A 139,415-nucleotide genomic window follows, 5' to 3' on the forward strand; every position below is an offset into this window, starting at 1 on the left:
CAAAAGGTTTGAACAGACACTTCACAAAAGAAGATACACAAATGTCCGAGAAGTACTTGAAAAGATGTTCCACATCAATGGTTGGCAGAGAAATGCAAATTAAAACCACAATAAAATACCACGGCACACTAATCAGAATGCCTAAAACTTAAGACTAACCAACACCAAGTGTCGGTGAGGATGTGGAGCAACTGGAATGCTCATACATTGCTGATAGGAATAAAAAGGGTACAGCCAGCTTGGAAAACTGACGGGTTCTTCAAAAGTCAGACAAAATGTTTACCATACCACCTTGCCAATACACTCCCAGGTATTTGCCCAAAAGAACTGAAAACATATTCATACAAAGACCTGAACAACAAAGTACACAGCAGCTTCATTTCCACAAGTCAAAAACTGAAAAATCCCAAATGTCTATCAACAGGTGAATGGATAAATAAAATATAAAATATCTTAAACAGACTACTATTCAGCAATAGAAAAGATGCTACAAGAACATATAATAAGGGAATCTAACTCAATCTAGGAGGTCAGGGAGGGCTTTCTGAAAGAAGAAGTGGATACCAGAAAGACTAGGGATTAACTCGGGAGGCTGGAGTGGGTAATGAGAAGAGGATTTCAGGCAGAGGCTTCCAGGGCCCCTGGCAGAAGGAAAGATGACACATTCACAGACGTGAAAGATGGTCTTGCTCAGAGAGCAAGGAGAGAGATGAGTGATGTGAGCTAAGGTTGGAAGTTGGCAAGGGCCATGCCAGGTGGGCGTTATAGGCCTTGTTAAGGATTTTGATATTTATCCTAAAAGCAATAAGAAGCCTCTGAAAGGATTTTAAACAGGAGAATGGTATAATTGGCTTGACATTTTAAGAAAGATCCCACTAAGTGCATTATGACTGAGATGGACTTTCTGGAGAGTGAGTGGCTGTGAGGGAGCTGCTAGTCATGGCCTCTGCTGAAATCCTTGTAACAGGTGGTGGTGGCTTGCACTGAGATGGGATGACAGAGATGGAGAGAGACGAACAGATTTGTTAGGCATTTGAGAAGTATGTTGAGATGCATCTGGGGCACAAGGAAGAAGATGGTGTTAAGATTGACTTTAAGATTGACTCTAGGGACTTCCCTGGTGGCACAGTGGTTATGAATCCGCCTGCCAATGCAGAGGACACGGGTGCGAGCCCTGGTCCGGGAAGATCCCACATGCCTCGGAGCAACTAAGCCCGTGTGCCACAACTACTGAGCCTGCGCTCTAGAGCCTGCAAGCCACAACTACTGAGCCCATGTGCCACAACTACTGAAGCCCGTGCACCTAGAACCCGTGCTCCACAACAAGAGAAGCCACAACAATGAGAAGCCCACGCACCGCAACGAAGGGTAGCCCCCACTCACCGCAACTAGAGAAAGCCCACACGCAGCACCGAAGACCCAACGCAGCCACAGATAAATAAATTAAATAAATTAATTTTTTTAAAAAAGAACTGAGGACTTAAAAAAAATAATAATCTAAGATTATGGCTCAAGGATGAAATGGGAAGAGATCCCATTCCCAACATAGAGATGCCAGAAAAAGGTTTAGTTTGGTGGAGAACGGCTAAAGTTAGCTCCAGACACAATGAATTCGAGGTGTCAGGGAGACATCCAAATGACAATGCCTACTAGGTAGTTACACATGTGGATGTGAAACCTCACAGAAGTCCAAGATAGAGAGTCAAAATTGGGTGTTATGAAGATGGTAAATGATGCTGTAGAAATGGATGCAATAGACTGGAAAGAGAGCATCAGATGAGGATAGGAAAGAACCTAGAACCACGTCTTAAGGAACTCTAACCTTTAGAGGATGAGTAGGAAAAGGTGAGCTAGCAAAGGAAATGAAGAAGCAGCCAAAGAAAAGGCAGGGAAACCAGAAGAGCACAACATATAGGACTTCATGGAAAGAGAATGTTTCAGGAAGGGTGTGGAAAATGTGTTGGACACTAATCAAATAGGAAGACAATGTCCACTGACTTTAGTAACAGAGAGTCACTACTTACTTTAGGAAGAGCAGATCCTATGGCAAAATAGGGATGTAACCCAAATTAGAGTGGACGGAGGGATGACTAAGGAATAAGGAAGTGGAGAAAGTGATTCTACGTAACTTTAGATAATGGGTCCAACTTCCTATTGTAATAAGCTTGGTGATGACAGAAAACTGAACTTGGGAGAGATTGTGAAAGATGTGGCTTTTGTGAAAGCTTACCCACCCCTTGAATTCAGCTGAGAGGTTGCATTTCTTTTTCCTGAGACATAGGTGGGCATCATGAATCAAGAAGTTTCTATTATTATGCTACCTTTATAACTACCATGAACACAGAGAAGGGAGTTTATGGGGGACCATCAACGTAGGTGACACACAACAGTGATACGAGAAAGGCATGGTGTGGGGGAAGGAGAGGCAGAGATAAAGAAGCCCTCCTAACTCCTCAACACCTGCTTTCCAGTAAGTTTCCACTTTGCAATTAAACCCAGATCCTTGTGAATATTTATAGAAAATCATAAAAGCAAAACAACACAAATAAATCTGGTAGCAAGCAACAGAGAATGGTCTGTTCCTTAGTTCCCTGGTTAATCTGAGAAGTGCATGTGTGTGCTAGGGGAAGGAAATAAATGAAAAGATAGAACTCCTCTGTTGTAGAGGAGTGGAGAGCTGAAAGGAAAGAAAAGCTAAATATTGAGATACCTGGACCCTGGGGCTCTAGGCCACAAAACTAATGGCTGAATGAATGAATGAGCAAACAATAAGTAAGTGTAAGTCCTAGGGAAAGAATGGAGAGTCTCTGAGCAGGGATCAGGCCGCAGATGGCAAAGCAGAGACCTATTCCCTAGGTCAAGAGAAAACATATTCTGATTATCTTTGTTTCCTCAGGTGTGTGTTTCAAAAGTCAGAGAGGGAGAAATAGCGAGAAAAGAACAAGGGTGGCTAGGAGGTTGGGCCCAGCTCTCCTGAATCCCTGCCACTTTCTGAAGTCAGATGGCATTCCTGTGCCCTCAGCCTCTTCTACCAGGTGGCTCACTCTCTAGGAAGCTGTCCAGCAGGCTTGGGTGGAGGGACCACTTCTACTTATGCGCATCCATTACGTGTGAAGCACTGGCTTGTATGCTTTATATACACTATCTCAGGGACTCCTCACAGAAGTCTTGGGATGTAAGTATTCCCATCCTCACTTGACTGAGAAAGAAACTAAAGTTCAGAAAATTGATCTGCCTCAAGGTCACAAGGGAGGGATTTGTATTTGAGCCCACATCTGCATGACTCTGAATCCCACACTATTTCCACCGCAACAAGACATAGGCTAGGAGAAAGCAATCTGTTTCAACTGGGAGGGCAAAAGACATCTGTTGGGGGCAGAGGGCAGGAAACTATACAGAAAGAGGAAAATTGAAGAATAAAAGGAAGCATAAAACCTCTTTTCTGAGATTGAGTAGAATTACAGAAGAAATCACCTAGAAAAGAGAAAAAGACGAGATAATCTGATTTGGCAAATGGAAAAAAAAATGCTTGGGATTGAAAAAAAAATTCAGAAACTAAGGACAGAAAATCTGAGTTTGGAAATCAGAGTGGGGATCTCTTGAGTTGGGGCGGGGAGGAGAACAAAGATGCTGGCACCCCTTCCTTTGGGTTCGAGAGGAGACAGCGCTCAATTACTGATCTTCTCCCCTCTGGTCACATGACTAGTGCTGGTATAAAAGCTTTCTACCAGCCAGGTTCCTTACCATTTTTTCCTGTGTGAAATGGGCGGTAGCAGTGGCTAAAGCTCTGTTCCTCTTTTCCACAAGCTTTCAGACTTTCCTTCAGGACTAATCCCAAGAAGCCCTCTATCCGGAACAAAGACAAGGCAAGGCAGCTGGCTTAGTACTTGCACTCTGGGAAGCAATGCCGGGATCAGAACTGGAGGGAAACGGGTTGGGGTTGGGGGACAGGGGTGGGGCTGGCGCTGGATGAAGTCTGTCGGAAACTGAATGCAAGGATCACATCCAGAAATGGGAGCTGGTGGGGGGCAAGGAACCGCGGACCAGGCCCTAAGACCAGAGAGAGGATGGAGGGCCCGGGCTGTGCGTGGGTAGTGAGCACTACAAACCAAACAGAAACTGTTACCTCATTAAGAAGAGTTCCTCTCTTTATTGTCAAAACACCCAGCTCCTGAGCCAGTTACTGCCCATGTGCTTTTCTGAATATTCTCTAAAGTCTTTGGAGGGGCAAGCCCCAGGGGACAGTGCTGGCACACCCTTCCTCCCTGAGGCCCCTCTCTACACTTTTCCAGCTTCCCCTTTTCAGTATAGTCCCAGAATTGGACAGGGGAGGGAAAGGTGGAGGAGAATTTGTGTTCTGCAAATAGGAGAAGGAAAACAGGTAGGGAGGTGGATTGGGGGCTGGGCACCTGCTTCCTGGGCATGTGGCAGGGTCCTGAGGAGGAACCAGCACTGGGTCTGCGGGGCCTGGGTTTTCACAGCCCGAGTTCTCCTGAGAGACATCGTCCAGCTCCCTCCTTGCTGTAGTGAGGTTTGTCTTTTCTCTCTGCAGGTCTCTGGCTGAGGAAAGGACTTAAGGAAAGCTGGAAACTGATTAACAGTAACTTCCTGTATCTGTGACAAGAGAAGAAGAAAGGCTGGGAAAACCGGAGGGGGAATTCCCTTGGGAAGCCAAGGGTTGGCCTCCCCCAGAGACACATGATGGCAAACATAATAACTATTGCTTAATATCCCGCCCCAGGCAAAGTCAACAATTGCTCTGAGCAGTTCTGGCAGGTGGTGTGTGAGCAAAGCCGTAGTGGGAGCACAAAGCCCTGGCCTGGGAAAGGGAGAGTGCCTGGGAGGATGTCCACAGACTGACCACGACCAGGGTCTGCAGGCTGTGAGGTGGTCCTCCTGACCCTGCCCTTTTTCACCCTCTTCCAGAACAGTCATGCTCAACTTGGAAAACTCCTTGATCCTCACAGCCTACATCATCATCTTCCTCACTGGTCTCCCTGCCAACCTCCTGGCGCTGCGGACCTTTGTGGGGCGCGTCCGCCAGCCCCACCCTGCACCCATCCACATCCTCCTGCTCAGCCTGACGCTGGCGGACCTCCTGCTGCTGCTCCTGCTGCCCCTGAAGATGATGGAGGCCGCGTCTGACTTCCTCTGTTACCTGCCTAAGCTAGTCTGTGCCCTCATGGGTTTTGGCTTCTACAGCAGCATCTACTGCAGCACGTGGCTCCTGGCCGGCATCAGCGTCGAGCGCTACCTGGGAGTGGCTTTCCCCGTGAAGTACAAGCTGTCCCGCCGGCCTGTGTATGGAGTGATTGCTGCTCTGATCTCCTGGATCATGTCCTTTGGTCACTGCACCACAGTGATCGTCTTGCAGTACATGAACTCAACCCAGAGGGCCACAAATGAGAGTAGCACAACCTGCTGTGAGAACTTCAACCACAAGCAGCTGGAGGTGGTGCTTCGCCTACGGCTGGAGCTGCTCCTCGTCCTCTTCTTCATCCCCATGATGGTCACCATCTTCTGCTACTGGCGCTTCGTGCAGATCATGCTCACCCAGCCCCATGTGGGGGCCCAGAAGCGGCGCCGAGCTGTGGGGCTGGCTGTGGTGACCCTCCTTAATTTCCTGCTGTGCTTTGGGCCATATAACATATCCCACCTGGTGGGGTTCCACATGAATGTAAGCCCCAGGTGGCGGGCAGAAGCCTTGGTATTGAGTTCCCTCAATGCCGGTCTGGACCCCTTGCTTTTCTATTTCTCTTCTTCAGTCGTGCGCAGGGCCTTTGGGAAAGGGTTGCAGGCACTGCGGCATCAGGGCTCCTCCCTGCTGGGATGCAGAGGCAAAGAGTCAGCAAAAGTGGCGAATGTGGACAAGGGTGTGAGTCAAAGAGAGGGAGCACCGAGTTCTGACTTCACCACGGACTAAGGATGTCCCGGGACCTTCAGAGGCACTCTGGGTTTTGTATGAATTGAGCAGGCTGGGAGAGGGAGAACACGGGTTCCTGGCCCGGATTCAGGAATCCTCAGACCCAAACCACGACTGGGACTGTAAAAAATCTCTCTCACCAGCTCTGTATCCTTTCCTGACTGAATTTTCCTTCCCAAAGGAGCACAGCTCCAGGATGAAAGAAGAAACGGTTGGGCATAGGAGCACTATCAGACCAGAGTTTCGGAAGCAATGTAGAGAATACAGATTCCAATTGTCCGTGTAAGGTGGTTGGTAGCTGAAGCAGAGAGCCCTAAAACAACCTTGCTACCAGCTTGGAAACAACACCTACACACTGGTCTAGCTGTTGGTGCTAGAATGGAGCCACTGGGAAAGAGATGGGAGGGAAATTCTAAATGAGGTCAAAGAAGATGCAGGAAGGTTCTGAACCAAGGGGATTAGGAGGCAGGACTGGGGCTTAGAGCTATAATGACCTAGGTGTGGGCAATATCCACCTGACTTGCTGCTCTTTAAGTATGATCCAGTCGTCTTCATGTGTGTACCTGTCTCCCCCAATAAACTGGGAGCCACCTGAGGTCTGGGTCTTGTCTTCTCCCTCCATGGCGCCCCCCACAGGTCAGAACCCAGCTTGGCAACCATCAGTTAGAGCTCAACACTGATGAGCACAGGGAAAAGCCTGGTCTGGCACATTGAAAATAAAGATTAGGGACTTCCCTGGCGATCCAGTGGTTAAGACTCCGTGCTTTCACTGCAGGGGACATGGGTTCCATCCCTGGCTGGGAAACTAAGATCTTGCATGCCGCGTGGCATGACCAAAAAAAAAAAAAAAGAAAGAAAAATGAATGAAAATAAAGGTTATAAAACTCTGAAGACAGTGTCCACAATTTTTGTAACATTTCTGCAAGCACAAGGAGAGCAAAATAGGATGGAGAACTAGACTCGGCAGCGAAGGGGGAGGGTGGTGCATCTGAAACCACAGAAATATGTTAAAGGTGCAATAAGAGTGGAGGGATGGATTCCTGTTTAGATTGATGAATAGAGATTGGACTCAGAAAGAGGATTGAGGCGAGTCCCAGCTCAAAGTTATCAGTGTATCACAGAGGCTTAAAACATGTTATCCTCCAGCTTAAACCTGCAGAGTCTTCCTTTCATCAGAAAATTTCCTCTCAGGAACTCATATCTCATCATCCCATTGCCTGCTCCGTATCCTCTCTCCCTTCCCAATTCTACCTGCCTAACATTTCTCTGCAAGAAGAACCCCTATTTGGTGTATGTGCTTGGCTGAGGAGCCAATGGGGCGAAGCTACCATCTGTGGGATTATGACTGAACGCCTCTAACTCAGAATCCCGCCCAGGCGGAACTATACGGCAGCGCCGCGGCAGCCTCGGTTGGCCTCGGATAGCCGGTCCCCCGCCGTCCCCGCCGGCGGGCCGCCGCCCGCGTTCCCCCGGGGCGCGGCGCGACGCGCCCCGCCGCGCGTCGGGACCGGGGTCCGGTGCGGAGAGCTCTTCGTCCTGGGACACGGGGTGCGGCCGGAAAGGCGGCCGCCCCCTCGCCCGTCACGCACCGCACGTTCGTGGGGAACCTGGTGCTAAACCATTCGTAGACGACCTGCTTCTGGGTCGGGGTTTCGTACGTAGCAGAGCAGCTCCCTCGCTGCGATCTATTGAAAGTCAGCCCTCGACACAAGGGTTAAGAAAAGAAGAAGTGAATTTTGGAGATTAATCCTTTGTCAGTTGCTTCATTTGCAAATATTTTCTCCCATTCTGAGGGTTGTCTTTTGGTCTTGTTTATGGTTTCCTTCGCTGTGCAAAAGCTTTGAAGTTTCATTAGGTCCCATTTGTTTATCTTTGTTTTTATTTCCATTTCTCTAGGAGGTGGGTCCAAAAGGATCTTGCTGTGATTTTTGTCATAGAGTGTTCTGCCTATGTTTTCCTCTAAGAGTTTGATAGTTTCTGGCCTTACATGCAGCTCAATAGCAAAAAAACAAACAACCCAATCCAAAAATGGGCAGAAGACTTAAACAGGCATTTCTCCAAAGAAGATATACAGACTGCCAACAAACACATGAAAGAATGCTCAACATCATTAATCATTAGAGAAATGCAAATCAAAACTACAATGAGATATCATCTCACACCAGTCAGAATGGCCATCATCAAGAAATCTAGAAACAATAAATGCTGGAGAGGGTGTGGAGAAAAGGGAACACTCTTGCACTGCTGGTGGGAATGTGAATTGGTACAGCCACTATGGAGAACAGTATGGAGGTTCCTTAAAAAACTACAAATAGAACTACCATATGACCCAGCAATCCCACTACTAGGCATATACCCTGAGAAAACCATAATTCAAAAAGAGACATGTACCAAAATGTTCATTGCAGCTCTATTCACAATAGCCCGGAGATGGAAACAACCTAAGTGTCCATCATCGGATGAATGGATAAAGAAGATGTGGCACATATATACAATGGAATATTACTCAGCCATAAAAGGGAACGAAACTGAGCTATTTGTAATGAGGTGGATAGACCTAGAGTCTGTCATACAGAGTGAAGTAAGTCAGAAAGAGAAAGACAAATACCGTATGCTAACACCTATATGGAATTTAAGAAAAAAAAAGTCATGAAGAACCTAGGGGTAAAACAGGAATAAAGACACAGACCTACTTGAGAATGGACTTGAGGATATGGGGAGGGGGAAGGGTAAGCTGTGACAAAGCGAAAGAGAGGCATGGACATATATACACTGCCAAACGTAAGGTAGATAGCTACTGGGAAGCAGCCACATAGCACAGGGAGATCAGCTCGGTGCTTTGTGACCGCCCGGAGGGGTGGGATAGGGAGGGTGGGAGGGAGGGAGACGCAAGAGGGAAGGGATGTGGGAACAGATGTATATGTATGACTGATTCACTTTGTTATAAAGCAGAAACTAATAAAAAAAAAAAAAAGAAAAGAAGAAGTGAAAAAAAGAAAAAAAAGAAGAACCCCTAGACTGTGCTCTCCAACGCCTAATGGTTTGCAACAGAGGCTATACATCAGAGTAACACGTAGAGGTATAAAAATAATACAAATAGCCACCTCAGATCTACTGACTTGGAATCTCTGGGGGTGGGGCTGCAGCAGGTGAGATTTAAAAAGCTTCCCAGGTGATTATGAAGGGCGGCTCAGGTCAGGAACCACTGGCCTAGCTCAGGGGCCCAAGAAATTATCCTTCAGAGACCTTTTCCTGCTTAGAAGTCCCCCTCACCTCCACCGCGTCCTGCCTCATCTTCAGATTGTTTGCTTTTTCCCCTCTTATGAAACCTACTCAACATTCACTTTCCTCAGAAAGACTTTCCCTATGACTCCCACTGAACTGGTAGCTTATTTTCTGTGTTTCTTCCTCAAGACAACACCGGACTGGTGTCATAAGAGCTCTGATTTCAGTGTTGATTCTGCTTCCCAGTGGGATGACCTTGAGCAAGTCACAACCTCCAAGCCACCGTTTCCAAAGCATAATAACGAGGATACCATATGCCTCTCAGGGTTATTCTGAGGAGTCAAATGAGACTGCATAGATAAGACTGCTGAGAAACCATACAGTGTTATTTAGCTCTAAGATACCAACCTGTGTGAAACAAAGATGTTCTCCCACTTAAAAGAGACATAGCAAGTAGAACATTTAAAATGATGGAAATAATATATAGTCAACTATATAGGATGGTTTGACAGTAACGTGTAAGAAAAAAATCTGGGATTTTCAGCTGACTGTAGACTTACTATGCATATGTGATATATTACACCTTCCAAAAAAAAAAAAAAGCTGATTTGATTTTGGGTGGCATTAAAAGAAACTGAGTCTAAACAAGTTGATGAAAACCACTCCCCTGAGATCTAATCAGTAACATATTGAGTACTAAGCAGCACATTTTTAAAAAGGAAATTAACCCAAGGAATCAAGGCCAGAAAAATGAACCAAAATGCTCTGGAGATTTAAAACATAATAATAATAATAAAAATACACATTAAATGCCAGGCACTGTTCTACAGAAGGAGCCTGAGACAATTAAGGGAACTTTCTAAGGTCAGTAGTGAGAAGAAATTTGAATCCAGGTCTTCCAGACTCCGAAGTGCCTGCTTTTTTCACCAACATATGAGAAACAAGCAAGAGAATGCTGAATATGTGGCTGGAACAAGATTAGGTTCATTTTATAGAAGTTGTATTCTCTGTAGCCCCACAAAGAACAAAGATCATGGGCAAAAGATGCAGGGAGTCACATCTTAAACAGCCAGGGTAATCACTTAAACAAGGTAATCACTCCCCAGTCTCCAGGAATTTTGAAGTAGAAGACACTCATCTTAGAACATGGAGGAAACTCACACATCTGTTAAGGGCTGAACCAGTTAACTGCCAGACTCCTTCCAACTCAGAGATTCCCAGGGTTTTAGGGACATGGCCGCTCTTGCTAAAAAGTGCAAGAAAATTTCTGGACCTGGTCTGAGACTTTCAGGGTGAAGTTTTAGCTACACACTAACAAGTATTTGATCTCCATCAAGTCATTTGATACATAGCCCATCTCTTTACTGGGAAATTAGTAATTCATTTGTTCACCAAATATGTACTGATTTTTATCTACTTATATATTTACTATAAGCCAGATAGTTTTCTAGGGGCTGGGGATGCAGAGCATATAAGAGACAAGGTACCTGCCCTCTTGGGGCTTCCATTCTAGTGGGAAAAAATAGTTAATAAGCAAGTAAACAAGCAACAAGATTTTTGAAGAATTTCAGAATGTGGCAAATGGTTTTTACAAATGGACCAAAATAGGGATATGGGAGAAAGTATAATGAGGGATTGAGAGGGTTTAGAAGATTCTCCGGAGTCAGTGATGGTCAGCTGAGACCTGAACAATGAGAAGGAGTTGCCATTGACTATTGGCATTGACTATTTCACTTCCCTTTTCTGGAAAAGATGCTGTTGTGTCCCTTCCTCAGAAATTCTCAACTGACCCCACAGCCCATGCGAAGAGCATTCTAGAAACAGTAATCACAGGTGCAAAAGCCCTAAGGAGGCAGAAAACCTTAGCATCTCAGGGGCAGAGAGATGCCGCCCCCATCTTAGTGTGGTGACAGAGTAGTGGTCTGCAAACTCAGGCATCTATTAGAACCACAGGGTGGGGGGGGGTTGCTGAAGCATAGATTACAGTCTTCCCTCCCCACAGTTTCAGAATCAGTAGGTCTGGGACAGGGCCCAAGAGTTTGCATTTCTAACAATCTCAGGTGAAGCTGATGCTGGAATATTGTGAAATGGGGAGAGAGTGAAAGAGGAAGTCCAAGAAGTCAGGGGGGGACCAGACGACACGAAGTGTTTTAGGCCCCAGATAGAAGTATGAGTTTATTGCCAGAGCTTTTGAAGCTATTCAAGGGTTTTAAGCAAGACAGTGAAATAATCTGATTTCCATTTCAAGATGATCACTCTGGTGTCTGTGCTTACCACTGAAGGGAGATGATTGTTAGGATCAAGTAGATAATATATACAACAGAGTTAAGAACCATAAAGTATTCTAGCAAACACGGAGGGTTGTCATCAGGCTGGGAGATCCCTGAAAGTGAAGCTGTTTCCTCTTTCATTAGAATTGGCCATCCAAGAACCAAGGAGGAGGAGGCCTTTGATAACTAGATGTCCCCAGTGTATGCTGGTTCTTCGGATGAGGGTGCAGGGGGCGGGGGTTGGAGGGTAGCAAAGGCCCTGATTTGCAGTACTTGCCAATTTCTGTGGCACACACACTCCTTCCAGGGCCAGTTTCTACCAATGTGAAGACACTGAACATGGGTTTGGCAAGCGATGCTAATAATCTGTTCTTGCAAGCCAGCTCAAGCACATCACTGGATGCACCACTCAGCACATATGCTCAGGTGGCAGAGTGGTCACATCCTACTTGAGAAAACTTTCTCTCTCCCTGGCTACATATCGCACAAGGCTCTGGCACAGGACTTTCAACACGATAAACACTAGCTAAATGTGGCTGACTGGGCCAGATCCAAGAGCATCCGGGTGGCTGCTTAGATTGTGGGACTCCTCTGAATCCCCTGCAGGATGACAGATGGGTAAACAGAAGTATTAGTGCCTGGTCAATGAATAACACAGACAGCAGCCTAGAGCCGCTACCAGGAAACAGGGGTAGAGGGAGCTGGCTGAGCCTGACCTGGAGGCCTGACCAGCAGGAAAGCGGAAACTAGCACTGACTATTTCACTTCCCCTTTCTGAAAAAGATACTGTTGTGTCCCTTCCTCAGAAATTCTCAACTGACCACACAGCCAGAGCTTACATGTACATGTAGTGTGGTTTTGTGGGGATCACTGCGGTTAGAGAAAGCAGACATCGGTGGGCCTGGAGACAGTCTGAAGGTAAATACACAGCCAAGATTCCAACTCCACTCCCTTTAACTTACCTGACCCTTACCTTCAGGTTTCTGTTCGTTCTCTTTCTCTCTCTCTCTCTTTTCAGCTTTCTCTACTTGCTGTGGTTAAATACTTTTGCCCCGTTTTTTTCCTTTTCATTATTTTTCTCTAGTCACCGGAAATGAGGACATTTCTCATCTACAAGTTGCACATTCAACCAGGAAATTGGGACAAAGATCTCTAAGCCCTCAGATGCAGTAGTCTAGTAACCTACTTGGCAAAGTTTTCAATGTCTGATAAGGGAGAGGAAGTGAAGGGGTGGGGAACCAAGGCAGGCTGCGGTCAGCTGTCCACAAACAGCTCACCCAAGGAGGGGCGAGCCTCGGTTCTATCCTAACCACAGGCTCCCTCTCCCCAAACGTTGTCCCCTGCTGTCTGTCAGCCCAAGCTGCAATCAGCCTCAAGGAAACAGTGTTAGGAAAGTAAACATACGGCTCCCAAATCCAGATGTTTTAAATAAAAAGCCCACACTCACGTACAGCAGTCTCGAGTTTCTAAAGTGCCACATCAGACATCATGTCATCATACACAGGCATTCATTCATCCACAAAGGTATGTGGAGGCCTACTACGCATCAGGCCCTGTTCTAGGTGCTAAAGACATGGCAGTGAACAAGGACAAGACCCCTGCTCTCATGCAGCTCACATTCCAGTGGGAGAGGATGACAGGGAGTCAATAAACAGACACTCTGAGAAGATGCTAAGGACTGTGAAGACAGTAAGACAGAGTCGGGGTAGGGGATGACTTTGAGGAATGAATGAGTGGCTTGGGAAGGCCACTGGAAGGTGCCCTTTGAGCTGCGACCAGAATGACAAGAAGGAATCACACAAGCCAAGAACTGGGGGGGAAATGTTCCGAGCAAAGGGTTCAAGTCAAGTGCAAAGCTTGAACAAGATGAATTTGCACAAGGACCGGAAAGGCCAGGGTGACTGGGCCTGAGTGATGGCTGGAAGATAGGCAAGCATCAGATAATAGGGGGACCTCGAGGTTTCCGATAGGAAGCGCAGCACATTATCTTCTCCCTGCTTAACAACACGGAAAACTGAGGCTCAGAGCTGTCAAGTGACATGCTCCAATCCTCATCAATACGGTCTTCTGACCCGTGGTGCGGACCCCAGACTCCCTCTCAAAACTAGATAGACGGGCACGTTCGCTCTCTCAATCGGCTACCTCACTGCAGAAGAGAAAGGAGGGAAGGAAACGTGATTCATGTGGTGTGCACTAGCTTGGTACAGAACGCTGGGGAGGGCGGTGGAGACTGGCAGCTGAGACTCCGAGGAAAGAAAGGAAGCAGAGGTGGAACAAGTCACCTGAGTACCCAGAGCAGAGACCAGCACAGAAAGCCAGGTTCTTGGGAAAGGGTGGTGGCTGGCGAGAGGCAGGATGCCTGGGCTCTGAGACAGCCTGGGTGGGAGGCCGCGGCGGTAACCAGGAGCCATCCCATGCAGCCTGCAACAGAAATGGCGGTGTGAGGACAGAGTTGTGGAACCCTGGGGAATCTTCAGAAGTCTCTGGTCTGAAGATTCTCAACTGCACTGAGATCTGGCTGCACTGAGGAGCTTCTAAAAATGCCAGTGCATTTGGGCACTTTAGTTTGTTACAGCTCCCAGGTGTTGGGAAGCTTAGAGGGCTGAGAATCACCGTATGATAGACCTTCTCCTCCACTGGACTAACCAGAAGGATTTCCAGCAGGCAGCAGTCACAGTAACTGGGACTGAATCCTGGCTTACACTGTGCAACTCAACTTCTCTGTGCTTTAGTTTTCTGAAAAAAAAAAAAAAAAGGGCTAACGCATCTTCATGCTATCATGAGGATTAAGTGAGTTTAATATTATACATACAAAACACTTAGAACGGTATCTCACACCCTATAGATATTTATACATGGCAGTATTTTAAAAGTGTAATTCTATTTTTCTGCATAGAGGCCTCCAATTGCTGCTCATGCATGGCTCTCAGAATAAAACTCAAGGTGTCCCCATGGCCAGCAAGGCCCTGCCTGATCGGACACTTGTCCATCTGCCAAAGCTCATCTGCCCCCAACTCCTGCCCAGCACCCCACCCTTCTCACTTTATTCTTCCTTTGTTCTTTCAACAACTTGCTAAGATCTTGCCCTCTGATCCTTTGTACTTACTGCCCCCTTTTCTTGGACCCTTTTCCTCTAGATTCTCACGTGGCTGAGTCCTCATCTTTCAGGCTGCCTGTGACTTAAATTTCATTTGCTCATGGGACTTTCTCCTCAGCCCAGTCCAAAACTGCCTCCCTCTGATATGCTCACTCACATTATCCTGAGTTACTGACTTTACTGCATTTATCACTGTCTGATATCATCTATTTTTGGGTCTTACTTGTTATTTTTATAAAAGGTATACATGCACACTGTTTAATGAGTCAAATAGTTTGCTGTGAAAAACAGCATCCCTCACCCTCTTGCCCCACCACAAACATTTACCCCTTCCTGAAGGCAACTGCTTTCACCTTTTTTCAACTGAATACTCTCTCATTTTTCAATATAAGGTTTTATCTGTGAACTTACCCCAATGTCAGATGTGGATTTGGCTCTCCCCAATACATAAACACACATGCACCCTTCCCACTCTGTATATTCATAATATACTTACATCATAATTGTGTTAGAATAATACTCAATGCTTACATTATTGTTACTATGTAAATAATGGAGCTCTATAGTAAACTATGATTACTTTTATACCCTGCACAACTTCCCCCCACCCCAGAATTAATAGTTGCCTTATTTTTCATATCCTCAGTTTTTTACATACTTATCATTGATTTCACCCAAACTCTTTGCCAATTGTCTTATCTCCTCTCAAGACCTTCAGAGTTATTAGTAGGAGACAGATTCATCTTCTTGAAGAGGTCTCTCCAAGAACTTTCTGACCTGTTCCAGTCTTGACTGGTGGTGGTTTATGCCGGGTGTACAGCTGACCCCTGGACATTTTTAAATTGAGAGGTCTTTTACTTCTCTGTTCTTGTTTCTCTTCCTTTGTTTATGTCCTCTAACAGCTTCTCTAGAAAGTAATAAATGTTTTGAGACTCTGCATGTCAGAAAATGTCTTCATTCTACCTTCATGCTTAATTGATATGGGTTACATGTGGAATTCTAGATGGGAAATCATTTTCCTTCAGAATTTTCAAGACTTTGCCATATTGCCATCTAGCTCCCAGTCTTGTTGAAAGTTCCCAAGACATTCTGATTCCTGATTCCTTGTTTATGGTCTATCTTTTTCTTAGTGGAAACTAGTAGGGTCCTTTACCTTTCTCACAAGTATTCTAAAATTTCATCCATTGTACTAGGCACTGGGACTCTTTCAATCTGCAAAATAGTATCCTTCAGTTTGGGGATATTCTCTTAAAACATTTTGTGGGTATTTCCTTGCCTTCATTTTCTCTCCTTTCTCTTTCTAGAACTCCTATTATTTGGGGGATATTGGACCTCCTAGCCTGACCTACTAATTTTTCCTTCTCTTCCATATTCCATCACTTCATCTTTTTGCTCTACTTTCTGTGAGATTTCCTCAAGTTTATCTTCCAGCCCTTCTGTTTAATTTTTCCTTTTTGCTATCACTTTTCATATCCACGTACTCTCTTTTATTCTTGACTTTGTTTCATGGTTATAATATTCACTCTGATCTCTTTAAGGAATTTTCATCTCCCTGTTCCAAGTTACCTTTTTAGGTACTGGTTTCTTCTTTTTATTTTTTTCTGCAGTGGGTCTCTGCCATGGTGCACAGGTTCCTCGCTGCAGCGCGTGGGCTCTTCTCTAGTTGCGGTGCGTGGGTTTAGTTGCCTTGCAGCATGTGGGATCTTACTTCCCCCACCAGGGATCAAACCTGCATCCCCGGCATTGGAAGGTTGATTCCTAACCACTGGACCATCAGGGAAGTCCCCTGGCCTCTGTCCTTTAGGTCAGAAGTTGTCATCAGACATCTGGGAATCCTTGATTGTCTGCTCATCTTGAAAAGAAGGAAGGAGACTAATACTTTTTTGAGATATATGCAAAGTATATAAAAATAATATGACATGGTGTCTAGGGTTTGCTTTAAAGTCAGAAAAGGGAAAAAGAGGAATGAAGATATGGCAAAATCTCCATAAATGTTGAATCTGGGTGATGGATAAGATTCTATTGTACTATTCCATCTGCTTTTTATCATATTTGAAACCGTTCACATAAAAATATGGTTGTTGGCAGAATTAAGTTCCTTGAGGGCTGGCTATGGGCTGGAGGCCTCTCTCAGTTCCTTACCATGTGGGCCTCTCTGCAGGGCAGCTGGCTTCCACCAGAGCAAGCAAGCAAGAAAGCAAGAAACGACAAGAAGGAAGGCAGTCTTTTTAAAAACCTAATCTTCAAGGTGATATTCCATCATTTTTTCGCAGCCCTTTTTTTTTTGGCCGTGCCTCGCTGCTTGCAGGATCTTAATTCTCTGACCAGGGATCAAACTCAGGTCCATGGCAGTGAAAACACCAAGTCTTAACCACTGGACCACCAGGGAATTCCCACTCAGCCCATTTTGAAAGGAGGAGTGAATTATACAAGAGGGTGAATACAAGGAGGTGGGATAACTGGGGCTGTCTTGGAGGCTGCCTTCCATAGGTATTAAATAATGAATGGAAGCTGTGAGCACATGAGTTAGGCTTCACTGGAGGGTGATTCAGCTGGGTCATTTAGTTGGGGAACCTCCCATGGCAATGCTTAGGGGTTTTCCTCTTGGGCTGATCAAAGTTCCCGGAAAAGATTCTTCTAATCTCCTGCCTGGAGGCTGAAAGTTGGACTGCCAGAAATTTCGGAGCCACATGGAAAAGACAGCTGGAAGGTCTCAACATGTAGCATTCCTTTAATCTCTGATGTACATTACATTGCTCCCTCTTCTTAGTGTGTCTGGTGTCCCACATTCCAAAAACCCTCTGTGTTCTCCTCTCCAGAGAATAAAACTCCAGTCTTTTCCTGGGTGAGGGGCAGTTGCCTTGCATCAGGAAACTGGGGAAGAGATCTGGGGGTTCTTTTCAAATAAACTTTCAACCACTCTCCCTTATGTTAGCTTGCACTTCACCCCCATTTCCAGAGGTACCTCTTGCCACCAGTTCATGAGCTTTCTGTGGGCTCTGTAGTAGAAGCTTGGTTGAGTCTTGGCTTTTCCTACTACTGGCTTGGGATTCAATTTTCATAGGTCTGCCAAGTCAGTTACCAGTTACCACTCATTCATGTGCTTCCAAAATTTTGGTGGCATTGTATCCTCTTTTCTTCTCCCCATCCTTATGGGCCTAGTGCCTTTCAAAAAGATCTCTTTACTGTCATTATGGTGTGATTTCAGAAGGGGCCCAAAGGAGACACGGGTATTCAATCTACCATCATTAGCCTCAAGTATTTCTTCTTTATTATTGTTATTTGTTTGTTTACTTGTTTATTGCCTATCTTCCCCTCTTGAATGTGGGTTCCAGGATAACCTGTCTTTTTTGTTCACCTGTGCATCTCCAGCACCCAAGACCATTCATGACACAGGCAGGTGTTCAACAAATGACTGAATCAATCTGCTGGAGAAGGAAGCTTGCTCTGCACTCTCAACAAGTTGATAGCAGACCCAGGTCTCTTGACTTTCCATCTTGCACTCTTCCTGCCACAGCATGGGTGGGATATGGGTGATTTTGTGGACTAATGATACCTAACAGGTTATAAGGTGCTTTACATGTTACAAAGTGGTTTCGGACTCTTATCTCATTTGATCCTGATAACAGCCCATGGGCCAGATAGGAAACAAATTATTATTGGCCCTAATACAGTTATGACCCTTGCCAAGAACTGTCTGTGCCAAAGAAATCACCAGCCTTGTTCCTGACCTTTCATCCCATGCCACTGTCATTTGTCTGACCCCTCCCATGACTTCCTCTGCAAATAAGACTTTAAAGGTTTATCACCTCTCAAGGAAATGGTCGTCAAGAATCCAAGACAAGCTCTCTCACAAAGAGGAAAACTGGTACAGACATGGGTAAGTAATCCAAGGACCTTTGAGCAAAGAGGATGAAGGAGGATGTCTGCGTTTTGTGACACGGTTGGAGCAGAAAAAGAAGAAAAGTAGGACTGTTTGAATTAATAGAGCATAGAGAAGAGGTTGGTACTAGGAGGGGGCTTAGATCCTTGAAGGAGAGGGAATAAGTCCCAGAACGCAAGAGCAGTACGTGTACGGTGGGAGAGAGGTGGGATGAAAATAACCATCTACCAAAACCAGTAGATGCTCTCCAAAAAAGGATGGCAGTGGAGGGGGGGTTGGGGGGAGATGAAAATTAAAAAACATATTACAATCATAAAGCCAGTTACAAAATACTCAAGACAGCAGGTTCTATAAAACAATGACATCAGTATATTGGGATCTAAGACTAGCTTGGTCTCTGGACAGTCTGAAGTCTGCCTGAGGCGCCCCAAGGAAAAGTGAAAGTAGGGGCCGTGACCCCCTTGCAGAAGACAAGGTGCAACTTCAGAAGTCACAGCAAGTTACAAGGGCACAGGCCACAGGGGTGAAAGGCTGTGAGGGCCCCACACCTTCCTTGTGCTACTTGCTGTCCTCTCTTGGACTCTGCCTGCCACCTCCTGGGTAGACAAGGTTATTACCTGCCTCCAAATCCTGGGAGGCCCGGACACCGCAGAGGCTGTGGCCTCTGTTACTCACATGCAGCCAGGAATCTCTCAGAAGCAGAAACTTAGGGATGAAGAGTTGACAAGGGGTCCAACTCCTTAACCCTGCGTCGAATCTTGATGAGTCGTGGTGTGGAAAGAGGCTCAAGACATCTTAGCTACAAAAACGGATGCAAGATCAATCGCGTGGTGATAGATGGTAACTAGACCTTTGGCGGTAATCACTTTGTAGTGCATACAGGTGTCAAATTATAATAGTATAAACCTGAAGTTTGTATACCAATTTTCCTCAATTAAAAAAGGGAAATTAAAACTTTCTAAAGTGAGGAAAGGAAGGAAGGAAGGAAGGAAGAAAAGAAAGAAAGAAAGAAGAAAAAGGAAGGAAGGATTGCAAAAGAACATTAAAAAGATAGGAATTAAAACTTTCTAAAGTGTAAAAAAAAAAGGAAAGAAAAAAGAGTTGCATAAAAGCATAAAGTAAACAGTATGATCCATTATGTATATAATAGTAGTAGCTAAGTGTCCGAGACCTTCGTACATGCAGTCACACTGTTAATCCCTCTGCACACACTATTCCTTACCAAACCACAAAGTCGGTACTGCCACGGCTTTTCTTTTTACAAAAAGGGAAACTGAATCTTAGATTGACAGTTAATCACTTGCCCAATATCTCATGGCAAATACAGTGGCAGCGGTAGGACTAGAACCTGGGTCTGTGTTACTCTAGAGCCTGAGCTCTCAGCCATCATTTTATTCTGCCTCCAGAAGAAGATGGGAATGTGCATGCACACAGGTGTGTGTGTGTGTGTCTGTGTGTGTGTGTGTGTGTGTGAGAGAGAGAGAGAGAGAGAGAGAGAGAAATCGGGAAAGGCTATGCAGCAGCCAACAGTGGTTACTTACGGAGTTAGGGGAAGGAGAGCAGCTCTCACCTGCTACTTTACATAATTCTGTACTGTTTGCATTTTCCCAGTGAGCATGTATTTTTCATAATAAAAATATAAAGGCTTAGGGCTTCCCTGGTGGTGCAGTGGTTAAGGATCCGCCTGTCAGTGCAGGGGACACGGGTTCGAGTCCTGGTCTGGGAAGATCCCACATGACGTGGAGCAACTAAGCCCGTGCGCCACAACTACTGAGCCTGCACTCTAGAGCCCGTGAGCCACAACTACTGAGCCCGCATGCCACAACTACTGAAGCCCACGTGCCTAGAGCCCGTGCTCCACAACAACAGAAGTCACCACAGCGAGAAGCCCGCGCACCACGACGAAGAGTAGCCGCCGCTTGCCGCAACTAGAGAAAGGCTGCACGCAACAAAGAAGACCCAATGCAGCCAAAAATAATAAATAAATAAATAAAAATAAAGTTCCCTTAAAAATATATATATATACTTATTTTACCAATAAAGATGTTTTTTAAAAGGCTTATTTTTTTTTTTTTTTTTTTTTTTTTTCCGTACGCGGGCCTCTCACTGTTGTGGCCTCTCCCGTTGCGGAGCACAGGCTCCGGATGCGCAGGCTCAGCGGCCATGGCCCACGGGCCCAGCCGCTCCGCGGCATATGGGATCCTCCCAGACCGGGGCACGAACCCGTATCCCCTGCATCGGCAGGCGGACTCTCAACCACTGCGCCACCAGGGAGGCCCTAAAAGGCTTATTTTAAGTAATAATTCTGCCCCCAGACACACACGGAAGAAAAGTCAAATTACTCTAACACTTAGACCCTGTTTACTGAGCAATTACTATGTACTATGCCCAGTGCTAAGCATTTCATATTCAAGACTCACTGAATCCTCACAACTGGATCTGAAGGGAGGATATCGTCGTTAATGCCCTTTACAGAAGAAGAACCTGCGGCTCAGAGATACGAATTGACCTTGCCAAGGTCACATAACAATGCAGGGACTCAACTGAGGTCCGACTGTTTTCAGAGCCGTTGCTTTCAACTGCTCCAGTGTGCTAGTTATGCAGGAATGATCACAATGATAATAACAGCAGTTTAAGTGCTTACCCTGGGCCAGACCTGTGCTTTCTGCGCATGATCTCATCAAACCTCCATGGCAACCCCCATTTTACAGATGAGAAAATTGAGGCTCAGCAGAGAGTAAGTCACTTATCTGCCCAGGGTCCCCCAGCAGAACTAGAATCCAAATCACCATTCATGGCACTGGCATCCACCCAGTTGCTTAAACCAAAAACTCAGTAGTTATCCTTGACTCCTTCCTTTCTCTCTCTCCTTTTCCTCTCCATGTCTAATCCATTGTGTCCAGTTGTTCCAGCTTCCAAAATACATACTCATTTCTCACTAACCAGCTGCAGCACCGGTAGAAGGCACTGCCATCTCTCATCTGAGCCACTGTGGAGGATTCCTCACTGATTGCCATGCTTCCATTCCTGCCTCTTGGCCCCTATGCCCTCCACTCACTACGCTGTAGTCAAAGTGATCTTTTTTCAAATCTCTTGCTAAATATCCTCTCATGCAGCCTTTCTCAGGGTCTTGGGAGAGAACTAAGCCCTGCAGAGAATGTTATGAGTAAGTGTTTACTCAATTTTCCAAAGGATGATACTGGCTAATACCATTCTCTTGCTAATACAATAGGAGATGACCTAATTCATGACATGCAATGGATGCCTTAGAGTGTTAGGGCTTCATTCTCTGCAAGAACTGGGTGGATAGGGAGGGTGGGAGGGAGGGAGATGCAAGAGGGAAGAGATATGGGAACATATGTGTATGTATAACTGATTCACTTTGTTATAAAGCAGAAACTAACACACCATTGTAAAACAATTATACTCCAATAAAGATGTAAAAAAAAAAAAGAGAGAGAGACACTGCCAATTCCTGCTGTTCCACTGCCCGTTTTGTTTCGTTTTCAGAGTGTATTTATCATGATCTGAAAGTGCCTTGTTCTGTGTTCACCTACCTATTGTGTGTCTCCCCAGTTAGAGCTGAGCGCCACAGGACAGTTCAATTTTTTCATGGCTGCATCCTCAATAACCAGCAAAAAACTTTTCACGTGGAAGCAATCTGTAAAAAATGCATTTAGAGAATTTATCAGACATTTATTATGTGTCAGTCACTGGGCTAAGAGCTTTGCATTGTGTCCTTCTATCAACCCCAGTACTATCCAATGGAAATACAATGTAAGCCATTTTTAATTTTTTAATAGCTACATTATAAGAAGTAAAAAGAAACATAAAATTAACGTTAATAATATATTTTATTTAACACAACATGTTCAAAGTATATTATCTCAACATGTAATCAATTTTAAAAGATGGAAATTTTACTTTTTTTTTGATACTCCTCTTCCATCCCTCCACTCTGCCTTCTGGATTCTGAAGAGCTCAGCACTGCCTCAAAATTTGGGGATTCGAAGGCTCCCACTTCAGGACTGGGCCTCAATGTCCCTCAAACTATGTCAATGTCCCTCAAACTATGTCTCAGCTTTCCAGCCTTTTCTGTACCTCTCTCAGTGTGCCTGTGCCCTTCAAGCCCGCATGGTGAGAAATGGGGTGACAGTCCTCGAACGAGACCTGAAAATGCCTTTCTGTGTAGATGCTCAACCAAAACAGGTGTGATGAGTGGCCAGTGGTGCACTCTGGGGCCAGCGGTGGTCTTAACCGTAAGTGGGCAGAAAAGAGCCGAGGAAGGGGCCCCAGAGCCAGGGAGCATGTGCAGGTTAGCTCCCATCGGAAGTGCCTGAGGAGGGAAGGAAGCACCGAGTGCGGCCCGTGGGAGCTGGGGTGTCCCTCCTTCAACGCTTGGCATCCTGCACAGGCCATGGGGCTGGGGAAGGCGGAAGAGGAGTTAGCGTTGGTGTTTGAAGCCAAGTCGGAACTGGAAACTGACTTCTCCGCTGAGAATAATCAGAACTGTAAGTTTGGGCCTCAAGGGGAGGAGGATTTATTCCTGGGCAGTGTCTTTGTGGGGAGGGAGCTGGACGAGGCTTCTCTCAGGTCAGGAGAGACCTTGGGAGGTTTCTCTGTGGTATATTGAGAAATGAATCAAAGCCAAAGTAAAATGTGTTACAAATATCGTGCCATGTCGTAAAGGTTTACACTGAATGAATTATACAAAAATATATCCAGGGCAATATCATGGTGCAGACGATTTGATTTATAAGAAATAACAAGGTGGCCTGGTAATGGGATACAATTTTTTTTATTTTTGGCCACACCACGTGGCTTGTGGGATTATATTAGTTCCCCGACCCGGCCCTCAGCAATGAGAACGCGGAGTTCAAACCACTGGACTGTCAGGGAATTGCCAGGACACAATTTTTTTTTTTTTTTTTTTTTTTAGTTTCTGCTTTATAACAAAGTGAAACATTTATACATATACATCTGTTCCCATATGCCTTCCCTCTTTCATCTGCCTCCCTCCCACCCTCCCTATCCCACCCCTCCAGGAGGTCACAAAGCCCTGAGCTGATCTCCCTGTGCTATGCGGCTGCTTCCCACTAGCTATCTACCTTACGTTTGGTAGTGTATATATGTCCATGCCTCTCTCTCGTTTTGTCACAGCTTACCCTTCCCCCTCCCCATATCCTCAAGTCCATTCTCAAGTAGGCCAGGACACAATTTTTAAGTTGTATGGTGAATGAGACCTTGGTTTCTCAATCCAGTCAGCCTGCCTCTGTGACTCTGAATAATCTGATTTGGAGATGATTTAAGGAGTCAAAAGTTAGTTTTCTGGCTCCTGCTTCCTTAGGGAAGGAGCCCCAGAGGTTCTGTTGAGAATTAGTGAGGAGGGCTATCTTGACCATAAGCCGTAAGGGGGACCTGTGATCATCAGAAGTCTTGAGGGATCTTTTCATCAGGTCACCAATGCTAGATGGACGTTGATTCCTGATGCTACGCTGAGAATGAGTGATGAGGGTGCTGTATGTAGGGAGTGAGGTTTGTCGTGCTGGGGAGGGTTTCTGGTTGAGGTGATCGCAGTGACCCTGTGAGGACACATTGTATCAGGAATGCAGGGAATCACATGAGAGGCGCTGGGGGATTTTAAGGTAGGGCCCCTCGCCTGTAGGAGAGGGAGTGAAAGAACGGTATTTGATTGTGCGTGTAAGCTTAGGCATGGACGAGGGGATTGGTCCTTCATTCAATTCACAAGTGTTTATTGAGTGCCTACTGTGTGCCAGGCACTGTGTGCTAGGGATACAGTGGGCAGCAAAAGAGTTTCTATCTTCATAGTACAGATCTTCTTCTAGATTAGCTCTATCTAAAATATAGAATGTGAGCCGTATATGTAATTTAAAAGTTTCCAATAGCCAGATTTTGAAAAAGTAAGAAAAGACGAGTGAAGTAAATTTTAATATATTTTTCTGTAACCCAATATATCCAAAATGTTATTCCAACATATAATATAAAAATACTAGTGAGATATTTATACTCTTTTTTCTTTTTTTGTAATGTCTTTAAAATCCGGTGTACATGTTTTACAGTTGCCCCATATCTCACTTAGGACTAGTCACATTTCAAGTGCTCCATAGCCACATGTGGACAGTAGATAGCTGCACTGGAGAGTGCAGCTCTTGAGGACTCTAAAGATAACAAGTTAGTAGAGATGTTTCTGGTAGCGATAAATGCTATAACAAGAAATCAAGCAGAATTAGAAGATCACAAGGGCAGGTGATTCTTTAGGTAGGGTGGTCAGACCGCAAAGGTCTCACAGAGGAGCTGTCATCCCAAGAGAACTGAATGAAGTGAGGCAGCAAGGGCGGCGGGGAATGAGTCATGTAGGGAGGGGGCAAGCTGGGCCTGTTGGAGGAGCCCCAGAGAGGCTGGGTGGCTGGACCAGAGTGAGCAGGGAAGTCGGGGAGATAGGAGAAGAGGCCCATCGTAAAGTTGGTAGGGTTTATTCTGAAAGTAACGGGAAATCATCGGAGAGTCAAGAGTGGAAAGACGGCATGATCTGATTTAACATAAAAGAAGGAGCTTTCAGGGCTCCTGGGAGGTGACTGTGTATCCACGGGTGATGGAGGGTCTGGTGGGAGGGCAGATGTGAAAGAGGTCAACTGCAGTAGAAGACACTGAGGACCAGTACTCCAGTCCCCGGTCTGGGAGGCTCAGGTTCATATGAGGGATGGGACGGGTCTGTTAGTGGAGGAGGACTGGGGGCTTTTTGTCTGTTTGGGTTGTCATGGGCTTTGGGGGGGAGCACCCAGGAATTCTGCTGTAGGTTTATCTGTTGGGTGTCGGGAAATGCAGTGGGAGGTCTTAATAGGATGATAGTTGTCAAGGGTGGCACGTTGTGTTCGCTTCTCAGAAGCATCTGAGGACATTTCATCTGTCGAAGTTCTTGGGCTGCCTCCACAGTGCCAGCGTCGTGGGCGTCTGTAACGAGGCAAACCGGGCTCTCAGGACCCACTGTACTTAGGAGGTGGCGGGAGGAGTGCGGTGTCAGCCACAGAACCCCTTCCTGGCTGAAGGGCTTTTGGCAGGTTGAAATTAAGGCGTCTTTATTGTTGTTGCTTTCAAATATTTTAACATGAAATATTTCAAACATACATAAAAATAGGAGAAACCATATTCACAAAGCCCGGCGTACATATCCCTCAGCTTTATCCATCTTAACATTTTGACTTATTTGCTTCAGACTTGTTTTAAGAACTAAAATGTAATAGATAGAGCTGAAGCCTGATTGTACCCTTCTTGAACCTATTGTCTTCCATTCCCAGAGGGAACACAATCCTCAAGTTAGTGAAAATCCTTCCCACTGGTATTTACACTTTTACGGCAGGTAGATGTACCCATAAACACATAGTATTGCTTTGCATGTTTTTAGGCTTTGTATTAATGGTTTCACATTGCAGGTATTATTTTGCAACTTGCATTCTTTCAATTAACATTTTTTAACCTCAGCCTGGTTGATACATGTAACTCTATCTCACTTTCACTGCTGGATACCTACCATTCCACCAGATGGACACACAACATTTTATTTATCCATTCTCTTGTTGATGGACATATAGGTGGTTTCCACCATTGAGCTATTGCAAGCATTGCTGCTGTGAGAATCCGGACACCTGCCTCTTTGCATATATGTGCAAGTTTCTAGTGTATCCCTTGGATGGCAGTTGCTGGGGTGCACGTATGCACAACTCTGTACTTCAGTCCTGGTTTTATCATTCAAAAGTTTGACGAGAAACTTCATTGACAGAAAGTTAAACCGAGCCATGATTTGCCCCTTTGAGTTTTATTATCCTTTGTATAAAACAGACTTGATTATAGTACTGACTTCATAAAGTTGTAAGATTAAATAAGATCGCAAATGTAAAGTACTAACACAATATCTTACACATGGTAGGTGCTCTTTTTGTGTCTTATGGACAGGAAATTAGAATTATTAAAAGCTCTAAGGCTTTGGAGTCTAACAGAACCTGGGTTCAAAACCTGGCTGCTGCTTCCTCTCTGGATGCCCTTGGGAAAGTCACTTCACCTGTCTGAGCTTCAGTTTCCTCATCTGTTAGGAGAGAGCAAATGCATGCAGTTGTGAATATTAGCTCTCTCAGTGCGAATCTATCTGGGTCATGATCTGACTGGAGTTACAGAGAGTACTAATAACAGCTACCTTTTGTTAATACGAATGTTAGGTTAACATTTATTGAGTGTTTCTTAACTCCTGTGAAGTATTGATATTATTCCCACTTTACAGATGATAAAACTGAGGCCCCAACAGAGTGACCACCCAGAGGTCACATAGCTAGTAAAGTGGTAGGAACTGAATTTGAAGCCGGATCTGTCTGATTTCAAAACTTGTGTTCTAACCACCAGGCTATAGTGCCTTAAATGCCTTCAGCAGCTGCCCATCATTCTCAGCAGTGATTTCCAAACTTTTTTATGAAATGGAAGCATCTTGTCCAGCAAAATCTTATATAGAACCCCAGTTTATAAAGCAAATGAATGTTGTACAACTCCAGTCAAAGTGGGGGTAAGTACTTCATCTCTCTGAGATTCAGTTTCTTCACTTGTGAGATGGGGATATTGATGCCAACCTAATAGCGTTGTTATGTGGATCAACTGAGATAATACATGCAAAGCACTTGGCATGAAGCCTGGCTTGTGATAAGAACCAAATAAGAGTGGGTCTTGTTGCTGTGATTGTTACCACCTGCAGGAATCTCTTCACTGACTGCGGGATGGAGTGGAAATTTCTCAGCCTTGTAGCCACGGCCCTCCATCATCAGACCCGACCTGCATTTCCAGCCTTCAGCCCCTAGCCCGTAGCCAGGCTGAATTACAAGGTCCCCAGTCCAGTGTGCTGCACTACCATTTCTGCATTTATGCTCTGCCTACTGGGGGGACCCTCCACCGTCCTCCCCCTTGCTCCAAAAGGACAAAAGCACACTTTTAAAAAATATATTTTTTAAACTTTTATTATGGAAAATTTCAAAATACACAAAAGTAAAAAACTAGTATATAATGAACCCCCATGTATGTATCGCTAAGCTTTAGTAATTACCAACCTTGCTTCCTATACCTACTCCAGTTTATTCACCCCACTAGATTATTTTGAAGCAAATCCCAAACAGTTTAATTATTTCATCTCTAAATTTGTCATTATGTATCTCTAAGATAAAGACTCTTTTTTAAAAAACAGAACTATAATACCATTTTCAAATCATCTTAAACAATAAAAAAATTTCTTTGTTGGTTCCCTTTATTTAGCAGTTTTCAAAATAATGAATTGCTTCCCAGCAGCCTCTAAAGGTGACCAATGGGTTTGTTGTTCTTTTTTAGTCCTATTATGAATTCTTCAATGCCCAGCTCAAAAGTTACTTCCCCTAGGTTTTGGAGGCGTTTTGTTTGTTCCTTTGTTTTTGGCCGCGCAGCACAGCATGTGGTATCTTAGTTCACTGACCAGGGATGAACCCACACCTCCTGCAGTGGAAGCGCCGAGTCTTAACCACTGGACCGCCAGAGAAGTCCCTCCCCTAGTTTTTTTTACCCCGACTCCAAAAGAATTTCTCCCTTCTGCTGAATCTAAATGCATATTTTCTAGTTGTATCCAGCGCTTTCTACCTATGCACTTCCTTTAACTGCAGCTGGATCAGAAGCTCCTTGAAGGCATTCTGCACAGCACTTAACATAATGCCTCAGGCAGTCAGTATTTCTCAAACTTCACTGTGCATTTGAATCCTATGGGGGTGGGCGGGGGGGGGGGTCTAGTTAAAATGCATATTCTGATTCATTGGCTCTGGGGTGGGCTGAAATTCTGCTTTCTCACAAGCCCAAGTGGTGCTGATGCTTCTGGTCCAAGGACCACACTTTGAGTAGCAGAAGGGTGTGGTAAATGTATGGGAAATCCATATCATTCACTCAGTAAGAAGTGCCTACTCAGGACCAGTTCATGGGCTAGGCCTTGACACCTTAAAATGTAGAAGGTTTTTTGGTGTGTTTGTTTTATTAGGGTTTTGTTTTTTTTACTTTATCCTTTTGAATATGTACACATGCTAAAAAGAATTTTTTTCATAAAATCCTAAAGGATTTTGGTACTCGCACCAAAGAGTGTGAGTACATCAGTCCCCAGAGGTGATCACTGTTACTTCTTGAGTTTTATTCTAGAGATACTTTATGCAAATAAGAGCATATATTCGTACCATCTTTTTTTCTAACATACTATTCACACGGCTCTGCCCCCTTTTTTTTATTCTACTATATCTTCAAGATTGTTCCATATTTCAACATATATCTCTACATCCTATTTAATGAGTGGCATAATGTCCACACAGAATGCGTTGGTTGTTTTTATAAAGTGTAGAGTGAAGTATGGCTACTTCTTGGCTTCTTCCTCATCCTACACATTCCCCAGAGAGAACAGGTATCTTGCCTTCTGTTCTTTGAATCCTCTGAATTATCTCACCCATGTTGGTACATTTTTGTCAGTTTCATTTGATCTAGAGTACATCCATCACCCATTTACACAAGCATGTCTGCACATTCTTTTCCTCCAGATTCCAGTCTTCCTAGACTCAAATTGTTTCTTTATTCTGCATCCCCTCAGCACTCACAAATTACTCAAAGACATTTTCTTGTTTTGGTAATATATTGTTGTGGAATGCTGCATACATAAGTATGTATAAAATGTGTATCGGCGGGGTTCAAGACACACTACCCCAAAATATGGTGCCTTAGCATATTGAATATTTCAAGCTGAAGGAATTCGAGAAAATAGGTGCAGGAAGGACTCACTGACGTTCCCTAGTAGCAAGTCATAAGACCCTCATGTGAGAAGTGCCCTCCCTCTACCCAGGGGGAAGGATCCTCCTTGTCTCAAAGGTAGAGGGACCCCCCAAGAGGAATATTAGTGAACACACCTTGCTAAGTTTCCCCGGTTTCCTTCACTGAGCTCATATCCCTTTTGTCCTATCACGTTTTCCCATGACTTCCCACTCTCCGTCAAACCTAGCACGAAAACGTACAGGTTTGGGGCTTCCCTGGTGGCCCAGTGGTTGAGAGTCCGCCTGCCGATGCAGGGGACACGGGTTCGCGCCCCTGTCCGGGAGGATCCCACATGCCGCAGAGCGGCTGGGCCCATGAGCCATGGCTGCTGAGCCTGCGCGTCCGGAGCCTGTGCTTTGCAACGGGAGAGGCCGCAACAGTGAGAGGCCCACGTACCGCAAAAAAAAAAAACAACAACAAAAACCCGTACAGGTTTGACTGCTTCTTCGGGTCTTCATTTACTTATGATTGCTCCCATGTCATGTAAAACTTATACTAGATAAATGTGTATGCTTTTCTCCTGTTAACCTGTCTTTCGTCACAGAGACCCAGCCAAGAACCTCGAAGGATAGAAGGAAAAGATATTGTTTCCTCCCGTCTGATATGTTTAAGGAAAAAATTAAAACATGAATAATAGAAGCCTTCTGTCACTTCCATCCGCCTCCCTGTGCCCCCTTCCCTGTCACATGATGGTCTCTCCACCTACGAGGTAACCACCATCCTGAATTTTGCATTAATCATTCTCTTGCTTTCCTTTCTCGGTGGTTCTCAAGCCGTTAGCCTCGCCTAGAGAGCTTGTTAAGACATGGATTGCTGGGCCCCGCGCCCAGTTTCTGATTTAGTAGATCTGGGGTGGAGCCCAAGAGTTTGTGCTTCTCGGAAATTCTCCTGTGGTTCTGTTGCTGCTGATGCCAGGACTACACTTCGAGAGCTGCTTTATCTCAGAGGTACTCTTGCCTTCTCTGTGATGACTTGGATCCTCCCCTAAAACCTAGCCACTCAATAAATGTAGCTTAAGGACTTCCCCTCCCTCTCCCTCTACTCCATTTCCTGTCACCCAGTTTATGAGCACTCAGTCTTTGCTAAATATTTTAATTGATTGTGACATTTGACCACTTTCCATTTTTTCTTTTCCGTTAATGAGCCCATTTATAAGTTGCTTCTCATTAGTGTGTATGTGTCTCTTACTGTAAGTTAACTAGAAGGATGGGTATAAACAACATTTACATGTCTTATTCATCTAGACTTTAAGCTCCTTGAAAGCTGGAACCAAGTGAAGGGATTCAGAACATGCCATCCCAAAATATTCTTCTTTAATTATTGATTACTGATCATTTTGAGCTGAAGACACTTGTGAAACAGCAGATACAGGAAGGGCTCTCCCTCTTTCTACCTAAGAGCAGGATGTAAATTTTTCCTTGAGAAAGGTGCCCTCCCTGTACCAGGAAGAGAAGAACATTCTTATCATCAGAGACTGGGAGTTGACTCCGGCCTGTATAAACAAACTTACTAAAATAACCCTTATCTTCCATTCGTTTCCCTCACATACTTCCTAGCCACTGAGCCACGATTTATTGCCCCTAGTCCAAGGGCCTTTGCTTTGTCACATCCCCACAATTTATCATTCTTTTTGCAAAAAGTTATGTACCTTACAGGCTTTTGGACCTAACAACTTCTTTGGGTCTTCATTTTCCTTCTGTGAAGACACCTGTGTATATGTAAAAAAAAAAAAAAAAAAAATCAAATGTGTATGCTTTTCTCCTGTTAATCTGTCTCATGTCAGTTTAATTATTAGGCCAGCCACAGAATTTCAGAGGGTGGAAGGAGGTTTTTCCTCCCCCTACACAAGTTTAATTTCCCTATGTAGACTACCTCTTCAAGTAAGCTACAGGCCATAATTTGCAAATTCAGTTGCTTGTAAGAGCCAAAAGACCATTAAATAAATGAAACTTGCCAAGTGGAGCTTTGCTGATCTGGAGACCACGTCCTGTAAAGAGGGCAGCTATTACTTGGATTTAAGCCAATCGCGGGTCCCTTGCTTTCTCATTTTCCCAGTTTTCAAGAGAAACCAGAAATAATCCCAACTAATTCAACGTTTTAAGTACACAGAGCAGGCACACAGAGTACACAAATTCCATACAGAGTACACCTGCAGGAACTGAAACTGAATCCATTCCACGTTTCTAGACCTGTGCAGTAAATGGATGGATGGATGGATGGATGGATGGATGGATGGATGGATGGATTGATGAGTGAGTGAGTGAATAATGAGTGGTAGCTCTGGTGGGGGGTGGGCGGTTAGTGGAGAAAACAAGCAATTGTTGAGTACCTCCTCTATGCCTGGCCCTGTGCAAAGGGCTTTATATACCTTATCTCATTTGACTTGCATAACAAAACCTCAAGCTAGTTATTATCATTCTTGTTTATTTCCACACTCATTTCACAGATAAAGAAAGGAGGCATAGGGCTTCCCTGGTGGCGCAGTGGTTGAGAGTCTGCCTGTCGATGCAGGGGACATGGGTTCATGCCCCGGTCCGGGAAAATCCCACATGCCGCGGAGCGGCTGGGCCCGTGAGCCATGGCCACTGAGCCTGTGCGTCCGGAGCCTGTGCTCCGCAATGGGAGAGGCCACAGCAGACAGAGGCCCGCGTACCGCAAAAAAAAAAAAAAAAAAAAAAAGAAAGGAGGCTTAGAAAGGCCCAGGGTCACACCACCAGTTTTCTTTATTTATAACCTACCTAATTTTAAAAAAAGGATTTCAGATGAGCTCTTATGATTTAAGCTGAGTCCTGAGCCTTGGATTCCAGATAGCTCTGTTATACCAAATGGCCACCATCAAAAGAATCAGGTTCCCAGAAGGCAGGTCAGGGAGGGTGCCAGGAGTTCAGGGGGCAGGATTGCTTCCTTGGGGATATTACCAAACCACTCACAGCTTCATGCTTCTCAAGGATATCAACTAGTACTAGGGTGCTGAGACACAAGAGGTCTCTTGCCAGCTTGATATACCTGCCCTTCCCACTTTCTCCTGTCCCACTACTTACTCCCCTCTCAGAAGTCAAGATGTCTGCCTATCAGCCTTGGAGCCCACTCCATCTTAATTCCTTTCTAGAGCCCAGTAGGATAAGGACAGAGATGCAGATACAGGAGCCGTTTGTTTGGAAAACATTTTATTGGAGTTACTGAGGCAGCAGAGTGATCATAGATAACATGGTGATCAGATCCCACACTGGACCCCTCTTTCAGCGGTATCAGCAGTGCTGGGTCTCGAAGGGGCTGGTCATTGGGCGTTGGCAGCTGCATCCTTTATTCCTCTCAGCTGTGGGGAGAGAGAGGACGGTCAGTTTGGAGACCCTTGGGTGCGGGGAGCCGGAGTCCTAAGAAAGCCCAGGATAGGGTGGGGCCCTGATGGAAAGGAATCTCTGCCCCAGTCTAAGTTCCTGTTCCCCTCTGAGTTATAGTAGTTGCGATTTCCTTTAGCTTTGTTTTTTTTTTTTTTCATTTTTATTGGAGTATAGTTGATTTACAATGTTGTGTTAGTTTCAGGTGTACAGCAAAGTGAATCTGTTATACATATACATATACCCACTCTTTTTTAGATTCTTTTCCCATATAGGCCATTACAGAGTACTGAGTAGAGTTCCCTGTGCTATACAGTAGGTCCGTATTAGTTATCTATTTTGTATATAGTAGTGTGTATGTATATGTCAATCCCAATCTTCCAATTTATCCCTCCCCACCTTTACCCCCGCCCTGGGTAACCATAAGTTTATTTCTACATCTGTGCCTCTATTTCTGTTTTGTAGGTAAGTTCACTTGTAGCCTTTTTTTAGATCCCACATATAAGTGATACCATATGATATTTGTCTTCCTCTATGTGACTTACTTAGCTTTGATCAGAAGAAGGTTTATCCTCCTTTCACTTTCCCCACTCTCCCACTCAGATCCTCTGCTTTTTCCCTCAGCCCCAGCCTCCTTTCTCTCCTAATGCCCACTGCCTCTTACCTTAGGAAAAGCATCCCAGTTGAGGAAAGGAAGTTTCCTTTTGATAGACTAAAACAGAAAAAGAGAGAATGATGTGTTACAGGTCAGGTGAGCATGGATCAGTAAGCGCTTGCTGAAGAGCTCTCTGTAGTGGTGACGGTGTCATTGTTTTATAATTGCAGTAAGCATTAATATTTCCTGAGTACTTCTTCTGTGCCTGCCTTATACTGACTGCTTTACAGGCATGATTTCATTTGGTCTTCACAGCAGTCTTTTTTTTTCTTTTTGCGGTACGCTGGCCTCTCACTGTTGTGGCCTCTCCTGCTGCGGAGCACAGGCTCCGGACGCGCAGGCTCAGCGGCCATGGCTCACGGGCCCAGCCGCTCCGCGGCATGTGGGATCCTCCCGGACCGGGGCACGAACCCGTGTCCCCTGCATCGGCAGGCGGACTCTCAACCACTGCGCCACCAGGGAACCCCCACAGCAGTCTTTTGATGTTGGTACTGTCATCGTCCCCACATCACAGATGAGGCAACCATGGCTCAGAGCAGTGAAGACATTTACAAGAGGGCATGTCACGAGTATGTGCGGGGTCACGCACTATACAGGCTCTAGTCCCAGCACTACCACTGACTTAGCCTTCCAAGCTTGGGTAAGTCACCCAACTTAGAACCTCAGTTTCTTCCTGGAGGATGAGGGGATTCGAATAAACTCTGGACTGATTAAGTTCTTCCTTTTTGGAGATTGTCTTTATGGGCCACGTTAGGAAAATAAGGTCTGGCCACGACAGCCTCCCCGGGAAGTTTTCTTCAGTTGGGCAGCATCCAAGTGGGACAGTTACTCCCTCCCAGAACCCAGGAAAGAACCAAAAGGTTCTAGAATGCGTTGCCACTACCCGGACAAACAGTCAGGAGAAAAAGGGGGCCCAAGTGCTTACCTCGAAGAGGGCGGGCCAGTTCAGGTATTCATTAGGCCTAAAAACCTTTGCAGAGAGAGAAAGAGACCAGAAGAGGATCAGTTCCAGGGAAGGACAGAGCTTAGCCCCTAGCCCTCTGGGAAAGGTGAAGGACCATGACAGCTCTGCAAGCTCTCTACCCAGGCATTGATCTCCTTTAGGATGTGGATATTTATGGGGGCTGAATTAAAGAATTAAACTTACAGATCGCAACTTGTCAATGTCCAGAAACTGGGCGTGAGAGGTCTAGGCAAAGAAGCAGGGTGTTCAGAAAGTTATTTAGAAACATGAACAGATGGGGGACGAACTCGTCGTCAGATGGTGGGAAAACAGGTGGTTTACCTCCTCGGATCCTGCTGCATTATTACCAATGGTGATTCCTTCCTGGAAAGTGAAGGGGAGAAAGGGGACAAATGATCACACGATGGCAAATCCCCTTCCCCAAACCCTCTCTGCCAGCTCTGCTTCCCTCCACAGGCCAGTCCCATTCTCCACCACGGGGCCTCCGTTAACCCACTCTGTCCCAGCGAGGCGGATGATTGACAGATGTGCACATGTCAAGAAGGGATGGGAGAGTGGCACGGGGCACACAGAGAAGTCGGAGCCCAGGGCCGCATCCACCGTCAGCAGCAGGAGGAGAGGGTGGAGAAAGAGGATTCCTCCCAAGAAAAATGAGCTAGTGTGGTTCTGCCGTGGACTCGGGGTGTTCCCGAGACACCCACGCTCAGCCCACAGAGCTGGGCGCGGGAGATTGGAAGGCAGGTGGGGGCCAACTTTCTGAGGTGCCCTGTCTGCCTTTACTTGCTGGAGGTTGGTTTGCTTTGTGACTTGAATTGCCACCAGAGTCTGAGTCCCCGTCTCCCTGCTCCAGCTGGGAAGCCCACCTCCCACCCCCATACTTCAGTGCCTCCAATCTGTTGCCCTCCCGACCTCAGCTGCCCAGCCTCATTGCCCCTCATTTCTTCCTTCCCACAACAGAGGTCACAAACAGGTAGCCTACAGGCTAGACCCAAATGTTTAGATCTCATCGCAATTTGGTTTGTTTGTTTTTTAATTTGAATTAAAGGTTTTTAATTAGTAAAAATTCATACATCCGATTTCCAGGTTCTCTTGAAAAATTTTAAACTCCGGCGATGCTGGGTACATTTTCCCACTCAGCAGCAGTCAGATGGCATAGAGACTGTCCCCTTCCAGATTGGGCAAATTCACTCCACCTCCCCTGAGGCCCCACCAGCCCTCTTGCTCACCGACATCACTTGCTAGGATCCTAAGCAGTGGAGTCTGTGACCCCTATCGTAGACTTACGAATCCAGCATGGACATTCCCCCATCCCCCGCACAGTGCGATAAGGTGGGGAGAGAGGGACCTCAGGGTTTTTCCTGGCTGGAGACTGGCTCCTAAGGATTCTTGATATGGCCTAAGCTCCAGAGGCAGCAAGGCGCTTCTAGCCACCTGACAGCCATTCCCAGGGATACAAACAAAACAGATGTGGGGCTGAACCCAGACGACCAACTTCAGCCCCCGTCTCCTCTCAGGATGTCCAGCCTCTACCCCGCACTTTACCATCCTTTCCAGAAATATAAGCCTCTCTGCCCCTTCCCAGGAATGCTTTGTCTCCTTCCTCTTTTCTTCCCTCCCTCAGAGCCCCAGCTTCTCATTCAGCCCCTGGTAATAGCCAAAGATAAGAGCCACTTATCCAGTGACTGACTGAGTCAGCTAAAAGGTATAAGAGAAAGAGAACCCAGGTGAGGTGCTCACCTCAGAACTGCCCAGGGCAGCCCCCTGAGCAGAGTGGAACGCCAGGAGAGAGAGAAGAACCACAGCAGCAAGAACTGGGATCTTCATGGTGGCAAGTTTGGGGTGTTCTGAGGCAAGGCAAGGCTTGCCCTTTATATTCCCAGGGAGGCAGATCTGAACAGAACTGGGGTCCCCACCCTACTGACTCACACCCAGATCCTGTTGCCCACCCCTGGGGCTCTGGGAAGGGGAGGTGTGGACTGTTTCCCACTTACCTTGGATTTCTCAATTCACATTCTGCCCTGGGCACTTGGAAGGTAGGCTGGCAATGGGGTTCTTCACGCAAATGGAGCTGAGATGGAGACAGGTTGGACCTGTCTCTCCCAAGGACTGGCCATGGCACCCAAGCAACCTCTCCTTTTGTCTTTGTCACTTTTCCTTATATCTCTCCGTTCCTCTCTTATAATTCAGGCTTTTCCCCACCCTATCCAATTCTGTCTAAACTCCCTATACTGGCATTTGAAGGCCTTCCATACTCTGACCTCAACCTACCCTTCTAACTTTTCCTTCTTTCATTCCCTTTGCACATACTTCACATTCTGGCCAAACTGGACTCCTTACCAAAGATAGCCTTCTTTTTCCTCCTCCAAGCAGCTGCCCATGCCCTTATGCCTAAAATGCCCTTCTCTCATCTCTTGTTCTCAGAACCCAACATCCATCCTGGATTAAGCTTCCCAGATGTCTCCCATCATCTGTCATCCCCCTCCCCAAACTTTTCCTTTCTCGTAATTGCCATAGCAATTCATTTGTATCTCTCTGGCATTGTACCTAGAGTAACTTGTGTTCTTTCCTCTTAGAATATCAAGTTCTTGAGGTCAGGAACTATGTCTTAATCACCTTTACATCACCATGCCCTAGCACCATGCCCTTACACAGTGGAGGTGGATTCAACATACGTTAGATTGGATATCTTAGAATTCAAGCATCCTTCCACCAAGTTGTGCACTTTCTTCCTTTGGGGCTGGACCCATTATCCAGCTGCCCATCTTATACTCTTGGGTCTTCAGAGATGTAACTGTCTTGAGCTAAGAAGACAAAGAATAGAGAAACGCAGGGACTTCCCTGGTGGTGCAGTGGTTAAGAATCCACCTGCCAGTGCAAGGGACACGGGTTCGATCCCTGGTCAGGGAAGATCCCACATGCCACAAAGCAACTAAGCCTGTGCAACACAACTACTGAGCCTGCGCTCTAGAGCCCCCGAACCACAACTGCTGAGCCCATGTGCCGCAACTAGAGAAAGCCCGTGCAGCAATGAAGACCCAACGCAGACAAAAAAAAAAAAAGAGAGAGAATAGAGAAACACAAAAAAGCAAAAATAGGTCTTAGAGCTACCCAGTTGGGCTCTAGGCCCTGAACTTTGAGCACCTACACCATTTCATTGAGCTTATTCTGCTCCCCAGCCCACTCCCCCAGCTTGGCAGTTGTATCACCTCAAAGTGACAAAACATCCTAATCAAGTAGCGTTCTCCACAACTGAGGCTCAGGTAGCCCAACTGGTTCCTGGTGTAACAGGGAGGTGCTGAAACATAGAGGGATGCTGCCAGGACAAAGCAAGACCTCGTTTCAGCATGGGCTCTTTACCCCATCCTGATGCAATACACAGAGATAACAGGCCTGGAGGTGAAGCGGGCTGGATCTTATTCACCAACAGTCTTCATGGACCCCAGAAGCTGGCACTTCAGTTCGATTCTCCTCCTGCCCCCCACTCCCCAGTCCCCGACATCCTGCCCCTCTTTAGCCTCAAGAAGCCTCCTCCGTTTTTCTAATGGCACCGCTCCTTTCGCAGAGCTACCTGAGGAGGCGGTGCTTGAGGAAAACTCGCTAAGCATAGATGACCATGTCACATAGGTGTCACGCAAGGCTGGTGTTCCTAGAGGGGACAAGTGAGAAAATGACAGATGGGTGGAGCACCTCCCCAAAAGGTTTTTCTGGAGGACACAAGTTTTTATGTGTAATGAATTCTCACCAATTAATTAACAGGGACTGAAAGAGCTCATTAACCACCATTCTGTCAGCATAGCGTCAACTGTGAATGAAGTTGAATGGACAATGAGCAGAATGAAGGATTAACAAATTAGAGCTGATATTCAGTGATGAAGTCCAATCAGACCTGCTAGTGGAGGAGCACTTCAGCCTGGGTAATTCCAGAGCGACAGATGAGCCCAACGCCATCATCTGCTGGGCTCCAGCTTTCTTTTCCAACAAATCGATTTCCCTGTTTCCCTTTCCGCCTCATGCTAATGCCACTAGTAATCAGGTTAGCCAATTTATTGATGTCGTACTCTGTGGCAGGCCTTGTGCTAGGTATTCTAAATGCATGATCTCACTGAAATATCACAGTGCTTCTGTGAGACAGGTATTAACAATTATCCGCATTCTGTAGGCAGGGGAACCACAGCACATAGAGGTTAAATAACTCACCCTAGGTCACACAGCCAGGGTGTGGCAAGGCCAGTGTTAGAACCCCAGAGTTCCAGAGGCTGCAACTGTATTGCCCCTTTGCTGTACTGTGTCCTACCAAGGGCCTCAGCCAGCCCACCTAGCGCCCTGTATGAATTAGACCCATGCCCTGAGAGTCGGGGGTCAAGGCTGCAGTTAACCCCCTTTTGTCCTCTCAACCAGGTGTCCTTCTGTGGTGTGCAGCCTGCACAGCCATAGGTGGCAGCTCTGAGCAGACATGCATCAATGTCAGTGGGTTAAACTATGCTCTTGCCAAAGAGAATGAAGAGATTAATGGTACTCAGTGAGCATACGTCTCAGGGTGAACCTGTGATTGCCTCGGATTCCAGAAGCCTCTTATAGTATGAGCATCTTGTCACAGCAAGTGTGTGTTTAAAAGACAGTCTTCTAGCTCTAGTGTTTGAAGTTCTAGTGTTTAAAGATGGGTTCTTTTGTATGATGCCTCTAAGTACAAGCCTACTACTTCATGTGCACAACCAAAGGGATTCTGTTCTTTTTCTGGAGGAAAAACCCTGGCTGTGCTAGACTTATGATCCACCTCCATTTGGCACCATCCCGATGGATGTTCAAGGGTAATTTTGGCTTTACATGATTTATGCTGTAAATGCTAAACTAGACTCTAGTGTCTCTCTCCCAGTCCCCTCCCCTTCCCCCACCTAAACTGCCTCAGTGAGTTTGTGTTCCCTGAGTGTCCAGTGTCCAGTGGTTGGGTAGGCTGGGGAAGAGAGGGTAGGGGGATCCTCACTGGCAGAGGGTCCCCGCGGTTGGAGTGATGGGTGGCAGGAGAATCTACCTGGGATTCAGCATCGGCTGCATCACAGAGGGTTAGTGGAGTCGGACAGAGGCACAGAGCCTGGCTCTGCGTCACCCCAGCTCCAAGTCTGCTTGAGCTAGTTCCCACTCCGAGAATACCAATAAACCCCTGTTTTCCCACAGGCCTTCGCCCACCCCACCCCAAATCTGCCAGAACTTGAGTGTGGGTAGGAGGCCAGGCCCAGCCTTGATTGCTACATTACAGACACACCTAGGGGCTGGGAGCCAGCCTCCTGGGTTCAGGGAAGGAATGGGGGATTTGCAGGGATGCACGCTGGGGCCTCAGGGTCTTGGTGAACATCTAGGTGAAAAGCCTAGAATCATTGGAGAGAAAGGGGGCTGGGGTGTGGGCTACTGGAGGGCAGAGCCCAGGACATCCCTGTCCCGTCCTGTCCTCCCCCTGCCAGGGTTAGGGTCACACCCAAGAAAGCAGTCACGTTGCCCAGCAGGTGTGGTTTCTTCCTTCACTGCCCACCCTCTGCCCTGTGCACGCTTTGCTTAAACTTCTCCCAGGAGAAGTTAAACTTCTCCTCTTGGACTGAGCCTACTTAATTCTGATCTCTCCTTCCATCCTCTAACCCAAATAGTTATTAAACAGCCGTTGTGGCTCCTGCTGCGGAGGATTCGAGATGGACAGGGTACCTGTCCTGTGAAGCTTATGTTCCAGTTAAAGAGAGACAGATTATAACCTAACAAAAAATTAGGAAACAAGATCATTTCGAGAACATGACAAGTTCTGTGAAGAAAATAAAACAAGGTGATGTGATAGCAATTGGATAGGTGTCCTTGGTTAAGCTGGCTTGGGGTTTTGAACTTAGACCAAAAGTCAGTAAAGTTCCAACCTTCTGAAGATCTCGGGTTCCAGGGACAGGTAGCAGCAGTATTCCTTGGGAGCCTTTCCCAGCAGGTCCAGGTTGACATTGGACAGGGAAGCCAGAGCCAAACGGTGCTGAGCCACACCGAGGGGATGTTATTCTACAATTAATGGAGCTTGTGGAGGATTCTGAGCAGGGGACCCTCCCTGGCTGCCGTGGGAGAATGGACGTTAGGGGAAAATCGAAAGTCGGAGGCTCTGCCATGAAGCTGCTTCAGAGGCTCTGGCAGGACAAAGGCGTGGCCTGCCGGTTTATGAGAGTCCTTTACACCTGAGGGCCTTAGCCTGCTTCAACTAGTGCTTTAAACTTCAGAGGGTGGCTTTCAGTCCTTTGGACCAGGAACGCCCCAAGTCCAGAAACATGTTGACCACTTCAGCTTCTCCCTCAGTCCCTCAGGGACTGGCACAAGGTGACCCGAGGTCCAGCAGTCTGTAGCCCTCACCCCACACCCCAGGAAGCCCGCTGTCAGTCAGCGGGAAGGACTGAGCCTCAGCCCCTGGACGGGCCGCACTCTCTTCCCTGTGGCTCCTAGGAGGTACTGCAAGGCCCTCCCTTCCCAGGTGAAACCCAAGATGAATAGAAGGCAGGAGCCACAGTTTAAGGACAGAAGTGAGAAGAGGATGCACATCAAATTGGTTCCCCCAAGTCCTTTTTGGGCCCGACTTCTTTCATTTATTCATCAACTGTTTGAGGCCCACCCTGTGCCAGCCCCTGTGCTAAACCCTGGGAATGGAACAATGATCAAGGCAGACAGTGGTCGTGCCCTCGGGGAACTTGCAATCTCTGAGGGAGTCACTTAAGCTGGCAGGATGCTTCCTGTCCTCCTTTCATTTCCTGGGTCCCTGAGGGGAGGTCAAGGACCTCAGAGGTGTCAGAGAGTGGTGAGGCCTCTTAGTTTAGGCTCACTCTGTGGGCTTGGCAGGACTTCGCTCAGAGACTCTAAGCACAGACTCCCTGCCCCGTGCCCAGGGCTCCTCGGCTGGTGATCAGCCCGGGCTCAGCCTGCGCCCCAGCTTCTGGCGTATCCTTGGTGCATGAATGGAGTAGAAGTTTTCCACCACCCCTCTGTCTCCTGGAGAGCCTCTACGGCACGTGACAAGGGACTGGGTACCCGCCACTCCCCCCAGCTTCCTAAACACGTCCACCCAGACTCACCCTTGTCCACACCGTGGTGTGTGCACGAGGCTGAGGCGTATTCGCTGCCAGCCCCGCCCTCTTCCATCTGCCCGACCCTGACCCTCCAGGACGGGTCTCCTCTCTTGGAAGAGCCCTTAACTCCCACCTCCTGATTTCAGTAGCTCCCCTGTGGCTTCTTCAGGCCAGCGGAACATCCGTGACTGCTCCAAGTGCAGTAAGCCTGCTAGTCACATGTAAATTGGGCAAAGATGATTTTTCACAGATGGAGAAACCCAGGCCCGGTGAGATCCGCTAGCTACTTCCTGTCAGGACCTCCGAGTCTTCTCTCTCTCGGCCCATCCTGTATACCCCTGTCAGGAAGAAGGCGAGTTACCTGCCCCTGAGCCTCCCTCTTCCCTCCTCCCTGATCCAGGCCATCAGTGTAGTATTAAAGAATAACATTTGCCAAAGTTGGGCTTCCCCGGTGGTTCAGTGGTTGAGAGTCCGCCTGCCGATGCAGGGGACACAGGTTCGTGCCCCGGTCCGGGAAGATCCCACATGCCGCGGAGCGGCTGGGTCCGTGAGCCATGGCCTCTGAGCCTGCACGTCCGGAGCCTGTGCTCCGCAACGGGAGAGGCCACAACAGTGAGAGGCCCACGTACCGAAAAAAAAAAAAAAAAAAAAAAATTGCCAAAGTCTTAGGAAAACAAGACTCATGTTTTATTTCCACAGAGAAACTCTAAAGTAGGACGTGCCTCCTGAATTTCTGTCACGGTGACTTCAGGTCACAAAATGGAGCAGGTGAAGCAATGGCTGGTGTATCCACTGAGGCTGATGGTCAAGGAGACACCACAGTGGGTGGGACGAAACAAGGGACAGACAGACAGGTCCCCAGCCTAGAAAAAGCAGGTGTTAGCACCCAGACCAAGAGCTGGGGGAGGGGCACAGTCAGGTCCCTTGATGACTGATGGTTTTCAGGGCTTCAGTCGCGGTTGGAAGTGATTTTCTAGAAGACAAGAAAAGAGAAGATGGTAGAACACGGCCACTCCTAGAGCTGCTGAAACCAGGCATCCTCTCACCCAGCTTCTGCGCCCACAGTTCCCTCGTGTCCTGCCTGTGTCACCTGCGGTCCCCTCACCTTCACTCCTTCCTAAAATATTACCTCTTCCCCACCGGCGACGCACGTCTTTCTGCCTCTGAACCTTTAAACCCGAAAGGTTCACCTCACTACAGTCCCCACCGCCTCCCCCCCCACAATGCTTATCCTGTTTCCACTGCTTAACCGAGCCTGCCTTGCTGTTCTCTGGCCCTGCCTGGCCCGGCCTCTGTCAGGCCACCACCCAGCACTCAGAGGGTATTCCGAGTGTTCTAGGTCATCTTCTCATGAGTCTTTCTCCACACCCCACCCTGGGGTCTCCTCCTTAATACCTTTAGTGTGTCCACCCAGAGCAAAGGGAGTGCCAAGCCCACAGCCCTCCCTCCCCCCACCCACTCCGGGGGGGCGGCGTGTCTCAGCTCCTGGCTGCAGCCTTGCACAGCTCACTCTGACACTCACCTACCAAAACTTCACCCACTGCAGCAGGTCAGGTCGCGCCCGGGAAGCCTGCAGGACGAGGAGAATGTCTGAGTGAACAGAGTACCGTCCCCGGCACACCCTCTGGCCTCAGACCCCTTCTCTCGCCAGCCGGATTTTCTCTGCCCCAGTACTTACCGAGGAAGAAATCATGACTCCCCCCTGTAAAGAGAAGATCAGAGGAGGTGAGGTGAGGACCTCAGTGTCCTCTCTGTACTCGACCATGTCCTTAGGGCTCAGGAAGGGCCCATGGCGGGAACAGGCTCAGACCAGGATCACCCCAAAGGTCCTTTGGTCTGATTGTGACCCTTCGGCCACAGCAGATTTCTCACCCTGAGTGCATTTTACCCAAGATGATATTGAATATGGTCCCTGAGCACACACTGACCAAGGGGAGTGAAAAGAGGAAAGGTAGGTCTCCCTCTGCCTGCTAGGGGGATAGAAATTGGCCACGAGCGATGGGCAGAAGTGGATACCCACAGGCAGTGTTAACTACATCTTCACCTCTTTTCAGTCAGCAGCTACTTTCTGATCTCTCAGTAGAAGTCCTCTCCCCAAGGGCAGGGGCTTTATTACTCTGGGAGATGGAGGGAAATACTGCCTGTTTGTTTGTTTGTTTTTAACCAGCCTAATTAGTATGTAGCACATTCATTCATGAATTTATCAGATTGTTTCCTTTGCACCTTAATAAAACAAAATCCTCAGATTTTTTTCCTGTTATCTCCTTTGTGAAATGAAGTATTTATTTTCCCACCAACCAAGAGTTTCTGGGCTGGCCTCCTCTCCCCAGGAAAGGTCAGCAGTTAAAGAGGTGGAAAGCAGACAAAGGAACCCTGTCTGTCTGTTTTGCCGTGTGTCGTGTGATTTTTTTTTTTTTTTTTTTTTGGAGCCTTATATTCCTCACTGAGAGGATCTTGGGTCCCAGTTTTCTCCATGGCAGGTGATGCACCCACGGCTCCCCTAGAACCTTTTCTGAGTGAGTGGGTGTGAACCTTCTACCCTTCTCTTCCAAACTTCTCTCAGGGAGCTGGAGTCCCCCTGCACAGGGGTGGGGAGACATGACTATCAAAGTGAACAGGATTCGACCTCAGCTAGCCTACCCAGAGGACCTTGGCAGTGAAAGCCTCCCCACCTCGCCCCCAGGCAGACCCCATGCAGTGGGAGTCAGGAAGGTTGCAAGCCTTACCTTAGTGGTGGGCTGCCCCCCAGTGGCAGTAAGGTGTGTCTGCTGGTTACAATCATAGTTCTGCGGAAGGAAGCAGGGGGCGGGAGAGAAGGGATGAAGGCATTTTGCTCCCACATCCCGGCCCTGGCTGGACCTTTCTCAAAGCCCCTGCCTCCTCCCCTCCTTGTGTCATGTGTTTTCTTCTACAGAATCTCCTTCAGCCAGAGCCCACGCCCTCACCTCGCTTTATGGTCCCAGCCCAGATGGCCCTGCCTCCCTCGCCCCTCCCCACCTCTCCCAGCTCCTCAAGGGTCCCTGGGGAGGTGAGGCGAGGAGACCAAGGAAAGAAGTGAAGTCTGAATCAGGTGGTTGGGTGGCAGTTACCGTACCTTAGAAGATGCTATACATGGCACAGGATGCCAAGATGCCTCATCTTGGCATCCTGTGCCAGGCTGAGAAAATTACAGAACGGGGCATGAGGAGAGAGAACTGCAGATTGGCCAGACCTGGGAGCAAGGCTGAGAGGAACCAGGGACCTTCTAGGGCATCCTAAGGGAGGGGCTCACCTGACCAGCACCGCCTACCCTCCTCTGGTCCGATGACGCATGGATGCGAAGGGAGAGGACACCGCGGTGAGGGTGGCTCCGTGGTGCTTCAGGCCTTGTCGGACTCTCGGGGCTCCAGCATCCCACCGCCCAGACTCTGCCCTCCCTTTAGAGCCCCAGCATCCCACCCGGCCCACCCCACCCCTCTCAGTGGTCTGTGATAAGTGCTGCCTACAGAGAAGGCCTGGAGGAAACCGATGGCCCAGATAGACACAGGACAGATTTCTACACTCAGCATTGGACAGCCAGGGTAGAGAACGGGTTGGCAACACCTCGGCCACCCAGGCACCTGGAGTCGGAGCTAGAGTAACAAATGAGCGGTACCCGCACAAGCTCCCGGGGCAGAGCTGGGCACCTCAGCCCCAGCCCGCCTTCTGCCTGCAGCAAACCCTGCTCCCCTCATAGGCCTTTTAATCCCCGTTCCCAAATGCTGTTCTCTACAGGGTCCTTGGAAGGATGGTCTGTTATCCATAGAGAAGAAGTGAAGTACATTAGGTTAGCTCTGGGTCAAAGGAGAGAAAGGAAGGGGAGAAACACAAGAAAGCAGATGGAGCCCCCTTAAGAAGCACTGCAGATGCGCTGGCCACCTCCCCTGCCCCGATCGAGGCAAGGGGAAAATCTCCTCAGTAAGAGGGAAGTTTAGTTCCTGCCATTGTCACTTCTCTACTAGAAACACACACACACACACACACACACTCTCTCTCTCTCTCTCTCTCTCTCCCTCCCTCCCTCTCTCTCTCTCTCTCTCTCTCAGGGTCAGAATGTTCTTCCCAAGTCTGGCTTAACTCTCTGCCTTATCCATACCTGAATTCTAACCCCACTATTAGGCCTTACATCGTGGGCACAAACTGGTAGACCGCAGGCCTCCAGACATTTTTTGCTTGGTCCACATGTTTAAATTAAATTGTTGAAAACCAGATTTCTAGTTTTTCTTGAAAAATCAGACAATGTGGCCCCATCTGTCCAGCCTCATGTGCCCACATGGACAAGTGAGTGGGCAGCCCTTGCCTCAGTGCCCAAGCGTCCTGATTCCCGAAGGCCACTGGCCATGCAGAATGGACGTGTGGCCTTTGACAGGACCCAGATAATCAGACCCCCTGCACCTGCCTGCACTCGACCATGACCCTCCGTCCTCCCCCCATGCACACTGCCCTCCCGCCGCCCTTCAACTTTCCTCCCTAGTGACCCCTTTCCAGCCCTGAGAGTTGGCCCCAGTCCCAGGTCCCTCCCTCTTCCCCAACCCATGGTCCCCTCCACCTGCTCACGGTACCCACGCAGCTGTGGCTTCCCCCAACCCAGGCCACGCCCAGCCAGAACAGCAGCAGGCGGAGACAGTGGCTGGCTTCGTGATCTTGTGCCTGTGGAGGCCCTAACCCTGGACCTCAGCTTTTATCCCAGGAAGGACCTCCCAAGCTGCTCCTTCTTCAGTGACTCACAGCTTCCCTCTCCCATCCCACCTCCACTCGTGAGGCGTTGTACAAAGGGAGGAAAGTGGGAAGGGAGGGAGGCACCCCCCCCCCAGCAGGGAGGGGGAGGAACCGGAACAGAACCTGCAAGCCACTGCCCAGGGCCCAGAACCCCGTGTCCTCAGAGCTGAGCTTCCAGACCCTGAAATGAGGGGTCCCACTGCCCTTACCTCAGTAATTGCTTTCCAGTTCAAGAAAGGAGTGTTGCGTTTGAAGTTCTGGAGGGAGAAGGAGAGATGAGCGGGCCACGAGGAAAGAGAATTCCAAGGGTGGAGGGGGGCAGCTGGTTGGGAAAGTTTCAAGGTCATGTTCAAGAACAGGTTTTGGTGGCTGGGTGTAGTTTGGGGTTAGATAAAGATAAGCCTACAGGAGACTGAGGGTGTAAGCATTTCTGATGGCATTGGTGATAAGACTTGGGTGAGATTACCTATCTCAAAAGTGAGAAGAGGGGGAATTTTGTGACAGGTAGGCTGGAGGGAGGGGTAGCTGCCTTGAGGGAGGGAGGGGAAAGGGACAGGATGACCAGGATCCTCAGGTCTGCAAAGAGGGAGAATTCTCCTACCTCCCAGAGCTGACGGAAGTAGAGGAGGATGCGAGTGCTGAGGTCTGGGACTCGGCCCTGTGGATGAAAGTGGGGAACGGGTGAGCAGGGAGTCTGACCCCTGCTCGCCGAAGCCCCTCTGCTGCTGCGACCACCATTCCTCAGCCTACAGGATTCACTGTGACTAAGGTCCAGGGGGGAGCTGGGTGTCTTTAGGGACACCAGAAAACTGTTTCTGGAAACAAGGAGAGAGAAGCTAGGTCTCTGAAGGCACTAACCACCCCTCCACCACATACACAACACACGACACCATTCTTCTCTAGCCCCATTTCCCCCCAGCCTCAGGCAGAACACAGCTGTGGCAAAACCTCAGGACCAGAACCTGCCCCTGACATTCCCACCTTTTCACCTGCCCCGCCACCTCCAGCCCACCTCCCAAAGCTGTAGGGCTGAAGTCTCCCCTTCCTAACCCCTCCTGGAACAACAGTGGAGATGTAAGAAAGGAGCAGAGACCAGGAGTGTGGGACAGCTAATATTTATTTCAAGGACAAGGGTTGAGATTAGTGGGGAGATAGTGGTGTTTTAAGAATTGGGGGGGAGGGGGCTTCCCTGGTCAGGGGGGCTTCCCTGGTAGCACAGTGGTTAAGAATCCACCTGCCAATGCAGGGACATGGGTTCGAGCCCTGGTCCGGGAAGATCCCACATGCCGCGGAGCAACTAAGCCCGTGCGCCACAACTACTGAGCCTGTGCTCTAGAGCCCACGAGCCACAACTACTGAAGCCCGTGCACCTAGAGCCCGTGCTCTGCAACAAGAGAAGCTACCGCAATGAGAAGCCTGTGCACTGCAACGAAGAGTAGCCCCAACTAGAGAAAAGCCCGCGCGCAGCAACGAAGACTCAACGCAGCCCAAAATAAAAATAAAAAGTAAATAAAAATTTTTTAAAAAAGAGAATGGGTTGGGCCCCCATCCATCTGGAGGTCAGCGGATGCGGAAACTCCTCTGGTCCTGGGCAAAGAAATAAGCTCTAAGGGGGAGCTCAAGGACTAGGAATTCAGGGAATAGTGGACCAAGGTAAGGGTAGATTGGACCCCTGCTCCGGAAATCTGCAGGGACCTTTTGGCCCATGGCTGTCATCGGGGTAAATCCAGAGAGTCCAGCTTGGGCTTGAAACCCACCCCACCCCCATACTTGCCAGGAACATTTGGTCCCCGGTCCTGACTCCTCACCCTGGCTGAAGTCCTCGGCTGCCTCGTCGCCCCTCCCTCCACCGTGAAGGAGCTGGGGACTCTCCCTCCTCTTCTCTGCCCACCTCTGTCCTGCCCCTTTCCTAGGAGATCCGATCCTCAGGGGAGCCACCCCACATGAATGCTGCCTGACTGCAAGCACTCCCCTTACTGCCCCCCTGGATGTGCAAAAACGTTTGGCTGTCAGTCCTCTGGCCCTCTGGGAAGTATCTGTGTGTGCCCTGGCTCTCCCATCAGCCCCTAAGTGTCCCCTGCTCAGGGGCCTGGTCTCCCCGTGGTCCATGGTAGGGAGTCTCACCCCTACCAGAGACAGTTCTCTAGGAAACAGAACAGAACAGTCTATTTTGTTCATTTTGTTCATCCAAAACAGGACTCCGCTGTAGCTGGGAGCTTCTGCATCTCCTGTCTTTCACTCCCCACCTGACTGCCAGAAAGTGACGTTCCTGAGGGCTGTCCCTTTGCCTCCCCGCCTGCCACCAACCCCCTCCCTCACAAGTTCTGGAGGGCAGGGCTCCTAGTCCTCCTTCTTCTACGTGAAGGGTCAGAAACTACACTGCTCACAGGAGCCAGGCGGGTGGCTAGAAGAACTGTGGTGGGCAGTGGGAGTCTGACCGCGGGGGAGCAAGTCCCCACGGCAAGAAGCAGCTGCCTCTCGGCTCTAGGCTCTCGCGGGTCGTAGAAAGAGGGGCCCAGTGTTGCCATACTGTTTTTCAAAAATGAATCAAACAATCCGTGGGCTGCAGATTGCAGCTTCTGCCTTTGGTATTTGGATTGTTTGTCCTTCACCTCACCTCCCAGTCCACACCTTCTGCTCTGGAGGTACATCTGCTATTCTTGTGTCAAATCAGCCTGGCCAGGGCTTCCCCTGCAAGAGGAAGGAGTGGGCGGGGAGGAAGGAGAAGCAGGTTCTGGGCCCCAAGCGACTCCTAAGATTACATATGTGCAGGGCTCAGACTGATGGCACCAGCAGGCTCTCAGCGTGTTCGCTTCCTTTTCGCATCTCTCTTGGCATCAGTCCTCAGGTGGTCTTTTAGCTTCGCCTGATGATCAGTCCATCCCCTACCTCTGCCTCTGGTTCCTGAGGATTAGGCCTACTGACTCTCCCCTTAACCTCCTGGTGTCAAAGGGGAAACTGAGGTTCAGACCAGTTCAGGTCTGCATGTGGAGACATGAAAAAGGCCCATTCCCTCCTCGTCCCCCCACTCCCAGCTGCTTGCAAATTCCCCCTCTCTTTTCAGGTCTCTGCTGTCCTTCCTCCTTGTTTTCATCTTTTTTTTTTTTTTTTTTTTTTTGTGGTACGCGGGCCTCTCACTGTTGTGGCCTCTCCTGTTGCAGAGCACAGGCTCCGGACACGCAGGCTCAGCGGCCATGGCCCACGGGCCCAACCGCTCCGTGGCATGTGGGATCCTCCCGGACTGAGGCACGAACCCGTGTCCCCTGCATTGGCAGGCGGACTCTCAACCACTGTGCCACCAGGGAAGCCCCATCTTTTCTTTTTAAAGCACTGGCTGGAATGCTCTCTTCGTGACCATCATCATTGCTCCCTGGCTCACCAAGCAAGGGTTTAGCTTTCTTCTCTATATCCTTCTCCCACAAAGATCAGAATGAACGGCCTTCCAGCCCTTACCTTGTTGATGACGTCCCCGTTAAAGAAACCCAGCATGGATTTTAAATTCTGCAGAGAAAGAAAAGGAGAATGACCAAACTTGGTCATAATGTAATTGGCTCAGGGCCCCAGGACAAGAGAGGTCAAGGGCCACTGCTGACAGTCATTATAGAAAGAAGACTTCAGCCTGTGGGACCAAGGAACAAAGGTTTGATTTTCCAAAGGAGAGTGAGCACAGCACTCTTGTCGAACTCACCTTCCAGAGAGTGTCAAATTTGAAGAGCCCAGGAGACGGCTGAGAGTTCTAAGGGGCCGATGAGAAATGGGATGAGAGTAAGAACCCACGCTGTGAGCACAAGGCAGGGGCAGGAGATATGGGTGTCGGGGGGAGGCAGGGGTTGCTTGACACCATGGTCCCGGCCCAAGGAGGAGGAACGTCCTCACTCACCAAGGTGTTGGTTCTATGAACAGCTTCCCCTCCCCCGCTAGGCCCTCGCCCCTGGGTGGGGAAAAGGGAACCGATGGTCAAGGCTTTACATCCTGTCGTGCATGCCACCTATCATCCTGCTCCCGGCCCACTCTTCTCCGCCTCTGGTCAAGCCACCTTCTCCTCTTCTCAACACAGTACCTAAGAGCCCCACTTCCAGAAAGCCTTCCTGGACTGACTCGCTACTTGCTCAGCAGAATAACCCCACCCAGTCCCTTGAATCAAATCCATATTCTTGCTCCCCGCCATGCCCTGCCCCCCCAAACTCTGCTAGTAGCCAATATATAGTCCCACTGTGCGCGGGGCTCTGCGCTTCCACCCGCCACTTTCCCACGTGGAGATGCCTCCACTTTACAGATGGAGAAACTGAAACGTAGAGCTGTCCAACAGCTTTTCTCAGCATCTGTCTCCGTGTCAGACTCCAGTGTTGGGACTCTGAACCACCTTGATGTGATTACGATGCAGAAAGCTCTGCAGTAACTGAGGGGGGTGAACAAGTTAGACTTTGCTGTCCCCATTTTACCCAAGAGGGAGCCTGGGCTCAGAGAGGTCAATCGACTTGCCTGGTGACACACAGATGACAGGTAACACAGCTGGCTTTTGAACCCCCATCTTCTGAATCAAAGTTCACTGCCTTTCCACTTGTCAACCCTGCCTTCTTAAATATGGTTTTAAAAAATATCCCCTTGACTATTCTGTCATTTTTGTCTGCTTTTCCACCTCACTATGTATTGAAGACTTTGGTAGTGTAAAACTAGAAATAGAATTACAAACTGGGAGAGGGTTTCTTAAAACCTGTCTACCCATGAAAGGTTAGTATCCCTGATATGCAAGGAGCTCTCCCGAGAGCCTTCCAGGGTGGCACCCCCTCCCCATGCCTCCTCCTCCCGTTAGGCGTGCTCCTTGCCCTGTGGGCCCCACTCACCCCCGGGGCACGGGCTGGCAGCCTCGCCAGGATGCCTGTTAGGAACCAGAATCTCAGCCCCGCCCCAGCCCTATTGAATCAGAATCTGCATTTTCACAAGACCTCTAGGTGATTCCTGTGAGCCTTAGCCAACACTTCCTCTGTCAGCACAGCAGTTTGCTGACGGAGAGGCAGATTTCCAGAATAACTAGGAGGGAAATGTACGCTCTCGAAACACTGTTTCCAAACTCGAGGTAAATGTACGCTACCTCGAAACACTGTTTCCAAACTCCTTCAAAGAAGTCACCGAATACTGTTTACCCCCGGGTATAGGACATTTGAAACAATCATGTTTCTAAAAGGATTGGTTTTCATACGATTTTTCACAGCCCCATCTGTGGTATAAAGTGAGGTATATCATGTAAGGATCTGCAATTAATTATTACTTCGGAGCTGGTTAGTCTTTTTAGGAGCATGTGTTTGGTTTCTTCCCTCTAGATTGTAAATTCCCCAGAGAGGGGGTTGGGACCAGAGCTAGCGTTAGGAGGCGAGCCGGAAGGGAATTGCATTGAGGAGGGCGCACAGCTGCCGTGATGAACTGCCGTCACTGCAAGTTCGCCTCTCACCTGACCCCCAGATTCCCCGGACACGTGGACTTCACTGCGTGGATTGTCGCACGGTGGGAGAGAGAAAGAGAAACCCTCAGTTCCCAGGAAGACACCTAGTCCAGTCCCCAGACCGCAGCATTTTAACCCCGTGGCTGGCCGGGGTCCGCCGACCCGGCGGCAGTCAGCCCATCCCCCGCCCATCCCTCAACGTCTCTTCTTTTCCTTCCCACGGTTTTTCCTTCCCACGGTTCGGGGCAGATCTGCACAGGCACGCCCTCGCCAGACGCTCACCTCGGGTGTGTTCCCACCACTTCCAACCCTGCTACCCGAGGAGGAGCTGGTATTGTATCCCCGCAAGGGAAAGCGAGAGTCCATGTGGGGTCTCCAAAGGGCTTGGAAGGGCCCAGATCGTTCCCAAAATAGGAAGTCATCCCATAATAGGCACTATGATATTTTAACGCCCTGCCCAAGCTCCACACTGTCCCATCTTCAGCCGGTCAGTCACGGAGGGAAGTTATTCGGGGCACGGAGAAGGGTAGGTGTGGCCACGTGTATTTGGAAATGTGGGGTAACTGGGGGATTCTGAGCTGTTGCCGCCCATCCTCCACTTCATGCCAGGGGTGGAAAAGCCACTGGAGACCAACTTCATAAGAGCCATGACCCTGGCACCCTGGGGCTCCTTCGGCCCTCCTCCTGCCTCTCCTCACCCCTCACCCTCTCCTGGAACCTAGAAAGGGGAAGGGACTCCTAGAATCCTTACCTGGGAGTAGCTGCCTTGATCAAAATTTCTAGAGTTTTCTAAGGGTCAGTTGTAAGTGCGGGGGGAAAAGCAGGTAGTACAGGGAGCAGTAAATTAACACTTGGCTTGTTCTTGCCTGAGACCCTCCTCTTGCCTGAGACCTTTCCCAGACCCCCAAGGAAGCCAGCTGTGCCCCCCTCTCTGCAGGACCCCTGATGGGAGTTCCACCCCAATCCGGCTGCCAAGTAGTGGTCCCCTCCTGGCCCTCTCACCCCTCACGTAGGGACACTGTATTTGTTAGCATCTACACCTCAGCTCTGTAAATGTCCTTAAGTTTCCACGTGCGGTCCTGCCCCCATCCTCCTGGGAGCTTCCCAAACAAGTGTCATGTTTCCTTGTGCCCACCTCTCTTGCTCCATCCACTACCCCAGCTCTAGTCCAATTCGCCAAGTGGACGTGCCTGCAGAACCAGAGGTTAGACAGGAGACAGGGCATCCCCGGCATCAGGGAGTGGATGACAAGGGGCTAGAGTGAGCACAGTAGGCAGGGCACCTCTTCTGGAAATTAGAGGGCACATGTAAGCAACACTTCCTGGTGAGGCTGGGAAGGTGGGGAACGGAAGCTGAGGGAGCCCAGGATGACAACGCCAGTGACGCCACCTACCCTGGGGCTGGCAGCTTTCAGGAAGACCTCGGAGTGGGTTTCCTCAGCAGGGACCACCAGGGGCCCCACCTCTGCCTTCAACAAAGGAGAACTTACCCAATGGGGCCCAGAACTGCCACCACTGTTCCTGCCATGACTGCTGCTTCCCTGAGGGTCAGGAAGAGACCAGATGAGGTCTAAAGATGAGGACACCAAGATTGCTTTCCTCCCTCCCCGGCCTCCCTTGCTCAGGAATATTTCCCGCCCAGTCTGAGGGGAGCAGAATTTCTTCAGAATGCCTCAGGTTGTCCTGTCCTCTTACCCCAGCGTTGCTAGAGCTTCCACCTGAGCCAGATGGCGGGAGGTTGGTGCATTGCAGAGGGAAGGGGACGGGTGAGGTTTGAGACTTCAGTCAAAGCCATCCCCACAGGCTGGGCTCTCCTGCTTCCTTGGCTTGGCTTTCTTTCCCATCGCGTCTCTCCTCCATGCCCATCTCACTCTTCCAAGCCTCCTCCCCACGCCCATCTCTCCCCTGTCCGATCTGCCTCTTCCCTCAACCCCTCCCCTGCCCATCTTTCTTTCCTCTTCGTCTCTCCCACTCTCTATCACATGCATCCAGACACCTCTTCTTCTCCAGACTCTTCCTCTTACCTCTGCATTTGGGTTGTCGCTGCCTCTCCCTGAGCCATGAGGAGGTTGGGCCACAGCTGCCTGCAGGCAGGGTGAGACTGAGCATGGGATCAGGAAGGACACGGGGAAAGCGCCAAAAGTGTGAGCTTGAAGGGAGGGAGGTGGCAGGCATCAGGGCCAGGGTGATAACTGTACCGGAGTGTTGATCCCCAGGTTGAATGCCCTTCCATGGCCTCCATGGCCCCAGGAGACCCCCTGAGAGTTGGTCCCAAAGCTGCCACCTGAGCCTCCAGAATACACATGGTCCCAGGGAATCCCTGGACCTCCAGGATTGCCTGGAGAGCCAGAGGTGCCATGGCCTCCAGATGGAGGCTGGCCATTGGTTCCCTGCAAGAAAAACATGGCTGCACCGAGTGTGTGTGGCCACCTCACTCTGGGATCAGGTAGGACAGGCAGAGCAACTCAGAGGAGCCACAGGGAGAAGCAGGTGGAGAGAGGCCTCAGGGTGGTGGGGGAGGGATACCTAACATGGAAGGAAACTGGCCCAGACAGCCACCAATAAGGGAGCCATTCCTCCTATTAACTGCTTCCCAGAACTCTCAACCCAGCTGCCCACAGCCTCCCATTTCCACACCCGGCTTCCAGCCACTCACCAAAGCACCGTTGCCGCCAGGCATCCCCTGCCAGGAGCTGTGGGCAGCATCCACTCCGTGCTGAATGACATTCTCAGCCTGTCTTCCAGCCTCACTCCCAGTGTTTCCAAGAGCATGGGCCGCTTCCTCAACCCCACGGGCGAGAGCGTCCCCCACCCCGGGGCCCATGGTCTCCTTGACTCCAGAGCCCACTGCCTCTCCATCCCCTCCACCAGTGGCCTCCCCAACTCCATGCTTGATGGCCTCTCCCAGTTCTTGTCCAATGGCCTCTTCCACCCCGTGTCCAGTGGCCTCCACGGCCCCTGCTCCAGCACTCTCCCCTCCACTCAGCAGTGGGCCAGCCTCCCCATTGCCCAGGCACAGGAACAGCAGGAGGCAGGCCAGACAGCCCTGTGGCTTCATCTCTGCCTCGTTCCTTCTCTCCTGAGTGTCTTCTTCCCACCCAAGTTTACTCACTTGCCCTTTCTCTTTCCCTGCGTCTGCGTGCCCTCCTCCCTTCTCTCCTTCCTTCTGACTTCTCGTTCTCCCTTCCTCTAGGTCTACAGCCTTCTCTCTCCTTTCCCAGAGCCCTCCTCCCCGCCACTACTCCTTATACTGTAGCTTGGAAGAAGGTGGCAGGGCTGGGCAGCCCAGAGTCCCTCCCCGCAGTGACTCAGGCCCAGCCACCCATAGGTGAGCTGTAATTGTGAGTCTGAGAGCCTGTGTCGAAACAGAGAGGGAGCCTGTGCATCAGGGAGGGAGGGGGAAATGGGACGAGACCGGTGCCAAAGTGTTCCCATTTCCCAACCCCAGGAGTTTGGGGCGCAGGGTAGGGTGGGGGGCATCTGAGGAGATAGGCTGGTAGTGTCTCCTAGAGGTGGCGGGGTGGGGGGGACTTAGGAGAGAGGAGTCAGGCAGGACCTCATCAGGGGGGCGAGGGTAGGGAACCCAGCGGGATAGGACCCACCCTAGGTGTAAGCCAGCCTGGGTCGGGGACGCCAGAATGAGCGGCAGGTGCCCTTCCTCAGCCTTCCTCTCTGTTTCCATCGGCCTTGTCTCTCCCATCTCTCTCCCCTCCCATACTGCCACCTAAAGGTGGCTGCCTCACACTTCCACACCTTCCAGCCACAGAGAGCCTGGGACCCGGGAGACCGCCCTCAGTGGGGACGCCAGGCGTCTGTCGGGGAAGGAAGTGGCCGCGACCCTGAGAGGGGTCATCGGGGCGTCTCAGTTAGCATCCCGGCTGCTCTGGGCCGAGAAAGCTGGGTGTGGAGCTGGGGAGCTGGGCAGGCGGGCCACCCCCAGGGAATGAGGGGGCGGGGAAGACCTAGGGAGGGAGCTGCTGACCCAGGCACCCATCCCGTTTACCAGGCCTGGTGGGGGCACGTGTGTGAGCTCACAGCCTGCCGTGAGGGCTGGGACTACACCAGCGCACCCCACTGCTGCCCCTCCCAGAGGGGCCAGAGGGGCACTGGCAAGGGAGGAGGGGTCAGCACAGGGGCAGGAGCCCCGGGTCAGCCAGTGGCCCTCTCCCCTGGGCCCGGCTCATGATGCAGAACTCGGGCAGCCTCCCGAGGTCTCATCGCTGCTCAGCGAGCGAGGCTGCTTCTCCACTCCCGGGAGCCCCAGGTCCTCCCACTTGGCACTGCCTTGTATCGCTGGGGCTCATTGCCGAGTTAGGAGGGGCCGGTTTCTATCTGCCTTTCTCAGCGTCTGTCCGTCAGTCTCTCTCTCCACCCCAACACCTTCACCCCAGCTTGTAACACCCATCACCTCGCACGATGTAAACACAACCCCTGTCTGCCCTCCGCTTCTCCTTCCTAGCTCCTTGGTATTCCATCGCTGCCCCTTTAATGATGATAATAGTGGTGGGGTAATAACAATAAAAATCATCATCATCGTTGTAGCTGCAGTTTATCCAGGGCTTTCTATGTGCCCAGCATTGGACTAAGCGCTTTAAGGCTCAGACAGCCCTGGGAGAATCGGTCTTATTCTCAGCCTGTCTGCCAGCCTCACTCCCAGTGTTTCCAAGAGCATGGGGCGCTTCCTCAACCCCACGGGCGAGAGCGTCCCCCAGCCCGGGGCCCATGGCCTCCCTGACTCCAGAGCCTGTTGCCTTTCCATGGGATGACTCGGCGATGAGTCCCAGTGACCCAAGGCAGTGCCAAGTGGGAGGACCTGGGGTTCCTGGGAGTGGAGAAGCACGCACCACATTTAGGGACAGAGAACTTGGGGCTCAGAGAGGACATGGTGAGTATGCGGTAGAGGCAAAGCTAAGCCCAGCCTGTCTCATTCCTGAGCCTGGCTTCCAGCATATTCTGTCATCTCCGTGTCTCAGACCTTCCCCTGCTTTTCGAAGCCCTCATTCTTCTCTGGATAGAATTAGTTTGGATTTTGCTCCAGGGCCGTGTAAGGGGCAGAGAGCAGGAGGAAATCTGAGGCCTCCGGGGTTGGTGATGGACATCCCAGCCCCCTGAGCTGGCTGCTTCCCATTCCCACGGGGCAGGACCACAGGGCAGGAGGTGGTGTGCATGCTCACTGACTCCAAGACTCCTTCCCACACTTCCTTCGTGGGACACCCTTACCATGGTGTAGAGCTGCCCTCCCCCTTCTCTGTTACTAATATTTTTCTTTAAGCCAGCTTACTTTCTTAAGTATATTTTAAGAGAATACTTCATATCACCACTCTTAAGTGGAAAGCCAGGCTCACTGGCCCATAAATAGAAAGAACCAGAAAAACAAAGTGAGAAGCAAACAATTGTATTACATTATAGCTGGCGGCAGCCCCTGTACCCTCTTTGTTAAAAAGGGAGATTAGGGGCTTCCCTGGTGGCGCAGTGGTTGAGAGTCCGCCTGCCGATGCAGGGGACATGGGTTCTTGCCCCGGTCTGGGAGGATCCCACATGCCACGGAGCGGCTGGACCCATGAGCCATGGCCGCTGAGCCTCCGCGTCCGGAGCCTGTGCTCCGCAATGGGAGAGGCCACGACAGTGAGAGGCCCGCGTACCGCAAAAAAAAAAAAAAAGGGGGGAGATTAGAGAGTATGAGAGAGGTGTTCCAGGCACACCAGCACAGAAATGGGAGTCTTCCTCTTTACCTAATCAGAAAGCTTCAGAAAGTAAATTTCTCACTGTGTGATTCAGACTTATTCAAAACCATATTCACGAACCACCTAAATTCTCCCATACCACCAGCAGTCCCATGTTCTACCTTCTGGGAAGAACTACCCTCAGACATTCCTGGACCTGAGAGGTCACCTCAAGTCAGTCTTAAGGCATATTTATTAAATACCTGTTGTGAACCAAACAGAAGACTAGGTGCTTTCACATGCATGATCTCATGTAGTCCTCACTATAACCTGGAGATAAATATTATTCCCATGTTACAGATAAGGTAACTGATAAGGTAACTGAGGCCTAGAGCTGTTAAACAAACATACAAAATCATATACAAGATCATGGTAAAATGGAGCTGTCAGGGCTTCCCTGGTGGCACAGTGGTTAAGAATCCGCCTGCCATTGCAGGGGGACATGGGTTTGAGCCCTGGTCCAGGAAGATCCCACATGCCAAGAAGCAACTAAGCCCGTGTGCCACAACTACTGAGCCTGCGCTCTAGAGCCCGCGAGCCACAACTACTGAGCCCACATGCCACAACTACTGAAGCCCACGTGCCTGGAGCCCATGCTCCGCAACAAGGGAAGCCACCGCAACAAGAAGCCCGCGCACCGCAGTGAAGAGTAGCCACTGCTCGCCACAAATAGAGAAAGCCTGCGCACAGCAACGAAGACCCAAAGCAGCCAAAAATAAATAAATAAAAATGGGGGGAAAAAATGGAGCTGTCAGAATCTGACCCAGGTAAAGGGGTCAGATTGAACTTGGTAAAGGGCACTTATTTTGAAGTAGCCCCTCCCCCACCCCAGGGTCACGGGGAAGTCTGCCGCCCCTCCAGCAGAGGTCCCCAGCAGGTAGGTGCTCTGGACAAGGATCTGGCCACCAGGGCTTACTAGCTGGGTGGCCTCCCTCAACTCTCTCCCTTCTCTGAGCCTCATCATGTCTAAGGGGGTAATCGTGGGACCTACTTCGGGGGAGGTTGTGAGGGTGAATGAATCATGTCTGTAAGTGCTTAGCCCAGAGTGAACACCCAGTAGAAGACGGCTGTGAGGGTCCCGCCCAGACTCCTCTCCCTGTTCCTGCACAACTGCAGAAACTGCCCTCCTCTCTCTCTCACTCCCTCGCCTGGCCCTCCCTGTCTGGCCCAGGTGCCAGGTTCTTGCTCACACTTATTCCAAGGCCTTTCCCAAGTCCGCTCAAGCCAGTAGCCTCCCCTCTACTAGTTGCCAGACATTTGTACCCAGCCTTGACCCCTCCTCTGGAACCTCTTAGTCTAGGAGGAGAATGGACATGAAACAAGTAAGTATATAATTACAGCTTGTCACAGCACTGTGAAGACCGGTCTCAGCGTGCCATGAGAGAGTAACAGAGGCGTCCCTAGGTTCAGGTTGGGTGAGGTTCGGGGAGGTGGGGCACATAGAGGCATATAGGCAGGGAGGACGCTCTTAGCAGAGGAAGCAGCCCACCAGGCCTCCAGGCAGGACTGAGCCGTGCCACTTTCACCTTTAAGTTCTGGCTCAGCTCTTCTCTTCCAGAAGCCTCCCAGGATTGACCCCCAGCACATACTGATTATCCTATATCTCTTTGGCACTTTCAGGACCCCCAACCAAGCAAGAAAATGGGCATACAAATAAAATCAATGAAAGCTTTTACTTTCTGAAAGAAGAATTCCCTTCTCGGAAGGGACTCCTCCGGTCCAGGTGAAAAGATGTCCAGCACAGAGTAGACCCTCAGGAAATGTGTGGTAGGAATGAACACTTCTGTTTCTTGAAATGCATGAAACAAAGGTCTGCAATTTACTAGGAAACACGTCAAAAACGTATTGGTACATGGCTAGATGGCCAGGTGTGTGACGAGTGGAAGTGCGATAAAGCAAGTGTAGTCATGTGCAAGTGGTAGAATCCAAGTGGCGGGTATGCAGGTATCCACTGTAAAATTCTTTCATCTTTGCAGTAAAATATTGCCAGGGGAGAGAAGCAACATATGTGATTAAAATGGTGATTTTCTGGGGACTTCCCTGGAGGTCCAGTGGTTAGGACTCAGCGCTTCCACCGCAGGGGGCACGGGTTCAATCCCTCCCTGGTCAGGGAACTAAGACCCCGCAAGCCACACAGCACAGCCAGAAAGAAAGGAAAAAAAAGTAAAAAATAAATTATAAAACTTAAAAAATATGGTGGTATTCTACAGATAAGGAAAAACAAGGAGGACATAAAGTGCCAGGAGCATCACCTTTACTGTGCACATCAGGCCCCTCCCCTCCCTGGTGTGTCATTTAGTCCTTATTTATGCATCGCTTTGTATTTGTTTTCAGGTTCTGTTTATATACCTCTTCTCCCCACGAAGCCTGTAAATTCCCCAAAGGGCAAGAACACTGTCTCTTATTTCTGGTCCCATGGTTGATGGAATTTTGGAGCTGGAAGCCATGTTTGCAGTCCTCTCCTGCAGACACCCACCCCCCTTTATATGGGAGGAAATGGTGGCCCCTGGAGGGGAAGGATGTGGCCTACAGGCGCACGGTTCTGACTGGAATGTAGGTCTCCCCGCGCTCAGGCCCGTGCTTGGCAAGTGTTTTAGAGACGTTATAGGCGACTGTGCAAGGTCAGGTTCTGGCAATAGACAGGCCTGCTGCTTTCTCCTGGGTTGCCCCCGGCAAGTGCCCTGGCCCCTCTGAGCCTTAGTTTCCTCATCCATACAATGGTGATCATAAGGGAACTTCTGCCTTTGGGTTGTGGGAGGCTTAAATGGTTACAGAGTGTGAACAGCCCTTCACACAGTGCCTGGAAGCTACGAAGTGCTCAGTATGTAGTGGTTGCTATCATTACTGGTCCAGGCTTTGAGCGGGGCGTTGTGTGTCACTATTCCTGTCCTTGTAAGGAGGCCTCCCGTCATCAGAGTGGCTTCCCCCCTGAGCCTTTGGCCCTCGTCCCCAAGAGAGGATCTCCCACATGTACGTCCTTCCTCTCTCCTATTCACTGAGTCTCCTCCTTACTAATGCTAAACAGGAGAGAGACCTCTTGGTTTTCAGAATATCCTCGGTAGCTCTTAGGCTGTTTCTCCCTCTACTTATTGTGTGTTCTTAGTCATGCTTCTTAACTTGTGTGAGCCTCCATGTGATTTTCCATAACATGGGGCAATAGCAGAACCTCTTACCTAACTGGATGGTTGGGAGGATTCAGTGAGGTCATGCAGGTAAAGCGCAGGGAGCTGCGCATGCCTTGATTGCGCAATACGCACAAGTTACTATTGGTATTCCTTTGGTGCCACACTCCTGAATGAGGATGCTGCCCCCTTGGGCTTCACCAAGGTTCCTGCCACTTTTTCCCTGGTGCTTCTGCCCCCACTACTGGCCTGGAGGGGCTTTCCCTGCTTGAATTTCCTCCCAGTGCTGAGCGTGAATTTTGCACTAGTGAAGCATGGCTTGTCCCTGTAATGGCCCTCTTCCATCGGATCAGCCTGAAATCTCCAGCTCGACCCATCCTGTGCATCGGACCCCCCAGCTTCTCCGGTGAAGAAGCAAGAGGAGAAAAGACAAGCCTCCCCTCCACGGATCCCTCCTGAGGGAGCACAGTGGACCATGATGAGAGTACAGTGTGTTGTATTTATCCACAAATCTCAGTACAGCCCCCTAAGGGACTCCAGAAATCTATCCTCCTTCTTGCCCCTGGCTCCTTCAGGTCATTTCAGCTGATATGACAACAGGAATGTCAGTCTGTTCAACAAGGCCAGTTCATCAGTTTAGAGAATGATGTTGGTGACGCTCTGGAAGAGAGAAGGAGAGAGGGGATGGATGCAGGGCACACAGTCGCAAGACCTCTACCCTCATGCACCCTAGAGAGATGGGAGGGAGACTGACTACTCTAGCTCCGGAATTGCTTACGTTCTGGGGAATAACATAAGGAAGGCAGCACCTAGATTCAGGAAGAATAGGGAGACGGTCCTCCCAGGCAGAGGTGCCAGGGGCCTCTGTAGGGACAGCAAAGCCTTGTGTGTTTTGCCTGAGAGGATCCCCTGCCACCTCCACAGCCTGGGAATAAACAAGGGTGTGCCTTTGGGTTCCTGGCACAGTCTTAGGGCTGTTACACACCCTCACCCTTTTGCCCCAGGCTCAGGCATCTGAATGTACTAAATGCAAAGAGAAGAGCTAGGACTTTCCTTTGGGCCCAGAGGGAGGACCCGCATCCCACAAGAAACTTTCTCCTGGGCTGGCTGGGCAGGTAGGTTGCTGTCAACCAGGGAGAGGACAGAGGTACAGGTTCCCACCACCCAGCATGTTGCCACAAGGCAGCAGGGACAGGGCAGCGGAGGGATGCACAGGACAGGAAGGGAGTCTGACGGGAGATGCCGAGGAGAGGGGACAGGCACTCAGAGTGGGGGGGGGGGTTTCAGCAGCCCCTCCCTTCCTGGCTCCCAGATGTACACAGGCCCCTGGAGGACTTTTCTGCCTCAGTGGGAACGGAAAGCGCCCAAAAGATGAAAGCAGGATGCGAAGGGCAAAGAGCAGTGAGGAAAGGAAAACCAGAGCTGGAAAATGGGTTGGATGGTGTCTGCAGAGGCTGAGTGTCTGTCCACAGTGCAGTTGTCAGTGAACAGGCAATGGGAAGAGGATGTAAGAGCATCTCCCAAGTAGGAAGTAGAAACCACGTGGGCACTCACCTTCCACAGAACTGAAAGGTCAACGAAGGGCTTGGTGACCGAAGCCTGAAATTCAAGGACAAGAGGGTGAGTCCCCAGCATCTGTCCCACCAACCCTCCTAGGAGAGCCTCCACGCCACTGCCCCCCACCCACCCTGTGCTCGCGAGACTTACTCCAGACTTTAAGGTTGTGGTTGCAGGCCCTCCTTGCTGGTCAGTGACTTTGCCTTGAGGACTGCTCTGTGGATGAAGCCCAGGCTGTCGTTACAACCCCCCAGACCCTAAGGGTCTCCCAAGTTCCTTTTCCCCAGTGGCCAGCTTCCCCTAGGGTGACCGGGGCTGAAGCAGAAGGCATAGGCTAACCCCCTGCCCCTCACTATCCAGAAAGGAAACCCACGTTGCTGTGGGAATTCTGTGAGAGATGGGAGAATCCAGGAAGAATGTCTGCCCCTACTGGTTAGTCTTCCCTCAATTCCCTTTTCTTTCAGTGAATGAGATGGTCTCAGTCACTGAGAAGGGGCCCGACTGGAAAGGGAACCGAGAGAAGCCACGCAAATACCAGGACCATAGTTTAACCTCAGCCCTGACTTCAAAGCTACCCCTTCTACACACACGCTGACCTGATCCCTAACTCGGGTTGATCCCTGTCCTTAATCCTCTCCCCACTCAGCAGTGTCTCCCCTGCTACACTGCTGCTGCCAGCCTCAAATCCCCAAACAAACAGCCCTCTCTTGGTCTCTGTTTGGTGAATCCTGGCATCTGATTCAGAGCCCTCTCCTTCACCCTGCACACTTGCTACATAGCTTCTTCCTCCCCACCCCACGCATCTCTGGCTCCGTGGCTGGTAGCCCATGTAGCTATGGGCTTTGAGGCCTGGGCCAGTCCTCAAGATGGTGTCCCAAAGGGTCCTTGTGGAGAGTGGGGAGTGGGGACCTGGGGCAGGCAGGAGTCAGCCTTCTCCTGCTCCTCCTTGGAGCCTGTTATGCTGGGCGTGCTGCTGCTTGCCTCTCCTGGGCTCCGGTATCTATTCCCCCTATGTAAGTGGGGATCAGACATCCTCCAGAAGGCCTCCTCTGATGGGGCGGTGTGGAGGAAGAGAAGGAACCCCGACTTGTGATTCGCCAGAGCTGTGTGCTAGCCACATGACCTTGGCAAATCCCTTAAACCTCGCTGAGCTTCCGTTTCCTTACCTGAGAATCAGGGAGTCAGCATCCTCACCCTGACTACCTCAGAGGCTTGTTATGAAAATTAAACAGAATAGGGCTTTTCTCCCAAACCTATTCCTCGAGCTCAAGGTGATGCTCTGGGTTTTCTCAACACTCATTCTCTTCGCACTGTAATAGATCTTGGCCTCAGTAACTGCTTCCTATTCCCCAGGAGAGGCTTCGTGTTCCTCCCTTTAGGTCTCCTTAACTAGGAGGCAGCTCCCTGAAGGTGGGGCTGGGTCCCATTCACATTCTCTGATACAGGGCTTTGCAGATAAGACGGCTTAATCCTTCTGACCAGGTGACCACCAGCTCCTTTGTAAGGGAGAAGGAGGACACAGTTACAGAGCTGCCCAAGCTTCTTTCACCAAATGATAGGGACCTGGGCGCCCCAAATGTCCCAAGGGTTTAACCTCTCCCTCCCCCAACACCCTTCTCCCCATTTCCCCACCGCTGTTCACCTACATTCAGCAGCTTGTTGGCTTCCTTGCCGGCTTGGTTGGTCCCATCATGAGCAGCCTGCTGCAACCTGTCCTCCTCCTTCCCGGCCTGGCCAGCAGCGTGCTGGACACCTTGGTCAAGTTTCTCCACTTCCTTTCCAGCCTGACCAGCAGCGTGGCTGACCCCGTGGCCAAATTTCTCTGCCTCCTTTCCGGCCTGGTTGACCCCATCGTGGACCCCTTGGACTATTTTTCCTCCCTCTTTCCCAGCCTGCCCTGCAGCGTGGTGGACTCCCTGACCAAACCTTCCCACCTCCTTTCCAGCCTGATTAACTCCATGAGTCGCCCCTTGGACTATTTTTCCTCCCTCTTTCCCAGCCTGCCCTGCAGCATGGTGGACCCCCTGACCAAACTTTTCTACCTCCTTTCCAGCCTGATTAACTCCATGGTGGACCCCCTGACCAAACTTTTCTACCTCCTTTCCAGCCTGATTAACTCCATGGTGGACCCCCTGACCAAACTTTTCTACCTCCTTTCCTGCCTGGTTAACCCCATCGTGGACCCCCTCAATCACTTTGTTCGCCTCCTTCCCAACCTGTCCAGTAGCACTGCTGACCCCATGGACAAACTTCTCTGCTCCCTTTCCTGCTTGTCCGACGACATCGATTCCATGGGTTACCTTGTCCAAGCCGTGGTTGAGCCCCTGGACGACCTTGTCCAGCTCCTTACCGGCCTGGCTCCCCACACTGTTGTGTCCATTAAAATCTGTCTCCCCTCCAGCTTGAGGGATTCCATTATTGATGCCATCCAGGGCCTTGCCCACCTCTCTCTCTGTATTGCCCAGCCCTTGGCTGATCCCTTCAGTGACCTTCTTAATGGGGTCAGCACTAGCCACCCATCCAGGCAAGGGCCCCAACAGCAGCAAGAGGCAGCAGGAGCTGAGCAAACCGGCAAGACTCATGTTGTTGGGGAAGTGGGGAGGATGCAGAGAGGGGCCAGGGAGGCAAGGCTACTATTTATCCTCCGCTTCCTTTCCTCTGCTCCACCCCTCATGACTCAATTACCCTGTGAGGCACTGACTGGATCCCCAGTCAGTGAGGTAATTCCCAGGGAGATTTGGGGTTGAGCAATGAAGAGGAGGAGGAAGAGTGGGTGAGTCATGAATGGGGAAGACTCACATGGCATCTTTGCTCCTTGCCCAGCTCAGGCCCTCCACCCCAGAGCCCAGATGTCTGCCCTTCCAATCACTTCCCCTTTTTATTCCTCACCCACTATCCAGGCCTCCTTTCTCCCAACCGCACCTTCAGGCACCCTCCATCCCTGGGACCCAGGCCTGGTTCTTCAGCATCTTCACTCCTCTCGGGGGACCTAAGGATCCAGTTTCCCAAGCAGCAAGATTCTGGAAAGATGGGAGGCACAATCAGGGGGTGGGGAGCAACCCCGGGGAGCTGAGGGAAGCATCAGACCTTGTTCTTATTGTTGTTGTTCTTCTTGACCCCCAACGCCCACACTTCTTATGCTCCGGCCACACAGGTCTTCTCCCTGGTCCTCAAACACATCAAACTCATTCCTGCCTCATGGCCTTTGCACTTGCTGTTCTCTCTGCCTGGAATGCAGAAGTCAGATCTTCACAAGGTGAAGACCACCACAAGGTGGTTTCCTCCTCACTCTCTTCCTGGCTCAAATGTCACCTTCCCAAAAAAACCCTTCCCTGGCCGTCCCACAGCTATACTCTGTAATATCATCCTTTAGTTTTTATAGCTCCTACCACAATCTGAAATTATCTTATTTTATTGTCTGTCTCACCTATCAGATAGTAAACTTCCAGAGGGCCTTTGTCTGTATTGATCATTGTCACGTCCCCAGCTTCAAGAACATTGCCTGGGGTTCAGTAAATGTTTGAACAAATGGATGGATTAGAAGATGCCAGGGGAAGACAGTCCAGGCCTGAGCCTGAGTCTCAGAGGGTGCTGGAGGGAAGGTTGCCTGTATTGTCAGAGCAGCATAAGGTCACTTGTTGAGGGTTGCAGATTTTGGAGCCAGGATCACATTCTTGTCCTACCTCCCAACCCTTGGGCAAGGGCAGGGGGCTGACTGCCATGAGCAGGGGCAGGACGCAGTGTCTCCTGAAAAGCCAGTTGAGGCAGTCATGGGGAGGGGCTGGAGACCCAGGGCAGCAGAAGACTGTCAGCCAGAACCTGGGCTGAGGGCCAGGAGCTCATCCCTCCTGCCCTCCTCCCCCTGGGGCCTCCTAAGTCCCAACCTGAAGCCTCAAGTGTTGACATACTGGCAAGGGTTGGAGAGGGAAACAGCTGAGTGTGGCCTAGGTGTGGAGAGGGACATCAGAGGGAAGGGCAGGGGGTGGTTGGTAGGTCTGTCGTTGGTAGGTCTGTAGGGCTAGTTCAGAGGGAGCCTGAGACCAGAAGGATAGGGGCCAGTGGGTGGGTACAGTTGGGTGCAGGGGTAAAAGATATTTGGGTTTGGGTGCCAAGAGGAGAGCCTGGGAGAGGGGGTGGAGGTGGGATTGCTGGTGGGAAGCCCAGGCACAAAGGAATGTGTAGGGTGTGAGCAAGTGGGGATGGCGGAGTTTTATGTGTGGGTGCCCAGGTGTGACGAGAAGCTGCACACATTTTCAGGCTTTGCTCAAACAAGGGTGACAAGGCCCACTCCCCTTGGAGGACCCAGGGTTCCATCCCAGATCCTGGACACTTGGCTCCACCCAGAACCAGGCCTCCCAGACCCAGAGACCCAGAAGCTTCTGCCATCTCTAGGTTCTGCCTACAGAGGGTGACTAATTGTGCCACCTCTCCAAGCTTGAGCTCACCAAATCTGTTTCCCAGTTTCGTGGTCCAGGGACAAAGTCAAATCTCTGGGCAACCTTAGGTGTGACTTTCCTGACCTTGTCCAGCACCTGAATGAGGGAGTTTCCCATGCCAGGAGATTGCTGGGTAGGGAAGGGTGAGCTTCAGAATTCTAATCCGCCCCGAGATTGAGAGGTGGGATTTCTCCTTCGAAATGTACTCCATTTCTCTTTTCCACCTCTCTCTCGGCCCCACCCTACCATCTTCTGTCAGCCTCGGTCCCTCTCCTCAGTGCTTCATTCCCATTTGCCACTATTTGATTCAGGACTTTGGCATCTATCTCCGTACGTGAGATTAGCCTGGAGTTGTCCTTTCTCTGCTGGTTTTAGAAACGTAGCCGTGCTGTTTCCTAGAGTGAAGAGAGGAGGTTTCAGTAGCTGAGCTACCACAGTGCCCACAAAGCGCTCCCACAAAGCATGCAATATGTGATGTGTGCATACACAGTGTGTTTGCCGCTCCACAGGGCCTCAGAGCACGTGCCCTACCTACAGCCTCTCAGCACAGGAGCTGCTACTTGGCTTCTCAGCTCTGCTTAGGCTCTGCAGCAGGTCCTGTAGAATGGCAAATATTTGTTCCCCATGCTTCAGCAAATCTTGCCCATAAAATCATCGGGATCTGAATCAGCCTTTGGGAAGATACATCTTAACTCCTTGGCTCTTCTCTTGTTATTGGCCTACTCAGATGTGCCATTTCTTTTTGTACCAGTTTTGATCCCTCATATTTTCTAAGAAAATTTTAATTGCATCTAGCTTTTCATATCTATTCTTGTAAAGCCGTACCAAATTGGTCCCTTTTCAGTCCTGGTTTTATTTGTGTACGCTTTTCCCCCATCTTGATTATACATGTTAAATTTGTCCCCCTTTGCTCTGTTTTTTGGTCTTGGTTCATTGAAATCTCCCCAGCTGTACACTCAGTTCATTTTCAGTTCCACCTTTCCCGGGCCATCCAAGCAGGAGGGCTTCACCCTTACTCTGTGCCATGGCAGGTGCTTAGCAAACTCAGTTCCCACGGAGGTCTGGGGAAAGAAGAGGTTATGCCATTCTGCCCCTTCTTGCTTCCACACCTCTCTCTGGGATGACGACTCCTTCCTCGCCTAAACCCCACAGCCCCTGAATCTTGGTCACAGCTGTGTGCCAACTGGCCCTGCAGGTGAAGGTGCCTGCCTGTGTGTCACAGATAGGCAAGCAAGCCCCCACCTCCCATGCTTTGGAGGACGGGAGCCATCTGTCTATTTGTTCTTCCACTAATGTTTACTGAAAGCCTGCTTTGTGTCAGGCACAGTTCTAGGAACTGGAGGACCAGTGGTGAACAAAACAGAAAAGAGTGGGCCCAACAGGGAGACAATGAACAAGTAAGTCAGTAACTAGATCATGGAAAACTACATGAAAAACCATAAGGAAAAGAACAGAGTGCTGGGAGAGGATAGGGCTCGGGGGCTGCTCTAAGATTGGAGACCAGAAGAAGCCTCAGGAGATGACGTTTATTCATTCATTCTGGTACTATTTACTGAGGGAGGACCTTTCAAGTGCCAAACGTTCTTCCAGTCAACAGGTATAAAACTAGGAAGGCATGGGCTTCCCTGGTGGTGCAGTGGTTAAGAATCTGCCTGCCAATGCAAGGTACATAGGTTCGAGCCCTGGTCCAGGAAGATCCCACGTGCCGCGGAGCAACTAAGCCCTGTGCACCACAACTACTGAAGCCCGCATGCTTAGAGCCTGTGCTCTGCAACAAGAGAAGCCACCAGAATGAGTAGCCCCCGCTCAATGCAACTAGAGAAAGCCCATGCACAGCGACAAAGACCCAATGCAGCCAAAAATAAATAAATAAATAAATAAATTAATTAAAAAACAAAAACTGATTTTCTAAAAAAAAAGTGAGGAAGGCAGACAAGCACTCTCTAGTGGGCAGAGACAATTGGCAAGCTAACAAATGAATAAACAGGATCATTTTTAGAGAGACATATGCTGCATGGAAAATAAAGAGTGTAACCCTAGAGCAGTTTTGCACATTGGAATATTTAACCCAGGATGGGAAGTCAGACAAGGTTTCCCGGACGATGGGCAGACGGAGGGAGTGGGGGTGATGGCAGATAGTGACTGAGAAAGGAGAGAACTTTAGATGGGGAGTTAGGAGGGCCTCTCTTAAAGGGCGGCACCTGAGGGAAACCAAGAGGCAGCCAGGGGAAGACCTGGGTAGGACTTCCAGGCACAAAGAAATAGCCAGGGTAACTATCCAGAAGAGGGTCCAGAACGGCATGGAGCCAGTGTGCCCAAGGAGAAGAAAGAAGAAAGAAGACAGCAGAGAAAGGGCTTTGAAGTCCAGTGTAAAACGTTGGGTTCCATTCTAGACGCCAGGGGTGGGCTTGGAACGGTGGTACACGGCCACACACGACTGGGAGGGGGCCTTCGTGCCCACACTGGACTGTGACGTCATGGCAAGAAGCTCCAGCTCCTCCAGCCCCGGAGCCCTTGTCTCACAGTAACATCGTAATTGTAATTACGTTGTAATTGGTAGAGCGTGTGCCCGATCCAGTTTCACCTACCGGGTGATGCTTCACCACTGAAGCTCCTCTGAGCTCTTCCTTCCCAGCGCAGCAACGCTCCTCCAGCCCAGGTACCCCACCCCGGAGCAAAGGGAGAAGGGAAGGCTGGGGGAAGTTGTGAGAGAAGGACCACCTGGGTTTTCTTTTGAAAGGTCACTGAGTAGGCTCAGATCCCCACTCTTCACCCATATGGACAAATCTCCCCTTTTCATGAGAGCGGAAACAGAGCCCCCAGGAATACAAACATTCTTAAGGTCACCAATAACCACCAATAAACACTGACTAATACCTTTATGAGCTGGTAGTGCTACTGGAAACACGCACAGCCCAGCCTCACGCCACACGGTCTGTGGCAGCCTGGAGAGACCAGGGAGAGAGACAGGTCGGCTGACCCCCAGCTCCTAACCCCACCCCCTCCAAGGTGCCTTTGACTCTGGTGCCAAGCGCAACTCCTACCTTCATCCTCCAGGCTCTCTCCAATCCCTTCCCTCTCCCTTTTCCTCACGAATACACTTCCTGTCAGACTTTCTCCCCTCTCAAAATCAGCACCTACTGGGCCTTGAGCTCTCACTGGGTCCTTACAGTAGCCCCCAGGTGGAGGGTCAGATGTGACATCAAGAAACAGGCCAGAGTTTCATTGACTTGCTCAAGACAACTCAGCTGGCAGGTGGCTGAGCCAGAGCTGACATCTAGGCCTGACCCCCAGCTGGAAACCCTCCACCAGCTAGGCCCCTGACGGCTGTCTCCACCACGTTTCTCCTCCCTGCCTGAAGCCCTCATCTGTAGCTCAGGCAGCACAGCTTCAAGCACAGGTGTTCTCAACGCAGCATATGGGTGTAGATCTGTGTGTCTGGAGAGGCAGAAGCTGATATGGGTTCCCATTTGTTTCATGTATGACGATAGACCTGTGTTTCCTAGACTTCTCTGAGGGCAAGAATCACCTTGTTGGAAACAGGATTCCTGGGCCTCAGTGCAAAGCCAGAGTCAGATTTCCCTAGGAATCAGCCTCCCGGTGATTCTTACCAGAACAGTTTGGGGACCACTGGACTAGATCAATTATCAGGCAAGTTTGGGAAATGATCTTTGAAATATTAACGTACGTGGAATGTTTCCTAGACTCTATCATAAGCGCTACATGTATCACTCATTTAATCCTCACGGTGACCCTCTGAGAGAAGTAAGATTATCATCTCCATTTTACAGAGGAGGAAACTGAGGCACAGAGACTATCACCCCCAAGCAATTGTTAAAAATATATACCCACTGAGTTAGAATGTCCAGGGAAGAGGCCCTGGCATGGATATTTTAAAGCAAGCCCACCCCCTGCTCATTCTGTTGATCAGGTCGGTTTAGGAAACACTGGGCTATATGGTTGGCCACTCAGGGCCAGGAGCCAGCAGCAGGTTCTGGGTGGCAAAGACGGCTCATTCTGTCGCAGTGATGGTGCGGCTCACTGCCCCTCCGCCACTCCCAACAGTGACCAGGAGCACCACCCCCTCTGGAGCCCCAGCCAATCAAAGAGCAAGTCCCACCACCTCCGCCTCCTGCACCTAAGAGGGTTTCTGTGCTTCGGGAGCCGACTGTTGGCTTCAATGGGTGAGTCGCCCCGGCCCCTGAGCCATTCCTGAAGCTTTAGGGCCCGGCCTCTCCTCAGTTACTAACTGGAGCTTTTCTTCATGTCTCAGCAACGCTTTCATTCTGCCCATCCTGGGAAAACACAGGGAGAAGGTAAACAGGGCTCCACCTTCAGAGAGCTCGCGTTCCCGCGGGAAGTACAGTAAGACTGAAGAGGGCAGTGTAAAGCCGGGGAACTCAGGGAAGGCCTCTGGGAGGTGACACTGGAGTAAGGCCTGAGTGACAACTGTGCAGCAAGCAATGGCTGTGGGGCGTAGGTGGCAGCTCAGTGTAATAAGGACGGGCAGGAATTCAGCATGGCTGGTGTGGCACACGCAAGGGAGAAGAGGGAGGGCAGCGGAAAGCTGGCAGGGGCCTGGCGGACCGTGGTAAGGAGTCTGGACCTGGCTTTACTGTTAGAGAGAGGTGGAGGTTTTCAGGTCAAGAGATATAATCTGACCTGAAGTTCTACAAGATCCACACAGCTACAAGGTTGGGAATAGGGGTATAGGACAGACGGTCAGAGGAAGCGCAGAAAGCAGCGAACAGGCTGGTGAGGTCATCTGGGCAAGACAACACTGGCCCGCACAGGGATGGCTGCTTTCTTCCCCAGCCAGTCCCCTTGGGTGGGACTCTCCTCTGTCACCCCCTCCCCCCTCAGCCCCTCCCCTGCGTGCTGGCTGAGGATTCTGAGGACAAACCCCTCAGCTTTCGTTCCTGGACAGATTTGGACGCGTTGGTCGCCTGGTGCTGCGTGCCTGCATGGAGAAGGGTGTTAAGGTGGTAGCAGTGAACGATCCGTTCATCGACCCAGAATACATGGTGAGCAGCAGACAAAGGGCAGGATCGGGGAGAGTGGGACCAGGGTGGGGAAGGGGTGCAGGGGAGCTCTGTGGAAGGCGCTCAGCTGCCATGTGGAACCATCACTGAAGTGGGGACTCCCTGGCAATGCTGGCTCCCCGTCCAGCCCAAGACTAGGAGCCATTCTGTCTCCTGCAGGCGTACATGTTTAAGTATGACTCCACCCAAGGCCGATACAAGGGGAGCGTGGAATACAGGAATGGACGGCTGGTCATCGGTAACAATGAGATCAGCGTCTTCCAGTGGTAAGGGCGGCTGTCTTATGCAAGCCTGCAACATACTAATGCAGGGGATGTAGAGGTGACTAGAAGGGGATTCCAGCCTCTCACATGGGGTTCATAACCCCCCCCAAATTGTGTGTGCACATGCCTCTGGGTACTGGTTTGGAGAGGGGGCCCAGTGTACTCAAAATACTTTTTTATTTAACGCACATGCGCGTGTTTTCTCTCAGGCATATCAGCTCAACCTGTCTAAAACTCAACTCTTGATTATCCTTCAACCCTCAGATCTATTCATCTCCCTGCCCAGGAAATGGCATCACCATCGAGCCAACTGCTTCCACTCAGTTCCTACATAGGAGCCACAGAGACCTTTTCAAAACATCAACTGGACCTCGATACTCCCCCACTTAAACCCTCCAGTGGCTTCCCATCACCCCACAAATAAAATCCCAGCTGCTGACAGGGCCTCCCACCAACTATATGCCCTGCTCCCCGGCCTTCCCTTGTCACCTCAGCGACACTGGCCACCAACCTCCTGGGACCCTGCGCCAGCACCTCTTCTTAAAACCCACTTCACCTAGCTCTCACTGATACAAATACTCCTCCTTCACTGAAAGATACGTTTAGAATCTGTAAGTCAAATGCAATAACACTGGATGTTTAATAAGCTTCAAATACATTTTCAAAATACCAAAAAAATTAAAAATTTATAAAATGGGAAACAGTAAACCCACTTTATCTTTCTAATGTAAATTATCAGCCACTGCCGGCCCTGTGGCTGCCTCCAATTTCCAATTTTACACACACTTGCACACACACACTCGTGAGCTCTCTCCAGCCCCAGGCAAGATCTGCAGCCTTCCCAGCACTCCTCCCAGCAGGTCCACTCTCAGCCCTGATGTTTATTTGTGGTCAGGTGGTCAGGGGTGGGTGGAGGCGGGGACTGGAGAGTCAGTGAGAATGGGAGAAGCTGCTTGACCCAAATTTGAAATCATGACAGCAAAAACAATTCCGAATTCCAGCAGAGCAGTCGTTACTCAGACATACTGTGTCCTTTCCTTCCTCAGCCTGGGCACCATCGTTGCCACCACCTGGGGTATTTTCCCAGCGCTGCCCCATCCCCACACAGCCGCCCCCTCAGTGTGTGCCCCGCTCAGGTGCCACCTTCCCTGGTGACTGCAGCGCCTCTTCCCCCTTCCCCACTGCTCTCCATCGCACCACTGCGGATATCCTCCAGGCCTCAGCACGAGCTGCGTCGCTTGTGTGTGTACTTTGCCCCGCTCCACCCTTTCCAGTTGGGTGACCCTGGGCAAGGCAATGAACTTCCCCAAGCCTCAGTTTCCTCATGTATCTGATAGGGATGCTGAGCATACCCACCACAGCCATAGCAGGGAGCACGGCCAGAGGCGTGGGGGGAGCACCGGGAAGGGCTCACGCAGCCTCCTTGCAAGGACGGCCCTGTCAGCCTGTGGCACCCCTGCTGCTCTGGCACCTGCAGGCGCAGGCCCTGGCCCAGGGTAGACTCAGTACTTCCTTGAAGAATGAACAGAATCCTCAAAACAGGCCCCTGGGCAGGAGGGCAGGGCCCATGACAACCTAGGGGAAGGGGCTGGGGTCTCCAGGGGCACCGAGTCTCTGTCTCATGCCAGCTCAACAACTGCTACAAAGGAATCTGTTGAAGTGCCCTTCCCCCAACTTGGAAGGCAGGAAATGAGGGGGGCATCAGAGAAGAGCTACTTGGGTCCGATGATGAAGTGTGACCTGACATTTGACCAGGGAGCATGAAGAACCATGTGTGGTGGCCCAGGGAGAAGAGAGGAAGCTGCTCATTCATTCATCCCTAGGGCCAGCCTGCCTGTGCTCCCAGGGAGAAGAGAGGAAGCTGCTCATTCATTCACCCCTAGGGCCGGCCTGCCTGTGTTCCCAGGGAGAAGAGAGGAAGCTGCTCATTCATTCATCCCTAGGGCCAGCCTGCCTGTGCTCCCAGGGAGAAGAGAGGAAGCTGCTCATTCATTCATCCCTAGGGCCAGCCTGCCTGTGCTCCCAGGGAGAAGAGAGGAAGCTGCTCATTCATTCACCCCTAGGGCCGGCCTGCCTGTGTTCCCAGGGAGAAGAGAGGAAGCTGCTCATTCATTCATCCCTAGGGCCAGCCTGCCTGTGCTCCCAGGGAGAAGAGAGGAAGCTGCTCATTCATTCATCCCTAGGGCCAGCCTGCCTGTGCTCCCAGGGAGAAGAGAGGAAGCTGCTCATTCATTCACCCCTAGGGCCGGCCTGCCTGTGCTCCCAGGGAGAAGAGAGGAAGCTGCTCATTCATTCATCCCTAGGGCCAGCCTGCCTGTGCTCCCAGGCAGCTCTGCCGCTACTCTTTTCACCTCGGTCCTGGCTCTTCTGAAAAATGCCCGTAGTAACAGTACTTACCTCAGGTCATCAGGGTTAAAGGAGTCCAATACAGGTAAAGCACTCAGCACACAGGCACATGGCAGGTGTTCAGTAAACAGGTGTAGAATGGCTAATTAAAAAACCCCACACACAAACATTGACTGCACCCCTCTGGAGGGAGCAGACCCAGCCTTGCTGCCATGGGGTGCTCTAGAAGATGAGACAGACACTAACAATCACAAAAGCAAATACTGCAGTGGTGATAAAAGCTGAGGGAAAAGATTAGTATAGAGTTTACCCACGTATTGTTTGTTTGCTAAAGCCAAGTAGAAAACAGCAATAGTAGATGTTTAATATATTTCAGACACAAATGTTTGATATCGAGTGGAAAATGTATATTGATAAAACAAGAAGCAGAAAATCTCCTTTACCTTTCCAATATAAACCACTAGCCACTGCTAGCCCCAGGGCCGCCTCAAGGCTTCAGATCCCTGGGAGCTGCTCTCTGGATGTGCCGTGTGTTTTCAGGGACTTGCCTGGCCTCTGGGAGCAGGATCCCTGTTGCAGGAGCTGAGTAGTCAAGAGAAGAAGGCTAGGAGGGCTGTGATGAAGTTGCCAGGGCTGAAGCCAGAAGCAGTAGGGCAGGCCTCACCCTCCTGGGGTCTACATCCTGGTAGTAAGGGCCTGACCTGGCTGGGAGTAGTCTAGATGGTCCCCCAGGCGGGGCTTGAGGCCTGAGTTGGGGAGGTGGCGGCTTGTACCCAGGCATAGCAGGTACAGTCAAGAAAAGTGGCCCACTAGTGGGGTTAGCGATGAGAGGCAAGACCAGCAGGGTCGGACCCATCTGGGGCAGCCAGGGATGTGTGGGGTGAGGGGAACAGACGGCCAGGCAGGAAGGTGTCTGGTCAGTCTTTCAAATGGTGAAGGCCATGGCTATGAAGGCGAGAGACTGACTCACGGTGCTACCGCCCCTCCACAGCAAGCAGCCCAAAGAAATCCCCTGGAAGTCTGTCGGGAGCCCCTTTGTGGTGGAGGCCACAGGCGTGTACCTGTCCTTAGAGGAAACTACAGTAAGTCAGGGACAGGTGCCCGGGGCTGCCCAGGGGTGTCGCACTTGAAGCACCTCATGACACCTGTGTGCCTTCCCTAGGCCCACATTGAGGTAGGTGCCCTGCGTGTGGTCATCTGTGCGCCCTCTCCAGATGCACCCATGTTTGTCATGGGGGTGAACGAAAAGGACTATAACCCCAGCTCCATGAAAACTGTCAGGTAATGGGCAGCAACATTCTGAAGTGTGTGCCTGGAGGACAAGCCAGCCTGCGGTGGGGAGGAGTCCGACTCACCCTCCCCACTCCCACTCCCACTCGGCCCCTGGTGCTCTTTTCACATCAATCCACTTCTCCTCCCCAAAGTCTTAACAGCCATCTTGTTAATGTTACCCTAAAACCATCTGTTAGAACTGCACCACTTTGGAGAACATGCTTGGGGAGCTTCCCCCAGCTGCACCTCTGGTACCTCCTTCGGTCTGACAGCATCCCCGATGCTCCCTCATCCCCAGCCTGACTTTTCACAAAACCAAGCCTGGGTGCAAACCCTGAAAGGAGGTAAGGGTGGAGGGGTGGCTCTGCGACTCACCTCACAGCACCTTGCACACGCGGGCCGTTTCAGCAACGCATCCTGCACCACCAACTGCCTGGCCCCCCTCGCCAAGGTCATCCATGAGCGATTTGGGATTGTGGAAGGGCTGATGGTGAGTTGGGGAGAGGGGCTGGGGCAGGAGGCACGGCTGGGAAACTGTACCTCTTCCTCCCATACTCCTCCCATACTTAGTGTTTGGAGTTAACAGGGAGAGACTGGTTTGGGGAGGAGAAGCCCACCAGTGGTGAAGTCTTTTAAACTCTGGACCCTGCCTGCATGTGCCCCTCCTGTGACGGTGGTGGAGGCCCTGCCAGCCTCCACACCTGGGTCACCACCCTGAGCCTGGGAAAAAGAGGCTTGGGAGCTTGGGAGCAAGAAGGCCTCACCTCGGCCCTCTTCTTCCCCAAGACCACAGTCCACTCCTACACTGCCACCCAAAAGACAGTGGATGGGCCATCAAAGACCTGGCAAAGACGGACGGGGTGCCCACCAGAACATCATCCCGGCCTCCACAGGGGCTGCCAAGGCCGTGGGCAAAGTCATCCAAGACCTCCAAGGGTATGAGGGCATGAACCTGCAACAAGGGTGGGGGGTGCAACCCAGGAGGACGGGACTAGCCCCCAATCCTTGAGGTGTCTACTGAGCGGAAAGCAGAGACAAGGGGGAAATGATGGAGAAGTCCCTGGGTTCTGACTCCTGCCCCTGATGTGGGATTCTCCAGGAAGCTGACTGGAATGGCGTTCCGAGTGCCAACCCCAGTCGTGTCTGTTGTGGACCTGACCTGCCGCCTGGCCCAGCCTACCCCGTACTCAGACATCAAGGAGGCCATAAAAGCAGCAGCTAAGGGACCCATGGCTGGCATCCTTGCCTACACTGAGGATGAGGTAGGGACTGAGCAGAAGGGACCCTGGGAAGAGCCCTCTGGGAAGGAAGCATGATTTTCCACTTGCCAAGGAGCTTTTTGCAGCGTATCAAGATAGGAACTGCAGGGCTGGGAAGGTCAGCTCTCCCCTACCTCAGAGTCTTTGCACTTGCTGCCCCTTTGGTCTGGAAAGCTTTTCCCTCAGGTGGCCACATAGTCTGTCCTCACCTTCTCCAAGTCGCTACTTCAACCTCTCATCTCAGAGAGATGTTCTTTTTGTGGCCCTTTTCCTTACCTGAAATGTCATTTCATAGTCACTGTTGGCCCTGCTAGCATGTACACTCCAAGACAGCAGAGACTTTGGGCCTCGTTTTTCACTTCCATAGCTCCAGCCATCTTCCCAGGGCCTGGCACACAGCAGGTGCTCGATATATGCTCAGTGAACAAGACAAGGGCTCCCATTTCTCAGCACTTGCTCGGGGCCGGCCACAGCCAGGTGCCTTCCCTGTGAGGAATGGGTATCACGTCTCTTTGCTCCCAGTACTGCCAGCTCTGTCCGTCCACCTTGGTGCTGACTCCCTGCTTTAGCTCCTGAAGGTCCACCCTCACACAGCTGCCAGGATCTCTTAAAGAAATCAGATCACATCACCCCCAGAGCTGAAAACCTTCCTGTGGCCTTCCACCATGCTAGGGCCAACCCCCCAGGGCCTTTGTGCTGCAGTTCCTTCTACCTGAGACCCTGCTGAGGGCTGGAGTTGACCAGATCCTCCTAATCATCCAGAGCCAGACTCACTGCCTCCCCTCAGGGAGGGCCTCTCGCTGACACACTCCACGTGCATTTTCCCCAGGAAGAGATGTCTGTTGGTGCAGCATCAGAGACTGTTTGCAGTCTGTATCCTTTGGCCAGTCGCCTGCCTGAAAAGCCCCCATTTGTCTTCCTCATACCCTGTCCCCAGAAGCTGGACAGAGGGGGGCTCCATCAAATACTGTAGATGAATGGATGGACAGTGTGCCCACGAGCCTGAGCTCCTGGAGGTCCCTGCTCTGCGACCCACGCTTATCTTTGAAATTCTGATGGCCAGGTCGTGTCCACGGACTTTGTTGGCGATACCCATTCGTCTATCTTTGATGCTAAGGCTGGCATCGCGCTCATGGTAAGGGGGAAGAAAGGGGTCAGAGAACGTGAGGGGAGGCTGGGGGTGGTCGGGAGGGATCCCCTGAATCCCCTCCATCCCTCCCTCCCCAGGTACGACAACGAATATGGCTACAGTCACCGAGTGGTGGACCTCCTCCGTTACATGTTCAGCCGAGACAAGTGAAGCAGGCTGGCCCGCCTCAGTTTCCCAGTGCTCCCGGCCCGTACCCGTCTCTCCCGTCCCCGCCCTCGGCCCCCCGGGGGAAAGAGGGCGTCCCGCGAGAGGGGCCTGCGCCGCTGGGCCAACGGTGAAATAAAAACCTAGAGTGCTCACAGCTGCGCCCCGTGTCTCTGCGCCGGTCACAGCGGGGTCGGGTCCGGGATCCAGGCCCAGCCCGCACGCGCTCGCTAGGCTCGCGCCCTGACCCCGACAGCGGCTCCCGCGGGGCCGGGATCGCGCTAGCCCCGGCTCGGCCTCCCGCGTGTCGCCCGGGCACCGCGGCGGAGCCTGGTGACGTTAGCGCACCGCGCCGCGGACTCCGGCTCCCAGAAGGCCGCGCGCGCCGCGGCAGAGGCCGGTGGGCGCCAGGCCCAGGCTCGGGCGCCAGGCTGCCGAGGCAGAGAGGCGTGCTCCGGCGAGCCGGGCGGCCGGTGCCATGACGCTGTTCCACTTCGGGAACTGCTTCGCCCTGGCCTACTTCCCCTACTTTATCACCTACAAGTGCAGCGGCCTGTGAGTGCGGGGCGGCTGCGGGGCGGCCGCGGGGCAGGGGGGCGCGGGCCGGGCCGACCCCTCACCGCCCGCTCCCGCAGGTCTGAGTACAACGCCTTCTGGAAGTGCGTCCAGGCCGGGGTCACCTACCTCTTCGTGCAGCTGTGCAAGGTGAGGGCGCCAGCTGTGCCGCGCGGGGGCTTCGCCCCACGCCACCCCGCCCAGACCCCCGGGGAGGAGCCGGGCTTGGATGGGCTGGAACCCGAGGAGAGGTCCGCAAGCAACTTTTGTATAGCACTTTTAGTATCATTGAGAACATTCAATTGTATGACTAAGAGGGGTTTGGATACTGCTAAGAGCCTCTAACTAACCCCCAAGGTCCCACCGGCAGTGCTACTAACTGCCCTGGTGGGTAACCAGCCCCGGCACCTTCAGGCCTGACCCCGATTCCTTGTGATCACCACAGAACCCAGACTTCCAAGCCCCTGCCCTCAATCTCCCCTGCTCCTGCCTTCTTGCCCCCATCTGGTGGTCCCTCTCCTCATGGGCCCCCAGAACCCCAGTGTACTGCCCTCCACATACCACACTAACTTCCCACCAAACCCACGTGGTTGGTCTCCCTCACCTTGAGGTGACCTCTCTGTTTTCTGGTCTCAGATGCTGTTCCTGGCCACTTTCTTTCCCACCTGGGAAGGCGGCATCTATGACTTCATTGGGGTGAGTGGGGCAAGGGAGGGGGAGGGAGTGCAGGAGTGGGGCCCCCTGGCACCTCTGCTTACTCAAGCCTCAACCTGACCCACAGGAGTTCATGAAGGCCAGCGTGGATGTGGCAGACCTGATAGGCCTAAACCTTGTCATGTCCCGGAATGCCGGCAAGGGGGAATACAAGATCATGGTTGCTGCCCTGGGCTGGGCCACCGCCGAGCTCATTATGTCCCGGTGTGTGCAGCAGCCTGGAGCCCAGATTCCTGAGAAAGGACACCTGGGTTCCAGGGGGGTGCCGGAGGGTGGGGGCTCAGATTCTGGGTGCTGAGGGTGTCTGGGTACTGGAGAATCCCTCCCTTTGCCTTCTTCAGCTGCATCCCTCTCTGGGTTGGAGCTCGGGGCATTGAGTTTGACTGGAAATACATCCAGATGAGCATTGACTCCAACATCAGTCTGGTACGCAGTCCTGCTTTCCCACACACGCGCCTTTTTGCTGGTGACTCTATTCCTCCTGAGGCCTGGCCCTGACTTCCCGCTTGCCTCCAGGTCCATTACATCGTCGCATCTGCCCAGGTGTGGATGATAACACGCTACGACCTGTACCACACTTTCCGGCCAGCAGTCCTCCTACTGATGTTCCTTAGCGTCTACAAGGCCTTCGTCATGGAGTGAGCTGGGTGGGGCTCGAGGATGGGCCCAAATGGGTTGGATTATCTCTTCTCCCTTCTTCATTGCCATGTTTCCCCACAGGACCTTCGTCCACCTATGTTCCCTGGGCAGCTGGACAGCACTTCTGGCCCGAGCGGTGGTGACGGGGCTGCTGGCCCTCAGCACCCTGGCCCTGTATGTTGCTGTTGTCAACGTGCACTCCTAGGCTTGGTGGCCCAGACTTTCACGTACCTTTTCCCTGTCTCCAGGTTTCAGTGAAGTAAACCGTATTTGGAAAGTTGTTTCTGCCTCTATCTCTCTGTCTGGAACTATCTACCAACAGTGTGCTCTCCTGGGTCCCAGAGGCCCTTGTTTTGGAGCCAGGTAGACAAGCTGGGAGACTAGCCAGCACTCATCTGTCCTGTGTTCCTGGACCAGTTCCTTTGCTTCCTGTTTTCCGCAAGTTGACTGAGGGCTTGAAGCAGACAGTCTTTAAGCAGTGGCAGAGACCAGGGCCCTCAGGGAACAGGTGATAGAGGGGAGCTAGAATCCAAGAGATGGTTCTTGAGGGCTTCTCCTCACAGCCTTAACCTGGCCCTCTCCCACATGGCCCTTCCCTGGCTGGTCACCTCCTAGGTTCCCAGCCCCCAAACCAAACCCCATCCTTTTTTTTTTTTTTTTTTTTGCCACACCACGCAGCTTGTGGGATTTTAGTTCCCTGACCAGGGATCGAACCCGGGCCCTCGGCAATGGGAGTGTGGAGTCCTAACCACTGGACCGCTGCCAGGAAATTCCCCCCATCCACCTTTTATATGGCAGCCAAGGGGATCTCTCTGAAACCTCAGTCTTACTAGCTCACCCTTCCCTGCTTACAACCATCTGGGGCTCCTCCTTGCACAGGAACAGTCCAGTGACTTGACTCTTGGTTTTGCCCTTGAGGGCCTATTTTGTGATTCTGAGGTCCTCAGATTAAATCCTGGCCTGAGTCTTCTTAGGGTGGAGTACAGAGACAGCTGCAGCCCAGTAGTAGAGCTGTTGAGCCCACCAATTTGGATGTTGTCCTGAATGCCACCCTTCTCATCCCACCCCTTCCCTGGTCTAGTAGGGCCAGCTTCCTGCCCCTTTCTCTCCCCATCCCTGAGGGGGATGGATTAGAAGCAGGGCTTTGAATGTCATGCTTAAGCTCCACCTGGATGCAAGTCCTGCCCACCTGGGAAGGTGCTCTCCAGTCCTGGTGTTCCCAGTGGGATCCCCCAGGGCATGGGATAGGGCAAGTGCCCCCTCCCTCCCTCCACGAGGCTGTCCAGGTCCTGCAATAATGTTATTTGACCCTGGGCCTAGGAAAGCACCAAGCACAGCTCTCTTCAGCTCTGCTGTGAGTCTTGGTGTTTTCAGAGGGAGCATTTACCCTAAGGTGGGGCAACCACCATCTAGCCCCACCTCCTCCTCATCGCTCCTAGTCAAGACAGGGTCCACAGGGGTCTTGGGTGGGGAGGTGAGTGATAGGTCACCCTGAGTTTGATATGAAAAGGGAGTAGATGGGGCACTCCCCCAGCCCACGTGGGTGGATACGTAGTGACACTGCTTTCTCCCATACCGCCACCCTATGCCCCACCTAGCCTTTTGCACATATTGGGACAGTGAAGGTTGCAGAAATGACTGTTAAACAACTATTTGCTGAGCAGGGACTCTGATCCAGGCCCCTTACTGGTGGCCACCTATCTGTGAAATAGCCCCAGCTTTCATGGGGCTCAGGGACAATCAGGGAGCACAGGCCAGAGGGATCAGGGCTGTGATGGGTGAAGCCTGGTGGGAGTGGTGGGCCTGATTAGCTAGACTACAGTGATCAGGGCTGTGATGGGAAAAGAGGGCTATGTCTGTCCTGGAGGAGAGGATGTGTGAGCTGAGACCAAGAGGATGTTAGTGGAGCAAAGAGAAGAAAGCAGGTATCAAGGCCCGTGTAAAGGCCTTGAAGTCAGAGACAGGGCCTGGCCTTTCCAGTGAAACGAGAGCTGGTTGGAATGAGTTCGGGGGGCGGGGGCTTGTGAGACTGCAGAAGTCAGCAGGGGCCAGATCACAGAAGGCTCTGAGCCTGGGCAGTGGGGAGCCATGGAGAGTTCTAGGCAGGGGAAAGACAGTCAGTTTTGGCTCTAGGAAGAGCTCATGGCTGCTGGGTGGATGGGGAGACTCAAGCCAGAAGGCCGGCCTGGACCAGGGCAGGGCCGGCAGGGGTAGGAGGAGAGTGGCTAGAAGCAGAGTAGACAGGTGGTGACCAGCTTATTTGGCCAGGTGGGGCGGGGGGCGGGGGGGGGGGCGAGTAGGGAGATGACCAGTGAGAAAGGAAAGAGTGAAGGGGTCCAGGGTAACACAAGTTTGGGGTTTGTAAGCTCCCCGAGGGCTCATTACATTTCCCAGGGAGAAGGAGCTGCAATGATGGGACCGTGGGTGGGATCAGGTCTGGAGGATGATGCAGAGGCCAGTGTGGGTCCCCTTGAATATGCTGGGGGCAGGCTAGAGACAGACGTGGGCACCACTGCAGACAGAACTGAGGCCAGTGGGGGAGGGGTACTGTGCCTATGAGGAAGGAGAAGCCAGAGAGACTCGTCAAAGAAAGGGGAAGAGAGGCAAGGGGACTGGGAAAAGCAGTGGCAAAGGTGGGTGGGGGTGCTGTGGGCAGGGGAGTCTCCAACAGGGGAGTTGGAGGGCTAACTTCAGGTGAGGGGTGTGAGGAGGGGACCTGTGACGTGGCCTCCAGGAGTTGGTTGGGACTAACCAGCGATAGGGTGCCCATTGCAGCTGCAAAGGCATAAGTGGAATCAGAGAGGAAACTTGTGAAGTGGGGAGGGGATGCTTGAGGTGGAAAGGATTCTGACCAGAGAGGGAGAGTGGGTGCTGAGAAAGGAGAGCCCAGAGGTGGTGTTCAGCTAGCGGAGCAGTTAAAGGCGCCGCTCTGGAGAGGGCCCGTGGCCACGTCCAGCTCGCCTAGAAATGCTGTAACCTAGGCAAAGAGATGGGAATTCCTTCCCCCAAGCAGTGTTTACTGAGAACCTACTATGTGCCAGGCTGTGTTCTAGAAACTGGAGATACAGCCGGGAACAAATAGCCCCTAAGTTGTAGGACTGTGGGAGATCAAAGGGGCTCATGAAAAAACACTTAATAAGACGATGCCCAGCACTGAATAAAAACACAGTGGACGTGAGCTGGTTTATTACTATCATGCAGACATGAGTGTGTTTTTAAAGAAGACCCCCCAAGCAGCCCTCTTGCCGGCCTGGAGTCCTAAGGACGGAGCCACCTCACAGGAACTGCTAGTTCCCACTCCCCTTCAAAGTCCCCCCACCATTCAGGAGGGGACTTCCCTGAGGCCAGCTCAGAGGACTGGGCCTAGGGACTGCTCCTCCGGGAGGGTGGGTGGGGAAGGGGAGTGGGGAGGGTCTCCCCAAGGTTGAGTTGCCGTGGGCCACAAGAGCAGACGCAGGTGGGGCTGGGACTCTTGACTGCTCAGATGTTTTGGTGGCTGTCCGGAGGGTCCCATGTGTCCCCCACCCCCACCCCTACTGTGGTGGATTCGAGGATGGCTTGAAGGCAGCAGTCCTTCTAGTAGTAGAGTTCCTGGTCCCACCAGCCTGGGAGAGAGAGAGGAAGGAAGGAGACTCGGTGCTCGGGGGATGCGGGGCGGGGCTGGGGTCGGGGGGAGCCAGGGGCTCAGAGCTTATAGCTCAGTGGTAGTTTGATATGGAGGGTCAAGGGCTTGGAGGTCAAGTACTGGAAATCAAAGGTCAGGGCCGCTGCTCTGAGAAAGTTTCAGCCCTCCACCCCCAGGTCCCCAGTCTCCGCACTCACTCCCTGGGCAGCAGCGAACTCCAAGTTTCCGGATCTCATCATAGACGAAGATGAGGAGGCCAAAGGGCATGGGGACCAGCCACCACTGGAACCTGAGGCACAGGCGAGATGGCAAGGTCAAGGCTATCCCCAGGTCTGTGTCCCGCAGGCCCACCCCGATGCAGCTCACAACCCCCTCACCGAATGGGCATGAAGTTGAAGATGTTGGGCATTCCAGGGCAGTAGCACAGGAAGCAGCCGATGCAGACCTGGAACACGATGGCGATCACCAGGATCCTGTTCCTGCAGGTGGGGCAGGACGGGAGAGGCTCAGGCTGGCGGACACGGGACAAAGATAGGCCTTGAGGAGTGGGGCACCGGATGGGAATCAGGGTACTGGGTCAGAGGAGGCCAGATAGCAGCAGCAGGGAGATGTTCTAAACACCGACCACTGGCACGGCCCGCACCTCTCCAACAGTGGACACCGACCCTGTCAGCATCACCCCGTCAGCTGGTGAAACATAGACGGGCCAGGTGAGAGGCATGAGGTGGGAGCTCTTGGCCAGCTACTGATAAGGAACGGTAGCACCCGCACCGGCGCGTCAGCACATGCAGCACTGGGGTTTGCTGGCCGCAGTAAGCCCTGGTCAGGGCCTGCTGGGACTTGCAACCAGGGCTCGGAGGGCAGGGTGGGGGCGGGGCGGGGGCCACCTGAAGAAGCCCTGCTGGAAGGCAGAGAGGCGGCGTGTCTTGCGGATGAGGACGTCGGCAATCTGGCACATCTCAATGCTGATGAAGAACACGGTGTAACAGGTGTACTGCTGGTACAGGCGCTGCCCGAACGTCTGTGGGCCAGGAGAGAACACAAACAGCCTGAACCCAGGCAGAGAGCCTCTGCAGGCAGCCGGGCATGCGGGGCCTAGGGCCACGAACCCCTAAGTGCTCCTTCCCTTGCGTCAGAGGCTGGGTTGGGGGCAGAGGAGAGATGCAGGATCTGCCACGTTTGCAGGGCCCCAGAGTGCGGGGCCTAGAAACCTGGTCTAGTGCAGCTTGGCCGTCACTGCCTGGGCAAGCGGTAGGCCAGGCCAGTTGCTTTCATAATGAAAAGAGTGATGTAGACTGTTCTGGGCACCTGAAAGGAGGCACCTGGGAAAAGGGAATTCGAATCCTGAGGCAGGATTTTCAAAGTCCAGTGACTCCAGGACCAGGGCAGATGGCAAAAATGACCAAAGTGGGCCAGGTGGGCCTTTGAGGAACACGACACATGCCCTTTCAAAGGGAGTAGCCACTATTCAGTCCACTTCTTCAGTATAACTATTTTTATACATATCAGTTAATTGTGTAAGGAACACTTACTATGCTCCAGGTCCCAAGTGTTTCACATGTATTATCTCACTTAATCCTCCTAATAATCCTAAGAGATGGATTGGTGGTATTCAAACTTCAACATACATCAGAATCCCCAGAAAAACTGGTTAAAACACAAGCCCCACCCCCAGAGTTTCTGATCCCAGAGGTCTGAGGGGGAAACTGAGAATCTACATTTCAAACAAGTTCCCAGGTGATGCTGCTGGTCTGGGGACCACACTGTGAAAATCACCGCGGTGAAAATCACTGAGATAGTATCAGTATATTAGTATGCTCTCCACTTTACAGGTGGGCAAACTGAGGCACAGAGAGGCAAAATACCTTGCCCAGGGTCACACAGCTGTGGGGAGCAGTGGCAGACAATGAATCCAAGCAGTTTGGCTCTAAGATCTATATTCTTAACCATGACAGTAAATGTTTAAGGGGAATATCCTGATCTGTCGCTCTATAGGGCAAACTAAACACGCCTGCTAGCCAGATCTAGCCTCTCTGTGCTCCAGACTTTCACTCAAGTCAGCCATACATGCAAATGCTCTGTGTAAGTGATGCTGCGGGGAAAATAACAGAATGGGGGTGGGGGTGGTGGTACTGGCTCCACACCTGAGACGATGTGTTGCTTTCAGGGCAGAGAGGACCCATCTGCAGCTGGGGTCATCAGAAGCAGGAGTTCGGAGCTCAGGACAGTGGTGGGAAAGGCCCCTCACCCCAGAACTGGCAGAGAGCCTGGGTGTCTGGGAGGCTCTGGCTGAGCTCAGTCACACGTGGAGGAATGAGTGTGGGCCACACTCAAGGTAGGTGGCATCCCATGAGTCACGGGACTCATGGGATGGGGCAGGGGCTCACCCACTCCTGGCCATAGCTGTCCTGCAGATCTTGTAGGTGGTGGTTCTCCCAGTATGGCCGGAGCCCCACACACAGCAGAGGGAACCAGCCCTCCTGGGCCATGGCCGTGAAGTAGTCAGTGAAGCCAGCAAATGACTGGATGGCACCTGGGAGAGAGGCAAGGAGGCACAGGGAGACAGACATGGAGACACAGAGAGACAGGGTCAGGGACACACACACAGAGATAGGAACACAGAAACAGTGGCATGGAGACAGACAAGAACACAGTGACAGACATGGAGAGACAGACACAGAGACAAGGACTCCAAGAGAGATCGACAGGGACACAAGAGACAGGGCACAGAGAGAGGCAGGAACAGAGACACACCCAGAGAACCCAAAAAAGACAGGAGGCAGTGACCCAGAGACAGGGTCATGGAGAATGAGGCCTGGGACAGAGAAGAGACACTGGGGACCATAGAGACCATTGTGTGCAGACAAGGACTCAGAGAATGACAGAGACCCAGGATCAAATGCAGACACCAAGATCCAGAACAAGGCAGACCCCCCCGTTAGAGACTCCACAGCAGGCGAGCAGCCCTGCAGGGGAGCCCGCGCCCCGCCCCCGGGCACGCACCGATCTGGAAGTAGGAGTAGGCAGCCAGGGGCTCGTTGACCAATCGGTCACGCTTCGGGTTCCGTGGACGCAGGTGCATGATGTCACTCTCGGCCTTCTCGTACGCCAGGGACACAGAGGGGAACTGGCCAGGAGTGGAAGGAACTGGGGTTGATGGCTCGCCTGGGCCCCTGTCCCTGACTCTCTGGAGCCCCCCCTCCCCGCTGCAGTGGGCAGGGACAAGTGAGGTTAGGAGGCAGGACCCACGGTGGCCACACAGCCACACCTGCCTGGACGGCCTGGGTCCGGCTGGCCCTTGTCAGGAATGCCGGCATGTCCAGTCCACACGTGTGTGCCCACCTGTCTTGATGTCCGTCTCCATCAGAGCATCTGCATTATCTCTGCTATTGGGCGTTCTCTGTCTCTGCCTTTCTCGGCCCCCCTCCTCTCCGCCCTCCTCCTGTCTGTCTGTTTCTTCTCTGGGGTCCTCTGGTCTTGGCCTGTTTCCCTGTTGCGCGCTGTTTCTCTCTTTCTGTCCCTGACTTTCTTCATTTCTTTGTCCCCATCTCCAGTCTCTTTCTCTGTGACTGTGCCTCTGCTTTTTTGTCTCTGTGTTCCTGTCTCTATAGCCCTCTTTGTCACTCTCTATCTCTGAATCTCTTCTGTCTCTCTGTGTACATGTGTCCTCCTCCCTGCCCCCCACCCCATCTGTTTGTGGACACAGAGTGGCAGCAGAGCGTACTGACTGAGGGCAGAGGTGCTGGGGTACCTGAGTACCTGGGCTTGAATCCCTGCTGTGCCACTTATTAGCTGTGTGACCTGGGGCAAGCCGCTCAAGCTGTCTAAGCCTCAGTTAGCTCATCAGTAAAATGGGTATGATAAAGAAATAAAGCTCATCTCATAGAGTAGTTATGAGGACAAAATTAAGTAATTAATGTGTGCCTGGCCCAGAGCAGACATTATGGAAGTGCTGTTGAATAAAGACGTGACATGGCCATGCATCTGGCTGCATTTGTGGCTGGATCTGAGGATCTTTTCTGTCTCTCTGCCTTGGAGTCTGTCTGATGCTGTTTATCTGTCCATGTCTGTCGAGGGATGTCTGTCTGTGATCCAAGTTTGGCCAGATATCCGTGTCTGTAAAATCTCTGTTTGTCTGAGTGTCCGTATCTGAGTCCACGCGTGTCCATGAACCTGTCCCTGCCTATCTGAGTGTCCACCTGTGTGTCCCCGTCTGTAATTCTGTCCGTGGCTACCTTCCTGCCTGCCTGTGTGTCCACATCTGGCTGTCTGGTATACACACATCTGTATCACTCTGAGTCCAAGACTTTCCGTGGTGGTCTCTGTCCATCACACCTGTCTGTGGGCATATGTCTCTGGGCACTGTGTGGGTGGGGGGCACTGGGGCATCATGTAGACTCACGATGTCGGTACAGAGTTCTATGAAGAGGATGGTGATGCACCCGAGGGGCAGGGGCACGCTGACGGTGATGTAAATAAGGTACGGCGTCAGTTCAGGGATGTTCTTGGTCAGTGTGTAGGCAATGGACTTTTTCAGGTTGTCAAAGATCAGTCGGCCTGTGGGAGTACAGCAGGCACCTCAGTCTCCTCAGAGCCCATTTCCTCCTGTGCCCACACTGCCTGCCCCCATCTCTGACCCAGCCCGGACCCTGCTCCACGCCTGTCACAATGGAGGCAAAGTTGTCATCCAGCAGGATCATGTCGGCTGCATTTTTAGCAGCATCCGAGCCGGCAATGCCCATGGCCACGCCAATGTCTGCCTTCTTCAGGGCTGGGGAGTCATTCACACCATCCCCCGTCACAGCCACGATTGCACCCTGCAGGCAGTGGGTACAGGTGGGAGGTTGGTCAGTGAGAGGGCAGCCCAGGGCCAGCCAAGCCCACCTGCCTGACTTCATCAGCAGGGTCGCACCAGTCGCTGGCAGCTCTCCACAATCACCAGCTTCTGCTGGGGGCTGGTACGAGCAAACACCATCTCAGGGTGGGTACGCAGTGCCTCGACCAGCTCTGATGGGTCCATGTCCTTCAGCTGCATGCCATTGATCACACAGGCGCGGGCATCCCTAGAGAGGGAGGTGGGAGGGCATCGCTGGGGCCTCAGTCTGTGTGGGGTGTGGGAAGAACCAGGAGGAAGGCTGAAGGGGGCTTACTTCCTGTTAACCTGGTCCACGGGCACACGGAGGCGGGAAGCGATGTCCTCCACTGTCTCACTGCCTTCCGAGATGATGCCCACACTGGATGCAATGGCCTTGGCTGTGATGGGGTGGTCACCTGTCACCATGATCACCTGTAAGGGGAACCAGCAGACCCTTGGCCCCTTCAGATTAACCCACTCTCCCTGTCCTCCCCAGTGGACATCCCCCAGCCCCAACCACAGTGATTGGTTCAGGGATGAACATGTGACTCAATCTGGTACAACTGTCAGAGAGGCATTCTTTTTTTGGTGGAGCGGCTAAACAGGTGGGACGTTAGTTGGAGCTGCTGGAGGGTCGTCATCTTTGTCCACCACAATGGAGAACTGCTTGAGAATAAAGCCAGCAGAGAGAAAAGCAGAGCTGAGACGTGGAGAAAGGCAAGTTCCTAAAGACATTGAACTCCTGGATCCAGCTATACCTGAAGCTTCCTTCCCCAGAACTTTTCAGTTCTTGAGCCAATATATTCCTTTGTGGTTCAAGCCATTTTCGGGTGGGTTTCTGTCACAGGGTCCCTCATCCCCAAATACTGCCATCCTCTGTTCTCACCCCTGCCTGGTCCTCTCCCCAGGGACATACCCGGATGCCTGCTGTGCGGCACTTGAGCACAGCATCAGGAACAGTGGCCCGGGGTGGGTCTATCATGGATACAAGTCCCGCAAAGCACAGGCCACTGGATGGAAAGTTCATGTCCTCCACGTCAAAGGCATAGCCATGCGGGTAGTCCTTCTCACTCAGGTAGAGCTGGCAGAAGCCTGACCAGAAAACAGGGAAGTCAGAGAGGAGTCCTGGGTGAACCCTTTCATAGCAAGGCCAGGTGATGAGTAAAATGACCAGGTGCCTTGCACCAAGCACCTATGGATGCCTGACCCTGTGCTGAATCCTTCATTCACATTACAATTAACCCTCTGTATCCACAGGTTCCACATCCGCAGACTTAACCAACTGTGGATCAAAAATATTCCGGAAAAAATTCCAGAATATTCCAAAAAGTAAAACTTGAATTTGCCACACACTGACAGCTACTTACAGAGCATTTACATTGTATTAGCCATTATAAGTAATCTAGAGACGATTTTAAGTATATGGAAGGAAGTGCATAGGTTATATGCAAATACTCCACCATTTTACATAAGGGATTTGAACATCTGCACATTTTGGTATCTGTCGGGTAAGGGTGTGGGGGAGTGTGGTGGGTGTCCTGGAACCAGTCCCCATAGATACTGAGGGACAACTGTATCTGAATCCATCCCCACAACCACTCTGTGAGGCTACTAGCATCCTCACCTTGCAAATGATGAAACAGGTTTAGAGAAGGGACGTTTCTTGCCAGAGGTCACACACCAAGTAAAGTGGAAGATCCAGAAATTGGACCACAGGTTTGTGCCTTCTGGAGTTGAGGCAGGGGTTAGGGAAGTTTAAGGAGTCGAGACAAAAATTGGCGGGGGTGGGGGGGGAGGTCAAAGGGTCAAGAGGAGGACGCTGAAAGGCAGAGGTGAAAGAAAGCAAGGGCAGGTCATCAGCTGGGGCAAGAGCTGGGGAAAATCAAGGGATCACAGGTTGGGTCAGGATAGGTAAGACCCAGGTGAGAACAGGTTGGGAGAGGTTGGGTCAAGGTAGGCATTGAGGACAGTGTTCAGGACTGAGAGAGGGAAAGTCCAAGTTGAAAGTGTAGACTGGGGCAGGTCAACTGTCAAGCAAGGATGGGAAAGGTCAGGGTCAGGGCTGGGCCGGGAAGGTCGGGCAGGCTCCGTGCTAGCGCCTCCTCGCACGCGGGTTTAACCGCTACCCTGGCTTGGGGGTCTCACCCAGGACGCGTTCGCCCAGGCCTCCCAGGCTCAGGTAGGCAGTCTGGAAGGCCTCGCGCCATTGCTCATCCAGCGGCAGCTCCTGGCCCTTGATGAGGATGGAGCTACAGCGCTCCAGCACGCGCTCTGGGGCCCCCTTCATTACAAGCACGTGCCTCGGGTCGCGCGGGTCCTCCAGGGTGTGGATGGACAACTGTGGGCGGAGGAGGAGGCGGTGTTGTGGGCGAGGTCAAGAGGGAGGGGCGGGGCTTGGGGAACGGAGGGGCTGACGGCGCCCAAGCGCTGCCGAAATAGCCCTGGGAAGGTCAGTCAGGCGGGGACCGAGGGTGAGGGGCTTGCTTGGTGGGCAGGTCCTTGGTAGAGGCTGAGGTTTGGGGCGGACCTAGGGGCCTAGTTAGGGGACTGGGCGTGGGGAACGGGCGGAATTTGGGTCGGAGTTGGACTGGGGTGGGATTTGGATTAGGAGCTTCTCCCCACCGAGGGCCTGACAGCTGAGAGTGGGCGGAGCGCCCGGGACCTCGGTGGGGTTCGGCTGTGGGCGGGACGGGAGATGTGGGTGGGGTTTGGCTGTGGAGAGGGAGGGGACTAAGAGTGAAGCCCAGCCGCAGGCCAGTCCTGAATGTGGGTGGGGCCTGCAGTGGGCAGGGCTTGTTGTGGGCGGGGCCGGCCGCGGCTGGTGCACACCTGGAACTTGTTGGTGGAGTTGAAGGGGATCTCGCAGACTTTGGGGAAGCGCTCGCGGTAGCCCATGGCATTGCCCAGCGTCAGCTCCGAGAACTTCAGCAGCGCAGTCTCCGACGCGTCCCCGATCACGATGCGCTGGGAACGCAGGCCGGTGTCAGGAGCGCTCCCGGCTGCACCAGGAGGCTCCGGGTATCCCCTCCCCCGAGCGCCCCGGCTCTCACCTTGGGCACGGGCACTGCGTCCTGGCCCGACTTGAAGGCAGCACGATTACACAAGGTGAGCACGCGGCACAACGCCCGCCACGTCTCCGAGGACTGGTCAAACGTCTGCCCTGGAGGTCAGGCATCCAGGCTGGGGCCGCGAAGGAGCTCTCCCATACCAGAACCGAGCCCCGCCCCCCGGAATCAGGACTGGATCCCCGCCCCAGACCTGGGTGGGACCCAAACAACTCCTCATACCCCAGGACGGAGCTTTCTCTCCAGACTCACTATCGTCTCCCATGAGACCCAATAAGTACCAAGCCCCTTCACAGACTTGCAGTTTAGCCCCCTCCCTAGACCCAGGACGCAGCCCTTCGCCTGATCAGATGGAGCCCCCTCTCCATTAATGCAAAGCCCTCCCCAGGCTCCCTTCAGGAACCGCAGAGCTCCCCCCTAGGTCTCCACCATCTACCGGATCCCGCCCAGCTGCTGTCTCCTCCCACCCCCACACCTGACTGGTCTTCTGTAGTGTCAGCCGAGTGGATGTGGTTGTCGAACCACAGATGGGACACAGTCATGCGGTTCTGAGTGAGGGTCCCCGTCTTGTCAGAGCAGATCACTGACGTGGAGCCCAGTGTCTCCACTGCTTCCAAGTTCTTGACTACACAGTTCTTGCTGGCCAGCCGCTTGGCTGTCAGGGACAGGCAGACCTGGGGGAAGGGTGAGGAATGCAGGCGTGGGGACCAGGCCTTGCTCCCAGTCCCACTTCCCTCCTCTCCAGGCACCGGGGATCCTTTACCCTCGCCACGGTACTGCGTATGCAGCATCCCCCTGCAAAGAGTAGGCTTTTTCTTGCCTCCAAGCTTTCGTCCAGCCTGTGCTTTCCACTTGGGATGCCTCCCCTATCTGTCCACCAGATATACATAGCCAGGCCCTGCTCTAAGCTGCCCTAGCTGAGATTCTATAATTTCTCTTATCAGCACAATCAGAATGAGAAAACTAACATTCCCTGAGCCTCCTCTTGGGCTGGCCCTGGACTGAGTGCTGACTCTTGAAGGCTACCCACAGCCTTCAACACTGGACCTCAGCCTCCTCCTGTCAAAGTCCCTGCCTGTTCATCTCTGAGTCCTCAGCGTGTGGCACAGGACATGGCCCAGAGTAGCCCCGGGGTGGGGGGGTTCCTGAATGGATGGGATAAGTGGAGAGATGGGGATGGGGGAGAGGATGGGGGGGAGGATGGGGGGAGGATGGATGACGGGAAGGTGGGTGGGTGGATGGGAGCAAAATGGATAGATGGACAGAGAGGGAGAGGATGGAGGGAAGCCCGGATGAACGAACAGACAGAGGGACAGGCCTCTCAGCTCACTGCACTGCTCTTCTGCTTCCCCAACTCACCGTGACAGTGGCCAGCAGCCCCTCAGGCACATAGGCTACCACAATGGCCATGAAGAAGACCATGGCCCGCAGGAAGGTGTAGCCAATGCACATGGCCACTATGAAAAATGTGGCACCAAAGAGGATGGCCAGGCCTGCGATGATGTCCACAAAATGTTCAATTTCGATAGCGATGGGTGTCTTCTCATTTTCTACTCCCGAGGCCAGTGATGCGATGCGCCCGATGATGGTGCGGTCGCCGGTGCTCACCACCAGGCCCTGCGCGGTGCCTGCGGTGGGGCCAAGAGGGTGACTCAGCGCTGGGTGGGCAGCACTGGGGGCGCGCACAGCGGCGTGAACCAAAGGAGGGGCAGTCATGGAAGGCAGCGGGGGCAGCGTGACCTGGGAAGGGGGTGGCAATAATGGGAGCTAGAGAGGCAGTGTGCCCCGAAGAGTTGGCAGTCATGCGATGTAGAGAGGCAGTGTGTCTCAGAAGGAAGCAGAAGGGGGCAGTGGAGGCAGCGTGGTCAGCTGGGTGGGTGGGTGGGGACCTCACGGACCCTCAAGGCACATGGTGGAGAAGAAGGCGATGTTGCGGGTCTCCAGGGGGCTCTCGTGCGTGCACTCAGGTGAGCGGGTCTGTGGCTCAGACTCTCCAGTCAGCGAGGAGTTGTCCACCTTGCAGCCCTGGGCCTGCAGGATGCGGATGTCAGCTGGCACTCGATCTCCGCCTTTCATCTCCACCAGGTCGCCCACCACCAGCTGATCTGCGTTGATCTGGAACTTGTCGCCATCTCGGATCACCGTTGCTTGCTGTGGGGCAAGAGCACCAGAGTTGAGTGGCGTAGGGAATGGGGGTAGAAGTTGCTGCATGCGGTGGGGAGGCGGGGAGGTGAAAAGTGCAGAGAAGTGAGGACCTGTGGGGAGAGATGGAGGCCAGGGATGAAAGGCAGGCTGGGCCTGATGGGAGGGGCCACAGAGAGATGCCAGGAGACTGCCAGTGCCCATGTGGAGACTTGGAACCTCAAGTGGCCAGGGGCTGGGGACCCACCTGGGGCACAAGGTTCTTGAAGCTGGCGATGATGTTGGTGCTCTTAAACTCCTGATAGTAGCCGAAGCAGCCAGTGACCACAACCACAGCAATGAGGGCCAGTGCCAGGTACAGCTGGCGGAGGTGGAGCGGGGCTGGGTTATGACTCGGTGCTGGAAGCTCCCTGCCTGAGGCCACCTGCCTGCTCTCTGGTGCCCTGGTAGTTTTTTCCTCCAAGGTCACCTCCGTGGTTTTCCCCCACTCTACTAGGAAGCCTCAGGCACTATTTCCTGTGACCTGTGTCCCTATCCCCATGTTCTTCATATCCCACATTCAACTGCCCTGTATTCTGTGTGTCTTATGTCCCTGTGTCCATACATCCCATTTCCTCTGGCTCTGTGGCCCCATACCCTATGACTTGTGCCCCGTGTCACCATGCACCTTGGTGGTATGTGTTCCATTTTCCTGTGCCCCCCAAGTCTTGCGTTCCCCACAGTCCTCTGTTCCATGTTCCCGTGTCCTAAATTCCCTGTGTTCCAAGGTTCATATTCTGTGTTTTCATCATCTGTGTGCCATCCTCTGTGTCCCCTGTGTCGAACAGCTCCTGTGCCCTCACGTCCCCACTTCCACGTGTGCTGCAGATCTCATGCTTCGTTTTCTGTGTCCTCCATGACCAGTGTCCCATGTCTCAAATTCCAGGTGCCTATGTCCGATGTCTCCCCATGTCTATGTACTCTTGAGTCCCCGTTCTGTGTCACATGTCTTAAGACTTTTCAAGCCTCTGTCCAATGTCACATGTCCCTACATCCCCATGTCCCTTGTCCTGACCCCGCTCATATATCCAATGTCCTCCTGTCCTGCATCTCACTATTCTCTATGTCTCTGTGCTCCCATGTCTAATATCTTATGTCTCTCCATGCACTGTGTCTTGAGTCTTGTGTCTCTTGTGTCCCCATGCCCTTGTGTCCCCATGTGTGAGTCCCAGTGTCCCCTGTGCCCTCTGTCCTTGACCTGTCCCATGCCCTCTGTTTCCCAAGTCCCATATCTTAAGTGTTGCATGTCTATGTCTTTGTATCCCTGCTTACGTCCTCTATCTCTGTGACACAGTCTCCCCTGTGTCCCCTGTGACCTATGTCCTTGGGTCTGTCTCATATCCCAGTGTCCTTCGGCCCCCATGACCCATGTCTTAGAGATGTTTTCCACCTCTCTATATCCCCATCATATGTCATTCGTGTTCTGAGTCCTATGCTCAATGTCCTCTGTCCCCCAGGTCCCTGTTTCCCATGTCTGGCCCCAGCACCCGCCACTCACATTGTCGTCCGTGGTGAGGTCGCCCTCGCTGGCCTGGATGGCAAAGGCAATGAGGCAGATGGCAGCGGCCACCCACATGAGGCACTGCAGACCGCCCGCCAGCTGCCGGGCAAACTTGACGTACTCGGGGGTGCCCCGCGGCGGCCTCAGGGCGTTGGGCCCGTCCCGCAGCAGCAGCTCGGCCGCCAGGCTAGCAGACAGGCCCTGGGGGCGGGAGGAGAGGGTCTTGGTGGTCACTAAGGACTCTCCTCTCATCAGTGAGAGCTCCCTTTCCCTGCCTCCCTCTCCCTGCTCCCCCCTTGCCTTGTGCCTCTTTCTTTCTCCGTCTTTGTTGCCGCCCCTCTCCCCATCCCTTCTTTGTGTCTCTCTCTTCTCTCCCACCTTTCTCTCGGTGTCTTTCTTCCTGCTGTTTCTGTCTCTCTTCTGTCTCTTTTTATCTGCTTCTCTTACCTTCTCTCTCTGTTTGGCCTGTTTGGCCCTTTCTAATGTGTTTCTCTCTCTCTCTCTTTCTCTCTCTCTCTCTCTCCCCCCCCTCCCCCTCCCTCCCTCTCTCTCTCTCCCTCTCTCTCTCTCTCCCCCACCTCTCTCCCTCCCTCCCTCTCTCTCCCTCCCTCCCTCTCTCTCTCCCCCCCTCCCCCCCTCTCTCTCCCCCACCTCTCTCCCTCCCTCCCTCTCTCTCTCTCTCCCCCCCCACACCCCGCGCCTCCCACCCCGGCTCCTCTTTCCTATACCCACCCCTCCCTCTGCCCCAGCTCACCTTGGTCGCACTGGTCTGGTATTTCTGTTCCAGCTCGGGCACTGACAGCTGGTGGTCGTTCTACATGGAGAAGGCACAACACTCACTGTCTCGTGGGTCCTCACCCCTGCCCTTGCCCAGCCCCACCCAGCCCCCCACCCCACCAGGCCCCCTGGGGCCTCTGCTCACAATCTCCATCTCCTTCTTCATGTTCTCCAGTTTCTCCTTCCTCTTGCCCCCTCCACTGCCCGCCTTCTTCTTGCTCATCTTGGCTGCCACGTCCCCACTGGGACCAGGACCCAGCTCTACCTGGTACAGCTCGTAATTCTCCTGGGGGTTGGGAGACGGGGAAGGCATCAGGTCCCTCTGGAACCCCTGCCTCCAACCTCCACCCCCAGACCCCTGACCCTACTCACTGCCTTCCCCATGGTGCCCGGTGTAGCCACCCTCCTTTGCCGGAGACGGAACTGGGACCTGGACCAGCCCTGATATACCCAGGGAGAGAGGAGGTGGAGCAGGGCGGACCTGATTACAGCTGATCACGGGGCTCCTTGGGGTGACCTCCAGGCCTGGGCAGCTTGGGCATTCCCTACTGGGCTGCTCTACCTACCCAGACCCCATCGCAACCTGTCACTGAGATCAGGGAACCACTGGGAATAGCTGTACTAACAAGAGGAATAGCAAACATATGGTGCTCATTATGTGCCTGGCACTGTGCTAAGGGCTTTCACATATTAATTTATTTAACCTCACAACTACCCTTTGAGGTGAGTGCCATTCTTACCCACTCCCCTTACAGATGGGGAGACTGAGGCACAGAGGAGTGAAGTCACTTGCCCATGTCCCCAAGCTAGGACGTGGGAGGCAGGACTCAGAACCAGGCAGATTGGCTGCAGAGTGTCCCCTGTTAAGCCAAATAGCAGGCGCCAGACACCTGGAGGAGGGGTGGGGGGGAGGGTGCTCACAGCAGTCGCTGTAATAGCTGTCAGTTCAGAGCACTTGCTCAGTGCTGGCTCTGCCCTGTGCGCTTTGCTTGAATGCTTACTTAGCTCCTCACAACAGCCCTGCAAAGTTACGTTCTCTTATTAGCCCCCATTGTACAGATGGGGAAACTGAGGCACAGAGAGGTCAGGGACTTTGCCTAAGGTTGCGATGACTAAGTATCAGGGACAGGATTCCAGCCCAGGTTTGACCCCGGAGCCTGGCTCTCATATGGTACCATCAATGAAAACACTCACACTTCACAGCAGCACTGCCAAACATGTGCCAGGTACTACACATATGTGATCTCATGGGTCCTTGCAAGAAACCCCTGTGAAGGCAGCACTATTATTCCCATTGTGCAGAGGGGGAAACTGAGGCTCAGAGGACCCCAGAGGCATGCCATACTCCAGCTACAGCCATCACAGCCCTCAATCATTCCCCTGTCCCCACCCCAACCTGCCCAGGTGGGGAAACCATGGTGCAAAGTGGGGAAAGGACTTTTTGAACTTGGTGCTTAGTGCCAGGTTTGAGGTCTGGAAACCCCCTCGAAAGCCCTCCAGCCAGGGATCTCCTTGGGCAGACGTGAGGGGCTGGCCTGGTGGAATGGCAGGTCCTTGATATTCTCATGCTTGGGCCTCACAGGGTGGACGTGTCTCCAGGGGCAAGTGTGGGTAGATCTGATACGATAATTGCTTTGGCGATGTCCTTCTCTTCTGGGGCAGGTCACCTGGGAGCAGCTGGAGCCTCTCCCCACCACCACCCAGCTACAGGAAACCCCAAGAGAGGAGGCAGGGCTGAAGTCACACTCACTGCCCTTACAATGAGTCCACTTGTTCACGGGGGGCTTCTCTCTCTGAGTCACACGTGTAAAACAGCTTGTGTTACTCCTCTGCTTACAACCCTCCAAGGGCTTCCCTTCTCACTCAGAATAAACTCCAAAATCATTCCTGCAAGCTCTGGCCCCAGCTCACCTGCCCCAGCTGTCTCTACTGCCAAGCCGTTGGCACTGGCCTTGCTGTGCTTTGTACAGGCCAAGGTCATTCCTGCCCCAGGGCCTTTGCACCTGCAGTTCCTTCTGCCTGGTACCCTCTTCCTTAGATGTCAGCATGGCTTTTTCTCACCTCCAAGTCTCAGCTCATATGTCACCTCTTCAGAGCGTCCTCAGTTATAATACTGCATCCCCATCAGGCTCCATCCCCTCACTCTGTTTACGCACACCCTTTATCCCAACCTGACATTGTATCTCATTTGTTTGGTGTCAATCTTGTCCCATGAGAGGGAAGACCGGGACTTGGTTGTGTTTGCTGCTGTATACACAGCACCCAGAACAGTGCTCTCAGACACACAATAGATGCTCAACAGTCACTGTTGGATTGAAACAGGATTTATCTCTTTGAGTGGTTGGGAACATTCACTTGCAAACTTGGAGCACCAGCCAGCCTCTCAGGAAGTCTCAGTCATTGGGAATTCATCTGGTGCCCCTAGCTGTGTCCAGGGCCTGGGGAAGATATGCAGTCATGCCTGTACAGACTAGGGAAGCCCACAACCTAAGTCACAGATGGAGAGACTGAGGCACCATCACTGGAGGCAGAGGGCTGACCTGTGATACTGTGCAGACCTCTGTCAAAACTCAGGGACTCTCCTTCTCTGGTCCCTGTCTCACTTGTTTTTCTCATTTCTTAGTTTTGTTATGTTAATTTTCAATGCTTTATATTAAATATTTTAGACCTACAAGTTACAGGGATGGTAAAATGAACTCCTGCCTACCCTTCACCTAAATTTAACAACTTGACCACGTCTGTGCTAGATAGATAGATAGATAGATAGATGATAGATAGATAGATAGATTTTGGCTGAATCATTTGAGAGTAAGTTAGAGACAGGATGCTTGTTTATCCATAAATACTTAGGCATGTGTCTTCTATGAATAAGGACACTCTCTTACATTACCACAGTTCAATGACCAAATTCAAGAAATTAACATGGATATGACATTATGAACTAACTTAGAGAATTTATTTGAATTTCCCCATTTTTTCCTCTCCTGTCGTTTTCTTGGTCCAGGATCCAATCCAGGACCACACTTCGCATTTAGTCGTCCTGGCTCCTTAGTCTCCTCCAATCTGTGACATTTCCCCAGTCTTTCCTTGCCTTTCATGACCTTGACATTTTGGAAGCTATCTCCATTATTTTGTATAATATCCCTCGGTTTGAGTTTGCCTATGGTTCCTTGTGATTGGCAGAAGCACAGCCGAGACGTGTGTCCTGCATCCTGTCAAGGCGGGCTTTATTTTTGAGCCTTTAAGCAGTTTGGAATGAGGTAGACATTTGGGGGGTATCAAGAGGCTTAGGTAATGACCAGAGGGCTGTTCTATGATCTCTTTATTTTCTATTCAAAATGCTGACACAGTCACAGTTGGCACTCAACTGGACTGGTGATTCAAACAGTGGAAACACAGCCTCTGCCTGAGCCCCCAGACCTTCCACACCCAGCCCAGCCTGACCCTACTCTAGCCTCAGGGCTTCATCCATTCTGACTGGTCAGTGCCCAGTTAAATTTTTTTTTCAGCCCCCGTGATTACACAGCCTTCAGATGGTACACAGCTTTCAAGTTCTGTGTCTTTGGAGGATCTTTGCTTGTGCATTTAGTCCTTCATTGCGTGTCCAAGCAACCCTAACCCTGTCTCAGGAGTGGACACAGCCGGTTGCCCACAGTCAGGATCTGGATAAAGCGGGAGGTGCGCCAACGTTGGCACTTGAAGTGGCGCCGGGGCGGACTGTGCCACGTGGGGAGGGGACGGGCAACTCCCAGCACCATTCGGGGGCAAAGACTTCTCACAAGAATCTCACAAGCATGACACGATCCATTCAGCACGGTGGAGCAAGATTTCTCTGAGCCTGGGGCACACGGATCGTGGAGAATTTTTTGAGAACAATTAATGGTCAGAATTGAAAAAATTTTTCCTGACTGTTAGAGGACAGACTATTAAATGGATGGCGAACATCTGAGTCGGTTTTCAGGGGAATTTGAACAAGAGTCTCCTAGAATCGTGACCACAGACACTCTTAGGGGCTCAGCGTCCTACAAGGCCTGCTGGAATCAGACCCCTGGCTGTCCCTCCTTCTTCCCCTGTGCCACTTCCCCTCCATGTTTTAGGATGTCCACTTGTCAAAACGATCATTTCAAGGGAACTCCCCGGCGGTCCAGTGGTTAGGAGTCCTCGCACTCATTGCCGAGGGCGCGGGTTCAATCCCATCTCAGGGAACTAAGATCCCACAAGCTGTGCGGCGAGGCCAAAAAAAAAAAAAAAAAATCGTTTCAAGACTTTGGCACGTGCAGTTTCCTCTGCCTGAAACACTCGCCCTGTGTCCTCCCCATGTTCAACTACCTCTTGTCTTTCCTGCTCCAGCACAGATGTCCCTTCCTCCAGGAAATCTTCTGGGACAACCCGCCAGACTGGGTCAGGTACCCACCCTGGGCTCCCACAGACCCCTAGGCTTCCCTTTCCCAGCCCTGACCACTCCGACCCTTAATTCCTCCTTCACAAGCCTGACCAGTCTGGGCTGTCACTATTTGGTGACATTTCACCTCCCCGCTGGACTTAGAGGATGGGATCCCGGATGCCTCAGTCACCACTCTGTGCCTGCACCACCCAGCCCAGAGTCGGCCCAGGCTGGCCTCAGGGAGTGTTTGCTGAGTGAAAGAACTCATTGTGACCTTGATTTTCTGTCTGTGTTTGGTCTCTGATAAGATAGTGGACTCAGCAATGCCCTTCGCCTCCTGGGCAGGTCACCCTTCCCCCACCTGCATCCCCCACTCCAGACCCTGGGAAGACTGATGCTAGGGGTCCAGCAGGCAGGCACCTTGCTTCCTCTTCTTCTTCCAGCTGGCAGGGGAGCAGGCAGTGGGTCAAGGAGTGAGGGGCAAGATCGCCCCAGCCTGGCTAAGCTGGCAGCCAGGTCTCCTGTGTTCTGCTCCTTTCCCACCTTTGTCCAGAAGTGCAAAGGTCAACTGTCCTCAGGAAATTGCCAGGCTTCCTTATCTGGGATCTTAAAATCATACCCCGAATCCAACCATCTCTCCCTTCTCTGCTCCCACTCTGGTTCAACTTCCATCCCTTCCTGTCTGGGCTCTCGCAGCACCCTCCTCCCTGGTCTCCCTGCTCCCATCCTGCCCCTACAATCTGCTCCCCACATGAGGCCAGAGGGAGCCTGTGAACCCCTGAGTCAGACCAGGGCCCTCCTGGCTCAGAGCCCTCCTGGGGCTCCACCTCACTCCAGCTAAAATCCAAGTCCTCACATTGGGACCCGAGGTCCTGGTGAGCTGCCCTGTTGCTTCCCTGACCTCAGCTCCTCCCCACCTCCCCTCCCCACCTCCCAACCCCTCGCGCCCCCAGGTCCACATCAGCCACACTGGCCTCCCTGCTGTGCCTCAGACACAGTGAGCAGCATCCTGCCTCCTGGCCTTTGTATTTGCTGTTTCCTCTTCCTGGAATGCTCTTCCCCCAGATTCTGCACAGCCCCCTCTCTCCCTCCATCCGGTCTTTACACAACCGTTGTCTTCCCAGTGAGACTCCTTGACTAACCTAATTAAAATTGTAACCCATGGTCTCCCTCCTGCCCTCTCCATCTCCATCACCTTCTCCACTGTGCCCCACCAATAGCATTTATCACCTTCTAACCTATGTAATTTTTCTTATTTATCTGGGTTCTTCTGTATTTTCTGAATCCTCCTGAGAGAATGTGAGCTCCATGAGGGCAGGCTCACCTCATGCCTATTTTTGTTAGTTTGGTTGGTTGGGTTTTTTTGACTAACGTATCCCTAGTGCCTAGAATAGCAAATAGTGGGCACACAACAAACTTGTGTTGAATGAATAAATCTCGGGTCCCTGGGACACTCAACAGTATGCAGCAGCCATCATAGTCGCAAATACTGACATGGACACATGGTCCTGCCTTGGGATGATGTTCTTTGTCCATCAAAGACACATGTCCCCAACATAAAACAGAGGGACAGACACACACAGACACAATGTCCAGAAACCCAGGATAACAGTTGACACTCACTGAGAACTTACCGCACTCAGCCCTGTCTTCAGTGACTATACGTGTGAGCTCGTTTCATTCTCACAATAACCTCATCAGGAAAGTACTGTTTTTATTCCTATTTCACTAGGAAGAAACTGAGGGGCAGAGAAGTTAAATGACTTGGCCAGGGTCACACAGCTAGTAAGTGGCAGAGCCAGGATTTGAACACAGGTAGCCTGGCTGGAGAGTCCTCACAGACTTGCGGATACACAGAATCACACCAGACACCATTTGGCAAAAAGGCCTCACATGAAAACCAACCTCCATTCAATGATTTATGGAATGTTTACTGAGCACCTACTACATGCCAAACTTTTTGTTGAGCACTGAGATTTGCAGTGAACAAAACAGTCATGGTCCTGCCTGCCCGTGGTCCTTGCATTCTGGGGTGGGGGGACGCTGGGGGGCAAGGAGGGGAGGGCAGGGCCAGGACACAGCTCCGGGAAGCACACTATTAAAGAAGATGAAAGCACAGTCTGAGAGCTGTGAGAACCAGGAAAGGGGCGAGGGTTGGTGCTCAGGAGACAAAGGATAAGGGAGCCTCATGAAGGAGAGTGGGTTCAGCAATGTCTTGCGTTTTTGAGAGCCCCCAGGACCCAACACAGAACCTGGCACACAGCAGGTGGTTCACTATTTGCTGAATGAAGGCATGGCTGGAGGAGTCAAAGGCAAAACTCACAGATGTTTGATAGAAACCGTGAGAACTCTAGGCTGCATTTTATGATTAGGGCAGGCCGACTCCCCACTCCCCATGCCTGACAGGGAAGTTGAGAAAATAGAGTTAAAAAAGGTATTCTTGGATAAAGAAGTATGCAAAGTTCAGAATGGGGTTCAGAAGCCAAAATGAGGGATACAGGTCTCTTGATCTAACTGTCTAAACTGGGAGCCAAAATTCCAGAAGGGGGTGGTGAGGAGATAAAACATCTTTGATAAGACTTCCTTCAACTTCTAGTCAATCAGAAGAGGAGAATCAACAAGTGGGACTGGGGACTTCCCTGGCGGTCCAGTGGTAAAGAATCCGCCTTCCAATGCAGGGGATGCAGGTTTGATCCCTGGTCAGGGAAATAAGATCCCACATGCCTCGGGGCAGCTAAGCCCGCGTGCCACAACTACTGAGCTCCAGCGCCTCAACTGGAGAGCCTGCTTGCCGCAAACTCCAGAGCCCACGCGCCCTGGAACCTCACCACAACTACAGAGAGAAAACTCAGATGCCACAACTAGCACACGAAGATCCCACGTGCCGCAACTAAGACACTACACAGCCATAAATAAGTAAGTAAATAATAAATCTTTTTAAAAAAAGGGACTAATCAGGAAAGTAAGCCAGTCCATACCAACTGTCAGCCAATTGGTAAAAAAGAACAGAGGGGTGGGCAGGGCCAGCATAGTCAGGCCAGCGGATCTGTCCAGGATACATCCCCTGTGCATGTCAGCCAATCATGAAAGGAGGACAAAATGATAGGGCTGGACGAGCAGCTGGCTGATATGAATTCCTAGGCTACGGATGCCTTCTTGTCTTTCCAGCCAATCAGGAATGGGAGCGGAGGAACAGCTTTGTTTTTTTTTTTCTTTCAGTACTTTGAAAATGTCATTCTAATGTCTCTTGGTTTCAATTATTTCTGATTAGAAGATAATCCTTAGTTGATAAGACTATATTGTATAACTGAAATTTGGTAAGAGGGTCAAATATAAATGTCCTCTCACACACACACAAAGGTAAATAAATATGTGAGGTGATGGATGGGGGAATCCTTTCACAATGTATAGGTATATCAAATCATCACGGTGTACGCTTTCAATACCTTACACTTTTATTTGTCAATTATACCTCAGTAAAACCAGAAAAATAAAGAAGATCGTTTTAGGGTTTTTTTTTTTTGTTCCCTTGAAGTTCAGGGTGTCTTTTCTCTGTGGCCACTGTGATGGTTAGTTAATTTTATGTATCAACTTGGCTAGGCTATGGTGCCCAGTTGTTTGATGTTACTGTGACGGTAGTTCATATCTGTGGTTAACATTTACAATCAGTTGACGTTAAGTGAAACAGATTACCATTCATGATGTGGGTGGGGCTCTTCCAATCTGTTAAAGCCTTAAGAGGGACAACTGAGGTTTCCTGGAATTCTGCCTCAAGACTGTAACATAGAAGTCCCGCCTGAGTTTCCACGCTGCTGGCCTGCCCTATGCATTTCGGAGTAAAGATGACAACATCAACTCTTATTTGAATTTCCAGGCTGCCAGTATGCTCTAAAATTTCAGATTTGCCAGCCCGCACAATCACATAAGCCAATTTCTTAAAATAAATCTCACTCTCTCCCTCACCCTCCCTCTCTCTCTCTCTGTATCTCTCTATCTTTCTATCTCATCTCTATTCTGTTCTCTGGAGAATCCTGATGGATACAGCTGCTTTAAAGATTTTCTCTCCGGACCTTTCTGAGCTTCTGGAATCTCTGAATTAACATTTTTCCATGATTTAGAGAAAATGTTCAGCCATTATCTTTTCACATATTGAATCTGTTCTGTACCAGAGCTCCGCTACATATAGGACTCCAATTATAACTATGTTAAGACAACGAGATAGTGTCTGATAGCACTCAGACAGTGTGATCCTTTTCCTTCTTTTCCTCTCTGTGCTTCAGTTTGGATAATTTCTATTAAATTGGTTTGCATATACTGATCTTTTCTACTGCATCCAGGAGGTTGTTAAGCCCAGCAAAATAATACATAATTTCCGATACTGTATTTTTCAGCTGTGCCTTTGACTGTGCACTCCAGCCTTCAACCTGCCACACCAGCCCATTTGACTTTAAAAAGCTTTTCTCATTTCTCTTTCCCCAGAACAGTCCCTCTGTCACAGGCCCAACCCTTTGTCCACCTATGCCAACATTTGGCAAAAATCCCCAGAAAGGAGAAAAACTGTCTGATTTCTATTTACTTAAGATGGATCCTTCATTCACTGGAATTTAGCTTCTTGAGATTTTACCCTTTACATTCCATAGTTCTTCTATGACTTTAAAATATGAATTTTTAGTTATTCCTTTACTCATAATTGTTAGGGAGGAAAACGTTCTGCCATGACCTTCTACATCCTCCAGGCATGGAATTTGGACCTTTTAAGAGAGTAGTCAGATCTTGTGCTTTCCTGCTTAATATCTCCAATGGCTTCCCTTCACACTTCAGATCCAAACTCCACTCCATCAACATGGCTACCATGACCTCATATGAGGCTCTGGATGATATGTTCCCTGCTCACCATTCCACACTGACCTCTTAACATATTCCCATGGCTATCCTCCAGGCTTGCTGGCTTTTCCCCTTTTCCTACTCTTTCTTACCTTGGGAAGATTACACTTGGTATTCTGTCTGCTTGATTCTCTCTTCTCCTGGTAATTCTATAGCCCTCTCCTTCTTATGCTTCAGGCAGGCCACAGCTCAAATGTCACCTCTTAAGAGAGGCTTTTCCTAGATACATGCACCCCTATGTTCATAGCAGCACTATTTACAATAGCCAAGACATGGAAACAACCTAAATGTCCATCGACAGATGAATGGATAAAAAAGATGTGGTATATATATATATATATAATGGAATACTATTCAGCCATAAAAAATAATGAAATAGGGCTCCCCTGGTGGCGCAGTGGTTGAGAGTCCGCCTGCTGATGCAGCGGACACGGGTTCATGCCCCGGTCTGGGAAGATCCCACCTGCCGCCGAGCGGCTGGGCCCGTGAGCCATGGCCACTGAGCCTGCGCATCCAGAGCCTGTGCTCCACAACGGGAGAGGCCACAACAGTGAGAGGCCCATGTGCCACAAAAAAAAAAAAAAAGAAAGAAAAAGAAAAATGTAATTTAAACTGCATCAAAATGAAATCCTTTTGCTCTGCAATGAACATTGTTAGGAAATGAAAAGATAAGCTACAGACCCAGAGAAAATATTTTCAAATCACATATCTGACAAAGGACTTGTATCCAAAATATATAGATGACCCTCAAACTTAACTATAATAAAAACAAACCAATTTTTTCTTTATGGAAGAAAAACAAACTGACACTTCATCAAAGGGTATATACAGGCAGCAAATAAGCATATAAATTCTCGCAAAGATCACCCTGCACTTCTGAAGAACCTGACTCCAACTTGTTAAATGACCCCTCTCAAGGTGCCTGAAGCAACCTAAGACTCCTAGGCTCACATCACTCTTGCACCAAGTGGTGTCGTTCCCTTGCTGGGACTGATCAATCATCAGAGAGAATAGGAGGAGCCTGAACTCCTTCAGACCAATCAGCAGCCAAGTGAGTATTGGCTTCCCCCACCCTAGCACACAACCTCCAATCAGTCAATAGAAGTAGAATGATAGAATAGGAGGCAGGGCCTGTCTTATTTCCATGGTAAACCCTGGCAGGTTGGAGTGAGGGACAGGCTGTATGTAACCTTGGTAGTGCCAGATCCAGATGCCCTGATGGAGGTGAGGGAGGGATATCTGAAAGAGCAGGGAGAGAATTTATGGGGTGACGGAAGGGAGAAAGAGAGTTAGAGGGGTAGGGGAATCAAGGGGCAAGGAGAAATATTTAGGGAGAATGGATTTTGGAGAACTGGGAGGTTGTAATTAGTGGAGGGAGAAGGAATTCAAAGGATCACCAAGCTCGTTTCAGAGGTAGAGAGAAGGTGTTAGGAGGAACAGGGTGGGTCTTTATAAGGGGACAGAGAGGAGGCTATGAGTGGACAAGGAGAGTGGCTCAAAGAAGGTCTTAGAGGAGCCAAATGAGAGGTTATGGGGGAGGGGAGAAGGGAGGAGTTTATGGGTGAACAATAAGGGTCATAACAGGACCATGACAGATTCATAGGGTCAAACAGAGAGCTATTAAAGACATTAGAAGTTTTATAGGGTGAAAGTGTTTACAGGGACAATGAAGGTTTTACACATGAAAAGTTAAAGTGTTGAGTGAGGGTCTTCTTAGTAGGGTGGTTTATAGGAACAAAGAGAAGGTTGATTGGGGAACTGATGAGGGTGTTAATAGGAACAAAGTGTGAGAGTGGGTCAGCTGAGGTACAAGGAGGCCAAGCGAGAGTCATCAGAATCAGTAAGGGATTTTGTAGGGACAATGGAAGGAGCCAAGAGAGACGTGCTGTAGAGATCAGCAAGGCAGTTATAGAAGACAGGGAGGAGCTAAGAGGAGACAGGGAAAATGTTACAGAGAACAGAGAGGAGTTATAGGGCGTGAGGGGTGGGGGGCATGGGCTGGGAGCTCTGGGGACAGGGAGGTATTAAAGAGGATAGGGAGATGCTAAGAGGAGAGATGGTGGGAGTTAGAGCGAGCTGGTGAGAGTTTTCAAGGGGGTCAGTGAAGATCTTATACGAACCAAGGAGAGATATGTTGAGAGGAGGTCAGAGGGGACATTAGAGTCCAGAAGCCATATTAAGCTATAACCCACTCCCTGCCCCCAGTCATCTGAAATTATGTCTGGGGAGCCCCCCGAAGACCACAACCTGCTGGCGATCTTGGCCTACATGATGTGTTGTCCCTTAGGCACTGCAGCCATGTACTACTCTTTACAGGTGGGAATCTGAATCATGCCAATCCTCTCCCTCCCCTCCCTCTCCATCCTGGCCCTGACCCTGAACAGTATCCATGTCCTCCCTCCTGTTTGTTCAGATCCTACCCTACCCCTACAGACCCATGGCTCACCCCTATTCAGTAACCCTTTTAAGTCCAACTATTCCTGCTCCACCTCTCCCATCCAACTCAGACAAGGAACCACATCAATAACAATGAACCTGCCTTGGCTGCCGAGACCTCCCAGAAAGCCTTCACATTTGCAGTCTCAGCAATTGTTATCGGAGGTATTGGCATACTCTGCATCTTCTTTGTCTTCATCTCGGTTGCAATCCTAGCATTCAAAATTTCTCGGTAACCTCCTCTCCAGCTCATGAAAAGAACACCAAATATATATGTGTGACTTACCATGGCTCTAAGTATCCATTTGGCCAAATGGGACACCATCTCCTCACGGTTGGGAGTAAAAAGTGTTGCCAGCCTGACCCAGCACCTTGAGGTGGTTGACGGGGAAAGGAAGTGGTAGCTCAGGCAGCCCACTGGACCAGAGCACAAGACCAACTCTGGACCCTGCCAAGGTTGGGCCATGGGAGACAAGGGAGGGCACTCTTTCCCCAGGGCAGCCTCCCCTCCTGCCCACAGCCATGCGTTCATGCCATAAATCTGTTTATGCCCAACAAGGGACTTGACGGTGCTTCATGACTTGGGGGATATAGCAGTCATCACTACAGATTCAACCACACCCCCTCAGAACCTTTAAACCAGATAGTGACAGTCCAGAGTGGTTTCATCTCTAATGGGGGAAACATAGGGAATTGGGTTGTAAAAAGCCACATCTAACCTGGGGTACTTGTGGTCTACCAGAAAACTAGGTAGTCAAACATCTATCAGTGAACTGGTTAAAATTCGGGTCAAATTGTAAAGAACTTCTATAACAGCTATGGTTGCCTCCTCTCCCCACCAACACCCATGCTTGTGATTTAATCATTATTCAGCAATACTTTTTGAGCACCTATGATGTACCAGACACTGTACTACTAGGGAACTTTCAAGAGCAGGGTAAATAAGACTACTTTCTGATGGAGCTTACATTCTAGTGGGAAGAAAACCATAAATAAATAGACTGTTAAATAAACAAGATAATTACAGGGAATGGAAAATGCTATGGAGAAAGTAAAATAGGGTAATAAGCTAAAGCATTGACAGTACTGGTCCATCAACTGTTAATGGTCTGCAACGAGATAAGTACAGAAATTGCTAATAAGTGCTTAGAAACACAGCAATCTGACATTGTTATGACGTCCAAGTTTATGATCAAGAGACTTGTCTCAGGCTTCCCTGGTGGCGCAGTGGTTGAGAGTCTGCCTGCCAATGCAGGGGACACGGGTTCGTGCCCCGGCCCGGGAAGATCCCACATGCTGCGGAGCGGCTGGGTCCGTGAGCCATGGCCACTGAGCCTGCGCGTCTGGAACCTGTGCTCCACAACGGGAGAGGCCGCAACAGTGAGAGGCCCGCGTACCGCAAAAAAAAAAAAAAGGATCAGTCCGTGACATATTGAAGATATCAAAAACAGATCCTACTCCACAACTGAGCTAGTGGGCAATATACAAATAAAAATTATCAATCTGAGAAATTAATGAAAAATATGAATACTGCCATTTGTAACAACATGAATGCAACTTGAGGGCATTATGCTAAGTGAAATAAGTCAGACAGAGAAAGACAATGTGTGATATCACTTATGTGGAATCTTAAAAAGCCAAACTCATAGAAACAGAAAGTAGAATAGTGTTTTCCAGGAGCCGGGTGGTGGAGAAAATGGAGACAGGTTGGTAAAAGCATACAAATTTTCAGTTGTAAGATGAATAAGGTCTGAGGGTGTAATATATAACAAGGTGACTATGGTTAACAATACCATATTATATATTAAAATTTGCTGAGAGTAGATCTTAAGCAGTCTCACCAAAGGTAACTATAGAGGTAATAGATGTATTAATTAACTTTTTGTAGTAATAACTCCACAGTGTATATGCATATTAAATCACCATGTTGTACACTTTAAATATATCACAATTTTGTCAGTTATAACTCAATAAAGCAGGGTAAAATTTTTTTAATAAAGCTTTCACCCTAAAGTACCAACTATCATTTTGCTTTCAGTCCATGGGTCAGAACTAGTCTCGTGGCCTTATCTGAATGCAGGAACCTCTGGGAAATGTAGTCCCAGACTAGGCAGCCAATGGACACCTTTCTAGGATCTTCCTTGAGCTGAGACACTGAAGCCAAAGTGTGAGAGCTGTTCCAAGAACAGTGAGAACAGAGTTCCCACAGAGTGGGAATAGCAAGTGGAAAGGTCCATAAGCTGGAATGAGCTTGGCAATTCAAGGGGAAAAAAAGGAGGCCAATGGGGCAGTAAGTAATGTCACACAGCTCCCACTCTCCAAAATAGGTAGGGTTCTCTCCTCCTCCCGGTAAGAATCCTTGTAGGTGCTTATGAAAAGTCTCAAAGATGTTCCCTATTTCCACCTCTCCTGATGAGGAAACCCAACAGTCGTTCTTCACCTTCCATCTAACAAAGATCTGCTCACAGGAATATTTTGCTCATACAGCCACCGTCCTGTAGAACCTCCCAATCCCCTCCATCCCTGTCTCTGTGCTGGATGATGCTGGGAACACATCAGTGACCAAGACAGACCCCATCCCTGCCCTCAGGAAATCCACAGTCCAGAGGGGAAGGCAGACTCATCACAAGACAGGGCTGTGAGTTGTTCTTTCATTTAGCAAACTTTTATTGTGCATCTGTTGTTGTGCCAGGCACAGGGGACATATTACTGAACAAAACTATCTCTCCCACTAGCCCCCTGCTATGCTTCAGCCCTGTCATCATCTGCCCTGGTCCATGCCCTTGTCTCAGTCTCCTCCTCTGACCCAACCTCCACAGAACAACCAGAATGTTCTTCTTCACTTTTAAAAAATTTTTAATTTCTTATTTAGATAAAGGTTTCAAATCTAAAAACTGTATAGAAAAAGAGTCTAACAGACCCCCACGTACCATCCAGATTTAACAGATGCAAGCATTTTCCTATATTTGCATCAGACCTTTTCTTTTTAGAAATAAAATGTTGTCAGTACAAATTAAGCCCCTGTCCCTTTCGTCTCTATTCCATTCTTCCCTCCCTCCATCTCTGGAAGAAACCACTGAACTCATGTTGCTGTAAATCAATCCTATGTGTATTTTGCACTTCACTCCACATGTGCAGGTACACTTGATGGTGCAGAGTTGCTGTTTGGGTGTGTAGTAGTCCTTAGTTTCCTCTGACAAATGTTTCCAGCTCTTCACCTTCCAGGACTCATCTTCTGGGTCCCTCAGTTGGCCCACTTGATCTCTCCCTCCATCTGCAAGTATATTCTTCACGTGGCTTCTGGGGAAAAGTTCTCCATTCTCCTCCTAACTGCTGGCAGCTCTTTCACAGTCTCTTTTGCAGGTTTGCCCTCATCCTCTGTACCTGGTTACCTTCAGGAGAGAGGACAACCCAGAACGTAAACACCACTGGACCCAGACACCTCATAAAAAGAGGGCCACAGAACTCAGACACCTCATAAAAAGAGGGCCACAGAACTCAGACACCTCCAGACCAGGCCACTGCTGGAGGAAGTCACCAAGAGGATGTGACCACCAGTTTACCCACAAGCTAGACTCAGGCAATCAGAAGCTCCTTACCCCTCCCCTGTCCTGGGAATGTACACTCTGCCCACCGCTGCCACAGTGGGAACCCTTCCAAGGAACGTAGCCTTTAGAGAGTGAGGTGTTGTTGAGACCATCTGGACTGAATACAAGACTGAACCCAGTTAAGGTCTCTATTTAAACTTTTAAGATGCTGGAAGGCAGGCGCAGAGATCTGCTCACCCTACAGCTGCCCAAGACCAGCCTGGTATGTAAATTTCCTTGCTTATCAAAACTTACACCTACCAATCTGGAGTGGCCGGTCTCTTTTTTCGGTCTATCCTCCACGTATGGGGGGCCAGGTTCAGATTTCACATGGGAAACTCCTGAGGTTGTGACCCAACAGACACCCACGAAAATGGATTAATTCAGGCAAATCTGAACCCTGATAACTGACGAACCCAGAGCTCAGGGACCTCTGGACCTGGCCACCTTCATAGAACAGGAGTCAGCTTGGGAACCTGGGTACCTCCAGACCTGGACACCCTCAAATCAGAAGGCCACCCCTAAGCTCACTGCTTCAGACATCCACCAACATCCTTGACTCAGCCCCTGCACTCTGAAATTCAGAACCTGGAGCCCCAGGGATGCAGAGATCGACCTGGTTGCTGGATATTCTAGGGCAAGTCCAAGAACAAGGTGAGGCCTGGCACTAAAGGGACACACCCTCAAGAGGTGTGGAGCCAATCAGGATGCTGGGCAGAGCCCTGGCCCAGAGGTGGGGTGGGCAGAAGCTTCCCTCTGAGGTGATTTTAACCTTGTGCACAATCGCTAGGCGGTGAGGCTGTTATCTGGGGACAGAAAGACAGGTACAGTGACAGCAGGACCCTTCGGAGAGACAGGGCATGATGCAGGTGGTGCAGGTAACGGGCTCTGTTGAGAAGGAAGTATTGGGACAACCGCGGATGGAAGGGGACAGGAAAAAACATGTTATCAGAGCAGACAGGGGATCTAGCAGCATGCTAAGGAGTCTGTTTCATGACAGCGAGGAAGGCTTGGAAGGACACTGGGGGGAAATCAGAACGTTTGGGGTTATGGAGGACAGTGAAGGTATCGTAATAGTACAAAGGGGTCATATCGGGACAGAGGGACCAGGTCAGGAAAGACTGGCTATATCAGGGCAAGTGGGCAGTTAAACTGGCTCACTGAGGGCTGTCATTAGAGGTAAGTGGCCTTTTGTAAAAGAAAGTGCAAACTAGATGGGCGTCAGCCTGGGGTTTTTGGCTTGGTCACTGGGGGTGCTCTGGATGATCTGTGGAGAGCATTCATAGAGGGTATCAGTCCAGAGGTAACTGCAGGTAGCGAAGACTTGTAGGTGCCAAAGAGATGTTATAAATGGTTGGTGTGCGAAATGAAGAGGTTGCTGACAATGTTAGGGAGGGTCTGAGGATGAGTTACAGCCCACTTGTCCTCACAGGACAGCAGTGAAGGCTCCCACATGGGGTTGGTGAAGCGGCTCCTCGCTGTGAATGAGGGTTAGGAGGCTATCACATTTTGTTTAGCAAGTCAGGGATGTTAGTGTGAAGAGTGTGAGAAGGGACCAAGGCAGGCTGTGTGGCCAGAGTTCTGTGGGAACTCTGTTCTCACTGTTCTTGGAACAGCAGAGGGAGAGTCTTACAGGAGGTTGTTGTCGGGTGACAGGGAAACAGCTCCAGGTGTCATCGAAGGTCAGTGGGGAGCTCTCTGTGAGGCTGTTAGTGAGTCAGCTGGGATTTTCCAGGAGCTGAAGAAGAGCTTCATATATGAAATCATTAAGGAATTCCCCAACTTTAATACGTAAGAAGATGCATCTTGTAGGCTTCTCTGGCTAAGACGTTTGGAGAGGTTTTTGTCACTGTCTTTGGAGTTGTCTTGTTTTCCTGTTAGGTGCCTGGATATTTCTGCCTAAGTTTACCATGAAGGTCTTGTAGCAGCTAGAAGGTGTCCAGAAATTGTCCAGAGATAGTACACCTCTTGTATTAGTTTGCTAGGGCTGCCAGGACAAAATGCCAAAGACCAAGAGGTTCAAACAATGGATATTCATTTTCTCACAATTTTGGAAGCTAAAAGTCCAAGATCAAGGTGCCAGCAGGCTTGGTTTCTTCTGAAGCCTGGCTCTATGGCTTGCAGATGGCCACCTTCTAGCTGTGTCCTCACATGGTTGTCCCTCTGTCTGTGTTGTTTGTACCCTAATCTCTTCTTTTAAGGACACGAGTCATATTGCATTAGGGCCCACCCTAATAACTCCATTTAACTTAATTATCTCTTTAAAGGCCATACATATATCCAAATACAGTCACAATCAGAGGTACTGGGGGTTAGAGCTCCAACATATGATTTTGAAGGGGAAACGATTCTGCCCATAACACCTCTCTTAATCCTGGGGACACACTTCCGGATCTCGAAAGTGGAGGCAGACATGGTTTCTGCATGGATCTGTATGTGTCTGTTTAGAGAAGGAATGTATCTGCGGCTGCAGGATACTAAGGGGCAGTTTGTGAGTGGAGAGGCTAGAGGATAGGATATTGAAAATTTAGATATAGTATGAGGCAAAGAAATTCATGGAGAGAGGAACCAAAGGGACTAAAACTACAGCCTCAGCTGAGTGGGAAAGCAGCCTCCTGACCCTTAGCCTCTCTTGCCTAGCCCACCATAGATCCATAGAACCTCCCCAGACCCTGAGATGGAGCCCAACTGCAGGATGCCGAGATGGTGGCAGAGAAGCCAGCGGCAGACAAGGAGCCACAGGCCCCACCGAGGTTGAAAATACAGGGGCAGCCTCTGGCTGAGGATTGCCCAGCCGCCTCTGCCACCTCAGTCATCTTTTCCCCCTGGCATCCTGGCTTGCCTCACCTCTCTCCAAATGCCCAGCACACCCCACCCACCGTGGCCCAGCCTCAGGGCAAACACTAGCTTCTGAGGAGGCCTTGTGTGAGTCAGAAGAGGTACCCATTCCCCTGGGCAAATGAAGCAGCTCCCACCCACTCCCCTGCCAGGTCAGGTCCTGGGCAATGAGTGCAAAACCTAAACAGCTATAGGTGGCAGCCCTGCCCAACCACTGTCACTGTCCCCTGTGTGCTTCGTCCTCCCCAACCCTCCCCCCAACGCACAGACCCAGAGAGCCAACCGCCAGGGAGACGTGATCTGAGCCCAGGTCAGCTCTCCCACCACCCTCTGCTTCAATGCCTGTTCTACCCTCTGCACTTTCATCACCTTGTTCTTGATAGTTTTCCATTGTGTTTGTGGTCGTGGACCAGGACCATGACCAGCAGACTCATCTTCATCTCAGGCCGTGAGTGGGTTAGAGGAAGAGGGGGAAAAAGTGAAATGCTTGCTCCCTTTTAGGACACTTCCAGGAAGTTCTACACACACACACACACACACACCTATTCTGCTCCCATCACATTGTCCAGAGTTTAATCACATGGACTCCTCTGGCTGGCTCCCAGGGAACCTGGAAAATGCAGTCTTTACTCCAAGTGGCCTGGATGAAATGAGAATTTCAGGATTGGGGACCAACTATGTGTGCCACCTTAATTCTAGTCTGGAGGAACAAATATACCTGTGATAGTTTTTGTTAGGAAGACTGAACATCAGGAATGAAAAGTAAAAGAAAAATAATTAAAATGGCAGTTGAACAATGTGATTTGCTATGAATCTGAACAACTTTCAATCCAACAATTAAAAGCCAAGACAGAAGTGTATGTGATTACCACGTTGAGTACAAAACCTTGTGCTGGCCCAATTTTTTCTGGCCTCAGGTGTTGTGTGTAGAACTGCGTTCCATGACTTGATGTTATGTTAGAGAAGATTACTCTCTATTATACTAAACAAACAAAAAAGCTGAGATGGACAAAATTGTTCTCTCCCCTCTGGCACATTTACAATGTCCATGCGCTTCTCAATGTGTCTAATTACAACTGGAATTGCTCTGATCTGTGTCGCTTGAGAGTTACTCAGGTTTAAAGTCAGCTGCACTGTTCTTACAATGTATCTGGAATTGGGACTTACCTGGTGGTCCAGTGGTTAAGACTTCACGCTTCCACTACAGGGTGCACAGGTTTAATCCCTGATCAGGGAACTAAGATCCCACATACCATGTGGCACAGCCAAAATGTAAAAAAAATTTTTAAAATATTTTAAACTGTATCTGGAATATTGAGTCAGTCTCTGTTTTTTAAATACAGGATGGATCACTTACAATCTGGGGTCATGGAAATTCAGATCTGTAAACACAATGTGTAATTTCCAGGCATTTATTTTTTAATTTTTTAAATTTTTTATTTTGTATTGGAGTATAGTTGATTCACAATGTTGTGTTAGTTCCAGGGGTACAGCAAAGTGATTTAGTTATACGTGGTCATATATCTATTCTTTTTCAGATTCTTTTCCCACATAGGTTATTACAGAGTATTGAGTAGGGTTCCCTATGCTATACAGTAGATCCTTGCTGATGATCTATTTTACATATAGTAGTGTGCATATGCCATTTAGGTTTTTTAAACACTAAAGAAAAAAGTTTAGTCTTACCTTTAATATCTTTTTACTTCCAGAGTTTACTGTTGCTCTTTTACTAAGTTAATCTTTCAGAGCTTTACAAGGTATAATTGACAACATGATATTTAAAATACAATGTGATGAGTTTTGACATATGTATACACCCGTGAAACCATTACCACAATCAAGATAATGAACATATCTGTCACCTCCAAATTATTTCTCCTGCCACTTTGTCATTTCTCCCTCCCACCTCTCCCCAGGTAACCACTGATCTGTTTTCTGTCACTATAGATTAGTCTGCATTTTTTAGAATTTTATGTAACTGGAATCATAGAATATGTGCCCTCCTTTTCTCTGGTTTCTTTCAGTCAGCATAATTATTTTGAGATTTGTCAATGCTGTTCCATTATCAACAGTTCACCTTTTATTGCTGACTACTCCATCATATGAATATGCCACAGTCTGTTTATCCGTTAACCTGTTCGTGGACACTTGGATGGTTTCCAATTTTTGCTTATTACAAATAAAGCTGCTATGAGCATTCAAATACAAGTTTTTGTATGGGTATATGCTTTCATTCCTTATAGATAAATACCTCACAGCGGGATGGCTAGATCATATGATAGATGCACGTTCAGCTTTTAAGAAACTGACAAAGTGTTTTTCCAAAGTGATTATACTATTTTACATTCCTATAAGCCATGTAAGAGAGTTCCAACTGCCCCATATCTTTCCCATGATATGGTTAGTCTTTTTTATTTTAACCATTCTACTAGGTGTGTACTGGTATCTCACTGTGATTTTAGTACGCATTTTCCTACTGACAAATATTGAGTATCTTTCTGAGTACCTATTTACCATCAATACATCTCTTTGGTGAAGTGGTTGTTCAAATCTTTTGCCCATTTTTATTAGATTGTTTCTTTTCTATTACTGAGTGTTGAGAGTTCTTGATATATTTTGGAATCAAGTCCTTTACCAGATTTTCCAGCCTGTCTCTTGTCTTTTAATTCTCTTAACAGTATCTTTTGAAGACCAGAAGTTCTAACTTTGATGACGGCCATTTTCTTTTCTTTTCTTTTTTAACAGATCATGTTTTTATGTCGAATCTAAGAAATCCTTGCCTAACCCATGGTTTCTCTTACTACCTCTCTTTTTTTTTTTTTTTTTTTTTTGCGGTACGCGGGCCTCTCACTGCTGTGGCCTCTCCCCTTGCAGAGCACAGGCTCCGGACGCGCAGGCTCAGCGGCCATGGCTCACGGGCCCAGCCGCTCCGCGGCATGTGGGATCTTCCCGGACAGGGGCACGAACCCGCGTCCCCTGCATCGGCAGGCGGACTCTCAACCACTGCGCCACCAGGGAAGCCCTACAACCTCTCTTTTATAGTTGTAGTTTACATTTAGGTCGAGGATCCATGTTGAGTTCATTTTTATTGAATGCAAAGTATGCATCTAAGTTTATTCTTCTGCATACAGATATCCACTTATTCCTGGGTCATTTATTGAAAACACAGGCCTTCTCCACCGAATTGCCTCTGCACATTTTTAAAAATTCAAATGCTCATATATGTTAAGATCTATTTCTGGACTAAAAATAGGTTGCACCCTTCCATTAATGTATTTCTCTTTCTTGAGATCAATACCACACTTCCTTGATTTCTGTGCCTTAAAACAGGAATTGAAGTCAAAGAGTGGAGTTCTCCCACTCTGTTCCTCTTTTTCAAAGTCGTTTTGGCTATTCTAGTTCTTTTTTATTTACATCTGAATTTGTGAATAATCTTGTATATTTCTTTAAAAAATTTTTTTAAAGGCCTGTGGATATTTTCATTGGAATTGCATTGATTCTATAGATAAATCTGAAGAGAACTGACATCTTAGCAATATTTTATGTCTTCTTATCAGTGAGCAGGGTATATCTCCCCATTTACATAGGTCTTCTTTTAAATCTCTCAGCAATGTTTTGTAGTTTTCAATGTACAGATATTGCATAACTTTGTCATATTTATCTCAAATTATTTAATATTTTTGACACTATTGTAAATGGCATTTTTAAACTTGTGGTAAAATACACATAACACAAAATTTACCACCTTACAAATTTTAAATGTACAGTTCAGTGGTGTTAAGTACATCTCACATTGATGTTCAACCAGTCTCCAGACAGTTTTCATCTTGTGAAAGTGAAACTCTATACCTATTAAACACAACTCCCATTCTCTCCTTGCCACCAGCCCCTGGCAACCACCATTTTACTTTCGGTCTCTATGAATTTGACTACTCTAGATTCCTCATATAAGTGTAAATCACACAGTGTTTGTCTTTTCGTAACTAGCTTACTTCACTTAGCATAATGTCCTTAAGGTCTATCCATGCTGTAGCATTTATCATCAGAATTCCCTACCCTTTTAAGGCTGAATTATATATATATCACTTTTTTTATCCATTCATCTGTTAATAGACACTTGGGTTGCTATCATCTTTTGGTATTGTGAATAATGCTGTTACGAACATAGGTATGCAAATTTTTTTGAAAACATAGGTGTTTTCGATGGAGGAGGCGGGCTCTGCTGGGAACTGCATCAGAGGGGGTGCGGGGAGAGTAGGGTGCTGTGGTTTGAGCTTGAGGGTGAAGCTGGCAGAGCAGGAGGATGGGCGAGCAGTCTGAATGCCAGAATGGATAACCATTTTGCTACAGCATTTGTAATTGCTTGTGTGCTCAGCTTCATTTCTACCATCTACATGGCAGTCTCAACTGGCACGGACTTCTGGTATGAGTATCAAAGTTCAGTTCAAGAAAATTCCAGCGATTTGAACAAAAGCATCTGGGACGACTTTGCTAGTGATGAGGCAGATGAAAAGACATAATGATGCAATTTTGTGATATAATGGCACAGTGGGATTGTGGAGATGGTGCATCACTATACCCCAAAACACATACTGGTATAGCCCACCAGAAAGGACAGAGTCATTTGATATGGTCACAAAATGCATGAGTTTCAAGCTAAATGAGCAGTTCCTGTAGAAATTTGTTGATCCTGGAAAGCACAATAGTGGGATTGATCTGCTTCGGACCTATCTTTGGCGTTGCCAGTTCCTTTTACCTTTTGTTAGTCTAGGTTTGATGTGCTTTGGGGCTTTGATTGGACTTTGTGCTTGTATCTGCCAAAGCCTGTATCCCACCATTGCCACAGACATGCTCCATCTCCTTGCAGGTTTGTGTACACTGGGCTAAGTGAGTTGTTACGTTGCTGGAATTGAACTACGCCACCAGAAATTAGAGCTGCCTGAGAATGTGTCTGGCGAATTCAGATGGCCCTTCTGCCTGGCTTGCGTTTCAGCTCCCTTACAGTTCATGGCTTCTGCTCTCCTCATCTGGGCCACTCATACCGACCGGAGAGAGTACACCTTCATGAAGGCATATCATGTGGCGTGAGTGGAAGCTGCCTGCTTTACAACTGCCATTTTTATGATTTTTTCATTTTAATATTTTCCCTTATCTCCCCACCCCAATTGTTTTTAACCTTTTTTGTGTGAATTTACCATTTTATCCTGAAAATTCATTTTATTTATTCACGCAGATGGGTTTTTCTTAATACCACTAAAATTTGTATGGAACCTGAGTGATTCTATCTTTCAGACAAACTAATCTAGGTTCAGAGTCCAGACAGAAAAAAAATGGGTAGACTCTTGGCACAAATTTGTGAAAGAAAATTGGTAGTAGGAGGTTGACCCAAAGCAAGTTCTGCTGATGTCTGTTAGACTTTTCAGTAAAGTAACTGTATCAGTTTAACTGGAAACTCTAGCTTATTTGGGAAACCTCTTATCACTGTCAAAACTTATATTCACTTTGCTGTTGTAGATAGCCAGTCAGCCAGAGGTATTAGTGCTATTTTCAAGGACTTAGGCTATTTATAATAAAATAAGGAAATTATCAGGGCTTCCCTGGTGGTCCAGTGGGTAAGACTCTGTGCTCTCAATGCAGGGGGACCGGATTCAATCCCTGGTCGGGGAACTAGATCCTGAATGCATGCCACAACTAAGAGTCTGCATACCAGAACCAAGAGGTCCACATGCCACAACTAAAAATCCCACATACACAAGTAAGACTCGGCACAACCTAAATAAATAATTTTTTTTAAAAAGGAAATTATCTAAGCTCTTTTCCCCTAAATATTGGCATATAGCTTCATCTGAGGTGAAATATCACAGTTGTTTATCTATACTGTAGCTGTTTACAAGAAAGGAAGTGTTTATGTGGAATTTTAACTTTGTAGCTGCAAGAATTCAGTTCGGCCAGACAAGAGGATGAACCTTATTTTACTTATTTTTTTTTTAACTCTCCTTAATGTGTCAGTACGATTTTCAGTATCACCAAACCATTTGGGATTTTTGTTCCTTCCCTCCTCATACACCAGGTTTTTTTAAAAGAGTGCTTTCTTTTTAACACTACATTGGGGTCACAGAGTAAAATTCTCCAACTGCCATCTGTTTATTTCAGCTAAGTACCATAAAGAAGTTTCCACCATAATGACCCTCTGGAGTCAGGAAAACTACCACAAGACCTAAAGCTTTGGCTGGTCATTAACTTCCAACTATAGTCTTTAATTCTTGTGGTGAAATGATGTGCCTTTCCTTGCCTAACCACTTTCTGGTGTGTATCAACATTATTTAATGTCTTCTAATTCAGTCATCTTTTCATAAATATGTCTATAAACATTGACCTTTAAAAAAATCTTATTTAGGGCTTCCCTGGTGGCGCAGTGGTTGAGAGTCTGCCTGCCGATGCAGGGGACGCGAGTTCGTGCCCCGGTCCGGGAGAATCCCACATGCCACGGAGCAGCTGGGCCCGTGAGCCATGGCCGCTGAGCCTGCGCGTCCGGAGCCTGTGCTCTGCAACAGGAGAGGCCACAACAGTGAGAGGCCCGTGTAACGCAAAAAAAAAAATCTTATTTAGGGCTTCCCTGGTGGCGCAGTGGTTAAGAATCCACCTGCCAATGCAGGAGACACGGGTTCGAGCCCTGGTCCAGGAAGATCCCACATGCCACGGAGCACCTAAGCCCCTGCACCACAACTACTAAGCCTGAGCTCTAGAGCCCGCAGGCCACAACTACTGAGCCTGCGTGCCACAACTACTTAAGCCCATGTGCCTAGAGCCCGTGCTCCACAACAAGAGAAGCCACAGCAATAAGCCTGCGCACCACAACGAAGAGTAGCCCCCACTCGCCGCAACTAGAGAAGAGCCCGCATGCAGCAACAAAGACCCAATGCAGCCAAAAATAAATAAAATAAAATAAAATAATTTTTAAAATCTTATTTATTTATTTCATTACTGTAGTACTTGACAGATTTTTTTTAAAAACCTTATTAGTAATTTCTTACAAAATCCTAAATCTGTCTTTTTTAAAAAATAAAAAATGAGGAGAGTCAAAAAAAAAAAAAAAAAAACCATGGGTGTTTTCAATTCTTTTGGATATATAACCAGAAGTGAAACTGTTGGATCATATGGTAATGCAATTTTCAACTTTTTATTTTTGAGGAACTGCCATACTGTTCTCCATAGCAACTGCACCATTTTGCATTCCCTACCAACAGTGCGCAGGGGTTCCAATTTCTGCACTACCTTGTCTTCACTAGTTATTTTCTGGGGGCTTTTGATAGTAGTCATCCTGATGGGTGTGAGATGATATCTCATTGTGGTTTTGATTTTGCATTAGGGAATGATATGATGATGTTGAACACATTTTCATATGCTTATTGGCCTTTTGCATATCTTCTTTGAAGAAATATCTAGTCCTTTGACCATTTTTTAATCAGATTATTTTGTTTTTATGAGTAGTAGAGTTTTTATATATTCTGTATATTAGCCCCTTATCAGATATATGATTGGCAACATTTTCTCCCATTCAGTCATAGGTTGCCTTTTCACTGTTATGTCCTATGATGCACAGAAGTTTTTAATTCTGATGTAGTCCATTTTATGTATTTTTAATTTTGTTGCCTATGTTTTTGTTGTCATATCCAAAAAATCACTGCCAAATCCAATGCCATGAAGCTTTTCCCGATGTTTCCCTCTATGAATTTTATGGTTTTAGATCTTATTTTTAGGCCTTTGATCCAGTTTGAGTTAATTTTGGTGTATGGTGTAAGGTAAGAATCCAACTTTATTCTTCTGCATGTGGATATCCAGTTTTCCCAGCACCATTTGCTGAAAAGACTTTTCTGCTTAGTTTTATTGTAATTTGCTCTTCTTTTCCCAGATACTCAAAGTGGAAGCTGACATCATTAATTTGAGACGGTTTGCTATGGATTGAATGTTTGTGTCTTTCCAAAATTCACATGTTTGAAGCATAATCCCCAATGTAATGGTACTTAGATGTAGAGCCTTTGAGAAGTGCTTAGGTCATGAGGGCAGGTACAAACTATTGGGTGTAAGATAGGCTCAGGGATGTATTGTACAACACAGGGAATATACCCAATATTTTGTAATAACTGTAAATGGAAAGTAACCTTTAAAATTGTTTTAAAATCTATTTTAAATTTTTAGAAAGATAGACCATAACCTTGATCATAAAACTAACTTTAACAAATTCAAATAATTTAACTCATATAAAGCAAATCATACAAAATCATATTATCTGACTCTGGTAGACAGAACTCTAATGTGTCCACCACCCAACCACAAAAAAAATCCTGCCCCTGGTGTACAATCCTATATAATCTCTAAGATTATGAATATGATGGGATATCACTCCTGTGATTATATGGTATAGCTGACCTTAAGAAAGGAAGATTATCTGGGTTGGCCTAACCTAAACACTTGATGAGGCATTTAAACATGGGTCTAGGGACTTCCCCGGTGGTCCAGTGGGTAAGACTCTGCGCTCCCAATGCAAGGGCCCGGGTGTGATCCCTGTTGGGGAACTAGATCCCACATGCATGCCACAACTAGGAGTTCACATGCCGTAACTAAAAGATCCCACATGCTGCAACAAAGATCCTGTGTACTGCAACTAAGACCCGGCACAGCCAAAAATAAATAAATATTTAAAAAAAAATAAACATAGGTCTAGAGGTCAGAGACAGAGGAAGTCAGACACAAAGTATGAGAGTGATTTTGAGGGAGATTCTCTGTCCACAGCTTTGAAGATGCACAGGACCAAAGGGCAAGGAATGCAGGTGTACTCTAGAAACTGAGAATAGATCCTGGCAGCTAGCCAGCAAGGAAAAGAGAATGGCCTCAGTCCCCAAACCATATGGAATTGAATTCTGCCACGAGAGCTTGGAAGAGTATCCAGAGCTCCAGATGAGAACACATTTCAGCAAATACATTGATTTCAGCCTTGTGAGAACCTGAGCAGGGAACTCGGGCACACTGTTCCTGGATTTCTCACCCTCGGAACTGTGAACCAATATATGGCTGTTGTTTTAAGCCACTGAGTGTATGTTTATTTGTCACACAGAAATAGAAAACTAATGTGCTGACCATAATAAAAGTAATCTAGAAATAAATAACAAAAAGATAACAGGAAAATCTCCAAACATGTGGGGAATAAATCTTGCAAGTCAAAATAATTCATGAAACCAGGGAAATTGGAAGAGATTAGGAAAGACCCTAACTGCATTAGACCAATCAGCCGCCAGGCTCGTATTGGCTTCCCCACCCCAACATGCAACTTCCAATCAGCCAATAGGAGAAGATACAGGATAAGAGGCGGGGCCTGCGTGGTCACCATGGCAATCCCTGGCGAGTTGGAGTGAGGAAGAGGCTCCATGTAGCCAGATCCAGATGCCCTAATGGGGGTATTTGAGGGGGCAGTGAGGGAATTTACGGGGGGACAGGGTGGGAGGAAGAGAGCTAGCATGGGTTGAGGGGAGTGAGGGGACAAAGAGTGTTTCATACGGGGATGACAGGGTGTTAAGTATCTAAAGGGAGCACGGGTCTAGAACAGGAAGGCTGCTGTCGTAAGTGTACAGGGAGTTCGCAGGGTCATGAAGCTGATTTCAGGGGTAGAGAGAAGGTGTTAGGAGGAACAGGGCGGGTCTTTATTAGGGGACAGAGAAGAGGCTATGAGTGGACAAGGAGAGGACTTGGAATTCATAGTTGTTCAAAGAAGGTCTTAGAGGAGACAAGTGAGAGATTACGGGGGTGGGGAGGAGCTTATGGGTGAACAATAAGGGTCATAGCAGAACCATGAAAGATTCATAGGGACAAAGTGAGGAATATTATAAATGGGACAAGAAGAGAGCCACTAAGGTCATTAGAAATTTTTATAAGTTGAGAATTTTACACAGGCACAATGAAGGTTTTACACATGAAAAGTTAGAGTGTTAAAGTGTTGAGTGAGGGACTTCTTAGTAGGGTGGTTAATAGGGACAAAGAGAAGGTTGCTCGGGGGACGATGAGGGTTTTATAGGAATAAAGTGCTAGAGTGGATCGGCTGAGTTTTCAGGGAGGCCAAGTGAGAGTCATCAGAGTCAGTAAACGATTCTGTGGGGACAGTGGAAGGGGCCAAGTGAGACATGCTTAGGGATCTGAAAGGCAGTTATAGAAGACAGGGAGGAGTTTACAGGAGACAGGGAAAGGGTTGCAAAGAACTGAGAGGGATTATAGGGCATAGTGGCAGAGTGGGGGCCGGGAGTTCTAGAGGACAGAGAGGTATTAAAGGGAATAGGGAGAGGTTAGAGGGAACGTGGTGGGAGTCTGTGAGACTTTTAAAGGTGTCAGTGAAGATTTTACAGGAGCCAAGGAAGGTGAAAGGGAAGAGGTCAGAGGGGATGTTAGAATCCAGAAGCCATACTGAGCCATAACCCACTTCCTACTCCCAGGAGATTGAAATTTTGCGTGCCAAGCCCCCCAAAGACCATATGTGCCTGTCCATTTTGGCCTTCATCCTGTGTTTTCCCATAGGCATTGTAGCACTGATCTTCTCTATCCAGGTGGGAGTCTGAGGCATGCCAATCCTTACCTACCCTCACTCTCCATCCTGCCCCTAATGCTGACTCAAATTCTTCCTTGTTTCCCGCCTATGGGTTTAGGTCCCCACCCTGTGTTCGTACAGTCCTATGGCTCACCACCACCCCACCCTGTACAATAACCTTTTTAAACCCATCTATTCCTGTTCTGCCTCTCCCCTCAAATCAGACAAGACACAGCAACAAATGGAATGACCGAGCCATGGCAGCTGAGACCTCCCACCAAGTCTTCTACATTGCAGTCCTGGGGATTGTTATGGGAAGCATCATCATACTCATCTTCTTGCTTTTCTGCATGATGGACTTACTTTCTCGGTAACCTCCTCTCCAGCTCATGAAAAACACCAAATACATCCCAAACTGTTACTTACCTTGGTTCTAAGTATCCATTTGGGCCAAATGAGACACCTGTCCCTCAATGTCTGGTGTGCCAAGTGTTGCCAGCCCGAGCCAGCACCCTGAGGTGGTTGATGGGGGAAGGAAGTGGTAGCTCAGGAAAGCCATGGACCAGAGCTCAAGACCAACCCTGGGACCCCGTCAAGATGTGGACCATGGGAGACAGGGTAGGGCAATGATTCCCCAGGGCAGCCTCCCCTCTGCCCACATTCATGTATTCATGCCATAAATTTATTCATGTTGACCAAGGGCCTTGAATGTGCTGCCTGACTCAGGGGACACAGCAGTCACCACTTATGTACCACTCCTACCCCCTGCAAACTTATAAACCAGGGTGAAAGACAGACATATCACCAGGCGATGACAGAATAGAGTGGTCCGATCTCTAATGGGGGAAACCTAGGGAGGTAGGTTGTAAGAGGCCAGACCCAATCTGGGGTATTATGGTCTACCAGAAAACTAGGGAGTCAGCAACCGTCAGTGAACTAGTTGGAATTGGGAATTTTGATTGTAGAGAGCTTCTATAATAGGTATGGATTGCCTCCTCTCCCCTCTACCCACCAAGTTCGAGATTTATTCATCATTCAACAAATACTTTCTGAGCAATTATGACGTACCAGGCAGTGTACTAGGAACTAGAATCGCAACAGAGCAACATAAATAAGATCCCTTTCTCATAGAGCTTACATCTAGTAAGCTTCCCCACACTCTAGTGGGGAAGAAAACCATAAACAAATAGACCTCTAAATAACTAATTACAGGGAGTGGTGAATGTTATGAAGAGAAATAAAACAGGGTAATAAGCTACAGCAGTGCCAGTACTGGGCTACCACTAATAACAGTCCGCAACAAGATAAGGGCAGAGATTGCCAGTAGGTGGTTTAAAACGTATAGCGATTTGACATTGTTCTGACATTCAAGTATTTGAAATAGACTTGTCCTGTTGAACAGGGTATATCAAAAAACAGGTCCTACTACACAACCACAAACAGTTTGAGATGCACTGGGCTAGACAGCAAAAGTCTAGAAGGTATATTGTTTAGGGTCATGCTAGCGGCTGTAACAAATAAACCCTACCATTTAATAGTTCACAAAATGGAAGTTTATTTCTCACTCACAGAACCTGCCAATGTGGCAAGGGATCCAGGCTCCTTCCACGTGGTGATTCCACCATCTCTTAAGGACTCAGAATTCTTTGAGTCCAGGCAGAAGATGAGAATGGAAAACCTCCACATGTTTCTTAAAAGCCTTGACTTGAGAGTGAACCCTTGGGACTTCCCTGGTGGCCCAGTGGTAAAGAATCTGCCTTCCAGTGCAAGGGACGCAGGTTCGATCCCTGGCTGGGGAACTAATATCCTACATGCCTCAGGGCAACTAAGCCCACAGGCTTAAATAAATGGTTTACAGAGCTTATGGAAGCAGGCTATTCTCTTCCATGTTAGTCTCTAAAACCACATCTTTCTGTCTCACCACACAAGGGCAGGGGAAACCATTCTACAACCACATGAAAGAGCCTGGGGCTGCCAGGATGAAGGAGGAGCCAAGGAAGAAGCAAGTACTAGGAAGTGGAGGAGCAGGAAACTGGGTCCTCCTCATCAGGATCATCATCATCATCATATCCACTGGGCAGTCAACTGTGTCAATCACGGTTCAGGGAGGTTATGCATATAATCTTATTTAAACCCCATGACAACACTGAAAAGTAGGTATTATTATTGTACCCAATTCATAAATGAGGAAACTGAGGCCAGGAAGACTGAGAGACTTGCCCAAGATCGCCCAGTCTGTAGGTGGTGGAGTCAGGATTCAAACCCAGTCAGTCATACTGCGGAGCCTTTGCTTATAATAACTGCCTTCCAGTGTTTGAGCTGCTGGATCACACCTCACCTAAATCAGTATGAACCAATACACACTTTAAAACCATGTGAACCAAGATATTTCTTATTTGGGGGCACTACTCCTTTGAGTTTTCAGACATTTGTCATCAAAAAGAGGCTTACATGTGACAGTCCGGAGGAGGGTATCCAACCAGCCAGAGGGCTGGGCTTAGAGAAGGCTAGCCTGGGAGGGCACATCTAAGTTAAAACCTAAGGACGAAGGGGAAGGGTCCAAGATGGCAGCATAGGAAGACTCTGAACCCACCTCCTCCCTTGGACACACCGAATCTACACCTACATATAGAGAAATTCCTCCTAAAGAAGACCTGAGGGCTGATTGAATAGCTTCTGCACATAGAGGGACCACATAGAAATGGATAGCAAAGACAGAGAACCCCACGGGTTCTCTGGGAACCCATGGGAACCCCACCCCCGACATGGTAACCTGCAGTAGGGAGGGATATGACTGAAGGGCCTGAGTGCAGACACACCCATCTTGGGACACAGGAAAAAAAAAAAAACAGCAGTTTAAAGGGCACTTAGATTATGCAGGAAAGAAATCCAACTACTAACCTTAGAGTACCTGCCAAATGGGTAGGGAACTGCTGGAACTCTCTCCAGGATTGAAGGTGCCAGCAAGTGCCATTGTTTGATCCCCCAGCCTGTGCCTGCTCCAGCTCCAGCTGTCCTGCCAAGGCTCCTACAGCATGGCGCACCCCAAGACTGCCCAGCCCACATGTGCTCCAGCTCCAGCTGTCCACCAAGGAGGCCCTGGCACAACATGCTCCAGTGTTTCCTCTGGTCCACGCTAGCCTCCAGCTAACTGCCAAGGACACCAGCACAGAGTGCCCTGAGACTAACCCCAGCCCATGCCCACTTCTCCTCCAGCAAGCCTGCCAAAGCCACCTGGCACAGGCAGTCTACATGGGGGATGCTCCCTCACAATGCCATTCCTTCCATACTGAGAGAGGTAGCTGGTTCATCTAATTCATAGAAACAAACATAGAAAGTCAAACAAAATGAGGAGAGAGAGGAATATGTTCTCCAAAAAAGAACAAGATAAAACCCCAGGGGAAATAACCCTAATTAAATGGAGATAAATAATTTCTCCAATAAACACTTAAAAGCAATGGTCATAACAATACTTACTGAACTCAGGAGAAGAATGGATGAACTCAGTGTGAACTTCAACAAAGAGTTACAAAATGTAAGAAAGAACCAATCAGAGCTGAAAGATACAGTAACTGAAATAAAAAATACACTAGAGGGAATCAGCAGCAGATCAGATGATACAGAACAGATAAGTGATCTGGAAGACAGAAGAGTGGAAATCACCCAATCATATAGCAAAAAGAAAAAAAATTTTACTGAGGTTTTACAGGACCTCTGGGACAATATCAAGCTTATTAACATTCACATTATGGGGGTCCCAGAAGGATGAGAGAGAGAGAGAAAGGGATGGAAAACTAATTTGAAGAAATAAGAGCCAAAATTGATCTTAACCTGCAGAAGAAAACAGACATCCAAGTCCAGGAATCATAGTCCCAAACAAGATGAACCCAAAGAGATCCACACCAAGACATATTATAATTAAAATGGCAAAAGTTAAAGATAAAGAGAGACTCAAAGTAAAAAAAAAAATCCCATTTAAAATCACATCAAAAAATAAAATAAAATACCTAAGAATAAACTTAACCAAGGAGGTGAAAGACCCATACTCTGAAAACTATAAAACACTGATGAAACTGAAGATGATTCAAAGAAATAGAAAGATATCCCATGCTCTTGGATTGGAAGAATTAATATTAAAGTAGCCATACTACCCAAAGCAATCTACAGATTTAATGCAATCTGTATCAAAAAACCTATGATGTTTTTCACAGAAATAAAACAAATAATCTTAAACTTTATATGCAACCACAAAGACCCCAAGTTGCCAAAGCAATCCCAAGAAAAAAGAACAGAGCTGGCAGAGTAACCCTCCCAGACTTCAGACTATATTACAAAGCTACAGTAATCAAAACAGCATAGTATTGGCATAAAAAAGTAGACACATAGATCAATGGAACAGAATAGAGAGCCCAGAAATAAACCCACACACCTATGGTCAATTAATAGAATATACAATGGAAAAAAGACAGTCTCTTCAACAAGCAGTCCTGGGAAAGCTGGATGGCCACATGTAAAACAATGAGATTAGAACATTCCCTCACAGCAGATACAAAAATAAACTCAAAATGGTTTAAGACCTAAATGTAAGACCTGAAATCATAAAACTCCTAGAAGAGAACATAGGTGGAACACCCTTTGACATAAATCATAACAATATTTTCTTGGATCAGTCTCCTAATGCAAAAGAAATAAAAGTAAAAATAAACAAATGGACCTAATTAAACCTAAAAACTTTTGCACAGCAAAGGAAACCATCAACAAAGCAAAAAGACAACCTATGGAATGGAAGAAAATATTTGGAAATGATAAACTGACAAGGTGTTAATATCCAAAATATACAAACAGCTCATACAACTCAATATCAAAAAAACAAAAAAACACAAAACCCAAACAATCCAACCAAAGAGTAGGCAGAAGACCTAAACAGACATTTTTCCAAAGAAGACATACAGATGCCTAACAGGCACATGAAAAGATGCTCAGCGTCACCAATTATTAGAGAAATGCAAATCAAAACCATAGCGAGGTATCACCTCACATCTGTATGAATGGCTATCATCAGAAAGTCTACAAATAAATGCTGGAGAGGATATGGAGAAAAGGGAACCCTCATACACTGTTGGTGAAAATGTGCAGCCACTATGGAGAACAGCATGGAGGGTCCTTAAAAAACTAAAAGTAGAACTACTATATGATCCAGAAATCTGTTGCATTTCTATATACTAATAATGAACTATCAAAAAGAGAAATGAAGAAAAAAATCCTATTTACAAAGGCATCAGAAAGTATAAAATACCCAGGAATAAATTTAACCAAGGAGGTAAAAAAAAAAACTGTATTCTAAAAACTGTAAGACACTGAGGAAAGAAATTGAAGATGACACAAATAAAAGGAAAGATATACCATGCTCATGGATCGGAAGAATTAACATCATTAAAATGTCCTTACTACCCAAAGCAATCTACATGTTCAATGCAATCTCTATCAAATGTCAATGGCATTTTTCACAGAACTAGAACAAATAATCCTAAAATTTGTATAAAACCACCAAAGACCCCAAATAGCCAATCTTGAGAAAGAAGAACAAAGCTGAAGGTATCATGCTCCTAGACTTGAAACTATACTACAAAGCTATTAATCAAAACAGTATATGGGCTTCCCTGGTGGCGTAGTGGTTGAGAGTCCACCTGCTGATGCAGGGGACACGGGTTCGTGCCCCGGTCCGGGAGGATCCCACATGCCACGGAGCAGCTGGGCCCGTGAGCCATGGCCGCTGAGCCTGCGCGTCCGGAGCCTGTGCTCCACAACGGGAGAGGCCACAACAGTGAGAGGCCCACGTACCGCAAAAAAAAAAAAAAAAAAACCACAGTATGGTGCTGGTAGAAAAACAGACACATATCAATGGAACAAAACAGAGAGCACAGAAATAAACACACCCTCATATGGTCAATTAATCTACAACAAAGGAGGCAAGAAAATACAATGGCGAAAACACAGTCTCTTCGATAAATGATGGAAAAATTGTACAGCTACATGCAAAGGAATGACCACTTCCTTATACCACATATAAAAATAAACTCAAAATGGATTAAAGACTTAAATGTAAGACCTGAAATCATAAAACACCTAGAAGAAAACATAGACAGTACACTCTTGACATCAGTCAGCAATATTTTTTTTGATGTCTCCTCAGGCAAGGGAAACAAAAGCAAAAATAAACAAATGGGACTACATCAAACTAAAAAGCTTTGCACAACAAAGGAATCCACCAAAAAAACAAAAAGGCAAACTACTGAATGAAAGAAGATATTTGCAAAACAATATAACCAACATGGGGTTGATATCCAAAATATACAAAGAACTCATACAATTCAATATCAAAAAAGCAAACAACCCAATTTAAAAAGGGTGTCAGGGACTCCCCTGGTGCCACAGTGGTTAAGAATCCGCCTGCCAATGCAGGGGACGTGGGTTCAAGCCCTGGTCTGGGAAGATGCCACATGCTGCAAGGCAACGAAGCCTGCGAGCCACAACTACTGAGCCTGCGTGCCACAACTATTGAAGCCCGTGCACCTACAGCCCGTGCTCCGCAACAAGAGAAGCCGCCACAATGAGAAGCACGCGTACCGCAACAAAGAGTAGCCCCTGCTCACCACAACTAGAGATAGCCCATGCACAGCAACGAAGACCCAACACAGCCAAAAATAACTTTAAAAAAAATGAATTCCTACCATTTGCAGCAACGTGCATTAACCTGCAGGGTATTATGCTAAGTGAAATAAATCAGACAGAAAAACAAACACTATGATTTCACCTTTATGTGGAATTTTAAAGAACAAAACAAATGAACAAACAAAACAAAACAAAAACAGATTCTTAGATACAGAGAACAAAATGGTGGTCCCCAGTGAGACCTGGTGGGGGAACAGATGAAATAAGTGAAAGGGATTAAGAGATACAAACTTCCTGCTATAAAATAAATAAGTCATGGGGGTGTAATGTACAGCCTATGGAATCTAGCCAATAATATCATAACAACTTTGTATGATGAAAGATAGTAACTGGACTTATTGTGATGATCATTTCATAATGTGTAAAAATATCAAATCATTATATTGTATACCTGAAACTAACATAATAGTGTATGTTAATTATAATTCAATTTGTTTTTTTCTTGCCGCGTTGTGCAGCTTGTGGGATTTTAGTTCCCCAACCAGGGGTTGAACCCAGGCCCTTGGCAGTGAGAGCATGGAGTCCTAACCACGGGACAGCCAGGGAATTCCCTATAATTCAAATTTTAAATAAATAAATAAATAAAGGGGGGAAGATCTAAAGGATGAGGAGGAGGTAGCCTTTGAAGATAAGAAAGAAGGGTCATTGAGTTGGGGGGGCACAACAGGAATAAAAGCTCAGATGTGAGAGGGAGGGAGTCATGACAGGTACTGTCCCAATGAGAACACTGCTTTCCTCTCTGGAAAGGTCTTAACCTAGGGATAAGTTCCCTCCATTCAGCCCGATCATTACCTCCACCAGCCCCCTGCAGTGCTTCAGTCCTATCATCCCCTGCCCTGGTTCCACGCCCTGGCCTCAGTATCCTCCTTGTATCAGGGTTCAATCAGAGAGGCTGAACCACTAGGGGAGATATATCAGATAGATAGATAGATAGATAGATAAACAGGGATTTGATTTTATACAGTTGGTGGAGTCATTAATCAGTCCTTAATATTGTTGCCTTAGTGTCAGATGCTGGCACTCGAAGTGCACAGGGCAGGCTGTTGTTAGGAAGGGAAGACAGATGTAAAATGGGGGGAAGCTAGGACAAGCTGGAACAAGCTTGCCTCTGACCTTGTTGGTATGAGCAGCCACAGAAGAAGCTGGAGCTCAACACACATATGGCCCAGGAGTTGGAGAAGCTGAAGGAAGAGCCAGGAGAAGGTGAAACAATTGCTGGCCTGGCTGCTGCCCTATGCAAACATGATGAGCCAGCAGCCAGCCAGTGACAACCTGTGTGATCTACAAAATGGCAGCTGCTTCACTTCTCCCCTCCAAGTCTTGCCCAAGAATCTCTTCCGTCCCATCATATAATTGGACACAGAAGGTGATTCTAGGAAATAGTACATTCAACCTAGTCAAGTGGACACATTACAAAGCCACCACACAGAGACTGGAGGAGAGTGGGGAGAAGATGGTTAGTGGTTGCTGGGGAGATGGTCACATGACCAGCTCTGCTCTCCCTTAGGTATCTTGAGAGGATGTGCCTAATAATCTCTATTGGCTTTTTTTAGAGTTGGAGGGGAAACTGCTGGCAATTATTTCTTATTTGGCTTTAATTTTTTATCCAAAACAGATAAAGAATCCTTTTATATTTATATATAATTATATAGCTTGAGTCAAGGTGCATCTGATTAAGTGCCATTAGTTTATGGTTATAGATATTCATTAAACAATATTCCAGCTTTCGGCCAATTCTTTTGTTTAATAGACTTAATTTTTTTGTGAGCGGTCTTATGCTTAGAGAAAAACCACACAAAAAATAAAGTTCCCATCTACGTCCCCTCCCTCCACACACATTTTCCCCTATTATTACCATCTTGCAGGAGGATGGTACCTTTGTTACTGTTGATGGTCAAGAGTGAAACATTATTCCTAACCAGAATCCATACCTTACGTTAGGGCTCACTCTGTGTTGTACAGTTCTATGGCTTTTTACAATTCATAATATGACATATCCATCATTACAGTATCATACAAAATAGTTTTACCCTCCTAAAAAATCACCATTTGTGCTTCACCTTTTCATCCTTACCCCCCACCCACTGGCCATTACCATCTTTTTACTGATCTCTATAGTTTTGCCTTTTCCACAATGCCACATAGTTGCAATCATATAGCATACAGCCTTTTCAGATTGTCTTCCAAAGCGGCTTTATCATTTTGCATTCCCACCAGCAATGAATGAGAGTTCCTATTGCTCCACATCCTCAGCAGCATTTGGTGTTGTCATTGTCTTGGATTTTAGACATTCTAATAGGTATGTAGAGGTATCCCATTATTGTTTTAATGTGCAGCTCACTGATGACCTATAATGTTGAACAACTTTTCATACGCTTATTTGCATTTATCTGTATATCATCTTTGGTGAGACATCGGTTCATAATTTTTGTCCATTTTTAAATTGGATTATTTATCTTCTTATGGTTGAGTTTTAAGAGTTCTTTGCACATTTTGGATACTCATCAATAATCAGATATGTGTTTTGCAAATATTTTCTCCCAGTCTGTGACTTGTCTTTTCATTCCTTTAACAGCCAATACTGTCTAACGTCCTTTGAAAGGCTCAGAGGCCCTTGGCAAACATGCTAATTGATTTTCTTTTTTTTTTTTAACAGCAAAACAACCCACAGGGGTTGGAAGGGTGGAGATGTTTGAAAGAAATGGAAACTTGAGAAATCAGGATGGTGGAGCAGCAGCTGCTAGTCTTTCTTCCAGGAAGCCCATCTGGATTACATCAGCCCCTGGCACCCTCTTCTGCATCTCAGCCCTTATGAAGAATTTGAAGCTGAACTCAGCTTCTCTTCGAAATCTGCAATTTAGTGGTGACCTCATGGTCCCATTGTCCCTGGACTAGAGACTCGGCTGACCCTTGGATGTCCCCTTGACTCCTTACACCCACAGAGTGTCACATTGTTATCAGCATCTCCCCCAAAGCTGCCCCTTCTCTCACCTCCCCATTTCAAGGTCTGTTCCACCTAATCCCCAGCCTAGAGCCCTGGATCTCAACCCTCAACAGGCAGTCAACCTCACATGACCCACCCACTCGGTCTCCTCTCTTCTCCACAGCCCTACAGTGGTCCAGCACTGTGCTAAACCCCCTCCTCCCTTCATCCTGCTCCATCCTCCTCCCAGGGTTCCCAGCTTTAGTCTCACCCTCACCACCTTTCCTGCCATTTGTTTCTTCAACAACTATTTAGAGCGTCAGGCTCTGTACTGTCAGGCTCTGTACACTGAGGACACTGATGAACGAGGCAATCGTATTGAATGCAAAGTCCCTGAATGTTGCCATTTCTCACGGCCATGTCTGAGACTGAGTGGACTCTCCAGGACTCCAGCCCTAGTATCCAGTGCTTTCTGGGGCACTCTATAGACCTCTCACATTCCTTGTGTCCCAAATTGACCCACCCCTGCTGCTTATGTTCTACCATCCCTACCTGGTGATGCATCTGTGTCCCTCAGTGAACTGGTAGCTGGGGCTCCAGTAGCTGAGACTGGGGCTGTCTCAGCCACCGGGGTGTCCCCAGCACAGGGTCAGCTCACGCATGTTACAGAATGGTAAGGACGAACGAATACCTAGAAGAAAGCATGCCAGAGAGATATTAGGGTCATGCCATCTGCCCTCTATCCCTCACTCAGATCTGACACCCTGTTTCTGAAATCAAAAAGCAGTAAATCTGGCATCTCCTCGCCTGACTCTCATCCTCCTGGGATGAAAGTCCCATTTTGTCAAGAAAATGAAGGGAGGCATTGGGGACCTTTTGTCTCTTAGGCAACAGATGGTAGTAGGAAGGAGGACGCAGAAGGCTAGCGGTCCCCACCGTTTCTCCACGCCCCTTTCATCTCCACTCAGAGGGACCGGTCCCTCAAGCAAGACAGACGTAGATCGGCTCTGAGACCTTGCAGAGCCGGAAAGCCCCAGCCTGTCTGGCGATCGATGGCGTCACTTCCGGCGCACTCGTGACGTCAGAGGCGGAAGCCACACTTGAAGAAGGGGCGGGAGGCGGCGGCTGAGGCGCTGTCATGGAGTTAGCGCAGCAAGCGCGGGAACTAGGCTGCTGGGCGGCGGAAGAGATGGAGGCGCCCGTGGCTGCCCGGGCTCCGGAGTCGACGCTGCGCAGGTGAGGGCCGCTCTAGGAGTGACGACTCCCCACCCTGGAGATAGAGTCCCGGGGAGTGAGAACCACATCTTCATCTAAGACGCGCCGCCCTCCCCATCCCCCTCTGCCCGAGTGAGGATAACCCTTGAGGGCGCCCCCGCCCCCCGAGTAGTAAATCCAGGCAGAGGATCCTGAACTGTGTGAGGACGTCCTGGCGGTGACTCCAACACTCCCGCGCCCATCCTGTGAGGCCGCCCAGAATGAGGTCCCTTGCACCAGTGGGGATCCTTCATGAGTTAGTAATGAAGGCCCCCTCCCGGTGGGGAAATTGGATCTCCAGAGTAAGGCTGTCCCTGCAGCACTTCACCACCCACCACACACCCCAGCCCAGCCAGTGAGGACCCTCTGGAGTCAGCAAAGACCACCCCATTGAAGATTGAATGTAGAGGAGTGATGACCCACAGCTGATAATGAGAGAGCCCTTCCAGGCAGTATAGCCCTCACCCCCACCTCTGGAAGTGACTGGAGATAACCCTCTCCCAGGAGAAAGGGAGCACTCCACCATGGAATGAGAATAGCCCTACACCCAGTGAGAAGCCCACCCTCTCAGTGACTGAGAACTCCCCAGGAGGAAATACCTTACCCCCAAAAGTATGTACCCTCCCTCCCCCAAGAGGTGAGAATTCCCTAGTAAAGACCTTACCCCCCACCACCCAGCGAATGAAGATCCTCCACCCTGTGTGGCGTCCCAGGCATCCCCTTACATACTGTTCCCACAGGCTGTGTCTGGGCCAGGGGGCCGATATCTGGGCCTACGTCTTGCGGCATGTGCACAGCCAGAGGTGAGCCTGGCTGCATGAGGGAAGCTGTGGCAGGGGAGGGGACCTAGGCGAGTCCCACAGTAACTCCCCTTCCTCCTGCCTCTCCACTACAGGAATGTCAAGAAGATCCGGGGAAACCTGCTCTGGTAACTGGTCCTCAAAGCTGTCCCCTCCTGTCTTCCCCAGCCCCCTCCAGCCATGTCCCCGCCCACAGCCTCAACCTCCCATCTCCCCCGGAAGTCCCTGTCATCCTCTAACTCTGGCCTCACTTCCCCAGGTATGGCCACCAGGACAGTCCAGAGGTGAGAAGCATGTGCTGCAAGATTTTCTTTCATCCAAAAAGAGGACTTGTAGACCTTCTGCTCTAGCCCCAGCCTTATGCTGGGTGATGCTAGGGTCACTGTGTCACAAAACAGCCCTGATCCCTGCACTCACAGGGCTTACAGTCTAGGGGGAGAAGGTATGAGCTGTGGTTGGGGGGACATGGATATGGGGCTTCAAAGCTGGTGAGATTGGTGGGAGAAGAGACTGGTTTGGGAGAGATACTGAGACCAGTATGGGACCCAATGTGTGCATGGTGCCCAGGTGACATCTGGGGCGGGAGAGGCTTCCAGGAGACCTCAGGACTCCCAGGTGTGGGGCTCAGTGGGGAGATGAGGACTGGGACAGAGACAAGAAACAGGGTGGGAGGATAGATGAGGCAATCCCAGGAGGAAGGACGGGGACAGGATAGTACCATAGTGTTCTTCTGGTCCTAGAGGTTCAGGCACCGAAACTGCCTAGGGAAAACCCTCTGCCACCTAACTGGGCAGGTAAGAGACTGCTGCTCCACACAGGGCAGTCAGGCCAGGCCGAGCCCCAGCCAGGCCATGCATCTGACCCTGTACCTGATTCCACCAGGCCCGTCGGAAGTTGAAGCTGGAAGCCGCTGTTGCCCACCTGCGGGCAGAGATCCTGGAGTTAGACCAGAGCCTGGAGCTGATGGAGCGAGAGACTGAGGCTCAGGGTGACCCATGGGGCTGGACAGATGGGCAGCAGAACGGGGTTAAGGAAAGTACTGATGGCCGCCCCTGTTCCTCTCACAGACATGGCCATGGAGCAGGCCTTACAGAGCATGCAAGACACCCAGCGTCGTGCTCTCCTCTTCCGGGCCCAAGCTGGGGCCATGCAAAGACAGCAGCTTGGGCTCCAAGGTCCCATGCAGCAGCTGCAGAATCAACTCAAGCATTTGCAGGACATAGAGAGGTAAGCCTCAGGTGTCCAGGGAGAAGCCCTCACCAGGCTGGGTAGACACATTCTTAAAGACTTCAGTTTCTAAGTTCTATAGAATGGGGATAATAATAATACCTACTCTACAGGGTAAGTATGATAATTAAGTGAGTCAAATCACGCGGAGTGCTTAGAAGAGTTCTAATACCCATTATTGTTTTTCTGAGTGTAATGGGGACACATCACATTGTTTTCAAGGGTTTTGAGCAAAACAGTGACATGATCTGTCTGAGGTTTTAATAGGATCATTGACAACTGGGTAGAGAGCAGACTGCAGTGGGCAAGAGCAGGGAGACCGAGGAGGAAGTTAATGCAGTCATCTAGCCAGGAGATGACAGTGGTCTAATTTGGGGTTGGCCTCTGAGATCCAGGCTAGCTGTGCTGGCAGCAAGAGGGGACGCAGACATCTGTGCTGCCAGCTCCCTCCTCCCAGGAACCTCAGCCCCAACTGCACTCCTCTCTCCAGGAAGGCCAAAGTGGATATAAACTTTGGACCCTTGACATCAGCAGCCCTGAGCCTGGAGCCTGTGGTCCTGGTAAGAGTCCTGGGCCATGGGGGAAATGGTGGGGAGCCTGGGGTTCGGTGGACCTCTGGGCCCTCCTCATGCTACACTCTCTTCTTCACAGGGCGATGTCCGAACAGCCTGCAGCCTCCGGACCCAGTTCCTGCAGAAGCTCCTTATGCCTCGGGCCAAGGGAGGCAGCGTTCCGTGAGTATCCCTCAACCCCCGAGACCATGCAAAGAACCTGGGCTTTGCGGGTAGTCACTTGTTACAGACATTGGGCCTCCGGGCTGTGTTAGCCCAGGCCCTGCCCTGACAGGCTGGGAAAAGAGGGAAACAGACCATCGTAGACAGTGACAACCCAGGTAGTTAGGGCTGTCAGAGGGTGGGGAGGCCTGAGAGGCGCAGGGAACCCAAATGAAATGCCTTACCCAGCTAAGGAGACAGGACGGGTTCTCTGGTGAGGAGGGTAAACGTTTGAGAGGGTGTTCCAGGTAAACAGCACACGTGAAGGGGCCCAAGACCAGCGAGTTGATATTAAGTGGGGAACTCAAGTCTGACAGGCGTAGAGAAAGAACATGGTTTCCAATCCTTAAAGTGGGGATAATGACAACCCCTACCTTATAGGGTGGTGGTGATCGTTAGAGGGTGAATTGATGTGTTCTGTAACATTCTCTGTCCCCTTCCCCAACTCCACAGGACCCCTCGAGATGATCTCTTTGGAACTTCCTACCAGCAGTGGCTTAGCTCAGTGGAGGTGAGGGGGCTCTCAAAAAGGCCACACCCTCTGCCCCACGTAAACCTCAGGGTGCCAGGACCTAACTCTTGATCCCTTCCCCTTCTCCATGGAGTCCCAGCTCGTAGCCCTCCTCCATCCTGCCCTGACTTCACTCCTCTCCTCACCAGACACTGCTGACAAACCACCCTCCGGGCCACATCCTGGCTGCCTTGGAACATCTGGCTGCAGAGCGGGAGGCAGAGATCCAGTCCCTGTGCACTGTGGATGAGCTCCAAGATACAGAGATAGCCAGGTGTGGTGTGGATGCTCCCACAGTCAGAGCAGGGCGGGGCTGGGTAAATTGGGACAGGTCAGGACCAGGCAGGGTGACCTGCTGTTGGGGGTGGAACTGAAATCCAGTAACCAATCTGGCAGGTGGGCTGACATTGGTTACCCCCAAGGACCCAGGCAAGGGGACAGGTCTCCTCTCTCTGCAGCTCGGACCCTATTCTCAGCTCCCAGGCCCCAGACCAGCCCGACTCCAGCCAGGCCCTGCCGTCCATGGTGCATCTCATCCAGGTGACCCCTAGGACTCCTTCCCAGGATCCTTCCCAGGACTCCATCCCCTTCCCAACCCACTCGATCCCTTCCCCCAGCCCCCAACCCCAGGGACCATGCCCATCCTGACTCTGTGCCTCGCTCCAGGAGGGCTGGCAGTCTGTGGCTGCGCTGGTCACCCAGCGGGGCCCCCTCCTGAAGGACCATCAAATCCTGACCCGGCACCTCCAGGGCCTGATGGAGGAGATGGAGAGATGTACCGTGGGATCCAGCGAGAGGTGAGG

The 139,415-nt window shown here is 49.8% G+C and overlaps 8 protein-coding genes and 1 pseudogene across 29 annotated transcripts in view; 5 read left to right on the plus strand and 4 right to left on the minus strand.

Annotated features, from left to right (window-relative positions):
* Positions 1-4,834: 4,834 nt before the first annotated feature.
* Positions 4,835-6,934, plus strand: LOC309794403 (free fatty acid receptor 2-like). Its single transcript, XM_082605862.1, has one exon. It carries the CDS (start codon positions 4,934-4,936, stop codon positions 5,921-5,923), a length of 990 nt encoding a protein of 329 aa, XP_082461988.1. The 5' UTR covers positions 4,835-4,933; the 3' UTR covers positions 5,924-6,934.
* A 25,532-nt stretch (positions 6,935-32,466) lies between these two features.
* KRTDAP (keratinocyte differentiation associated protein) lies at positions 32,467-36,039 on the minus strand (the record flags this gene model as incomplete). Its single annotated transcript, XM_082606657.1, has 6 exons — positions 32,467-32,574; positions 33,261-33,308; positions 34,177-34,221; positions 34,399-34,440; positions 34,537-34,578; positions 35,953-36,039. 6 exons carry the CDS (start codon positions 36,037-36,039, stop codon positions 32,536-32,538), a joined length of 303 nt encoding a protein of 100 aa, XP_082462783.1. The 3' UTR covers positions 32,467-32,535.
* Positions 36,040-42,810: 6,771 nt separating this feature from the next.
* On the minus strand, positions 42,811-54,522 carry DMKN (dermokine; the record flags this gene model as incomplete). The annotated part of the gene is made up of 10 exons (XM_082606658.1): positions 42,811-42,858; positions 42,967-42,990; positions 44,015-44,074; positions 46,235-46,282; positions 46,627-46,683; positions 49,479-49,526; positions 52,859-52,933; positions 53,489-53,548; positions 53,663-53,854; positions 54,121-54,522. The coding sequence occupies 10 exons, from the start codon at positions 54,520-54,522 to the stop codon at positions 42,811-42,813; spliced, it is 1,014 nt and encodes a 337-aa protein (XP_082462784.1).
* Positions 54,523-60,788: 6,266 nt separating this feature from the next.
* On the minus strand, positions 60,789-78,105 carry SBSN (suprabasin). Of its 19 annotated transcripts, none has more exons than XM_082605857.1 (10): positions 77,935-77,993; positions 76,761-76,970; positions 75,601-75,709; positions 74,397-74,535; positions 70,441-70,597; positions 66,549-66,697; positions 63,513-65,093; positions 62,017-62,082; positions 61,864-61,908; positions 60,789-60,969 (listed from the first exon to the last, which is right to left on the minus strand). In XM_082605857.1, exons 7-10 carry the CDS (start codon positions 64,446-64,448, stop codon positions 60,946-60,948), a joined length of 1,071 nt encoding a protein of 356 aa, XP_082461983.1. In that variant the 5' UTR covers positions 64,449-65,093; positions 66,549-66,697; positions 70,441-70,597; positions 74,397-74,535; positions 75,601-75,709; positions 76,761-76,970; positions 77,935-77,993; the 3' UTR covers positions 60,789-60,945. The 19 variants fall into 19 exon arrangements, with proteins under 19 accessions (XP_082461983.1, XP_082461980.1, XP_082461981.1 ...); XM_082605854.1 differs by lacking the exon at positions 77,935-77,993 and adding an exon at positions 71,206-71,262 and having other exon boundaries at positions 76,761-77,465; XM_082605855.1 differs by lacking the exon at positions 77,935-77,993 and having other exon boundaries at positions 63,513-64,886; positions 66,637-66,697; positions 76,761-77,465.
* GAPDHS (glyceraldehyde-3-phosphate dehydrogenase, spermatogenic) lies at positions 70,822-77,938 on the plus strand (the record flags this gene model as incomplete). The annotated part of the gene is given in 10 exon segments (XM_082606661.1): positions 70,822-70,893; positions 71,213-71,326; positions 71,504-71,610; positions 74,945-75,035; positions 75,116-75,234; positions 75,634-75,715; positions 76,012-76,071; positions 76,073-76,161; positions 76,325-76,487; positions 77,548-77,938. Coding segments are annotated over 10 exon segments (1,134 nt in total). The 3' UTR covers positions 77,785-77,938.
* Positions 78,106-78,145: 40 nt separating the features above from the next.
* On the plus strand, positions 78,146-79,966 carry TMEM147 (transmembrane protein 147). The gene is made up of 7 exons (XM_082605882.1): positions 78,146-78,333; positions 78,414-78,483; positions 78,970-79,029; positions 79,115-79,251; positions 79,389-79,473; positions 79,564-79,685; positions 79,768-79,966. The coding sequence occupies exons 1-7, from the start codon at positions 78,257-78,259 to the stop codon at positions 79,889-79,891; spliced, it is 675 nt and encodes a 224-aa protein (XP_082462008.1). The 5' UTR covers positions 78,146-78,256; the 3' UTR covers positions 79,892-79,966.
* A 3,296-nt stretch (positions 79,967-83,262) lies between these two features.
* Positions 83,263-96,274, minus strand: ATP4A (ATPase H+/K+ transporting subunit alpha; the record flags this gene model as incomplete). 2 transcript variants are annotated; one of them, XM_082605826.1, is made up of 21 exons in its annotated part: positions 95,836-96,274; positions 95,668-95,727; positions 94,911-95,114; positions 93,621-93,734; positions 93,130-93,382; positions 92,591-92,859; positions 91,707-91,905; positions 91,217-91,326; positions 90,996-91,130; positions 90,312-90,504; positions 89,083-89,258; positions 88,462-88,598; positions 88,251-88,374; positions 87,960-88,128; positions 87,714-87,868; positions 86,315-86,438; positions 85,699-85,844; positions 84,199-84,332; positions 83,689-83,790; positions 83,509-83,600; positions 83,263-83,291 (listed from the first exon to the last, which is right to left on the minus strand). In XM_082605826.1, the coding sequence occupies exons 1-21, from the start codon at positions 96,001-96,003 to the stop codon at positions 83,263-83,265; spliced, it is 3,093 nt and encodes a 1,030-aa protein (XP_082461952.1). In that variant the 5' UTR covers positions 96,004-96,274. The 2 variants fall into 2 exon arrangements, with proteins under 2 accessions (XP_082461952.1, XP_082461951.1); XM_082605825.1 differs by having other exon boundaries at positions 88,224-88,374.
* A 21,797-nt stretch (positions 96,275-118,071) lies between these two features.
* LOC309794409 (claudin domain-containing protein 1-like) lies at positions 118,072-118,907 on the plus strand (annotated as a pseudogene). The gene has a single exon. The product of its transcript is annotated as a claudin domain-containing protein 1-like (transcript).
* A 16,238-nt stretch (positions 118,908-135,145) lies between these two features.
* Positions 135,146-139,415, plus strand: part of HAUS5 (HAUS augmin like complex subunit 5) — a 9,979-nt gene continuing 5,709 nt past the window's right edge. Inside the window, exons 1-13 of one of the 2 annotated variants that reach the window (XM_082605830.1) lie at positions 135,195-135,283; positions 135,806-135,938; positions 136,042-136,104; positions 136,197-136,229; positions 136,361-136,385; positions 136,984-137,089; positions 137,169-137,328; positions 137,819-137,888; positions 137,980-138,062; positions 138,555-138,612; positions 138,762-138,886; positions 139,071-139,152; positions 139,279-139,409. In XM_082605830.1, the coding sequence (XP_082461956.1) occupies positions 135,916-135,938; positions 136,042-136,104; positions 136,197-136,229; positions 136,361-136,385; positions 136,984-137,089; positions 137,169-137,328; positions 137,819-137,888; positions 137,980-138,062; positions 138,555-138,612; positions 138,762-138,886; positions 139,071-139,152; positions 139,279-139,409 (959 nt within the window). In that variant the 5' untranslated portion in view covers positions 135,195-135,283; positions 135,806-135,915. Of the gene's footprint in view, positions 135,284-135,805; positions 135,939-136,041; positions 136,105-136,196; positions 136,230-136,360; positions 136,386-136,983; positions 137,090-137,168; positions 137,329-137,818; positions 137,889-137,979; positions 138,063-138,554; positions 138,613-138,761; positions 138,887-139,070; positions 139,153-139,278; positions 139,410-139,415 lie in introns of both variants that reach the window. The other variant, XM_082605829.1, reaches the window with a different exon arrangement.

Source organism: Mesoplodon mirus (assembly GCF_964341445.2).
Source record: "Mesoplodon mirus genome assembly, chromosome: 19".
NCBI classification, from domain to species: domain Eukaryota; kingdom Metazoa; phylum Chordata; class Mammalia; order Artiodactyla; family Ziphiidae; genus Mesoplodon; species Mesoplodon mirus.

What these genes read in the sequence shown, in the direction of transcription:
- LOC309794403 (XM_082605862.1), top strand. Translation starts at nt 4,934, where the DNA reads ATGCTCAACTTGGAAAACTCCTTGATCCTCACAGCCTACATCATCATC.
- SBSN (XM_082605847.1), bottom strand. Translation starts at nt 64,448, where the DNA reads ATGAGTCTTGCCGGTTTGCTCAGCTCCTGCTGCCTCTTGCTGCTGTTG. An exon ending in AAGCCAACAAGCTGCTGAAT is followed by an intron (nt 62,083 to 63,512) that starts GTAGGTGAACAG and finishes CTTCATCCACAG; the next exon opens with AGCAGTCCTCAAGGCAAAGT. An exon ending in ACCTTTCAGTTCTGTGGAAG is followed by an intron (nt 60,970 to 61,863) that starts GTGAGTGCCCAC and finishes TCTCTCTTCCAG; the next exon opens with AGCGTCACCAACATCATTCT.
- TMEM147 (XM_082605882.1), top strand. Translation starts at nt 78,257, where the DNA reads ATGACGCTGTTCCACTTCGGGAACTGCTTCGCCCTGGCCTACTTCCCC. An exon ending in ACCTACAAGTGCAGCGGCCT is followed by an intron (nt 78,334 to 78,413) that starts GTGAGTGCGGGG and finishes CCGCTCCCGCAG; the next exon opens with GTCTGAGTACAACGCCTTCT. An exon ending in TCTTCGTGCAGCTGTGCAAG is followed by an intron (nt 78,484 to 78,969) that starts GTGAGGGCGCCA and finishes TTCTGGTCTCAG; the next exon opens with ATGCTGTTCCTGGCCACTTT.